This window comes from Microtus pennsylvanicus, chromosome 3 (assembly GCF_037038515.1).
Source record: "Microtus pennsylvanicus isolate mMicPen1 chromosome 3, mMicPen1.hap1, whole genome shotgun sequence".
NCBI classification, from domain to species: Eukaryota; Metazoa; Chordata; class Mammalia; order Rodentia; family Cricetidae; genus Microtus; species Microtus pennsylvanicus.
Window position 1 is genome coordinate 49,977,172 of NC_134581.1, and position 121,896 is coordinate 50,099,067.

The 121,896-nt window shown below is 41.7% G+C and overlaps 2 protein-coding genes and 1 non-coding gene across 13 annotated transcripts; 2 read left to right on the top strand and 1 right to left on the bottom strand.

Annotated features, from left to right (window-relative positions):
- Positions 1-4,696: 4,696 nt before the first annotated feature.
- Positions 4,697-4,802, bottom strand: LOC142847504 (U6 spliceosomal RNA). The gene has a single exon (XR_012910249.1). It is a non-coding gene; the product is annotated as a U6 spliceosomal RNA (small nuclear RNA).
- A 21,245-nt stretch (positions 4,803-26,047) lies between these two features.
- Rnf111 (ring finger protein 111) lies at positions 26,048-102,321 on the top strand. 11 transcript variants are annotated; one of them, XM_075965327.1, is made up of 14 exons: positions 26,048-26,408; positions 60,197-61,086; positions 66,505-66,631; positions 70,442-70,605; positions 71,611-71,805; positions 76,694-77,013; positions 80,187-80,442; positions 85,676-86,024; positions 88,049-88,201; positions 89,808-89,934; positions 94,778-94,870; positions 96,836-96,931; positions 97,731-97,858; positions 100,664-102,321. In XM_075965327.1, the coding sequence occupies exons 2-14, from the start codon at positions 60,216-60,218 to the stop codon at positions 100,779-100,781; spliced, it is 2,997 nt and encodes a 998-aa protein (XP_075821442.1). In that variant the 5' UTR covers positions 26,048-26,408; positions 60,197-60,215; the 3' UTR covers positions 100,782-102,321. The 11 variants fall into 11 exon arrangements, with proteins under 11 accessions (XP_075821442.1, XP_075821443.1, XP_075821444.1 ...); XM_075965328.1 differs by having other exon boundaries at positions 80,190-80,442; XM_075965329.1 differs by having other exon boundaries at positions 26,049-26,408; positions 97,755-97,858.
- A 4,229-nt stretch (positions 102,322-106,550) lies between these two features.
- Positions 106,551-121,288, top strand: Ccnb2 (cyclin B2). Its single transcript, XM_075967754.1, has 9 exons — positions 106,551-106,682; positions 108,675-108,803; positions 108,904-109,017; positions 115,235-115,405; positions 115,510-115,668; positions 118,306-118,542; positions 118,680-118,820; positions 119,714-119,824; positions 120,976-121,288. Exons 1-9 carry the CDS (start codon positions 106,659-106,661, stop codon positions 121,084-121,086), a joined length of 1,197 nt encoding a protein of 398 aa, XP_075823869.1. The 5' UTR covers positions 106,551-106,658; the 3' UTR covers positions 121,087-121,288.
- Positions 121,289-121,896: the final 608 nt, after the last annotated feature.

The following is a 121,896-nucleotide window of genomic DNA, read 5'->3' on the forward strand; positions in this document are numbered from 1 at the left end:
GCGAGAATAACCAGCTGTGCTTTGCCCTGACTGATCCTCTTCAGAGTCAGCTTGACCCCCAGCGCCTACTGTCTGCTTTTCATAAAAAGTCATCGCTATAGCTGATCAATGCCAAAAAGTTTTTTTTATCATCTTCGTGACCACCATTTTTCTGCTTTAAGTGCAAGATGACTCCCAGCCTAGGGCCATAGCCAACATGACCCGAGAGTGAGATATGTGTCCTCAGTTTTTGAAGCTGCCTATCTACTGGTAGAAATCCTAAGCACAGGCTAGGCATATGCTTAGCATCTTGCTGGCTTTCTCCATGAAATCTGAGATTATTTTTTCTAATTCTGTGAAGATCACTGGAATTTTACAAGTGTTTGGAATCTTGTCACAATTTTAATTCTATCAACCATGTTCATGAATGACTCATGAATGACCCACTCATGGGTCATTCTAGTGTCTTCTACAATTTCCTTCTTCTTCTTCTTCTTCTTCTTCTTCTTCTTCTTCTTCTTCTTCTTCTTCTTCTTCTTCTTCTTCTTCTTCTTCTTCTCCTTCTCCTTCTCCTCCTCCTCCTCCTCCTCCTCCTCCTCCTCCTCCTCCTCCTCCTCCTCCTTCTCCTCCTTCTCCTTCTTCTTCTTTTGGTGTTTTGAGACAGGGCAGGGTTTCTCTATAGCTTTGGAGCCTGCCCCGGAACTAGCTCTTATAGACCAAGCTGGCCTCGAACTCACAGAGATCCACCTGCCTCTGCCTCCCAAGTGCTGGGATTAAAGGCGTGCACCACCACCACCCTGCCCTCACTTTTATTTCTTTCTCTTGACTTATTGCTTTGCTAAGACTTCAAGCCATGCACTGAACAAAAAGAGTGTAACAATATTAGTGGCATATTTCTCAGGGTCTACTGAGCCATGTAAAGATGCCTTGGGCTGGGTCGGGTAAAGGGCCTGTATGCATGAGTCCCTAGGTCCTGTCCCAAACATTAGCATGGTAGTTCACACCAGTAATCCCAGCACTCAAGAACCAGAGGCAGGAAGATCAGAAGCTCAAAGTCTCAGGCTGAAGAGATGGCTCAGCAATTAAGAGTACTGACTGCTCTTCCAGAGGACCAGGGTTCAATATTCCCAGAACCCACATGGCAGCTACCAACTGTCTGTAACTCCAAAATCTTGATTCCTTCCCACAGACATAAATGCAGGCAAAACACCAATGCAAATAAAATAAAAATAAATGATTTTCAAAAAGAAGTTCAAGGTCTTCTTTGGGTACACAGCTGGTGTTAGACTAACCTGGGAAACATGAGACCCAGTCTCAAACAAATAAATAATCCCAGCACTTGGGAGGTAGAAAGAGGCAGGTGAATCTTTGTGAATTTGAGGCTGTTTTGTTCTACACAATGAATTACAAACCAGGTAATGGCTACATAGTGAGACCCTGTGCCAAAGTAAAAAATTTCAAAGGCCCGGGAGATGGCTCAGCAGGTTAAGGTGACTGTCAGCAACTGTGACAACCTGATTTCAACCCCAAAACCACCCATTGGTTAAAGGAGGCAACCTACTACTGCAAATTGTCCTCTGGCCTCTGCAAGCTCACTGTGACTCCACTAAAGAAGTAAATGTAACAACAAACATAGGCTAAAAATGTCTTGGACTGAGGATGTAGCTCAATGGTAGAGTGCTTGTCTAGCCTATAGGAGGTGCTGGGATTGGTCCTCAGAACCATGGGGAAACAAGAAGACATTTTGTGCCTTTACTGTAAGATAGCTGTGTTGTAAGATGTCCTCTGTGTCCTCATTATTCACTCAGGGGACTAAAAACAAAGAGACCTTGGAAAATTATACTAGTGGTTCATAGTTCTCTTGCCTCACTCCAGATCCACACAGCAGCCTGTCATGACTACACAGAGAAGACTTCAGAGTTCTGCAACAAGTAGTCTTCCTTCATTTCCTTGGAAATAATTTTTCACTTGACATTCCAACCTACGGGCTTACAGTATAGCTCAGAGGCAGAGAGCTGTCCAATATATACAAGGTCATGGTTGTCCAAGTCCCAGCACCTAAATATATTGAGAGCACAAGGAAAGACCTTTCTTTATACACAAAGTTTTTTTGTTTTGTTTTCTTACTGGGATTCCTTAAAACTGTAAATGACTGTCCTGTGGCTCAGTGGGTCAAAGTGATTGCCATGCGAGCTTGATGACCTGAATTGAGTTTGCAGAACCCACAGCAGAAGGAAAGGGCTGACACCCAAGGCTGTTCTCTGAACCCCACGTACAAACACACCATACGTATACAATATTAAATAATTTTTAAAAATCTACCAAGATAATCAGAAGGAAGAAAGGTTTGAGACATGATCACAGCCAGGACGAACCTAAAGACACATCACAGCTGAATAATGTTTCTGTGCTGGCTAGTTTTATGCCACCTTAGCACAAGCTACAGTTATCGAAGAGGAGAAAACCCCAGCTGAGAAGATGCCTTTATAACATGGGATGTAGGCAACCCTGTAAGGCATTTTCTTAATTAGTGACGGAAGCGGAGAGCCCAGCCCCTTGTAGGTGGTATCATCCCTTTGCTGGTGGTACTGAGTTCTATGAGAAATCAGACTGAGCAAAGCCAGGAGGAACAAGTCAGTAAGCAGCACCCGCCCCCAGCCTCTGCATCAGCTCCTGCCTCCGGGTTCCTGCCCTGTCCAAGTTCCTGTCCTTATCTCCTTTGATTATGAACAGAGCTTATTAAAGGAATAAGTGAAATCAACCTTTTCCTTTCCAGGTGTTTAGTCATGGTGTCTGTCACAGCAATAATAACCCTAACTAAGTGTCTTTGATGGGACTTTGGGTTTTCACGCAAATAATTTTCTTGAATAAATTCTTTTCTTTTGTTCTTTTCCTTTTTAGAAGTTTGTGTATGTGGGGCATGTGCTCAACTACAGGCCAAAGATCAATGCTCGGGTGTCTTCTTCAGTCTCTCCCCACATTACTATAGTAATAGGCGCGGGCTGCCTCCTGCCACCGGGCTAGCTTTACACCCGAAATAATTACACGGAAACTGTATTCTTTTAAACACTGCCTGGCCCATTAGTTCCAGCCTCTTATTGGCTAGCTCTTACATATGGATCTAACCGATTTCTAATATCCCTGTAACACCACGAGGTGTCTTACCAGGGAAGATCTTAACCTGCATTTGTGTCCGGTAGGAGAATCATGGCGACTCCTTGACTCAGCTTCTTTCTCCCAGCATTCTGTTCTGTTTACTCCACCCACCTAAGGGTTGGCCTATCAAATGGGCCTAGGCAGTTTCTTTATTAATTAACCAATGAAAGCAACAGATCAGAAAGAAATCACTCCCACATCACATTACTACTACTACTACTGCTATTGTTGTTCTTTGTTTTTTTTCCAAGACAGGGTTTCTCTGTGCAGATTTAGAGCCTGTCCTGGGACTTCCTCTGTAGACCAGGCTGGTCTCAAACTCACAGTGATTCCCCTGCCTCTGCCTTCTGAGTGCTGGCATTAAAGGCGTGCACCACTTCCTGGCTTCTACCATATTTTTCTGACAGGCTTTCTCATTGAACTTGGAGCTCACTGATTGGGCAGACTGGCTAGCCAGGGAGCCACAGGGATCTTACCCGTGCTGAAATTACAGATGTGCACTAGCCAGCTTCTCAGAGGGTGCTGGGGACCCAAATTCAGGTCCTCATGTTCATATGTCAACATTTTACTGTTTAAGGCATCTCCAGAATCCTCTGAACAAGCTCATGTTTCACCAGGGTATCCCCAGTTCAGCTCTACTGGAGTGCACAGCCTGTCAGGAGCCCACGGCCCAGGAGGAGCCCAGTGCCCAGGAGGAGACTGGTGCCCAGGAGGAGACTGGTGCCCAGGAGCCACTTAGGTTCTCTGGTTCCCCTGCTTGCTTTCTGCTTAATGGAAGCATACATCACTCACTTTAAAGCCTTTTCTCCCCAATATAAATATTTAATGCAAAAAATATTTAATGCTATACTTTTCTCTGAGAACACTGCTTTGATGGCATTCCACATATTTTAATACTTGTGTTTTTAACCTTAATTCAGTTAAAAATATTTTTTTCTGATCTTTCTTGATCTAGGTATTTAAAGGTGTTGTTTTTATTCACTTCCATTACTTGTAGGAGAGTTTTAAAATACTTTTTCTGTTATCTAATTTAATCCTTTGTGCATGAATTCATTCATGTAGATGTGTGAGCATTTGCTTTATGTGTCAGTGTATAATATAATCTAGTAATGTGCAGTGCTGTCTGGATGAGAAAGCGTCGTAAGTCAGGTTGATTGATATTCTCTGCTTTTCCTGATTTTGTTTGTTTGTTGTTGTGGTTTTCCAAGACGGGATTTCTCTTTGTAGCCCTGCCTATCCAGAAACTCAGTTTATAGATCAGGCTGGCCTAGAACTCACAGAGATCTGCATGCCTCCTGACCCCGCAAGTGCTGAGATTAAAGGCGTGCACAATCACTACCTGGCCTGTGTTGCTGCTTTTTGTTTTTAAATATAGAATGCTTCATGAATTTTTTATATTTATTTATTTATTATGTATACAATATTCTTTCTACGTGTATGCCTGCAGGCCAGAAGAGCGCACCAGATCTCATTACAGATGGTTGTGAGCCACCATGTGGTTGCTGGGAATTGAACTCAGGACCTTTGGAAGAGCAGGCAATGCTCTTAACCGCTGAGCCATCTCTTCAGCCCCTGCTTCATGAATTTTTGTGTCATCCTTGCACAGGGGCCATCTAATCTTCTCTGTATGGTCCCAATTTTAATATATGTGCTGTCAGAGCGAGCACAACTTTACTGTTAAAAAATTATTCTGTCAATTATCAATAGCAGAGCTAAAATCACTAAGTCTTTGTATATTTCTCATTTAAATTTTGTTGTTTTGATGGTTGTGGGAGCACATTCCTTTAATCTCAGCATTTGGAAGGCAGAGGCAGGCAGATCTTTGAGTTGAAGGCCAGCTGGGTCTATATAGAGAGTTTCAGGTCAGCCAGTGATCCTGGGTAAGCTCTTGCCTAAAGTAATGACAACAGCAATAATAAAGCCTGAAGAAACGGTTCAACAGTTAAAAGCACTGGTTGCTCTGGCAGTGGTCCTGGGAGTGTTTCTTAGCACCCACATGGTAGCTCATAGCCATCTGTAATTCTTATTCCAGGGGATCTAAAACCCTCTTTTGATCTCTGTGGATACCAGGTACAGACATGGTGCACAGACACAAATGCAGGCAAATAATCACACACATAAAAATAAATAAATACATCTAAAAGCTAAAGCATAAGCTGAAACTTTAGACTGAAGAATTGAATGACACATAGATATAAATCTGATTGGTATGCCTCTTTGGGCTTGGAGTTCCCATGAAATAACAGGGTGGAGATATAGACTAGGCAGTTGAACAGATGCATCTGGTGTTCAAAGAAAGATGAGGACAAAGATATAAAACTGAGATATCAGCACACATGTGAAGTTGCACACATAATTCCTTAGGAAAAGACCGTACAGGCAGAACATCTGGGCGAGATAATTGGCACTTGCCGTCCCACTGCAGATAAGTAAAGAGATTTAGAAATCATGAAACATCTTGTAATTTTCTAAGAATTAGAAGCAAGACTTGAGCTAGAACTGGGGCCCAGAGTGAGCCATTTGTAAGCAGGTTTTTCCTGTGTTTTGTGCAGACCCTGTAGAGATGAATGAGTCACTAAACTGCCTATAAAAGGCTTCCTAAGCTGCAGGAATGAAGGCTAGATTACGAGTACCCCTCCAAGGATGGTGATCCACACCAGATTTGAATAGGAACGTGGAGAGCTGTTTTCTGAGAGGGAGGGTGTGGACCACAGTCCTTCAGGCCAGGGGTGATAGAGGAAACCACACTGTGTCCCGCACTGATGACTGCTTTGAGCACTTGGCAGATACAACTTGAATCTTTTGAGAAGGAAGCTAGCTAGCATCAGGTGATGTCTGTAAAAATCATTTCACAGTATCCTGAACTCAGGAAAAGAGACATACAGAGATGAGAAGTCACGAGTCAGAATCATCAGAAAAAAAAAAGGTGTGGGCTGAGCATGGTGGCGCACACTTTTAATACCAGCTCTTGGGAGGCAGATCTCTGTGAGTTCGAGACCAGGCTCGCCAAAGTTCCAGTGTAGCCAAAGATGCACCGAGAAACCCTGTCTCAGAAAAAACAAAAGCAAAAACAAAGCAAAAACAGAAAACAAAAAAGTGATGGGAGTCTCCAGAAACTGGAATTACTAGTCCCAGACTTGGAAAAACAATGACGAGTACTGTAGTTAGTGGACAAAAAACCCTGAAACGTTTAGCAGGAGGCCATGAACTATATTTTTAAAACAATGACACAACACAGCATATTTGACACACAAAAAAATCTAGAAATCAAGAATTATAATCCCACCAGGTGGTGGTGGTGATGTACACCTTTAATCCCACCACTCAGGAGGCAGAGGCAGGTGGATCTCAGTGAGTTTGAGGCCAGGGCGGTCCTGAGTTCCAGGACAGCCCTGACTATACAGAGAAACATTGTCTCAAAAAAATAAAGTTAACACCAATTTTTAAATGGCTTTAGTAGATTAATCCCCTACCAAAGAGAATGGAATGAAATTCCAGAATGAAGCAATAAGTAATTTAAAATGAAAATAATTAATGTAGACATGGGAGTGATATATATATACATATATATGTGTGTGTGTATGTATACATATACATACATTTAAATATATAACATTCCCTGTGTCTGCATTATTTTCATTTTGAAATTACTCCTTGCTTCATATATATACATACACACACACAACAGAGCCATAAAGAAGAATGAAAGTTCTACTAGATATAAGTTTCATTGAAATTCTAAGGGAAAAAGAGAAGAAGGATTGGTCTTAGAGAGATGATGTGTAGTAACCCACTGACTCAAGAAGCTCTACAGAGGCACAGAAGGATCAATAAAAAGAAATACTCACATCCACATTAAAACAGAACTTCAGTGAACCAAAACAGGCTCAATGTAGTCATAAAAAAAGCAAAAACAGTGTAACACGTTACCATTGAACTCACCACTGCCCTCACGGACAGAAGACAACAGGCTTCAAGAACAATAAAAGATCTATATTGCCACTAGATAACTACGTAAAGGATGCCCTGTAGGGTGTTCACCATGAAGAAAAGAAAAGAATCTGCATGAAAAAAAAAATCAGGTGAGCCAGTGAGGTGACTCAGAGAGTAAAGGTCCTTGCTGTGCAAGCCTGGTAACCTGAGTTTAATCCCTGGAACCCACAGAAAGGTGGAAGGAGAGAACTGACGCACACAGATGTCTTTCAGTCCACATGTTTAATGTGGCACATGCACTAACTTCCCATTATGCACACACAGAATAAATGATTGTTATTAGCCAGGCGGTGGAGGCGCACGCCTTTAATCCCAGCACTGAGAGGCAGAGGCAGGTGAATCTGTTGAGTTCGAGACCAGCCTGGTCTACAAAGAGAGTTCCAGGTCAGTGAGGCTGTTGTTACACAAAGAAAACCTGTCTCAAGAAAGCAAAAGAAGGCTGGGTGGTGGTGGGGCATACCTTTAATCTCAGCACTGGGGAGGCAGAAACAGGTGGAACTTTTGTGAGTTCGAGACCAGCCTGGTCTACATAGTGAGTTCCAGGACAGGCTCCAAAGCTACAGAGAAACACTGTCTTGAAAAAACAAAACAAACAAACAAACAAAAGAAAACAAAACCCCAAAAAACAAAAAGGGATTTTGTTTGTTTGTTTACTTATTTAGACAGGGTCTTACTTTACAGTCCTAAATGACCCGGAACTCACTATGTAGACCAGGCTGGCCACAAACTCATGGTGATCTGCCTGCCTCTGCCACCCTAATGTTGATATTAAAGGCAGGTACTACCACATTTGGCTATAAATATATTTTAAAATAAAAATAGAGGGAGGAGGCAGAAATTAAAAAAATAAATAAATAAATAAAAATAAAAATAACAAAACAAAAGAAAAATCAGAGGTATAGAAAGCAATGGAAGCCAGGCGGTGGTGGCACATGCCTTTAATCCCAGCACTTGAGAGGCAGAGGCGGGCAGATCTCTGTGAGTTTGAGGCCAGCCTGGTCTACAAGAGCTAGTTCCAGGACAGGCTCCAGAAGTATAGAGAAACCCTGTCTCGAACCCCCCCCCCCAAACAAAAAAGAAAACAAAAGAAAAGAAAGCAATGGAACTTAAAGAAATAATAATTACAGCTGAGCCTGGTGGCCCAGTCCTATAATCTCAGCCACTCAGGAAGTTGAGGCAGGAGGATGGTAAATTCAAAACTTGCCTAGGCAATAGAGCAAGGTTGAAGCTAGCCTGGCTAATTTAAAGAGTTTGTTATCTCAAGAAACAGGGGAAGTTGGAGGGGATAGAGAGGGATAGTGAATAAGAATAGATCTAAATCATATTGTGCATGGAATCATATTTATTGTAAGCATTGTAGCTTGGACGGAAAGGATCCTGGCAGTCAGGAGCCAAGCATTACAGCTCCGCTCTAGAAAAAGGTTATAATTTCAATTCCTAAACATCCTACCTTGACTTCTTCATGACTTCTTGTTTTGTTTTGTTTTGTTTGTTTGTTTGTTTCAAGACAGAGTTTCTCTGTAGCTTTGGAGCCTGTCCTGGAACTCACTCTGTCACCCAGGCTGGCCTCGAACTCACAGACATCCACCTGCCTCTGCCACCTGAGAGCTGGGATTAAAGGCGTGCTCCACCACCACCCAGCACTCTTCATGACCTTTTGTCCCTCTTGTAAGACTACAGTGTAAACCAAGAATGACTCAGTTGCTAAGAGCCCTGGCTGCTCTTCTAGAGGACCCAGGTTCAATCCCTAGCACTGACAGGGTGGCTCACATGTCACTCCAGTTCCAGAGGATCCAATGCCCCTTTCTGGCCTCTGTGGATGCTTCACACATGTGATGCACAGGCAGAGACGCAGACAAAATACTAATACACATTTTTTTTTTGTTTTTCGAGACAGGGTTTCTCTGTAGGTTTGGAGCCTGTCCTGGTACTAGCTCTTGTAGACCAGGCTGGCTTCGAACTCACAGAGATCCGCCTACCTCCGCCTCCCGAGTGCTGGGATCGAAGGCGTGCGCCACCACCACCCGGCTACACATAATTTTTTAAAAGCTTCAAACAAATTTTAAAGACTACTGCCCGTGAATTTAAAATATTTTCCTTCTATTCGTTGACTTACCTCCACCCATTCAATAATATTTACCTGTGTCTCTTTCATGTTACAAGCTTCTCATAAAACTGGCATTTCTAGCTGTCAATAAACATTTACAAATGTTGTAGCTGAAAAACCAAGCCTGAAGTCTGCACAAATGGTTGCCACCTACTGCTAGGCAGGTGTGGGCAGGTGGGGCCCCTGAGCATTAGAATGTGAAGTATTTGTCACAGCTTGTCACACCAGCTGCTCTGGTTCTCCACAACTAGTTTAATCGGTTTCTCTGCTCAACTCCCTGCCCCAACTGTTAGCCAGTATTCAAAGGCCCAGGTACTATATTCTTTCCGTGTGGTGAAGAGACGCGTGGAGAGAGGTCTGTCCCTGCCACAGAGAGACCTACAACTGCCCCCTTCCACTGTTTTGCGTCTTGGTCTGAGTCCCAATCCTCTCCCATCCAGCCAGGCAGCTACCAGGCCTCTCTGGCAGGAATCTGCTGCCGCCTTTCCCACCGCATCGCAGTTTGTACATCTTGCACCTCTTCTCTGAGTTCTTTTCCAGACATTCAACAGAGGAACTGGCTTACTGATGACCTGAGCCCATTTCCTTGTGTTAGGTTGGTACCTTTTTAATTCCCTTGTCAGGGTGACACTGGGGATGATAAACACCTGTGAACAGTCGTCTGCCTTTAACTGAAGGGAAAGATTAAGTTAAATCAAAGAATATTTGCTGTGTGAAGATCCTTTTAGATGTACTTTTTTTTTTCTTTTTTTAATTAATTTATTAAAGATTTTTGCCTCCTCCCCTACACCGCCTCCCATATCCCTCCCCCTCCCCCAGTCAAGTCCCCCTCCCTCATCAGCCTGAAGGACCTCCCACCTCCTTCCAGGTCTAGTAATGTGAGCATTCAAACTGCCTAGGCTCCTACAAAGCCAGTACCTGCAGTAGGATCAAAACCCAGTGTCATTGATCTTGACTTCTCAGCAGTCCTCATTGTCCGCTATGTTCAGCAAGTCTGGTTTTATCCCATGCTTTTTCAGACCCAGTCCAGCTGGCCTTGTTGAGTTCCCGATAGATAATCCCCAATGTCTCAGTGTGTGGGTGCACCCCTCGCGGTCCTGAGTTCCTTGCTCATGCTCTCTCTTCTTCTGCTCCTGATTTGGACCTTGGGATTTCAGTCTGGTGTTCCAATTTGGGTCTCTGTCCTATCCCTGGACCCAGCAATACCACTCTTGGGAATATACCCAAGAGATGCCCTATCAAACAACAAAAGTATATGCTCAACTATGTTCATAGCAGCATTGTTTGTAATAGCCAGAACATGGAAACAACCTAGATGCCCTTCAACGGAAGAATGGATGAAGAAAGTATGGAATATATACATATTAGAGTACTACTCAGAAGTAAAAAACAATGACTTCTTGAATTTTGCGTGCAAATGGATGGAAATAGAAAACACTATCCCAAGTGAGGTAAGCCAGACCCAAAAAGAGGAACATGGGATATACTCACTCATATTTGGTTTCTAGCCATAAATAAAGGACATTGAGCCTATAATTCGTGATCCTAGAGAAGCTAAATAAGAAGGTGAACCCAAAGAAAGACATATAGTCATCCTCCTGGAGATTAGCTTTCATCGGGCGATGAAAGCAGACAGAGACAGAGACCCAAATTAGATGTACGTTTTTTAAATATTCACGGGGGAAACCATACCATGCACATGGAGAAAGTCAGAGGACAACTTTTAGGAACTGGCTCTTGCCTTCCACCATGCGGGACTTGGACTCAGCTCATCAGTTCTGGTGTTGAACACCTTTACCGGCGGAGTCATCTCACAGGCCCCTAGATGTACATTTCTGGGAAAATGAACACCTCGCATTCTTCGAAAGGAACTGGTTGTTGAGACCATTAGCTTTGCTTCAGTAGGTGGCACCATTTCCAGGTTCAGCACTCCCATTTTGGAGACTGAGCTGTACCAACCTGTACAATTGAAACAAATGGGTTTTGGTGTTCGCCTTTATCAACTTAAACGCACATCTCAAATCAACTGAAATCTCCAAACTGGTTCAAGTCTCTGAAGCATTAGCATAACGGTGACTTATGCTCTGTAGGCTGGCTGTTCACTGATAGAACACTTCCCAAGCCTGCATTAAGATCCTGGGGCTCCTGTGTTGAATCCCCAGCACCTCAAAACATATTACCAGCTGTGCTCAGTACTAGAGGCATGCAGATTCAAGCCGTTAAGTAGTTCTTAAATCCCTGTTGAGGGGATTTGAGGAGATGACTCCGTGGTTAAGAGTCTCAACTAGTCTTGCAGAGAATCTGAATTCAATTTCCAGCACTCATGTGGGCTGGTTTCTAACAACCTGTTACTCCAGCTCCAGGGGCATCTGATGCCTCCGGCCTCATGAACACTGCACACACAAAAATCCCCTTTTTAAAAAAAAATCCCCTTTTAGTAATTGTACACGGCCAATTACAATTCTCTGTTCTTTCTCTTTTATCCTATCACCCAAGTCAGTCAAGATGTACTTACATAAGTAAATCAATACTAGGGCAATACATTTTAATGTTTTTAGAATATTTTGCCTGGTCTATGAATAATAATAAGAAAATGCATAGGGGCATCTTTACTTACTATTCTAAATAAAAAAATTAACCAATATGTAGAACACATGTGAAATTATAATCTTCACAGGATTCATATAAACCTGGCTAGTAAACACGAAATGTTAGAACTCTGAGGGTCTTTGCCATGTATGGAGTCTTATTTTTCAATAATCAGAACCTCACTTTCTTCTAGTGAGCAGAGATGAAGACTTCAGAATCTGTGGGTTTCAAAACCAGCATGGCAGAGCATGGAAAAGCACATAAAGCAACCTAAAGTCAAAGCTCAGTGCGAAGCCTGTGTTGGTTTTGACTGACTTTAGGAAAAGCCACAGTGACTAACAGACTAAGCCACCTCTGAGAATGGTTTTCAGTCACCTGAGACTCTTCAGTCATGATTCTGGGCATTTGTCACCAATCGTGGGACTCTCGCGTTCTCTTTCATCTTTTGACAACCTTTGCTTAAAAACACTTTCCTGGAACCAGCGGTCCTCATCTGTGCACAGAACTCAGCTTAATAACCAGAATGTCTGGGGATGCATGAACTTTCAAATGCTTGTCTTCAAAGTTCCAGGCAGGCTTTTTGTCTAAAGGATGGGTGGACTAAGTGAGTAAGACAGTCTCACTATGCAGTGTAGGCTGGCCTTGGTCGGAATAGGATCTTCCTGCCCCTATCGCTTGACTACTGGGGTCACAAGTGTGTGCCACCACGTGCAACTAAAATTGCAGGTATTCTGTATCATTTTATTAGATGATCATTTGTGATATTAGTTTTTCACATGCCAAGCCACACAGTATTAGTTTCTAATGAGTCATAATATCTTGAAGGCCATATTCAATGCAATTAGAGAAACCTAAAATATAGTAAATAGTCTTTAAAATTCTATTTGGACCCACATTGGTGGTGCATGCCTTTAGCCCCAGTACTTGGGAAACAGAGGTAGGTGAATCTTTGAGTTCGATGCCAGCCTGGTATACAAAGTGAGTTCCAGTATAGCCTGAGATAACAGAGAGACCCTGTCTCAAAAAATCAAAACAAAACTTCTATTTTGAGGTTATCATTATATCAAGCAGCTTCTTAATAAAATTTTAGTAGAAGAAAATGAAAGCTGTGTCTGTTGACTACCTTTGTCTCTATCTCTTTGTATTTACAATAAAAGACCGTGTAGTGTACATGAACTACATGGTCTCCGCCATTAAGTAACCTAAATAAAATCTCATTTCTATATAAACAAACTTTTAGGGCCCAAGTAGAGAGCTCATTCAAATAAAACACTTGCCATGCAAATATGGGGTCCTGAGTTCAATTTCCCAGCACCCATGTAAAAAGCCAGGTGACATGGCACTGCCTGTAACCCCAGTGTAGAGAAGACAGAGGCCAGAGGATCCTGGGACTCGCTTGCCAGTCAGCCTAGCCTAATGGGTGAACCCAGGATCGATGAGAGACCTGATTTATAAAAACAAAAAGGATGGCTCCTTCAAGGTTGAGCTCTGGCCTCCATGAGCACATATGTATACATGGAACCACACACACATGCATAAGCGTCCACGTGCATACTTGTGTGTGCACACAGAGGAGCTGGAACCACATAAGCTAAACTTGCAGTTATGGGGCCTATAATGTTCTTCTCAGCTTCAATTTCCAGTGCATCCAAAAGGAGTTTGTTGTGAATCACTGAGTATGTTCAGAAGCCCTTTGAGATCCTTCCCATCCTGTCCAAAGATTTCATGAGGAAAAGTAGTTCTGTATATACTCTTTGCGGTCTCCCAGGGTCTTCCCATATCATTGCCTTGAATCACTAAGTTTTGCTTCACTGTCTTCATTAGAAATCTGACCACATCTTTGGTTAATCTCAGTTGTAAAGTTGTGAAGTATGCAGTGGACTTTGGGTACTCCCCCCACCCCCATTCACTTTCTGGTTTTTGTTCATTTGTAGAAACTATTCATTCCTTTATTTCTAGTGACTTAGTATGTCCACGTTTATTTTTATATTAAAATTTTGTAATTGTTTGGATGTGTTTGGGTGTTTTGTCTGCATGTATGTCTGCCCAGAGAGGCCAGAAGAGAGCATCAGATCCTATGAACTGGAGTTATAGAGGTTTGGAGATACCATGTTGGTACTGGGAATTGAACCCAGGACCCTTGGAAGAAGAGCAAGTTTTCTTAACCACTGGGCTATCACTCTAGCTCCATGTTTTTGCTCGTTTGCTTGGTTGGTTGGTTTTAGTTTTGTTTTTTTCAAGACAGGATTTCTCTGTGTAGCCCTGGCTGCCCTGGAACACGCTCTGTAGACCAGGCTGGCCTCAAACTCTCAGAGATCCGCCTGCCTCTGCCTCCCTGAGTGCTGGGATTAAAGGCGTGCGCCACTACCGCCCACTTTAGCTCCTCATTTTTTATTAATAATTTTTAATTTTGATTTTTACATTTATTCTGGGGAAGCATCACATGTGCAGGTCAGAGAACACTCCTCAGAAATCAGCATCCCCACCTCCATGTGGGCTCCAGGAATGAAACTCCCATTATGAGGCTCAGTGGCAAACCCCTGGGCCCACACAATCCTGAGTCATCTCACTCCCCCCGATATTTCCATGTTTAGACCAAGCTCCTCAAACTCCTGCCTGAAATTAAACACAGAATTAGATGCTTATGGCCCATGAACTCAGGCTAATGTGTTAAACTTCATTTTGCTGCAGTTCAAAGAATGCAGATTAGGGAGTTGGAGAGACAGCTCAGTGATTAAGAGCATTGGGTGCTCTTCCAGAAGACCCTGGTTCAATTTTCAGCAGCCACATGGCAGCTCACAACTGTCTATATCAACAGTTTCCAGGGATCTGGACTCTGCAGACACTGGACACACATGCTGCACAGACATAAAAGTAGGCCAAACACCCATGCACATAAAGATAGATAGATAGATGATAGATAATAGATAGATAGATAGATAGATAGATAGATAGATAGATAGATAGATAGGGAAAGCAATCGGATTTGGCCTGGAGTGTATACAAATGATCCTGACCCACAGGTGATAACTTCAATTAATTGCCAGTGATTTCAGGTGATTTGGTCAAAATTATAGACTTATATAATTATAAAATTATATCTTAGTAAAAACGATACTAGAATACAAAGCTTATTTCTCATTACAGTTCAATAGATACTTGTGGAATACCAGCTTTGTGCCAAAGAAAGATTTTTTTTCGAGTTTAGTGTTTTGGAAGATAGGTGAGTTCATATAAAAACTCTAATGAGTAACATATGAACATAGATGGGAGAGACTACAACAGAAGGAATGGTTACTGTCGGGTATGCAGAGAGGAAGCGTGTTGCACGAATGCTAATTGGTATTAATAAATAAAACCTGGAGTCAGATATTAGGGGGTGAACAATGAAGGATCATAGAAGCAGTGTGGCCAGCCACCAGAGAGATCTTTTACCCCTACCAATGTTCAGACCTAAAGGGCGAACCTGTCCTCAGACTGCAACTGTCGCCACCAAACCTCAGACTGCACTGATTTCCCGTCTTATACCTTCTTATATTCCTCTCTTCCCAGCCATATCACTCCTGTCTCCACCTTCCTAGTGCTGGGATTAAAGGCATGGGATCCCAAGTGCTGGGATAACCTTTGTGTGAGCTCTTTTTCTCTTTTAGATGGATTCAATCTCATGTAGCCCAAGGTGGCTTTGAACTAATAGAGATTCATCTGCCTCTGTCTCCCAAGTTCTGGAATTACAGCTGTGAGCCACCACTCTCTGTCCTCTAGAGACTTAGCTCTGCACTTTGGTCTTCAGGCAAACTTTATTTTGTTAAAGCACAAACAAAATATCACTACATAAGGATGTGCTTCAGAGAGGAGGGCTTGGGAGATGGCAGAGGCAGATGACGCTTGATGGCAGTGTGGAGGGAAGGGAAGGGTGTTTTCAGACCAAAGGGACAACGGGTGCAAAGATAGAGGGATAGGAAATACAGGTGTACATCCAGCAGGTCTGGGGTTAGGGAAGGGCAAACCTTGAGTCCTCTTGGTTTGTTGAAGGGAAAGAGTCAGCTAAAAAAGAGAGGAACAATCTCCTGGGGGAAAGTTTCGATGGAGGCAAATGGTTACTGATCAAATGAATTAGCCTTGGGTAGGAAAAGGGATACTCCTTGCATTCCGACTGGCAAACGTAACTGTACAAACAGAAGGTTGTTAACTTCAGGGAGCAAACCCAAGGCTGGGACTGGAATGCTGAGATATACATTTTGTTTACCTGTTTTGTTTTGAAAAAGTTATATGAAGTTTAAGAAGAGCGCTGAAATCTAAATGGGGTTGTGGGCAGGATGGTAGGACCTGACATGAAAAGACACCACAGAATCTGGACTTTGGGTGGTTTTGTTTGTCAAACTAAGGATTTAGGACCTGAAGATGATGAAGAGTTATTAAAGGATTTTAAGCAGTTTATTGTCTCAGTTTTTGCCCTGTCCTGACAGTTATTTTGTGTACAACTGATGGGGGTATGGGAGTATAGAGGAAAACCCAGAAAACCAGAAGGCAGCTATTGTATTTCAGGCACGAGCTCTCTCCTTCCTTACTGGCCGTGGTGGTGGCGGCGGTGGCGCACACCTTTAATCCCAGCACTCGGGAGGCAGAGGCAGGCGGATCTCTGTGAGTCTGAGGCCAGCCTGGTCTACAGAGTGAGTTCCAGGACAAAACTGAAGCTGCAGCACCTGACCTCTAGTCTCAAGTGTTTTCTAGTGGGGCACCCTGTTTCTTTTGTCACCATTATCTCTGCCACTATGTCAGGGGCTAAGACAGGGTTTCTCTGTGTAGCCCTGGTTGTCCTGGGACTCACAGAGATCCACTTGCTTCTGCATCCCGAGTGCTGGGATTAAAGGTGTACACCACTATTTTGATGTTTTCTTTTCCTGTTTTTTGTTTGTTTTCATTTTTTGAGACAGGGTTTCTCTGTAAAACAGCCCTAACTGTCCTGGAACTTGCTTTGTAGGCCAGGCTGGCCTCGAATTCACAGAGATCTGCCTGCCTCTGCCTTCTGAGTAATGGAATTAATGGCATGCACCAACACCACCCAGTTTATTCTGATGTTTTTCATCTGTGTTCCAATCACTCTATCCAGTCAGTCACTTCCAAACTTTCTACCTTGGTAAATGGTACCTTGTGATTCATAGAAAAATCAAGGACATTCAATGGGCAGGCTTGATTTACCCCCATAAGCAAACAAACCTAATTTCATTTATCTTATCACTTCTTCTCACCTGTTTCAGTAGAATGACTAATTTTATGTATCTGAGAACCCATTATTCTCCAAGAATTATTGGGTCCATTTTCATTTGCTTCTTTTTTCTTAACTTTCCCCATCAACATACCAAAAGGATTTTTTTTGACTCTCTATCCTGCTAGATTTTTCTCTTTTCCATTCACTATTAATTTAATGAAATAGTACCAATTCTAGTGTAACTAATGTTCGATACTTTGTATACTAGGAATTCTCAGCTGAGATGCTGACATCTTAGTCCAGATGACTCTTTGCTGTGTGTTGATGTGGGAGTGTCATATATCAATCTGTTGATTTCTTTGGCTAAGCAATAAAGAAACTGCTAGGCCCATTGGATAGGCCCACCCTTAGGTGGGTGGAGTAAACAGAACAGAACGCTGGGAGGAAGAGGAAGTGAGGTCAGACTCCACAGCTCTCCTCTCGGGAGCAGACGCAAGAGAGAGACGCCATGCTACCTGCTCCAGGGAAGACACACGCTATGAAGCTCCTACCCAGGATGGACTTAGGCTAGAATCTTCCCGGTAAGCGCACCTAGGGGCGCTACACAGATGATTAGAAATGGGCTAAATTAATATGTGACAATTAGCCAGTAAGGGCTAGAGCTAAGGGCCAAGCAGTGTTTAAAAGAATACAGTGTCTGTGTAATTATTTCAGGCCATAAGCTAGCCGGAGCCGGGCGGCTGGGGTATTGGGGACGCAGCCCAGCCGCCGCTCCCCCTATTACTACAAATGACGCCCAGACGTGTGGCTAACTAAACCCACTTACAAAACCTGAGAAGGCTTAAAAATAAGGGAGAGAGCATTTAACACAGATTTTTGCTGTTTGTTGGTGGCGTGCTGTAGAGAGATTTCCTGATTCGGCAAGAGCAGCAGAAAAACGCTGCGTCATTTCAAAGCGCGGCTTCCTGGGGCTGTGCCGCCAGTGCAAACTCTGGCTTTATGTTTGTGTTCCCGCTTGGGATCGGAAGGAGAGTGCTCTGAGACCGTGCGATGACTCAGAGCTCCCCGCCTGCTCCTGGGCAGAAGGCAGAATCAGGCTTAGGCAGGCGGAAGAGCATGGCGGATTCCTGCCGCCATACAGAGACGTGTTTTTAGACTGCACAGTGCTCTGCCTGTCAGATTTGGATGTTACTTGGATGAAAAGAATTTCTGTGCTGCACGCTCAGTCTCAGAATTAAAGTGCTGAGTGCCGCTCCTACCTGGTAGCCCCAAGAGGCTTCCTGACTCAGCTTCAGCTGCAAAACCCTGCAGCTCATTAAGAGGTCCTGCCACGAAACACTTAAACGGTGTTGACGAAAAGCTGAATGCATGCTTTTTGGTTTTCAGCCGTAGCAGGAAAAAAGCTGTGCCGTTTTAAAATGCCGGCTTTCTGGGCCATCCTGCCAGGGCAAACTCTGACTGTTTGAGGCAGGAGGGCCGGCTACCAAGAGAGGACTTGAGTGTTGTCTGTTGTAGCTCGCTGGCTGGCAGGGACCTTGAAATGCTATAAACATGGCTGCAGCCTGTATTTCCGCCATGAGGCTGGAAAGCTAAGGAATGGACTGGATCTAGCTGGCAAAGCCACGCCTTTAGTCCTACTGATATTGCTTGGTAAATTAAAGACTCATGTGGTCAGAAAAACAGAGAGAGATACAGTAAAGAGATTCAAAGACAAAGAAAAATTTTAAATGATTTACAGTGTTAAAAATATATGCAGACTAAAAGTTAAAATTCTTAAAGCAAACTTCTGTGACTTCAAGGTGTGGTAGCACACGCCTTTAATCCCAGTGCTTAGAAGGCAGAGATAAACAGATCTCTGTGAGTTCAAGGTGTAGTAGCACACGCCTTTAATCCCAATGCCTGGGAGGCAGAGACAGGTGGATCTCTGAGAGTTCAAAGACAGCCTGGTCTACAGGGTTATTCCAGGTCAAAGATATGCGCTCAAAAAACAAAACCTTAACTTAGGAATGTCGCAGCTTAGATTCTTAAGTGCCTAGTGATTTAAAGGCGCAAATCAAAAGTGCTCCTGGATAGTAAAAAATTGCAGATTCACAATAGGACAGATTCAGACCGCTAAATGAGTCACACTGTTGGATGAATGTACGTAGGCTTGGGAGAGAGAAGAAAAAGAATATAGAAAATAAAGTTAATGTTAAAAAAAAAAAGGTAAAGTCTTTAAAGAGACAGAATAAAGTAAAGTGATAGAGTAAAAATAAGCCGCGTAAAGATGAAAAATTCACAGAGAGTCTGGATTCTTTGTATTATTGTGTTTTCTTTAAAATTTTTGACTGTGAAGGAGCTAAGTACAGAGAGACATTTCATTACATGGGCTGCCAAGCTAAACCAGAATGGATATAAGGGTATTACGATTTCAGAATTTGGGTCTAAGGATATGATGCTTTGGAGAGAGTCTTCTTTTGTTTTCACAGAGGATGAGACTCTATGGATTTCTTCTATTCCGATTTGGTATGATGGACCACGTCCTCCTGAAGGGTTGCTGTGAACATCTTCAGAAAATTGCTTTGCTCAACTGCCAACTGAGATAAACCTGGCACACAGGTTACACCCTAAATAATCTGATTAACGACGCCCCCATTCAGCAGGAAGCAGTTTGGAGTGAAAAAACTGCGCCCATATTCCCAAATATAGTTTATAAATGTTCTTTTACATTTAAAGGGGGAAATGATATAGGTATGAATAATTTGCATTGGTATGGATTTTAAGGTCAATTTTGTTATATGTATAAATGTTTCTGATGTAACTTTTACTTGATAACTGTTTTGTTATATGTAATTTTGCTATGTTAAGGTTAAAGCCTTCCTTTTTTTGTTTAAACAGAAAAAGGGGAAGTGATGTGGGAGTGTCATATATCAATCTGTTGATTTCTTTGGCTAAGCAATAAAGAAACTGCTAGGCCCATTGGATAGGCCCACCCTTAGGTGGGTGGAGTAAACAGAACAGAACGCTGGGAGGAAGAGGAAGTGAGGTCAGACTCCACAGCTCTCCTCTCGGGAGCAGACGCAAGAGAGAGACGCCATGCTACCTGCTCCAGGGAAGACACACGCTATGAAGCTCCTACCCAGGATGGACTTAGGCTAGAATCTTCCCGGTAAGCGCACCTAGGGGCGCTACACAGATGATTAGAAATGGGCTAAATTAATATGTGACAATTAGCCAGTAAGGGCTAGAGCTAAGGGCCAAGCAGTGTTTAAAAGAATACAGTGTCTGTGTAATTATTTCAGGCCATAAGCTAGCCGGAGCCGGGCGGCTGGGGTATTGGGGACGCAGCCCAGCCGCCGCTCCCCCTATTACTACAGTGTGTGGTACCCTGCCCACTGTCCAGTGCTTAGCACCTCTTACTAGATATCAGTAGCATTTCCCCAGTTGTGACAACCCAAACCATCACTCAGTTTTGTCAAGTAATACCTGAGTGTCAAAACCACTTTTATCAAGATAATTTATGAAACTGGTCACGTTTACAGATCTCTTTATTGTTGTACCAACAGGCATCTCATGAATCCTTGATCACACACTTCATTGTTAAATTCCACTGCCTGTGTATCTTGAGCTTCCTCCCTTCATCCTAACACATTAATTTCCTCTTGGAGTTTCTTTTCATCTTCCATTCTGTTTCCTCTCCCTTCTACTCTGGTCAAACTCATCAAAGTCATTGCTTCAACTGTCAGATCCACATGCTAATGGATCCAAAGGTCCAACATTAGCCCAGTGGTCACCTGAATTTCAGACCTATGCACACAACAACCAAATGGAATCAACCCTTTAAGTAAACATTAGACACTTCAAAACTCTACTGGACAGAACAGACAAGTCTGCCTCTAATATAAAGTCCCCAACCCTAGAAACTGAGTTTGGTAAACCTATCTTTCTTGAATGGCATGAGCACTAACCACACACCCATTACCTTAAACTCAGAAGAGACTTCTTCATCCTTACATACCATTGGCCACCATCTTTCTTCTCATTCTTATTTATTTATTTGGTTGCAGATCTTGTTTATATTGCTCTTCATAAAAACACAAACTTTTGTCAGAGAATTCATATTTTGTAAAATAGTGTGAATTATGCAATTAAAACATTCCACTTTAAGGCTGCAGACTTGGTTTCTTTTATTGATTAATCAATTAATTTTTTCACAGCCTGATCAGTTTCCCCTTCCAGTTCCTCCTCCCACACCGCCTTCATATACTTCCTCTCCCATTTAGAAAAATGCACGCTTCTCAGGTATACGAATCAGCCATGGCATATCAAGCTGCAGCAAGACTAGGCATTTCCTCTCCTATTAAGGCTGAACTAGGCAACCAAGTAGGATGAACACAGTTAGAAACAACGCCTGCTCTCTCTACCAGAAGTCCCACAAGAGGACCAAGCCACACAACTGCAACACATATGCAGAGGGCCCAGGTCAGTCCCATGCAAGTTCTCTGTTTGGTGGTTCAGTCTCCTCGAGCCCCCATGAGTCCAGGTCAGTTGACTCTGTGTGTTTTCCCATGGTGTCCTTGGTCCATCTGCCTCCCATAATCCTTCCTCCTCCAGTTCCACAGGATTTCCCAAGGTCTACCTAATGTTTGGCTGTGAGTCTCTGCATCTGTCTCCTTCTGTTGCTGGTTGAAGCTTCTCTGATGACAATTGGGGTAGGCAATTATCTTAGGTCCATAGATCTGGCCTGAATTCCAGTAAAGGAGCTGGAGGTGTGGGCGGGGATAGAGCCAGGGGAGGGGATCCCCATTCTCATTTCTATCATCCTCATCCATACTCAGTTGCAATCCTGGCTTGTCTCCTACCACTGCTCTTCCCTCTTCCCAGCCTACCCTCTACTCTACACTGCAATGTTATCTCCAGGACTCAATTCTGATCACCAGTGCTCAGATTATGCTTTTTTTGTTGTTGTTGTTGAGACAGGATCTCACTATTCAGACCAACTTTCCTTAATGGCTTTCCATAATTTTAAGTAAAAACTACACATATTAGTATTTTTTACCTTTTTTTTTAAATTTCAGATGTCCTCAATCTACTTTTCTCTGTTCTTATCACTCATCTTTTAGTTACTCCCCAGTAAGTCAGCCAGTAGATCTTGGGAGGAAATTTGCTTGGTGCTGTTTCTGGCACAAAATTCGCTATCTTTTTTTTTAAATATATTCTTTAACTTTATTTTATGTACATTGGTGTGAAGGTATCAGCTCTCCTGGAACTAGAGTTACAGACAGACAGACAGTTGTGAGCTGCCATGTAGGTGCTGGGAATTGAACCTGGGTCCTCTGAAAGAGAAGCCAGTGCTCTTAACCACTGAGCCATCTCTCCAGCCCCAGAATTCTCTATCTTACTACAAGTGACTCTCTGTCCAGAGGTCTCTATTTGCTTCATGTAGCCATCCTTTCTCGTGTTGTAAAATTTGTTTTAAAACTTACTTCCTCCAGGTTCCTCTGTCTTGTTCCCTCCTCTTGTTGTCACAGCAATCTGACACTATCTAAGCATGTCCATGTCAAATATAAAGGATGGACTTCCTTCTCAGAGCCTAAGGAAACAGGGCAAGTAGGGCAGGGGTGATGTAGTTAGTACCTGCAGGGTCTGGCATATTCACAAGTGCTTGATCAATGGCCACTAAACAAACATCAGAGACACCGGAAGTTTAGACATGTGAAAAATATGCAGAGGGTAAGGGTGGGTTTGAAATAAGACAGAGGCAGAGCTGGAAGGATTTACCACTCAATTACAGGTAGGAAGTGAGGAAGACAGAGGACAGCAGAAGAGGAAGTTCAGGTTTCTATTTGGTGCTATTGACAGACAGGAGAGGATGAGACAGTGGAGAGCAGATTCTATAACAAGTATATTTTCTCATTTGGGGTATGATGTATATGAGATGCCTGTGTCCAAAACATATAATCATGAGATAAAATTACCTTTTGAGTTACTGGAAGTGATAGTGAAGAGTTTCTTTTTAAAAGCAGGTGGATAATATTTAATAGTGTATTTTCTTGTTCTGGCTGTTCTGAAACTTGATCTGTAGACCAGGCTGGCCTCAAAATCAGAGATCCACCTGCTTCTGCTTCCAAGTCCTGGAATTAAAGGTGTGCACCACCACGCCTGGCTAATAGTGCTTTTTCTTTAACCCAGTATCTTGATGTGGGAAACACATGCATATGTGTTGCTTTTATTTTTTATAATTTATTTTGCCTTCAAAAATTTCTTTATTCTTTAGCTGAGCATGGGGTAAGGAGTATGTTTTCACCAGCTACAGTTAAAAATAGCAACAGCAACAACCAAAAATCATTGTCAGTTTTAGTGCCCCACTATGATTGAATTTTCAACTGTGGCCCTGGGGGTTGAGACATGGGCTTTGCATACTAGAAAAGGTTCTACCACTGAGCCAAAACCAGGCCCAAAGCCATTGTTTTAAACCTGATGTCTAGGGCCAGAAGCCTAGAATCATCCTGTTTGGCCCTCAGGTGAATAAGTTTGTCCCTCTGTCGTTACGTCTCAGCTCAGGGCCATTCAGTCTTGATTGCTGAACTGGAAATTTTAGCAAGGAGTTTCTTATAATTCATAAATATTTTTCCTAATTACTTTATAGTGAATACAAACAAACATTTTTCAGTTGGGGAACAATTGTTAAGTTATTCTCTACTTGGAGAACAATAGTTTTTGACATGTTTTTAGATGAAGCAACTGAAGTTAGAGAGAGAAAAACCTCTTTTTGTATCTGTGTAGTTCAGATGGTGTCACTGTCCTTAACTGGAAACAGAATTCTGTGGTTGAGACTGTAGCTCAGAGGTAGAGAGCACTTGCCTCTCTGGGGTTCAATTTCCAGCACCATGTGTTGCTTTTATTGGTTAATGAATAAAGCTGCTTTGGACAATGACTTAGCAGAATATAGCCAGGCTGGAATATATATAGAGAGAGTAGGCAGAGTCAAAGAGGTGCCATGGAACCTTATCAGTAGGCCACAGCTTCGTGGTAATACATAGATTAATAGAAATGGGTTAATTCAAGAAATACTCCTGAGACATCTGCTAAACAGTGTTGTAACTAATATAGTTTCTGTGTGATTATTCGGGTCTGGGCGGCTGAGAAACAAACGAGCAGTCTCCACCTACAGGGTTTCTACTGCTGTGAAGAGACACCATGATCATAGCAAGTTTATAAAGGAAAAACATTTAACTGGCTTTCATACATTTTCAGAGGTTTATTCCATTTTCATCATGGTGCGACATGGTGGCATGCAGGAAGACATGGTGCTGGAGAAGGAGCTGAGAGTCCCGTATCTTGATGCAGTGGAAACAGGAAGTGGTCTGTTTCACTAGGTGTGGATTTAGCATATACGAGACCTCAAAGCTCTCCTCCACAATGACACACTTCCTCCAACAAGACCACACCTACTCCAACAAGTTCACACCTCCTATTAGTGCCACTCCCTTTGGGGCACCGTTTTCTTTCAGGCCACCATACCCAGAGTTTCTCAACCATGAGAACACGTTAGGCCCAGGCTGGGCATGTGTTTCAGTGGTAGCACACATGAGGCTCTCAGTTTGATTCCAAGCACCACAAAAAGAAAAAAAAAAAGCAAACAAACGAAGAAACAGTTTTGGTCTAGAGAATTTCATTGAAGGCAATCCTATGCAAATAGGTGGCATTGGCTGCATCCTTTTTTCCTGCTTAGATGGCCACTCCCTTCATGTTACAACACAAAACATTTCCAGGTGTCACTGGCCAGTGGGAAGGGATTAGGCCATTTGTATCTTGGCATGTGAGTGTTTTTATGATGCGTAGCCAGAATTCCTGGCCGTTTGATACCGTGTTGGACTTGATTTCAGAATCAATTCACCTTCTTCTGATTTGTATTCAGTATCATGTGTGATTTGGGAATCATTTGTTGTGAAAACACCACAGACAATCTTGGTATCCATCAGTTTAATACAACAAAGTAAAAATATTCCTGGAACATACAATCAAAAGTAAAACGTGTTGGGCTTTTCACATTTTTGGACCGTCGCTCTGAAAGTTGATGTAGCTAATACAAACGCAATGGTGCTTTATTTCAAGAGTTCAAGAGCCATACGCGGTATGAGTCTCTACCTCATTAAAGAATACATCAAAAGCTTTAGGAAGAAAAGGAGAGGGCTGGAAATAGAGGCTTGAGATATCGTGAGTCAACATGTCAAGGGCTCAATAGTCCAGGTGGTATTCTATGTTTAAAGAGAAGCAATTAGGGGCACTTAGGAAATCTAGAACCAAAGCTCTTTCATTTTCCCTCGTTTTTAATTTAAAAACATCTTCTTCACTGAATATAGAGAACATGAGTGAATAGAATTATTGAAAAGCTGGTGTATAAGAACTTTATATGAATTGTCATATTTGACCTTACAAGATCTTTTTTTTTTAATAGCATGTAAGGATATCCTGGTTTATAAAGGAGGAAACTGAGAGTTAAAATGGTGTACTAAATCAGCTCTCTGACCGAAAGTCTGTCTGACTGCAGAACGCACACTCTGTCCTTGCCTCTTGTCCTCGTAGGGCACACAATGAAACATTGGAATCTTCTTGCTTTGTGAGGTTATTACGAAGTCTTCTGAGTATAAGCTCCCAGGCTATCAAACAGCACTCTTGAAATGATTCTGGAAACAATTCACTTCAACAGCGAGATATGATCTCCGGTTTAAGTATCATTTGCTGGGAAAGACACCCATGTTTTTGCTTTAAGAGAGCTGCAAGTGCAGTCAAGAAGGTGTAGTTGTAATTTCAAGCAGAGAAAAAGTAACCACGATGTGGGCAGAATTATGTTTAAGTGTTGTTGAGCCCAAAATCACCGAAGAAAATGAACCCAACGAGCTTATTTTTAACAGTGCTCATCTGGGCCAACAGTCCGCGAAAGCCAATGCAAAGGGGAAAAGGCTGGGACACGGCCGGGGGCGGGTCCGGTAGCCGCCGGTCCACGCACGCGCAGACAGATCGACGTGAGAGGGCGTGTAGGTCCGGCGCACTTGCTTTCCGAACTGTCGTAAAAGCCCCCGGTGTCGCGCTCGCGCAGTCGGGGAGGGCCGGGCCAGGCTGCGGCGGCGGCGATGGTGGCGGGGAGCCGGGACTGCGCGGCGTAGACACGCCGGCCGTTCAGGGTCGCGAGGGCGCGTGGGCCACGATCAGGTGTTCTGAGCGGTGTCGGGCCGAGCCGGGCTCAGCCGCACGCTCGGCCGCGGCGTTGACAGACGCCCTCCTGAGGAGAACCACCCGGTCCGTCTCAGCCTCGCCTTACTTGGCCGAGCGGTGTTTGCCGGCCCGCGCCAGCGAGCCCCGGACCTGGCCGCACGGGGGCTGCGGACTCGGGTGAGGGCGCCGGCGGAAAGAGGGGTGCGGGGGAGGGGAGCGGCGCTGCGGCGCTTGCGCGCTGCGGGGGAGGGGCCGAGCCGTGGGGGGAGAAAGAGGAAGGGCCGCGGCCGGCGGCCAGGGTCGGCGGCAGGGGGATGACCGCGGGTCCCGGGTGGCGCGGAGCGGCTCATTGTGTCGGGGTGAGAGTCCGCCCGCGGACACACCCACAGCCTCCTGTGCGGGAGTGGGTGAGGGGATCGCGCCCTGTCGCTGCTGCTCGCCGGCAGGACGGGGGCTGAAGGCCGAGGCGTGGGGGTGACAATGGAGTGAAGAAGGTAACCCGGGCCGATGCTGGGAGCCGCCCGGGGCGGGCGAGCACGCGCAGTCCGTGGAGCAGGAGAGAGACGCGTCTGATATTGTGTGGAGTTGGCTGGTTAGTCATTAAAAAAAGATGTTTTCTTTATCCTGCCTAGATAATTGATCGCAGTCAGCAGTGGTGCGGTGGAAGCATCGGTTTTTGTACTGACAAATAGAGGTTTGTCACCACACTAACTAGATTATAGGGCTTTGTAGATAACGTCTTAAAGCAAGTGTGAGTTTTAGCGTTCGAAAAACAAAACAAAAAGAACCCCAACAACCAGGAAGTTATAGCGCTTTCATCTAATTTGCTCATGTCTAGTTTGGGGTGACTCCATTGTACTGTTGAGAGCTTTCCTGTTATTTGATTTACGTACAGAGTGAGTTTAGAACTCCCGAGTAGCCGCGAGACAGCTGACAGAGACTTCATTGTAAGAGTTCTGATAGCTCTTAAACCAGACTTCGTTCCATTTGGCGTTTTGTCTTTAATTTTCGGCACCTCTTTCACCAAAACGAACAGAATGGGAAAAAAGATGAACTGAGGTTACCTCTCCTTGCCCGTTTGTGTTTGCAAAAACTATCTTGTGATCTTGAGTTTATGTAGGCCTTCTTTCCATAATTCTTACTTTACTTAGCCTTATTAGAATCGGGATCTACATTTAAAAAAAGTCGTTCGAATGAGTGTATGTCAGTGTGTGGGTCCGTGCGTGTGTGTGCAGGTGCCTTTGGAGGTCAGAAGAGGATCTAAGAGCTGCAATTAAGGGAGATTTTGTACTGTGTAGGTGCTGGAACCCCCATGTTGTGTCCTCTACAAGAATAGTAAGCACTCTTGAACCCGAACCATTTCTCCAGCTCCGGATCTATATTTTGATAGTTTCTTACTATGTGATTTTTGTTTTTGCTTTTTCTTTTAGTTACCAGTTTCTGTACAAACTGGTAACTGTAGTATTTTGTTACATTGTGACATAGGTTATAAGGAAACTCTTATAACATCTGAAGAGAGAAAGAAACAAGTTAGCTTTAAATGTTACCTTTGTAGCAGGAGTGCTGGGATGGCTCAAGCCTTTAATCCCAACATTCGGGAGGCAGAGGCAGGGCTATCTCAGTGAGTTCAAAGGCTAGCCTGATCTACCTAGTGGGTTCTAGGATGGCCCCAGCTACATAAAGAGACCCTACCCTGTCTTTAATACCTACCCCGAAAATATGTATTACTTTTGCTACTCCGTTAGGGTTTAACCATGAACAAATGATTTCATTGTATTCTGATTGCTTGTCACCTAAGAAGAGTCTCAGTAGTATTTGAAAAAAAAAAATAGGATATTTGTGAATTGGCCTGAATGACATTGGGAAATATTAACAAGACTAGCCAGGGCTGGGCGTCATATGTGTGTGGTTTCTTTTGTCATCTTTCCCCTTGGTCTCTGTCTGTTGGTCACTTGTATCTCAGATGTTTCCTATGAACTAATTGTCCTTCAGCTCTTAGACTCAGGGATCTTCCCGCTTTGGCTTTCTGAGAAGCTTAGACTACAGGTTTCTAATTCTGTATTTGGGTCTATATTTTGTGTTTCACAAAAGCTTTTAATGAAGAGTGCACGGGTTATGTTCAGCAGGTTTCGCTCTGGAACTTAATGTTTGTGAGAAATTGACATGTTTCTACTCATGTTCCAGGAGAACAGCAGTTACTTGCATGAAGCAAAGGAACCATAAATTATTCAGCAGGTGCATCTGTGTATGTTTTTTCTTTCAAGTTGAAAATATGGAATAGAAAACTCATTCCATCAAAACAGTGCTTTAAGTGTTTATTTTATATATGTCATGGTAAGGAAGGTCTTTGGTATTATATTTTAGTTATGGCTTAGTTGTATGTGCCCCTGCTTTGACCCTAACCTGGTGGGCTGGAACTTTATAGGGAGAAATATGACTGACAGTACAAAAAATAATAATTAAGATTTGTTAGAATATGGCATTCATATTCTGGGGGTGACATTATCTTTAAAGAAGAAAAACCAAAACCGGTCTAGCCAGTGTTGGTGGCATGTGCCTTTAATTCCAGCACTCAGGAGGCAGAGGCAGGTGGATCTCTGAGTTCGAGACCGGCCTGGTCTACAGAGCGAGTTCCAGGACAGGTCCAAAGCTACACAGAGAGACACCTGTCTCGAAAAACAAAACAAAAACCAACCAAACAAACAAACAAAAAACAGGTCTAGAGACAGTAATGTGGGTTTTAGGTGTAGTGTGGTTGTTATACATTGGCTCTTTGAGTGTATTGTTAACTTTCCCTGAGTTTATAGCTTTCTCAATTAGTAAAACAAGTGTACGATTGATAAATGTTCATTTCTGGCCTCTGTTTTAGGGTGTGTGTGTGCTACATATAATAGCTTCTATTTTTAGTTCTTTTGGTATTCACTGTTGGATTCCCAGATCTCCAGAAATGCTCTATGGGGAGTATAAATGCAGTCATGATACATGTATGCAAATAAAAACCATACATATGCATTAACCTATGATGAAGCCATATTTGTTCTAAATAGTAATTTCTATTGGAGAAATTACTAAAAGTTTTTTGTTTGTTTTCTGTTTTCCTGAGATCGGGATTATAAGATTGCTTTAACATATCTCACATATCTCAGGCTGGCCTCTAAGTCATGACACACTCCTGCTTTAGTCCCAAAGTGACGGAGATTGAAGTATGAACTGCTATCCAGCTTTACCAATTTTTGCAGTTTTTAGTAAGTTCTAAATACATGAATGTTCCCTCCCTTCTTCCGTCTCTCCTCCCTCTCTCCCTCTCTTTTTTTGAAACCAGGTTTTCAGGTATCTCAGGCTGACCTTGAACTTGCTGAAAAGCCAAAGAGTATCTTGAATTTCTCTGTGTGTCTTTTATTTATTTTTTTTTTTTTTTGAGACAGGGTTTCTCAGTCTAGTCCTAGCTGTCCTGGACTCACTCTGTAGACCAGGCTGACCTCAAACTCACAGAGACCCAACTGCCTCTGCCTTCTGAGTGCTGGGATTAGAGGCATGTACCACCACTGCCTGGCTGGTGATGGTGCTTTTAATTAAAAACAACAACAACCCCCCCCCCAAAAAAAAAACCCTAACCAACAAAAGTCCCAAATAACATATTTTTCTTTCAGAAATGTATGATTATTGTTCAGCAAAGTCCAGAATTATATTTTTTTAATTTTTTTTTTTTTTTGGTTTTTTAAGACAGGGTTTCTCTGTGGCTTTGGAGCCTGTCCTGGAACTAGCTCTTGTAGACCAGGCTGGTCTCGAACCGCCTGCCTCTGCCTCCCGAGTGCTGGGATTAAAGGCGTGTGCCACCACCGTCCGGCTCAGAATTATATTTGACTGCCTTGTACTCTCTTCTCTCTCTTGTATCTCCCAGGTTGGTGCCCAAATTCCTACAGGTACTCAGAAATTGCCATCAGATGAAAAGCAAGTTAAAAATGATAAAAACACATAGCAGAACTAATATTTTACACAGAGTCTGTACATAATTTTCTCAAGAAGTATGCATTGAATGTGTTATGCTGTAGGTACTGCCACTGACTGGTCGGCAAGGATGAAGGTGCTGTCTTCATGAAACGACATTCTGTTGAGTGGCAACCTCATAAATAGGATAGGTTGTGGTGAGTGCCTCAAAGGAATAAGATCATGGAGTAGAGAATGAATAGAAGTGTGGGGTTCTTGTATGGATCGAAAGGTGGTGCAAGCACTTTTTAGAGGTGATCTCAGATGGGATAAAGATACTTTGTTTACTGATAATGTCCATAGATTTTATAGGTGGAGACTGGAGAGCCGGGCGGTGGTGGTGCACGCCTTTAATACACCAGCACTCAGGACGCAGAGGCAGGTGGATATCTGTGAGTTCGAGGCCAGCCTGGTCTATAAGAGCTAGTTCCAGGACAGGCTCCAAAATAAACAAACAAACAAAAAGGATGGAGATTTAGTTCTGGGGTTGAGTCCACTGAGTGCTTGCCTTAATTTTTCAAGGCCCTGAGTTCAATAATCTTCAGCACTGAGAAAAAAGAAATGATATGGGTGGTTCAGTAGTAGAATTCTTATCTGTATCTATACATGTGTGCACATCTTCATGTGTATATGGAGGCCAGAGGACAACCTTGAGTGTTGGCCCTCAGGTGCCGTATTACTCAGGGTTCTCAAGAGGTACAGAACTTACTGAATGGATCTATTTAGTATAGAAAGGGGATGTGTTAGAGTGACTTACAGGTGTGACCCTGCTAGTCCAGCTGTGACTGTCTCCCAGTGGAAAGTCCAAGAACCAGACGGTTATTCAGCCCATGAGGCTGAGGGTCTCAGCTCATACTGGTGTATGAAAGTATAGGTATACTGGATGTCTTCGTGTACTCCAGAATCCAGCAGAAGTAGGCTCCTATGCCAGTGAAGAAATAAATTTGCCAGCAAGAATGAGGTCAAGCAGGCAAAGAACAAAAGCTCCCTTTTTCCATGACCTTATAGGCTGCCACCAGAAGGTGTGGCCCAGATTAAAATGGATCTTCCCACCTCAAAAGATCTGGATTAAAGGTAGGTCTTCAATGAAAACATGTTAATTTAAGCAAAATCTCTCACAAATGTACCCAGACACTTAGGTTTTAGTTAATCACAGATGTAGTCAAATTGACAACCAAGAATAGCCATAACGTATGCTGTCCACCTTGGTTTTTCTGTGATTGGGGAGGAGATAGAGGTAAGGGACAGGGTCTGTTATTGGCCTGTCATTCAGTAGGCTAGAAGAGTTTCAGGGATCCACCTGTTTCCCTCCCCAGCACTGGTATTACTACAGAGTGTGCACATTATAGACAATTCCTGTAATCTTTTTTTTTTTCTTTTTTTGGTTTTTCGAGACAGGGTTTCTCTGTGGTTTTGGAGCCTGTCCTGGAACTAGCTCTGTAGACCAGGCTGGTCTCGAACTCACAGAGATCTGCCTGCCTCTGCCTCCCAAGTGCTGGGATTAAAGGTGTGTGCCACCACCGCCCTGCTCAATTCCTGTAATCTTTTAGTATAGTTCACAGCCATTCTACCACCTGTACATGGGTGTTTGTTTTATTATTTATCTTAAATTTATTTTGTTTTGAGACAAGGTCTTACTATGTAGACTTGGGTGGCCGGCTGCCCTGTAGACCAGGGTGGCCTTGAACTTACAGAAAACTACCTGTGCTTCCCTAATGCGGGTAGTAAAGTTGTGACACCATGCCCAGCCTTATTTTTAAAAATTTATCCATTTTTTCAAGCAATGTTTAGTCTATTTTTTTTAAAGACTTTATTTATTAAGTATACAGTGTTCTGCCAGAAGAGGGTACCAGATCCCACTATAGATGGTTGTGAACCACCATGTGGTTGCTGGGAATTGAACTCAGGACCTCTGGAAGAGCAGCCAGTGCTCTTAACCTCTGAGCCATTTCTCCAGCCCCTATTTAGTTTACTTTTGAACCAACTGGATTACAGGTGGATGTTGCTGTGCCTACCTGTTATATATAACACAATCTATTTGTTTTTGCAAGGTGTGCATTATTCAGTATTTTATTTATTTGTTTGTTTATTTCAAGGCAGGGTTTTTCTGTATCTTTGGAGCCTTGATTTTCTTAAAATTTAACCAATCCAACCTATCATAAGTTCAAAGCTAAAGCAGATAATAGGAACTTGCTTACTGCTGTGAAACCAGACATTAAGAGAGTCATCAAAATGTATAGCATTTATTTCTCATTATTTTGGAAACTTTTATGTGTTAGTTTTTTAGGGTGTAATGCTATTACTTTTTACAAATGTACTCAGTTTTACTTTTGAATGTATCATTAGTAGATAAAAGCTATATCTCAAAATTGGGATCCGTAGGGTGTGAAGACCTTCAAGAGCCAAAATAGCTAAGAACTGCTGCTCCAGAGTGAGCATCTTTAAAAATCTTTTTTTTACATTTATTTATTGTTTGTATACAGTGCATACACATGCAACATGGCAGACATGTAGAGGAAAAAACAACAGCGTCAATTCTTCTTCTATCATGTAGATCCTGAGGATTGAACTTTGGTCATCAGGGTGAGCAACAAGCACCTTTACCTGCTGAGCCATCCTGTGGGCTCTGTCTTTTGGTTTCTTATGGTAAATGAGACTATGCTTCTTCATTTTTTTCCCCTTAGTGTAGTTAGTGGGCAGGTGGGGACAGGGCGTGGAGCCCCTGGGCCTCTTTCCAACGTGCTAGGCAAGTGTAGCACCAATAAACTGTACTGGTTGCAATTTTTCAGTTATTTTTAATAGAACTCAGCAAACACTGATTGAATGCCAACTCTGTGTTCTACCTAACCTTTGGAATAGAAAATAAATAAAGTTTATAAAAATGAAATAGAGGAAATAGTGGTTGAAGTTAACTTTGTGTCTTTGTTTGCTTTTCATAAGCAGGTTAAAATTGTGATAACTCTTTAGAATTTGAAGTGCATAAGGCAGGTCTCTTGGACAAGGAAGCATCTGAACACAGACTTAAAGGGAGGGAGGGAGCATTCCGGGTGCCTAGATGCTGTTGCACTCAGTTCCTTCTGGAACCCCACTAGTCAGGAGGTGGTGGAGAGGGTGGGGGAAAAAAGTAGGTAACTCTGGGGACAGAGGTAGCAAGGTTCTTTGATTTCTATCTCTATTTTGAGAATTTCTATCATTTGGATGACATTTATTGCCATCTCTTGCTTTTTGTTGTTAAATTTTAAAGGATTGAAGAGTATTTGAGGTGAAGCTATGTGAATCATTTACTTTGTCTAAGCAGAGTAAACCTTCGTTTGTTTGTTTGTCTAAACAGAGTAAACCTTTGTTTGTTTGAGTACTGGGATTAAAGGTGTGTGCCACCACTGCCCAGCTCAAAATGAACTTTTGATAAATATGGTTAAATTAGATTACTGATGTGATCCCAGGCTTTCTTTGAAAATTTTAGTGCTAAAATAATGTTTATAATACGTAAAAAAAATGCACTCTTTGCATTTAAAGAGTAGATTGAGTTTACAAAAACTAAACCTAATACCTAATTCTTTAATATAGAATGTTTGTTAATGAAAAATTCATGTGTAAAATATTTAATTACAGAACGTAATACATTATGTATTTGGTGATGTTTTCTTTTTTTATTCATTTTTATTGAGCTCTACATTTTTTTCTGCTTCCCTCCCTGCCTCTCCCCTTTATGATGTTTTCTATGAAGTTATATTTCCTTTTAATTTTTTTTTCTGGTTTTTTGAGACAGGGTTTCTCTGTAGCTTTGGAGCCTGTCCTGGAACTAGCTGTTGTAGCCCAGGCTGGTCTCGAACTCACAGAGTGATTCTCCTGCCTCTGCCTCCCAAGTCCTGGGATTAAAGGCGTCCTCCACCACTGCCCGGCTAAAATTTTTTTATTTATTACTGTATATGTGTATATGATACCTGTGAGTGTGTACATGAGCATATCACAGTGCACACGTAAAGGAAAAAGGATGACTTTGAAGAATAGGGTCTTCCACCATGCAATCCAGGGACAGAACTCAGGTCATTGGCTTTCAGCGAGCACCCTTACCCTGAGATGTCCTACCAGCCCCAGTGCACCACCCATCAAAGCCCACCAGCTCTGCTTTTTTTTTTTAAATTTATTTATTTATTAAAGATTTCTGTCTCTTCCCTGCCACCGCCTCCCATTTCCCTCCCCCTCCCCCAATTAATTCCCCCCCCCCCTCAGCCCGAAAAAGCAATCAGGGTTCCCTGTCCTGTGGGAAGTCCAAAGAACCCCCACCTCCATCCAGGTCTAGCAAGTTGAGCATTCAAACTGCCTAGGCTCCCACAAAGCCAGTGCGTGCAGTAGGATCAGAAACCCATTGCCATTGTTCTTGAGTTCTCAGTAGTCTTCATTGTCCGCTATGTTCAGAGAGTCCGGTTTTATCCCAGGCTTTTCCAGACCCAGGCCAGCTGGCCTTGGTGAGTTCCCAATAGAACATCCCATTGCTGGAGAGATGGCTCAGCGGTTAAGAGCATTGCCTGCTCTTCCAATGGTCCTGAGTTCAATTCCCGGCAACTGCATGGTGGCTCACAACCATCTGGAATGAGGTCTGGTGCCCTCTTCTGGCCTGCAGACATACACACAGAATATTGTATACATAATAAATAAATATTAAAAAAAAAGAACATCCCATTGTCTCAGTGTGTGGGTGCACCCCTTGCGGCCCTGAGTTCCTTGCTCGTGCTCTCTCTCCTTCTGCTCCTGATTTGGACCTTGAGATTTCTGTCCTGTGCTCCAATGTGGGTCTCTGTCTCTGTCTCCTTTCATCGCCTGCTGAAGGTTAATTTTCAGGAGGATGCCTATATGTTTTTCTTTGGGTTCTCCTTATTTAGCTTCTCTAGGATCACTAATTATAGGCTCAATGTCCTTTATTTATGGCTAGAAACCAAATATGAGTGAGTACATCCCATGTTCCTCTTTTTGGGTCTGGCTTACCTCACTCAGGATAGTGTTTTCTATTTCCATCCATTTGCATGCAAAATTCAAGAAGCCCTCGTTTTTTACTGCTGAGTAGTACTCTAATATGTATATATTCCATACTTTCTTCATCCATTCTTCCATTGAAGGGCATCTAGGTTGTTTCCAGGTTTTGGCTCTTTGATTTAATTGTAGTGGGGCGATCTGCTCTCCGTGTTGCATGCGGTCCCTGCAGCCTGCTTCTGCTGCCACAACGGTTCCCGACGCCTGCGGCCTGTGTCCTCTGCTACTGCTCTGGTCCCAGCCGGTCCCAGTCGGTCCCCGCCGGCTGCTGAGGTAGTTGGAACAAATCACATTTTAATTATAAAACACCAGATAAGTATAGTCCATTGTATGTAGGAAGATAAATGGCTTGAAACATTAGGATCTGACAGCACAGCAAGATGCTCATCGCCTCAGAGGCAAATGAGAAAGACCAGCTCTAGAGCAGAACAGCCATTGTGGGCATCATGACTGAGCAGAATGGCAAGCTCAGTCTATGTGGTTTAATTTACCGTTTTATTCAGATAGTTAAATTCTCATTTTTGTGTGTAATGTCTGTCCAGTAGTATTCTATCAGAACTAGTTTTCAGTATTCTCCTGTCAGAGCCCCAGTTCTTAGTTTTATTTCTTTAGAACATATTTTCTAATTTTTAGATTACATACTTTGATGGATTTAAACCATATATGTAAAATACACACTTTATCTAAACAGCTTAAGGAACAGTTTTTCTCCCCAAACTAGATACTACATTCATTGAAGGGAAGGGAATTGTTTGTCTTTTGAGACAGGGTCTTGCTCTATGGTCCTAACTTGCCTGGAACTATATAGATCAGATTAGCCTTGAACTCATAGTTGACCTGCCTTCGTCAGTCCCCCAAGTGCTGGGCTTAAAGTAGAGTACACCACTATTCCCTGTGTTGATCCTACATCCCAAGACCATCACCATGCTCTTTAATTAATTTTCTGGCTTTATTTTTATTCCAACCTTTTTTACCAGTCCCCCCCCCCACACACACACACAAGGATTTTCTGTGTAGCCCTGGCTGTTCTGGAACTTACTATGTATGTAGACCAGGCTGGCCTGTAAACAGAGATCCACTTGTCCTTGCCTCACAAGTGCTGGGATTAAAGGAGTGTATTGCCTTGTCTGGCTTTAAAAAAAAAATAGTAAATTTTTTATTTATGTGTGTATGTTTGTTTCTTTGGGATAGGCTTTCTCTGTTGTAGTCCCAGCTTTTCTGGAACTCAGTCTGTAGACCAGGCTAGCCTCAAGCTCCGAACTCTGCTGGAACTAAAGGCATGAGCCACTGCATCCTGCTGGTTTTTGCCTTTTTTAAAGGTGGATTTTGAGATTCACCACTTCAGTGAGGTAGACTAGCTTGAAGTAGGTATACTTAGCAAACCGAACTGTTTCTTCTCTCACCCCTAAAAGAGGAAAAACTGGAGGAAAGAAGCTTGTGGACTTTTTTGCTTAGATGATTTCTAAAGCTATTTGAATTTTAACTTTAAAAATAGCAACATTTTAGCTTTAATGCACAAATATTGTTTTAAAACATTTACAGCTGTCTTTTGAGATAATAAATATTTTCATTTTCAGATAAAGAACTTTAGAGTTCAGAACTTGCTAAGATGAGACAAGGTGGTGGAACTGCAGGTCTTAAGGCAGTAAGGCTTGAGTCACCAAGTCAGAAACCTTCCTTTTGGGAATTCCTTGTTTTTTTATATTGCTTTCTAAGGACTCAAATGTGTTTTTGTTTCTCATGGACATGGTCTTTATCCAGCAAGAAAGGGAGGCTGATGACGCTTTGGGAGTGTCATCATACTTGATTGTGCCGCTTCTTGGTGGTTGGCTCTTTTAGCCTTTTATTGGTTGGGAGGAACTTGATTTTTTGTGTACTAGCTTTTTACAGTGGACTTTAAAAATCACATACCTTACAGGTCAGTGAGTTTTGACAAATGTGTGTACATCCATGTAATGAACTGCTAGGCAGGAGTAAAATGGTTCATCATTCTGGAACATTTCTTTGTAGGCCTTTATCCTCAGTCACCTCCGTCTCTAGACAACCACTGGTCTGATGCTTTCTGCCTAGTTGTCTTTGTTTGGTAATTCATGTGCTCAGTGTCTGGTGTTCATTCATCACATATTTTCCTTCTGGTGTTTTATTAACAATTGCAAATGCTGTAGAAAACAAGTGGGTGGTGCATTGAACACCCAGAGTCTCTAATTAATTTGCTGGGTTTGTTTTTTCTTCAAATTTCTAGTCATCTGTCTATTCCTCTGCCAGTTAAGCCTTTTAATCACCTCTTTTGCAATAAAAAAAATTATTAGATTTACTCATTTTATGTGTTTTCCCTGTATATATGTATATGCACCATGTGTGTGCTTCTGACCTTGAAGGAACTGGAATCATTGTGAGCAGCCAGCGTGGGTGGTGGGAATAGAACCCTGGTCTTCCTGTAAAAGCAACAAGTGCTCTTAACCACTGAGTCATCTCTCCAACCCCATTTATTTATTCATTTATTCATTCATTTATTTATTTATCGATAGGATCTTCCTGTGTAGTTCTTGAAATTTGGAATCCTGCCTCCACCTCCTTGAGTGTTGGGATTACAGGCATATATCACCACACACAGCTAATATTTCTTTTAAATTAAGTTGGCAGGACTTGGGCTTTAGGTCAGTCTAGAGTTTCTGCTTAGCACATACAAGGCCCTGAGTTTAATCCCCAGCACCACAGTAAACAGAAAGAAAACAAATTATAGGCACCCATGCTATATTTATTCCCCATACTCCAGTTTCTAGCTGCTGTGGTGTGGCTGTGATACCAGCACTGGAAAACTGAAGCCTGAAAAATGGCAAGTTTGTAGCTAGTTTTGGGCCGCAGAGCAGAACTTTGAAAACAAGCAAACAACTCCCCACACAAATAAAAAGAACACAAGTTCCTTTCATTAACCACGGATGAATACTTGTTGATATTTATTTGTCTTTAAACTTTACTTTCAGTGAAGTGCCTCATTTTTGTTTTTGTTTTTAAAGCTTTGTCGTCTGTTCACTACACTGAGCAGTAAGTGATAGTAGATCAGAGTGCCTGTTATTCCAGAAGGGAAACAAAGGCGTGTTTCTTCACAAATCTCCTTGGTATTTAGCTCAGTCTGCCTGGAATATGCAGTGTGAATAAAGGAGAGGTTTCACAAGGGATTTGCCCCAATCTGAATTACTCTAAGTGAACAGTAGTTTCAAGTGCTTAGGCTGATCTCATCCATTCTAGAAGTTCCTCTAGAGGGAGTCACACGTCTGCTTCCCTCAGCAAAGGTTCTGAGGTTCTACTGTGTTGCTACACATCTCACTTTTGTCTATGTTCTGTCTAAAATTGACCATGGAAACTGAACATCCATATGCAAGCTTTTTATTCCCCTTTGAGACAGGATTTCTCTGTAGCTTTGGAGCCTGCCCTCAAACTCAATTGGTAGACCAGCTTGGCCTTGAACTCAAGATCTACCTGTTTCTGCCTCCCTAGTACTGTGATTAAAGGTGTGTGCTGCCACCACTTGGTTTATGCAAATTTTTTGTACATGTGTTTTATGGAGTTGTTGGATGATAGGTTAGATGTCTGTATAACTATTAGGAACCTCAGAGTGTGTAGTATTTGATTGTGCCGCTTCTTGGTGGTTGGCTCTTTTTACTTTAGCCTTTTATTGGTTGTACAGTGGAACTTACTGCCGTTTTCATTCATGTTTTTCTGTAATTTAGAGATACTGAGCACTTTCCAGATAGTTTTATTGACTTTTTTTTGCAGAAACGTCTGTTTACATCTTTTGTCCCTTTTATCCATTTTTTTTTTTAGTTTTAGTTTCCATGAGTTGTTAGAGGTTCATATATATATATATTTTTAAGTTTCTCTGTGAAACAGTTCTGTCTGTCATAACGCTGTAGACCAGGCTGGCCTTGAACTCACAGATCCACTGCCTCTGCCTCCTGAGTGCTGGGATTAAACACCTGCGCCACCAACCACCCATTTGAGTTGTTAAAGTTTTCATGCATTCTGTGTGTGTGTGTGTGTGTATAAATTACATGTACATTTATAATGTTCGTTTCTTTCTCAGTTCTTTACCGGTATCTCTGAAGAACAAAAGGTTTTGATTTAAGTGTTGCCTAGTTCATCAGTTAAGAAAGAAACACCACCTTTTGGGGGGGGCTTAATTGCCTGCCTTTTTTTCTTGTGGAAGCTTTTTTTTTTTTTTTTTAAATATTTATTTTTATTTATTATGTATACAATATTCTGTCTGTGTGTATGTCTACAGGCCAGAAGTGGGCGCCAGATCTCATTACAGATGGTTGTGAGCCACCATGTGGTTGCCGGGAATTGAACTCAGGACCTTTGGAAGAGCAGGCAATGCTCTTAACCACTGAGCCATCTCTCCAGCCCCGCTTGTGGAAGCTTTTATGGCATAGCTGTTAGGATAGATTTTGCGTTTGGGATGCAGATATTGAGACTCTTTTCTCCCCTATTGCTTTCTAGTTGTTTTATCACTGTTTATTGGAAAGATTATTCCTTCCCTGTTGTCATTCTTGATAGAAATCATATGATGGTATTTATAAGTATTTCTAGGTTCTCTGCTTTTTTTGTTGTTGTTGTTGTTCTGGGGATGGAACTAGGGCTTGGACATGCTAGACAACCACTGAACCACAGGTCAAGTTACCCATCATCCTCTAGTGCCGCTGTAAGTCATTGAGAGTATTGGTCAGTTATTTGCTGTTTGTTTCTACTCTTTGGTGTTTTAGTTTTCTCCCCTTCTCTTGCCTCTTTCCCATTGATTACAATGTATTTTAACTCCACTGTTGGTTGATTTTAATTATTTTTAATTTTTATTGAGCTTTACATTTTTCTCTCCCTCCCTGCCTCTCCCCTCCCCTGGTTGATTTTAATTTTGTCTTTGTTTGTTTTCCATTTTCATTCACTTTGGGCTTATCCTATACCTTTTTTAACTTTATTACAGTCTGTCTGCCTTCAACGAATAATGGACTGTTATTTCATGTATAATATAAGTAATTCTGCTGCTCCAGAGGTTGAGGCATGAGGATCACAAGTTTGAGGATAGGCCCTGCAACTTAGGAGATACTGTGTGAAAATTAAAAAAAAAAAAAGAGCGGGATGTATCATGGTAGAGACCAGCCCATCACTTTTTTTTTAGATTTATTTATTATGTATACAACATTCTGCCTCGATGTATGCCTGCATGCCAGAGGAGGACGCCAGATCTCAGTACAGATGGTTTTGAGCCACCATGTGGTTGCTGGGAATTGAACTTAGGACCTCTGGAAGAGCAGCCAGTGCTCTTAACCTCTGAGCCATCTCTCCAGCCCCCAGCCCATCACTTTCAAGGCCCTCTTGTACCAGAGCTGCCAAAGTGAGAAAATATTAGAAGTATGTCTGAACCTTGTGCTAGCATCTGCTTCTCACTATGACGTGGGGAGGGTTTCTCTGTGACGTAACAAGAATAATCCTTGTGTATTCTGAGGGAAATGCTAACAGTTCTTGTTAGTTCATCCTACTTTTATGTGTTGACAAGATGGTGGTGATTTTATTCAGTAAGCTCTGGTTTTTGTGTGTTTTTTTTTTTTGTTTTTCGAGACAGGGCTCCTCAATCACACAAAGATCCTCTTGTCTCTGCCTACCAAGTGCTGGGATTAAAGGCATGTGCCACCACTGCTCTGCAGAGATGTGTTATTTTTATTTCTTTTTTCAGATTTCCTTGCCTGGGGCCAGAAGATGGCTGGGTTCTGTATCTATCTGGAGCTTGGTGGTAGTGTAGAAGAGAAGGATTGGAGAGCTTCACATCTAGTGGATGCCTTCCTCTTGTTAAATTTATGTGCAGTTTTAGCTCTTTTGCGATTATGTAAGTCTTTATCTAGTCTTTCAAATGGTGAAAAGTTCCTTGTGAGGGGTGTAGAGATGGCTCATTAGTTAAGAACCATGCTCTTCTGAGAACCTGGGTTCAATTTCCCAGCACCACATGACAGCTCACAACTCCAGTTCCAGGGGATCTGACCCTTAAACACATCCTAAAGGCATACAGAACACCAATACATGTGAAATAAAAATAAATACATTTATAAAGAAAAGAAAATTACTTTATGAAGTCATCCCAATTCCCCTTTCTCTGCAGTAATCATCATTCTGGATGAGTAGCTATTTGAAGTCGAATCCCACCTTTGAAGAATGTCACTTATCAGGTGTTTTCTTTTTCATTCTTTCAGGTAACTTGTGTGTTTGCATATACTTCACCATTAGACATATGGTTCTTTCAGGGAACCTTTGTCTACAGAAAGTAGGCAGTTGAGTTTTCTCTTTCCTTTCATTTTGATTTTTTTCTTGGTGGGGTCAGGTCCCCCGAGAAATTCTTTTTCCTAAGGTCTGGCATTTAGACAAAATCCAGCATACCCTCAAGGGCTTGTCGATAGTTTCTACTTCCTGAGAGGAATTCTCCTTATCTTTGGCAAAAGGGGCTCTTCGATTAACATGTGACTGTGGTGCCTATTAGCTAGTTCCTCTGTTCCTGCTCACAACCTGTCCCAGGCACAGGCTCCTTTCATCCCAGGTACCCTATTCCCTTATAAATCTGGAACAATTTCCCCTGCTGTTTCTCTCTGCTTTCCAGTGAGACAGCCTCAGCAGTTTGGAACAATTTTTTTCTCTTTCACACACTGAACAGCTATTTTTGGTTTCTTTCCTGTGTCCATTTCACTCATTTTTTGAGACATTGTCTTGCTACTTTGAATTCATTCTGTAGCCCAGGCTGACCTTGAATTTGTAGCAGTCCTCTGACTACAGCCTCCTAAATGCTGGGGTTACAAGGTTCCCTTTTTTCCCCCCTATGGAATGCTTTTTCTGGTCTACCCTCACTTTAAGGATTAGACATGCTTCTAGGACTGTTTCAATGCCTGTGTCTGCCTTCACACCTGCTTTACTAACTTTGAATTACCCAGTGATAAGCCTCCTGTCTGCTAGGCTAGAATAGAGTAAGCACAGTTCTGTCTTATATTTGTCTCTATAATAACACACAGAGCATATTTAAGGTATTCAGACAGTGTTTATTACAAAGTCACCTAAACAATGAAACTGTATTTATTGTCTTAGTGCTCTAGAGGTGAGGTTCAAGATCAAGTATTTGGCTGTTTCTGCTGAGACCTCTCTTTGGTTTCCAGTTAGCTACCTTCTTGCTTATATCTTCATATGGTCTTTTGTTTGTATGCTTGCACCCCTCCCCACCCTGTGCTTTTGAATTTCCTCTTAAAAAGTTAGATCTGGGAGGGAGTGGGTGGGGCTTGTCTCTTAAAGGGACAAGACAGATTATTACAACCACCATTCCATGGTAGCCACATTGGCTAACAGTGTTGTTGACTGAACGGGAAAGGAGCTAGCATTTGCTAGGTTTCTCCTCGCTCTTGCTCTCTTGTCCACTTGGGGGCGCTGGGTGAGGGATTGTTGTCTAACTCCTGAATGGGAGAGGATGGAAATAGTTGGCTTTCTTCTGGAAGAAAGCTTTGCTTATGGAAGTCTGATATTACTAGGGGTTAGAATCCAACACTGCATTACTTGCACGGTTTTCACATTATTTTAGCTTTGCTCTGCAGAACTTTCACATGGGTTAAAAAAAAGTTTTGTTTTGTTTTGTTTTTTTAAAGTCTTGTAGACTGTGCTAGCTTTGAACTCAGTATGTAGGCAAAGATGATTTTGAACTTCTGACCCTCCTACCTCCAAGCACAGGGATTCAAGGAGTTTGAAACTGGGGTTTTGTGCATGTAGGGGGGAAGCATACTGCAACTAAGTTAGAGCCTCTAGCCCCAAGGATCAGTCTTTTCTTTTTTTCTTTTTTAAGAGTACGAGTAATACCATGTGTGTGGGTACATGCATAGGTCAGAAGAGGATTCTCCCAGTAGGGTGTCTCTGGTTGTGAGACACCATACTATGTATGGGTGCAGGAATTGAATTTGAGTCACAGAACATCTCTCCAGCCCCTACTCAGTCATATGCTAAGGCATTTTTGTCCATTTTGTTGGAGACAAATCAGTGTGGATACTGTCCTCGACAGCTCTTTTTACTTAACCTCAGTTCTGGGCCTAGGAAGTTTGAATCTGGATATTTGTATGAGTGGTGGAGTTGGTTCAGCATCATGCATTTGTATCACACTGCTGGGTAGCATCAGTGTGGTAACTCTTCTGCTATGGTAAGTAGTAGCTTTTTGTTTGTTCTGTGACATGGCACGCTGGCTTTGGACTCATTCTTTTAGCTGCAGTCTCCAGAGTTCAAAAAGCCACATTTTCTTTGTTTTCCTTTCTTCCTTTTCTCTTTCCTTCCTTTCTCTCTCCCTTCCCTTTTTTTTCTTCCTTCCTTCTTTTCTTTTTTTCTGAGACATTTTTTCTGAACGATTTGACTGCCTCTGCCTCCTGAGTGTTGGGATTAAAGACTTGCACCACTGTACTACAGTACCACCACTTTAGGAAGTAGCTTTTAAAAAATCTCTGTGAAGTTTTTTTATTTTTAAAATCTAGAGGATCAACAAGACGTCTCAGTGGGTAAAGAGGCACTTGCTACCAAGCCTGAGGACCTTTGACTCCAGCATGATGGAAGGAAAGAGATGACTTCTGCTAATTGTCCTTTGACCTACACACACACATACACTAAATTTTAATAAGAATTTAAGTAAAAATTGCTAAGAAAAACTTATGAGATTTCCTAGGGAATCATCATCATTAAATAATGGACGCTCCCTCTCCTCTGTGTCCTTCCCTTCTCCTCTTTTCATTTCTCTGTTTGTCCATTACTGATTCCCATAGGCTCTAAAAGCTTTTTTTCTTTTAATAATGCTGAGAATGATGTTACGTCCATATGTGTATGTGTATGATTTGTATGTGTAGAGGTCAGAGAATAACTTCAGAGTCAGTTTTCTGAGGATCAGGCTTGAAGCCAGAGTTGAAATAAGTGCCCTCACAACTGAATCATTTTACCACCCCTTTCCTTTGTTTTTTGTTAATATTTTATTTTTATGTGCATTGATGTTATTGTCATGGGTGTCAGATACCCTGAAACTGGAGTTATAGACAGATGTGAACTGCCATGTGATGTGGGTACTGGGAATTGAACCCAGGTCCTCTGGAAGAGCAGTCTTAGCTCCTGAGCCATCTCTCCAGTGCCCCCCCCCCTTTAATTTGTTTAGACAAAGTTTTCTCTGTGTAGCCCTGGCTGTCCTGGAACTAACTCTCTTGACCAGGTTGGTATCTAGCTCATAGATTTTGCCTGCCTCTTACTGACTGTCTGTCTGCCTGTCTGTCTGTCTCTGTCTCTGTCTCTCTCTCTGTCTGTCTGTCTGTCCTTACCTACTTGCTAAGACAGGGTCTTACTGTATAGCTCAGGCTGTTCTGGAACTCACTAGATAGTAGTTTAGGCTGGCCTTGAACTCCCAGAGATCCATCTGCCTCTGCTTTTGCCTCCTGACTGCTGGGATTAAGGGCCTGCACCATTATACCCAGCTCACTCCTTCCCTATTTATTATTGAAGTTCCTTAGAAGTGACTTAGGGGTTAAGGCAGGTGAGGGGGTGTGGCATCTCTTTCATTGTTGTAGTTCCATTTAATAGGAATTGGAACATTCTGCCTGTTTCCTCTTAGAAACCCTGTTAGACATTTAGAAAGTAAGTGGATTGGTTTTTAGAAGAGTTTATTGTTGATTTTTTTTTAAAAAAAAACATGATTTGAAATATTAACTGCTTTTTTTTTTTCTTTTTATTAGCTGGAGGGACAGCTGTGGTGTTGGGAACTGAACTTATTTTTGGTTGTGAACCTAACCTTTAACGGCTAAGCCATCCCTCCAACCCAATAACTACTTTAAGAAAGGTTTTGGTTAGAACAATAGTTTTTCCTTGTCATGACAGTTAAAGGGAGAGCCAATAAATTTTACAAAAAAAATAAGATTTTTTTTCTCATTTTTTGCCGTTTTAAAATTCTATACCTAAGTCTTTGCTACTTTGTCTTAGATTTTAGGATTTGTACATACTTAGGGTCCAGAGTAGAAAGTTAATTTTTAAAATTTCCTTTTTTTATTTTTTTCAAAATGAACGATAAAGAATAAAAATGAACATGCTATTTTGATAATACAGAAGCCTACTTTTCTTTCTAGCATCCTGGTACTGGAAGTGGGCAAAGAGATTATTAGTCACTCTTGCATGCTAACCCGTTCATTAGAGAGCTTTTCCCTGGGTGTCCTGGCTTTCCTACTAGCTTCCACCTTTCATTCCCTCATTATTAGTTAGAGCTCCCTAAATGATGTTAGGAAATGTGATCCTTCATTCCTTGATAATGATTCCTCCTACAGAAGAAACAAAATCAGAAAAACTCCTTAGTGGTTAAGGTTCCTGCGTCTCTGCATTGTTAGACCTGAATGGCCTGCCTGTTCTCTCACCCTTGCTTCAGTCTCTCTTGGGCTTCATGGCTCCATGAGTTGGTACCAGAGTCTGTTTGCTGGATCCACTGTGTTCCTCCAGAGTGTAATTTTGTGCATTTTGGCTCATTAAAGTCAGATTCTGTTTGATAGTAAGTTTTGAGCTTCTTAGAGTATAGGATTATTTTTCTCTTCTTTGAGACAGAGTTTCTTTGTGTAGAACTGGGCTATCCTGGAACACACTGGGTAGGCCAGGCTGGCATCCAACTCATAGAGATCTACCTGACTCTGCCTCCTGAGGCACCACTGCCAGCTTTTTTTTTAACATTATCTTGCTTTTCCCTCAACCAGTATCTCTAGCACATGGTTGTTTTGTAATTATCTGAGTAACTGAGCACAGAAACACTTTCTTTTTTTTTTTGGTTTTTCGAGACAGGGTTTCTCTGTGGTTTTGGAGCCTGTCCTGGAACTAGCTCTGTAGACCAGGCTGGTCTCGAACTCACAGAGATCTGCCTGCCTCTACCTCCCGAGTGCTGGGATTAAAGGCGTGCGCCACCACCGCCCAGCTGAGAATTTTTTTTAAGTTCAAAATGTTAAATGTGCATCTATAAAGACTTTTAGCTTAGTGGTAGTTTGCTTAGCATACCTGAAGCCTGAGTTCAATCGCCAGTACTAATACACACACACACACACACACACACACACACACACACACACACACACACACACACACGAGCTGACTTAAGACCCTGTTTAGCAATGTGGTTTCTGTTACTTCTTGTAGACTGTTATATATTATAGGCATGTAAAGTGAGCCATCTTTCTGTATTTTATAAAAACATTAATATGGGCATGGTGGTTTACACCTATAATCCCAGCATTCAGAAGACAGTAACAATAATAATAATGAATATATAAAATAACAATTACTTTAAGTTTACTTCTGTTACTTTAAAATAGAGCAGCCTTCAGCTTGCTGCCTGCCAGTTAACCAAAGCTTGCATTTCAGTTTTAGGAACTGGAAGATAAAAAAAACAAAAACAAAAAACAAACAAACAAAAAACCTCCACTGTGGTTTGTAAATTTAAAGCTTTGAACATTAGCAGGCAGTTACTTGAAGGGTATGGAGATTGCTTTTCTTACATGTTATTTTCTCAACTTTCTTTTTCCTCAGTGTTAGGAACTGAAGCCAGGCAGGTCCTTGAGATAGGTAAGCTCTTCCACTGAGTGAAATCCCCAAGCCTTATTTTTGTTTGTTTGTTTTGTTTTGTTTTTGGTCTTATAGACAGTCTTTCTCTGTGTATCCTGGCTGTTCTGGAACTCTGTAGACAAGGTTGGTTTTGAATTCAGAGACCTGCCTCTGCCTCCCGATTAAAGGCGTGCATCATCACTGTTGGACCTAATTTTTGGTTCTTTTTTTTTTTTTAATTTATTATGTATACAACATTCTGCCTCCATGTATACCCGCACGCCAGAAGAGGGCGCCATATTTATTCAGTTTTTATTGACCCTTTTTTTGACTAACACAACAGTAATAGTTATTGTACTTTTAATGATACCAGGTTGTGTGAAATGGATAATGGTTACTCTTTAATATTAACATATCTAAAAATACTAATTTAGAAACTGTGGGCTCATACTAGTAATGAGATTACAGCCTGTATATTGTTGTACAACAGTTTCCTCTGAGATTGAAACATTCCATCCTGCTGGAAGCTCCTTAGGCAGGAAGGTAAACAATTCAATATGTATTCAGGCAGTCCCTGAAACTGACTAGATCCACTAGGCCCCTCCCTGCCAGAGTAAACAATAAGAACTCAGAGTTCTCAGACAGCTAGAATGGGAAGGAAGACTTTGAGGAGAAAAGCTGCAGAGAAGATGTGACCAGACCAGCTGTCTAGAAAAGGTTTAGACTAGTTACTTGGAAAGGACACTCCCCAATCTGTTGAGCTGCCTGTCGGCTGGACAATGAGCTCCAGGTTCCCAGCTTTTGTAAGCTGTTACTCATGCTGGAGTAGGCTTTGGTGATGCAGCTGTCTTTGAATCATTTCTGCTCCTGTAAGTAACTCCTCACTTATATTCCTGTTAGAAACTTCAGTAAAACTCATTGCTTCACCAAATTGGACTTTGGTGGTGTCCATAATTTGTTATTTTGTCGGATCCCTGTCTGGAGTGAGTAGATGTGTGTGTGTGTGTGTTGTGTTCTCCAGGAAAAGTTTTGTCACACAACAGTTGTGCATCCTGGGATCACATTGAATTCCCTATTAAGTTTTTGTGTAGTAGCATAGTTTATATAGTTGACTTAGGTCATTTAGGCTCCATGTGTCCCTTTTTGTTTTTTGGTTTTTTTTGGTATGGTGTTTCTCTGTGTAATCCTGACTGACCTGGAACTCACTCTTTGACCAGGCTGTCCTTGAACTATAGATTCACCTGCCTCTGGGATTAAAGGTTTTTGGCACCACCACCCCGCTTTATGTGTCTCTTATTAGTTTTGGTAGTTTGATAGTAGTTATTTTACCCATGTTTGTGGGTAGTTTGTTACTGTATGTTTTCTGACTAGCTGTTGTTTGTATATAAAGGACAGTTGGTGATTCGGTTTTGACCATGGTAAACATATGTACAGTGGCCTGTTTGTTTCCAGTTGTTTTCATCCGTCAGTTTCCTGCAAATAAAACAGTTTCCTGATTTTTCATTTTCTGTTCATCTTCATTTGAAAGATATGGCTTATAGTTCCAGAATAATATTGTATAGCAGTGAATACTCATTCTCTTCCTGATTTTGATTAGAACACATAGGCATTTCAACATTTAGCACTGTTTGTTCCCTCCTTCTCGCCATTCTTCCTTATTTTCTTTCAGATTATGATGGACATTCAAAATGAACCTGTGAGCAGGATCTAGCCAGTCCTCAGATTTACTATGTAAACTTGAAGCTTGAAATCTTAAAGGAATCTAGACTTTCTAAAGACATGGTTATTTTCCTTAGAATATTTACTATTAATTATAAAGTAGCATGTGCTGGCTGTGTGTGGTGGCATGCAACTTTAATCCGAGCACTCAGGAGGTAGAAGCAGGCTGATCTCTGTGTGTTTGAGGCCAGCCTGGTCTATAGAAAGTTTCAGGACAGTCAGAGCTACATAGGAAGACCATTTCTCAAGAAACAAACAAAAACCTATAGTAAAAAAGTGTTGTATGGTTTGGCTTAAGGGCTTAATACTTTGATAAAAAAGAAACTCACTTGGTTCCTTGCACTTCTCTTTTATGCTTACTTTTTATGTTTTATGATATGATGGACCCCAACTATAAGATAAATATCTTCCTTAGACCCAGAGCCCCAAGACTGAATGTAGCACAATGGTGAATATTTAAGAAACATGTACATTGTTGCCTAATCTTGACTAATATAACTTTTCTCATCCTGGAGATACTGTCTCTTGCTGTCTTAGTGATGGGTGTCAGTTGTTTTTTGTTTTGTTTTGTTTTTTCTTTTTTTGTTTTGGTTAATCGAAAGAGTTTCTCTGTAGCTTTGGAGCCTGTCCTGGAACTAGCTCTTGTAGACCATGCTGGCCTTGAACTCACAGAGATCTGCCTCTGCCTCCCTAGTGCTGCTTCAGCTACTATTTTTATACCTTTCCTTTTCTCATTAATGCAGAAAGAGGTCAATTGATTACCTACTATGTGTCAGTCAACTCTCCTTTTTGTTTGTTTGTGTTTTTTTAAGTAGTAGTTTATTGAGAAAGGGGTAAAGGGGAGGAAAGAGGGAAAGATAAATACAGAGAAAGAGGAAGAAGAGTCAAGGAACAGCCTGTCTCTTTAGAATAGCAGTGGGAAAGAAACCTTTTTTTGGTTTTTCTGAGACAGGGTTTCTCTGTGTAACAGCTCTGGCCATCCTGAAGCTCACTTTTTAGACCAGCTGGCACAAACTCAAAAGATCTGCCCACCTCTGCCTCCTGAGTTCTGGGATTAAAGGCATGCACTACTATGCCTGGCTCTCAACTCTCTTTTCTTTTTATCTTTCTCTTCCTTTCTTTCTTTCCAGGTTTATTGAGTACACTACAAGAAGCTGCTAGCTTGAGAGTAGTGAAAATGTTGTCTGTTATTTAAAAACAATTTTTAACATTTTTTTATGTATATGGGTGTTTTACCTGTATTTATGTCGGTACCATGTGTGTACAGTGCATTTGAAGACCAGAAGATGGTTTTGGCTACTCCTGGAACTGGACATAAAATTAGCTACCATATGAGAACTAGGAATTGAGATGAGGTCCTCTGACAGAGCAGCCAGTGCTCTTAACCACTGAGCCATCTCTCCAGCCATCTCTCCCTGTTTTTTTTTTTTTTGTAGTCCAGACTGGTCTCAAACTTAGAATTTCCCTCTCTCTGGGTGCTAGAATTATAAAGTATGCATCCATACCCAGCCTAGCTTGTTTTGTTCTGTTGTATCCTCCTGTTCCTTCATCTTCCCCAAAAGATGCATGTCTCATGTTGTCCAGGCTGTCCCTGAACTTGTGATAGCCTGCTTCAACCTCTCCACTGTAAGTGGCTCATCTTAATTATACATAACCATTTGTCAGTAAGTACATTTTCATTGTTGTACAGTCCTCTTCCCTCTCTGGAAAATTTTCATCTCAAGCTGAAGCTCAGCTCATTAAATACAAATGCCCATTCTTCCCTTCCCCTGCCTGTCACATTATCATTCTCCTTTCTCTGTGTGATTTGACTGGTCTAAATCCTTCCTGTAAATGGAATCTGTGTTTGTCATTGGGCCTTTAAGGTTTGACAGTATTGTAGCATGTGTCATGATTTCCTATTTAAGGCTTGCTGCTATTCCATTGTGTGTATGTATCAACATGTGTAGCTGGTCATCTGCTAGATGCTTGGGCTATTTCTACCAGAACTTAAATTACTACATTATGTGGTTCCATGTTGATACTTGAGGAAACATCGTACCATTTTCCACAGCTGCCATTCTACAGTCTCACCAGCAGTGAACAAATGTTCCAGTTTCTCCACATCCTTGCCTGCATTTGTTATTCTGGGTTTATGGAATTGCTACCCCAAAGGCATTCCCTTTGCAGTGTCATTGAGCATGTTCTCCTGTGCTTACTGGTTTTGAAGAGATGACTGTCAAGATGATTGTCCATTTTACAATCAGATTTTGTTGTATTGTAGTTCTTATGTGTCCTAGAAATCAGTCCCTTGTCAGATAAGATTTGGAGCATTTCCTAGCACATTGCATGAGTTGTTGTTGTTTTACATTATTGATAGCTTGTGTTGTGCCTTGTATAGGTTTTGTTAGGGAAATACCTGTATGGAAATTTGGGGGTGGGAGAGGCAGAGAAGACAGAGCTCTCAGACTGAGGTGGAAATCTGATTCTCAGTGAAGGACATTGGGCAGGGATTCCAAAGTCTAAGGCAGTTAGTTGCAACATGGTCGCCAGGGTGCCATGGAGGAAACCCTGTGTTTCCTACTCACTACCTTTGCCATTCTCAGTTATTCAGCAGGGCACTCAGTGAGTGATAGTCAGTGGGTTGTGGCTGGAGGCTGCTCGTTTGTTCCTGGCAGCTCAGACCCCAAATAATCACACAGAAACTATATTATTTGCAATACTGTTCGGCCAATAGGTTAAATGTGCTTCTGGTTAACTCATGTCTTAAATATTCCCATTTCTATTAATCTGTGTATTGTCAATGTGGCTATGGCTTACTGGCAAGGTTCTAGAGTGTCTCCATCTCCAGCAGCAGCTACATGGCTTCTTTTTGACTGTCTCCTTTCTCACTATATCTTCCTGCCTGGCTATATTCTGTTAAGCCATTGGCCAAAAGCAGCTTGCTTGCTTATTTATTTATTTATATCTACTTTATCTTTTATCATAACTAAGGAAAACTATAATTATAACCATCTATTCTTCAACTCCATCAAAGACTCCAGAAGTATAAAATATTACCTAAGTAAGCAAGAAGTGCAATGTAAGCAACTTTCAAAACTCTAGAATTGATAGAGACATGTCACTGCCTGGACAGTAAAACGGAATTCTTCTGTAATGTTTCGTCATCCATCTTCAGCCTATAAGTCCATAGTTTCTGGCAGACTTTTCCATGAAACAGTAAATTTGAAGATTTGTTCTGCCTTGTAATGGCAAAGCCCATTAGTTGCTTTCTTCTGTGTCCTGCAGAATGTCTGGCAGACTTTTTCATGAAGCAGGAACTCCAAAGGACAGTCTCACCTTTAGGCAAGTTCAGCAGTCCTTTCTCTGTGGGTCCTACATATCCAGTTCACACATCAAACAGTCCAGGCAAGAGCAGTTTCTTGACCAAATGGCTAACAAACTCCATGAGAAGAACTCTTGAATGTCCATCATCCTCTTGAAGTAGGTTGATGCTGCCAAGAGTAGATGTGTCTCATTGTCATAAAGAGTCCTAAGTTATTGAAACAATTTAAATGCTATATTCCATAGGTCTTTGAAAGGTTTGAAGGTTATCTAACTGAACATATCTATATATCTAGAAAACCTAACTACCATGACTACAAACTTGACTATTATAGATGACTATTAACCTGTATTTCTTAATTATACATTACTTTTTTAAATAAGTGGCACAATACCTTAAAAGCAGAAATATACATATAACAAGATTGACCTAAAATTTGTATCAGTAGACCAAGATCTATACCAATGCAAAGTATTCATCTCTATGGGTTATCCCCCTTTAAATGTAAATAAATGTTTATAAACAATATTTGGGAATTTGGGCGTAGCTCTTTCCAAACTACTGCCTGCTTTTTGTTGGGCGAAGTAATTTTGGAGGTTCACGGAGACCTTTCAGGGGGTCTTGGTCCATCAAACAACATTAGTCTGGAAGGAGTCCACAGGTTCTCATCCATTGGAAACAAAAGCAGAACCTCTTTTCCAAAGCAACAAATTCTTGGACCCAAATTGTGAAATCAAAATACCTTAAAAATATATGTTGGTTAAACAGCCAATATAATGAAATGTCTCTCTGTACACAGAAAAAAAAATTTAAAGAAAACACAATAATGTACATAATCCAGACTCTCTGTATATATTCCATCTTTATGTGACTTATTGTTTTTACTCCTTTTAATCTATGACTTTCTGTTGTGTTTTTTTTTTTTTTTTTTGGTTTTTCGAGACAGGGTTTCTCTGTGGCTTTGGAGCCTGTTCTGGAACTAGCTCTGTAGACCAGGCTGGTCTGGAACTCACAGAGATCCGCCTGCCTCTGCCTCCTGAGTGCTGGGATTAAAGGCGTGTGCCACCATTGCCCGGCAAAAGATTTCTTTTTATAGCTGTCTATATTCTTTTTCTTTTCTCTCCCAAGCCTTTGTACATTTATCCAACACTGTGACCTATCTAGAGATTTTTTTTAATCTGATTTGTCTTTACTATGTATCTAATTATTTTCTGACCATAAGAGGCCCCCCCCCCTTTTTTTTAATGCTAAGTGGGCATGGCTAGGACCAACTCTGCAGCATTATCTGTTGGCTTCACCCAGTCCAACATGGCGGGGGCATGTTCACTGTCTCTGAGAGTTATTCCCTCTGACCCAGATCCAGGGTCAGGTCACAGAGGGCCTGTGTTGCCATTAAGCAAGTTGTAGCACTCTGCTTAGAAACTCCACTTAAATGCTCCATAGCCAGACCTCCCAAAAGAGTCAGAGCCTTTTGTGCTGGCAAACCAGGAAGCCACCTTTTTTTTTTTAAAGCTTTGTAGCCGGGCGATGGTGACGCACGCCTTTAATCCCAGCACTAGGGAGGCAGAGGCAGATGGATCTCTGTGAGTTCAAGACCAGCCTGGTCTACAGAGCTAGTTCCAGGACAGGCTCCAAAGCCACAGAGAAACCCTGTCTCAAAAAACCAAAAAAAAAAAAAGCCTTGTAGTAGTTTTTACTGCTAAAGCTGAGTCAGAAAACCCCTTAAAGGAGCTACATCTCTGCTTTCTGCTAGCAAACAGAGCAAGAAGCTGTGTTAAACTCTGTTTTTTTTTTTTAATTTGTGTGTGTGTGTGTGTCTAGAATTCCTTTTCAAGCTCTCTCAAGTTTTTAAGTGGATTTAGTTGATCACATTGGGCACCTATTTGGAGCTAGAGGCTGCTCGTTTGTTCTTGGCAGCTCAGACCTGAAATGATCACACAGAAACTATATTATTTGCACTACTGTTTGTCTAATAGCTTAAGCATATTTCTGGCTAACTCTTATATCTTAAATTAACCCATTTCTATTAATCTGTGTTTTGTCATGTGGCTGTGGCTGTGGCTTACCGGCAAGGTTCCAGAGTGTCTGTCTCCATCTCTAGTGGCAGCTACATGGTTTTTCTTTGACTCCGCCTACTATTTTGCTATATCTCTTTCAGTCTGGCTATATTCTGTTAAGCTATTGGCCAAAAGCAGCTTCTTTATTAACCAATGGCAATAAAACATATTTATAGCGTACAGAGGGGAATCCCACCTCAGTGGGTGACCTGTGTGGCCTGTGCAGACACAGGGATAGATTTTAGATTTGCAGCTTTTAATCAGGTACTTTTTTCTTATTTGGAACCCTGCCAGGCACACACTCCTTGTTGCCATAGAACACCCAGGAAAAACACTAGAAAGATAGGACATTTAACACAAGATTGAAAGCTTTGTCCCAGGTAGAAAAGGAAGAAGAACAGTTTGACTGTGGTGGTGACTGAAAGGGGAAGCTAGGAGGAGCTGAAGACGGAGCGTGAGGTCACTCAAGAAAGAGTTGCGGCTTTATTTTTTTGGTATATTTATAAACCACTGAAAGATTTCAGTGAGGGAATGGAATGTGATCTGATTTATATTCTTGGAGTTCATGCAAGTGTATAGAAAAGGACTGTTAGAATGAAAAAACTAGGCCTCTGTAGCAGGGATCCAGGCAGTTCATACTAATTCAGCTAGGATGACAGCAGGAGGTGCTTCCTGTACAAAGGTCAACAGAACTGTGGTGATCCTGGATTTTATGATTATTGTGTTTTAGTGTCTAGTGTCTCCTTGTCTATCTTTGTATGTCCTTGCTTTGTAGAAGTAGTGACCTTTTAATTGTTATTCTGTCTCCAGTTTTGGCCTCTTTTGATCCCTATTTCATATTGTGCTACTATATCAGCCATTGAAAATGTAACTGTAGGGGCTGGAGAGATAGCACAGAGGTTAAGAGCATTGCCTGCTCTTCCAAAGGTCCTGAGTTCAATTCCCAGCAACCACATGGTGGCTCACAACCATCTGTAATGGGGTCTGGTACCCTCTTCTGGCCTGCAGGCATACACACAGACAGAATATTGTATACATAATAAATAAATAAATAAATAAAATATTAAAAAAAGAAAATGTAGCTGTAATGATGTAAATTTCAGTTTAAAGTTTTAAAGGTTTAGAATGTTTTGCCTCTTCTTGTTGGCTACCTGCATTTATCCTCTTTTTAGTTACCATTAAAGTAATAGGGCTCCTTCTTTAAGCCTTGCCAGTCTCCATCTCTGCTCTGACTCACAGTTCTTTCAGTATTATCTCCTTTGTGTTTTGTGGCCTATATTTGTCTCTTCTCCATCTGTTATTTCTTTGTGGGTCAGTGCTGTTTAGTTCTTGTGGATTTTGGCTCTTGGAATGTGGTTATGCTCATCAATGTCTCCTGAGTCCTTCAACCTCACCAGAGTAGACTTTCTAGAATCGGTGATTTCAACAAATGCGGTTTTTGTGTTCTGTAATTTTATCCTAGAGGGTTTTTGATGCTATCCTGTTTCTGTGCTATGTCTGGAGAGACTGCTTTAGTGGTTAAGAGCACTTGTTCTTGCAAAGACCCCAGGTTTAGTCCCCTACTCACATGGTGTATCACAACCATCCATAACTCTAATTCCAAGAGATCTGGTACCTTTGTTTGACCTCTATAGGCATCTGGCAGATGTGCAGTACTCAAGTACGTTCAAGCTGTAGTGGTTTGAATAAGAATGACTTCCAGCTCCTTGGTGTTTGCACACGCCTTTAATCCCAGCACTGGGAGGCAGAGGCAGGCGGATCTCTGGGTTCGAGGCCACTTTGGTCTACAAGAGCTTGTTCCAGGCAGGCTTCAAACCTACACAGAAACCCTGTCTCAAAAAAAAAAAAAAAAAAACAAAAAGAATGACTTCCATAGACTCGCAGATTTGAATGCTTGGTCATGAGGGAGTGGTGATATTTGACAGGGATTAGTAATTGTAGCCTTGTTGGAGTAGGTGTGGCCTTGTTGGGAAGTGTGTGACTGGGGGTGAGCTTTGTAGTTTCAAGTGCTTCTGCCAGCCCAGAGTCTCACTTCCTACTACCTGCCGATAGAGGGTTAGAACTTCCCACTACCTCTTCAGCACCATGTTTGTCTGACTGCCCTTATGGCGATAATAGACTAAACCTCTCAACTGTAAGCCAGCCCCAACTAAACTCTTTTCTTTATAAGAGTTGCTGTGTGTGGTCATGGCATTCCTTCATAGCAGTAGAACACTGACTAAGATGCAGTCCAAACACTCATGAATGAATGAAAATTGCCCACTTAGAGCAATTCTGAGTTGTCTGTAATAGTTTATATATTTCATCTTGATTCCCATGGTAAAGGATCCAAATGAATCTTTTATTATGATTTAACTATATTGTCTTTTTAGGAGAGGTTGCCAAGATCCTTGATCTGTTTTTATGTTCTCATTTTTGTCCTAACCAAAAGAAAAATAATTTAACACAGCTGGGTATGCTCACTCGTGCTTGTAACCCCAGGCAGGAAGATAGCAAGTCCAGGGCCAGCCTTGGCTACATTGTGAGACCTTGTCATAAAACAAAACAAGCTTCATTTAATAACAGTTTTCCGGGTGTCATTTCTTTTTTGCTGTTAGGAGGTTGCAAGTTAGTTATTCGCTAATATATTTATGAAGGTTCTTACCACTCTTTTCATAATTGTATTATTTAATTCTTAGATTTCTATCAGAAATCTCTTGAGAACTTAATTATAAGCGCTTCGAAAATACAGTTAAGAGTTTAGAGTGACTGGGTGGTGGTGGTGCATGCCGTTAATCCCAGAATTTGTGAGGTAGAGTCTGGTGAATCTCTTGTCAGTTCAAAGTCAGCCTGGTCTACAGAGTTCCAGGATACCTAGAACTACCCTGTCTTGAGAGAAAAGTTTAGAGTGATGTCTTTGGGGAAATATGTTACTTGCTAATTACAGTTTTGATGTCTGGGGACAGCTAAGTGAGCAGCTGTCTTCAAGTGTCGTCAGTGGTAGTGACAGCATTGGATAGTAAGAGTGGGTCTGTCAGGCAATTGATTTAATATACTCAAACTGGCAAAGTCTAAAGTAACTGCCTGAGTTCAGAAGAGAGTTAAAAATTTCAGATATCACTCCACGTAAGCAGTATCTTTGGGACACAACTTTTTTCACTTGTATAAAACCATTAGCCATTTAGTGGTGGCGCACACCTTTAATTTCAGCACTTGGGAGGCAGAGGCAGGGGGATCTCTGTGAGATCAAGGCCAGATTGGTCTACAAGAGCTAGTTCCAGGACAGGCTCCAAAGCTACAGAGAAACCCTGTCTTGGGGAAAAGATAAAAAAAAAAGCATTAGTGTATCTAGTTCATTTTCTGATTATTTCTAGAATTTTTATAGAGAAATATCAGATCTCTTATGGCTTTAAAAATCTTCTTTAATAGCTATGTAAAACTGTATCTTTTTTTTTTAAGGATTTATTTATTAATTATGTATGTACACAGCATCTGCCTGCATGTATCCCTGCAGGCCAGAAGAGGGCACCAGATCTCATTATAGATGGTTGTGAGCCACCATGTGGTTGCTGGGTATTGAACTCAGGACCTCTGGAAGAACAGTCAGTGCTCTTAACCTCTGAGCCATCTCTCAGCCCCTGTAAAACTGTATCTTTAGGGCTGGGATGTGCTCAATTGATAGAGTACTTGTCTTTTGTCCCCAGAACCTGGGTTTGACTCCAGGCACTGATGTTTAAACCAGGTGTGGTGACCTGGGGGTTTGGGAGGTGGAAGTTTAGGGTTCTCCTCATGAGATTGTGGCCAGTCTATGGTAAGTACCTGAGACCCTAAAACAAAATAAATTTGCCAGTAGTGGTGGCTCACTTTTTTAATCCCAGCACTCTGGAGGCAGATATAGGCATATCTCTTTGAGTTCAAGGCCAGCCTGGTCTATAGAGCAGTTTCAGGACACCCAGGACTACACAGAGAAACCCTGCCAACCAAGGGCTTGAAGAGGTGGCTCAGAGGTTAAGAGCACTGGCTTTTTTTTTTTTTATTTGTTCTGTATACAGTGTTCTGTCTGCATATATACCTGCAAGCCAGAAGAGGGCATCAGATTTCATTAAAGATGACTGTGAGTCACCATGAGGTTGCTGGGAATTGAACTATGGTCCTCTGGAAGAGCAGAGGCCCTGAGTTCAATTCCCAGAAACCACGTGGTTGGCTCACAGCCATCTGTAATGAGATCTGGTGCCCTCTTCTAGTCCTTGCTCTAGGTTTGCTGTACCGACACTAAAAGTACCAGTTGTGTCAAGCTTCTGTTGGAATTAGGTTCTCATTAGAAAAAGGATAGAGTCATAGGAGAGAGAAGCTGTATTTTTATTAGTTAACTATTTAATGTCAAAAGCATCTAAATATACAGAAAGTATTTATTAAGACAATATTAATGTGTTAATATCAAAGGGAAGACATGAACTTTCTGAAGATAAATGAGCGAATGTCTGCTCATCCTAAGTGGCACCAGCGATAGAAAAACCAATTGAGCTGTGGCTTGGTGAACCAATGTTTAACTGGGTTTCTTAGGTGCGGAGGCGGCTGCACTGCAGAAGCAGTTTGTCTCCCAGCGGCAGCTATTTCCTGTCAGCTCTTGGGGAAGTCACCCCACCCTGCACAGTGGTTTTCTGTAAACTCTTGGGAAGAGGTGGGCCTCATGAGTCCCTTTCCTTTGATGAGGGAAAGTTAATGACCCAATCTTGTATAGGCTTCTGGCACTCAGATCTGCGGGCAGTTGAAGAGGGTAATAACCATGTTATGCCTTGAAGGCAGTATTTCACAATGCGGGGTGACTAGTCTTTGGAATTCTTTTTTAGTTGAGGCTGGGTGTTGAGCTGGGAGGTCTCTTGAAATAGAGTCTTGTTGTGACTGGCTTTGTATTCATTGTTGCAATACTCCTGCTTCAGCCTCCAAAGTGTTGTGATTTGATGACTTTATTATTTTTTCTTAGAATTTAAATTACATTGAAAATTTAAGTTTTTACTGGCATTATCGATTATCTACAAGATGGCTTTTATGATATTTTTATCCATGTATATATGGTATTATCTAGTTCCCCTCTCTCGTGTCTTTCCTACTCCCCTCCCATTGATCCCTTTCCTCTTCCTAAGTTGTTCCTCCTTTACTTTTACATCTTTGTTGTTGGTGATAGTGAACTAGAGTTCCATTAAGAGTTGCTAACAGCAACATGAGTAAGGGGGATTATTTACAGGAGCATGGGTAGTTTATCAGTGTCTAGACCAGAGAAGAAAATACCTCCCCCTCCCCCAGCAACCATTGACTACCCATAAATCCTCAAGAGTGTAGCCTCCCTAAATTTAGTTTTAAATGATGCTAAAACATTGTAGATATTTTCAGTATCGTGTGATGTTTTGATAAGTTTGTTCACAGTGTGATATTTCAGTCAGGTTAGCATATGTGCCTCCACAGACATCTTTCTCTAAGGTATAGTTTTTAAAGTCTTCTCTAGCTGTTTGAAACACACAGTATAGGATCATCTGGAATCTCTTATTGCACACTATCACCAAAACTTGTTATTTGTATATAACTGTGACTAGTACTTGTTGATCAGCCATCCCTTACCTCACCTCTCCACCCCATTCTCTAGTCTTTGGTAACCTTTATTCTGCTCTCAGCTTCTGGGAGATTAAATTTTTTCGATCTCACATGTGAATAAGTTCATATAGAAATTGCTTTTCAGCCTTCCTTATTTCACTCAATGTAATGATTTATAATTTTGTCCAGGTTATTACAGATGAAAGGATTTCATTTTTTTATTGGGTGAATGGCATTCCATTGTGTATCTACTATATTTTCTTCGTCTGTCATTTGGCTACTGAGGTTGATGTTGTAGTGAATGCTGGTGACTTCAGCAGAATGGTTTCCTTTGACTGTACCCAGTGGCGGCACTGCTGGCAATGCAGATGGCAGTCTTTTGAATTCTAATTCTCTTCTCTAGTTTAATGAAGTAAACTGAAAGGAAGTGTTTGATTTTGACCAAATATACTATATTGTGAAAGCTAGCAGGAATATTACAAGGTCCATTTGGTTACTATTAAGTTGTTGAGTAGTGTATGCTAGTTAACTGTTTCTGAAAGTAGGGGTAGAAGCAGAGGTACTAAAAGAGTGTTCAGTGAGAAAGTTAAATGGCTGGCTTAGCTTGGTCATGTTGTGGCTGCTGTAAGCTTTAGTCACTTCTGTAGCACATACATACTGAGTCCTTTCAATGTCTGGCTTGTGTCTCCTAGGCCTTCCTTAAAGTTTCCCATGTCTCAATGGACTCCTGAATATAACGAGTTCTACACCCTAAAAGTGGCTATGAAGAGTGGGACTCCTGATGTGCCCACAACACAGGAGAGTCTGAAGGGGGTCCTTCTGCACCCACAGCCCTTAGGGGCCAACAAGAGCTTCCCTGCAGAAGTGGAGATGATTAACAGCAAAGTGGGGAATGAATTCTCTCACCTGTGTGATGATTCAAAACAAGAGAAGGACATGAATGGCAACCAGCAGGAACAAGAAAAAAGTGGTGTTGTGAGGAAAAAGCGCAAAAGCCAACAGGCCGGGCCCTCATATGTACAGAATTGTGTCAAGGAAAATCAGGGAATCCTAGGGCTGAGGCAACATCTAGAGACACCAAGTGATGAAGATAATGACTCTTCCTTCAGTGAATGTCTGTCTTCTCCCTCATCTAGTCTCCATTTTGGGGACTCTGATACTGTGACTTCAGATGAAGACAAAGAAGTCTCAGTGAGACATTCCCAGCCTGTTCTGAGTGCTAAAAGCAGAAGTCACAGTGCACGGTCCCAAAAGTGGCCTCGGACTGAGGCAGAGTCTGTGTCAGGCTTGTTGATGAAAAGACCTTGTTTTCATGGTAGTGCACTGAGGAGATTCCCATGCAGAAAGAGACTAGTGAAGAGTAGCTCCTCTCAAAGGACACAGAAGCAGAAGGAGAGGCTGCTGGTGCAGAGGAAGAAGCGGGAGGTGCTGGCCCAGAGGAAGTATGCGCTCCTCCCCAGCTCCAGTAGCTCCAGTGAGAACGACCTCAGCAGTGACTCTTCTTCTAGTTCCTCAACGGATGGAGAAGAGGACCTGTGTGCATCTGCCACTGAGAACCCCAGCAACTCCGCTGCCCCCTCAGGTGAGGAGGCTGGCGCAGTAGGTGCTGTGCCATTGTGCTTGCACCGTGTTCTCAAACAAGTTCTCTTAGCCTTCATCCTTACGCAGTATAACCAACTGTTAAACTGGGACTAATTCCAGGATGCTTACAGAATTTCTCGTGACAAAAATTAAGTCAAAATTAATTTTTGTATGTTAGTAAATTTTTTTAAGTAACCATTTTATTCATAACTTGATGACAGTAACAATGACGCTGGTGATGATTATGAGACAGGATTTTACTATGTGGTCCTGGCTGGCCTGGAACTCACTATGTAGACCATTCTCTAGAGAACTGGGATTATAGATGGGAGTCCCATTGCCTGTCTCATAATTAGATTAACCTTATTCTTTTTTTTTTCTTCAAGACAGGGCTGTCCTGGAACTTGTGTTATAGACCAGGCTGGCCTTGAAGTCACTTGTCTCCACTTTCCTAGCCACCACACCCAGCAAGATTAACTTTCAAATGAGTTGACTTATGGCCCATGTTTTTCTTTATTACTCTTTTAATATGATTTACTTTTGTGATCTCTTTTTTTATAGGTAACTATTATTTCCCCCATGTTCTATCCTATTAAGAACATTTGTAATTGCTATACAAGTCTGCTTAATCTTTTCATTTACTATGTTCTTGTTTACTGTTTTTCTTTTTGAGACTGCCTACTTGTTGTGGGTGTCCTTGATGTTCTTGGATCTTTGTGCTTTAGCTTCTCAGTGCTAGGATTTCAAAGCCAATAATGTGCCACCACACTAACTTTTCAAGTTAGTGGTTCTTGGAGGCAGAGGCAGGTGAATCTTTGTGAGTTCCAGAACACTCTGGGCTTACCCAGTAAGAGCCTGACCCCTAGGAACAAAATAATAAAAATAAGTTGAAATGTTTGAGTGGTTTTGTTATTTAGTTTTTACATTTTGGGGCTTGAACCCTGGTCCTTAACATGTTCTAAACAAGTGTGTACCTAGAGTGGTAGGGCTCACTTTAATCCTGACAGTGCTAGTAGAGTACATGATCATTTCCATGTGTGCCATGTGTTCTCCCATTCGACCCCACCTCCTTTCTCTCAAGCACATGCATACAAAAACTATAGTTAAGTAGAATAAACTTGTGTACTTACCACCCTGGAGGTGAGTATGTGGTGTTTGCTCTTGTGTGCAAACAATCCTGATAATGCATTGTTTCTGAAGTTATAATTTAAAAAGCTGTTGTACTGACATTTGAACTGGTAAGTCTGAACTAAGATTGGAACTAAGGTTAACTTCTTGAAATTAGGAAATTGGGGGATCAGGAAAGTTTTTTTTGGTGGGGTGTGTGTGTGGAGGGGTCAGGTCAAGCCTGAGTATTGTTTCTTGGGAATCTTGTTGAGTCTTTATCTTTTGAGATAGGCTCTTGCCGGGATCTGGGTGCTCATGGGTTCATTTAGGCTGGCTTTGAGGGATCCTCCTGCCTCTGCCTCCTGTCACTGGGATTTATTTTTTTTTAAAGACCATGTCTCTTGGGGGATGGAGAAATGGCTCAGTGGTTAAGAGCACTGACTGCTCTTCCAGGGGACCCAGGCTCAATTCCCAGCACCCATATAACAGCTCACAACTGTCTATTATTCCAGTTTCGGGAGACCCAACACCCACACCCATGACAAAACACCATTGCACAGAAAATTTAAAGAAAAAACTGTCTCTTATTTATTTAGATTAATATGACACAACATTTCTACCTTTCCTTTCTTCCCTCTAAACCTTCCCATATACATCTTCCTGCTGTCCTTCAAATTCATGGTCTTTTTTTTTATTATTGCATGCATATATGTACATTTTTATATGTGTGTGTGTGTGTATATATATATATATATATATACACACACACACTTATATATTCCTAAATATGACCTATTCAGTCTGTATGTTACTTGTGTGGCCATTTTCAGGTCTACACTGGACAACCTTTACTGCTCCCAGCTTAACTCAGTTGCCTGTAGGCAACTCAGTTCTTGGTGTAGGTTTGATACCCTGTGGGCTTTTTCCCGTCTATGTCAGCATGTCAGCATGTCCATTGTTTCACCCTTGAGTTATTATTTTGTTTGTTTTGTTTTTGTTATCATCATCATTATTATTATTATTGACATGGTGGTAGGGCTCTCACTTGCCTCTGCTTGCATAGCACTTTAGTTTCTGAGCTTTTCCCAGCCCTGGGAGAGCTTTGCAGAGGTCTAGGGAAGATTTTCAAGTGTTGTGAAGGATGTACCCACCCACCCCCCACCCCCGCCACAATTTTTTTTTCCCTCCCCGAGACAGGGTTTCTCTGTGCAACAGTCCTGGCTGTCCTGGAACTTGCTTTGTAGATCAGGCTGGCATCGAACTTGCTGAGATCCGCCTATCTCTTGTCTACTGAGTGCTGGGATTAAAGGTGTGCACCACTTGACCAGAACTTTCCCTTTTTGTATGATGTTCAGCCTGCCAAGGTTCAAGCCTCCAGTTCACTGTTGAAACCTGCCATTTCCCTCCATTTTCCTCCTTCCTCCATATTATTTAGTCAGCATTTATTCTTTCTTCGTCATGTTTCATTTTTTTTCCGGTATTGAATGTTATTTTGAAAAGTGTCCACTGAGCTCATATGTTGCCGGAGAGTTTCATTGTGGTCCTTCCTCCATGTGTCAGAGAAGAGGAAAGCACTTGGGGTAGTTTACTCAGTTGGTCACATTTCTCTCATGTGGTCAGAATGTTAAGACGGATACTGGGAGCAGGAGCAGCAGAGCCCAGTGTCTATTTTCAATCACGATGTTCAAGAGCTTGTTTTAGGAAATGAAAGTGAACACCAGTGTGTTTATGGGGAGCATATGCTCAGCTGTTCTTCCTGGCTGATACTATGTAATTATTGATGCACTTATGTCCTGTCTGTCTTGCTGGTAGTAAATTACTTCAACTACATTGCTTTTGGAAATTAGCATCAGGGGCTACAGCTCAGAGGGTAAGAGCATAAGCTACTGTTGTGATGACCTGGATTCAATTCCAAGCACCCAGGTAGACTCACAACTGTATGTAATTATAGTTCCAGGGGATCCAACGCCCTCTTTTGGCTTCCTTGGGCACCAGTCACATACTTGCATACATATAAAGAGAGCACTCATACACATAATATAAAAATAAAAACAAGCAAGCATGTGAAACATCAATCATTTATCAGGGGAAGCATAAATCCGAAAAGTTGAAATGAACCCTGACATTTTTCATTTCAAGGGAAATTATTTTAAAACAGTTTTGGGTTTTTTTTTTCTGTTTTATTTTTTTGTTTGTTTTGCTTTCCAAACAGAAACAAATAAGGCCTGGAGAGATGGTTCAGTGATTAAGAGCATTGATTGCTTTATAGAGGACCTAGGTTCAATTCCCAGTAGCATGTGTATATAACTCTAATCCCATGGGATCTGACCCCCTCTTCTGTCCTATGCAGGCAAAACACCTATTCCTGTAAAATAAAGTAAGTTTAATGCACACAATACAGAATTATAAACGCACTTATAAGCATAAAATGAATTTTCAGAGTTCTCATAATTAGTGCTCAGAAGTAATAACTGTTAAGTTTCTCTCTAGCAGAAAATATGAAAATATGCAGAGATAAATAATGAAGGTCTTTTCATATCAGCATGCACAATTACTTATTCAACAATTGTACAGTTCCTGTGCTTGAATGTTTCATATTCAACCAGCTCTTTTTGATTAATATTTGCAAAATAAACTTGCGTACCTGTGTAATTATATCTGAGTTAACATTTGAAAGTGTGTCATAGTTTATATATACTAAAATGTTAGTAGCTGCCGTTGTGTCCAGTTCCTCTGCTCTCAGCAATGGATGACGCTGTAAAGGGTGGTAGTAACTCCAGCCACAGTGCAGTTCTAAGAGCTTTATGTCTCTCATTTAATCCTGTGCTTTTCTAATTATAGCTGGTGCATTTGGAGAATCATTTTAGAATGGCTTATAATTCAGAAGAAACTGAAATATTGATGGGACTTAGTTCTGTATTTAAAAAATTTCCACCCTTTCAAAGAATTGAGTTTCTTGCATTCTTTGTAGGTGTTCGTGTTTGATAATGTCAGCTTTATTGGGTGTAATTTATATGTCAGTTCATTCAGATGTGCTTTTTAAATCTTTAACTGTAAAACTGTGACCACAGTACAACTTTAGAGCATTTCTGTTAATTCTGTTACCTGCCTCCTGTTTTTTTAACTTTCTGTTTCTGCTTCTCCCCTCAGTCTCATGCAGCCTTTCTTCTTTTTTTGCCAGATAAGATTTGCCTTGTTTGGGTGTTTTGTTTAAATGAAATGAATGTGGCACTTTCTATGTGCTGTCTGACTCAGCATAAAGTTTCAAGATTCGTTCCTGGACCAGCAGTTAGTTTCTGCTTGTCTTGTTTCTTCATACACATATGCCTTATCCAGCTGATGACATTTGAATTGTTTCTCATGGTTGACTTTAGTGAATATGTTGTCATGAACAACTGGGTAAAAATCCCTCTGTGTGTGTATTTTTTGATTTCTGTTGGGTATTTTATGAAGTGAAAGAAGCCATTCGTAAATGGTCAGTGTGTCATTCTAACTATGTAATAAGTCATCTGACACAATAATTTTTTTTTCTCCTTTTTGGATTTTTTTTTTTTGAGACCATGTTTCTCTGTGAAACAGTCCTGGCTGTCCTGCACAGTCAAGTTCTTAAACACAGTAGAATGATGATAGCTGGGGTGTTGGGAGGGAAAGGTTGCAGGGTGAGCAGGAAATTGTTCACAGCAGTGGGATAACTTCCCAGTGCAGATGAGCTTGCCCACAGAGACCATGGCTCTTAAATGCCACACTCCATTTCTCAGCCTTCACAGTAAAAAATCCTGCTGCCTTAATTTTAATCACCTACCAGTACAGATGCTACCTAAAAACTTTAAGTTATGTGGGTAGTAAGGTTTCTGTCACAGTTTTGAGAGTAAGAAGTGAACATTTTCTTCTTGTGATTTCTTCCTTGCTGCTGTATACAGTGTCCTGATTGGCACAGCTTCCTGTGATTCCTTCAAAACTGTAGAAGGAATGGCAAACCGTGAGTGAGAGAGCTCTTGGAATGTGGTTCCAGTTCCAAGCTTATGCTCTTTACACAGCCTCAACACTTGGTTATCATTCCCACCCCAAGTACCTTCCACTACCAGCTGCTCTTATTCCCTTTCCTGTCTTTTGCCCTATACTTAACATTTCTGAAGTTGTGGCAGTTTTGACTCATTTGGCTCATCTGTTGATTCTTCAACAACAAAAAAGAAATGCTGTATAACTCTCCATTATTTTCATATTAAGTTAATAGTTTTCAAGGTCAAGATAAAACTTTTGTTCAGTGATTAGCCTACACATGCCTCTTAAATGTTTTGCCTTTTGTTTTCAGGAAGTATTGATGAAGATGTTGTGGTGATAGAAGCTTCCTTCACTCCCCAGGTCACTGCCAATGAAGAAATTAATGTTACCTCAACTGACAGTGAAGTGGAGATTGTTACAGTTGGAGAAAGCTATCGGTGAGATTTTTTTCCTTAGTTGTATACTTGAACTTTTTAAATAAATCTTTTTTAAAATTTTATTATGTATATAGACAGTGTGCTGTCTGTGTGTATGCTGCAGGCCAGAAGAGGGCACTAGATCTCATTGCAGATGGTTGTGAGCCACCTTGTAAGGACCTGGAAGAGCAGCCAGTGCTCTTAACCTCTGAGCCATATCTTCAGCCCTTTATACTACCTTTTAAATGTAGATATTTTAACATATTTGTTACCCATTCCTTACAGATCCTCAGCTTGATTATAATTGTTACTAGAGTACTAGTTTTAAAGCCAGGCTACTTTAAATTCTCCTGGAGAAAGTAAGGCTCACTGTTGCAAACATTCTATCCCTTACCAGCAGAGCTAGAGTCTTAGGGGATATACTATTTTTATCATTACCCCATTTACTTTAAATAAAAAGCAATTTTACTTAATAGCTTAAAAAATGGGGTTTAATTTGTTAACGCTGGAATTCATGAACTATGGAGTTTAGCTGTGAGTAATACATAAATATTGGGTATAATTCTGAATTTACTTATTGATATAAAAATAGCCCTTGTGCTTATTGTTCTCATTGATATGCATGAAAATTGTGCTATTATGTTATGGTGTAGTAGGGAGGCTGCTTGTTAGTTTCCCGGCTGCCCAGACTTCCGAAATAACCGCACCAATTTCTTAAGCATATGTGAGTAGAAAGAGTTCATTTGTTTAGATAGATATCTGGACATGCCATGCCTCTTTTGTAGAATTACTTCTGATACCATGGCCCCTTGTCTGAAAAAAATATGTACCCTGTGCTTAAGGTGATGCCAAATATTAGTGGTAAAGAATCACTTATCTAATACACCAAACTAGTCTGTGGATGAATATTAATTTTCATATTAGATGTCTTTAGACGTTCATTTGCGAATTGTGTATGCTTTTCTACTTGCTACTCCCATTAGAGTATGGCTTCTCATGGCAGGAAAGTTGATTTTGGTTTTTTTCTTTTTTCTTTTTCTTTTTTTGGTTTTTTGAGACAGGGTTTCTCTGGCTTTGGAGCCTGTCCTGGAACTAGCTCTGTAGACCAGGCTGGTCTCGAACTCACAGAGATCTGCCTGCCTCTGCCTCCCGAGTGCTGGGATTAAAGGCGTGCGCCACCATCGCCCGGCTTTTTTCTTTTTTAAAGAATAATATTTTTAAAAATGTGAGGATTATTTTTTGTATAGTTTTTGCCTGTGTGCATGTATGTGCTGTGCCAATCAAGGCTGAAAAATGTCATCTGATTCCCTGGAACTGTAGTTACAGAGAGCCAGTAAGACAAACCCTTGTCCTCTGTAAGAACAGCCAGTCCCCTTAACAGTTATTTCTCCAGTCTCATCCCCTTGATTGCATTCTAAACGATTTCTTCAAACTGAGGAAATTTGCACTTTACAGTGTGTGCCATAGGCTGTCACAAGTATCCTGCCACTGCTCCAGTTCAGTTTTTGTGTGTTATCTCTCAATTATTAGAAAGTAAGACTTGTTTTCCTCGTGGAATTGGAGGTGTTTTTACCAAACAGAAACATTCCTTCAAGAGACAGTGATCTTGAAATGAACCCAGTCTCATGATACTTAGGTAGTTTCCTTTTATTCTCTGAGGTACAGTTTGACGTGGTTGGACTGGTTCTCGGCCCTGTGTAAGAGAATACTTCTTTCAGTCTTTCCTGTTAGGATTTGACAGTTGCCACTATTATAGTGGCCTTGAAGACCTCTGCGACATTGTTACCTTATGTTTGGACTTACGCTCTGTCCCATAGTCTGTCTGCCAGGGTAGGCATGGAGCTGCCTGCTATTGACGACTTCCATACTCACCATAGATTCTGGGCTTCTCAGTAATTGTTTTCTTAATTTTTTTAACTTAGATTATTTTTATTTTTTATATTCATTTTATATATGTATTTTGTCTACATGTTTTTATGGGCATCATGTGTGTGCCTAATGCCTACATAAATCAGGAGAGGATGTTTGATTCCCTAGAACTCAAGTTTCTGTGAGCAACCGTGTAGATGCTGGTATTAGAATCAGGGTCCTCTACAAGAACAAGGAGTGCTTTTAATTTCTAAGCCTTCTCTCCAGCTCTAAGATTATTTTATTTGTGTGTGTATGTGTGTATGAGTATGTGCACTTTAGTCGGATACTCAGAGAGGCCAGAACAGAATGTCAATTCCTTGGGAGCTGGAGTTAGAAATAGTTGTGAGGCACCTGATGTGAATGCTAGGAACCAAATCCGGGTCCTCTGCAAGAACTGCAAGTTCTCTTATTAACCACTGAGGCATTTCTCTAGCCCTTTCTCAAAAAAAAAAATTAATGGAGATTTTGTCCTCATAGATTATTTTGTTTTAGATTTATTTATAATGATGGCTCACGATGTGCAATGCTTTCTCATATGCATTATCATTGGTTAGCTTGTCTTAGGAATTGCCTTTGTATTCCTGTCTTTTCAGAATTTTAGGTCTTGAATTTATTTTTCAACTTGTGTGCTTTAGCATTGTTAAGGACAATTTAGCCCACTTTAAATTTGATATTTTTTTCTTAATGGTGACACCCCTGCTTAACCTTGCATACATGCTGATGATAAACTTACAATACTTGTAGTTTTACACTTTGTCTGAGCAGATGGAAAATACAAACTCCATAGCAACCTTTGGTTTATTTGCCCTCCCTTCTCTGTCTCTGTCTCTCTCTGTCTGTCTGTCTCTCTCTGTGTCTCTGTCTGTCTGTCTCTCTCTCTCTCATTTGTTTATTGAGACAGTTTTTCTACGTAGCCCTGGCTATCCTGGAGCTCACTCTGAAGACCAGGCTGGCCTTGAACTCACATAGGTCTACCTGACTCTGTCTCACAACTGCTGGGGTTAAAGGCTCATGCTATCGATACCCAACAATTTGCCTCATTTTGCAAAAACAGATTAAGGCCTGGAGGGATGGCTTTAACCGTTAAAGGCTAGACTTACAACAAAAAATAAAAGAGCAAAACAGATTTAGTTGTTTCACCGGAAGCCTTAGGTAGGGTAAGAATATTTTCACCATCCCTAAATATTCTTTCGTCATATTTTTTGAATATTCATCATATTTTGAATCCTTAAAAAACATCTAAGTGCTTGCAAGGGATTGAGAAAAGTACAATGCCATTTACTTAAGGTATTTAAGGTTGTGAGTCAATGCTTAAAGTAGTTTATACAAGCAATGCTTTTTGTGACTCACAAACTCATAGACTAGCTAGCTAGTGACTTCATCTCTGCCAACTCCAGGAACTCTCTCTGCTGTCTTCTGTGTATTACGTTAGGATAGGACCAGAAGCTTGGCTTGGCACAGGGTTCCCAAGGTTAAATTCTGCAAACCTAACCTGGGGCATGATTATACAGACATGACTGTGTGTATCATATTTTGGATTTGTGTGTATGTTCTTTTATTATAATGAATACCTTGGGACATTCCTTGCCGTTTATGGTAATATTTATAATCCAAGTGAATATTCAAAGCAATGGTTACCAAGAACAGCATTTTGATCTTTTCATATGCTTGAATGGTTGATCTGATAGCAGCATCTCTGGTCTGCTTTGGTCATCTTGTTGGTGGCACCTTCATTCAGCGGTTTATTGAGTGCCTGACATTGCATTAGTCATTGTTTTTAATTCAGTGACTTATTTCTTGGGAGAAGTCTTGTATGAAGAACTTAAGTGCTTTATAAGAAAAGCTTGTGAAGTTTTAGAGCAACTGAAAAAAATCCATCCTTCATTTATATTTGCTAACTTGATGTTGACATCATTTAAGGTCTCGTTCAACCCTTGGGCACTCCAGATCTCATTGGAGCCAAGGTTCAAGTTCGCATACAGGTCGGCCACAGGAGCCTCGAAACCGCAGTAGGATCTCTACTGTTATCCAGCCCCTGAGGCAGAGCGCAGCAGAAGTTGTGGACCTTACTGTTGATGAAGATGGTAAGTTGGAGTTGTAGCTGCTGGGTTATGAAGAGAATTTGATAAAATATCTGAAATGATCATTTTGTTATCATATGTTTGAAGTTTACCTCATTCATAATTTAATTTTTATGAGAAAGAAAGTATTAATCAGTGTTACCACTCATAAAATCTATATTCATTTACATTTGTAAAAACTTTCAGAAGACATCAACATAAATATTAAAAGTTATAGCTAAAGTTATAAAAATGGTCTGTGTATAAAGGATGATAATGAGGTGCATTATAAACGATCACATTTTGTCCTAATAGTTCTTTGCAGAAACACCTGTTGCCTTCTTAGTTTTCCTGGTGAGGACATGGAGAGTGGTTAATAACAGTGTTGTCATGCTGTGTTCCAATCAGAAGCACTGGCTGGGCAGCCTGATCTTGGGATTATGCTGTGCCAGAGAGTGCACTTGATGGTTTGATAGTCTGACCACGTGGCCCAGCAGTGGAACTTGGACTTCGCTCTCACTCTTTTCTTTGTGATACAAATAGACCAGAAAACTTAGGTACTGGAACTTTTTTTCTCTTAGTTCTAGGGATCAAACGTAGGGCCTCACACATGCTAAGCAAGCACTTTACCACTAACATACACTCCTAGTCCTACTAGAAAGCTTTGAATATCCGTTTAACTAGATTATATAAGCACGTGTTTTTAAATATAGTTCTTATCTTTCAATGACATTTTGGTTTGATGTTGCAGTGAAGTTTCATGAAAGCTTTCTTTACTGTGTGTTATACTTATTAGGAAGTTTGTTCTTAATGCTCGTATCTTTATTTTAGTCATTATCATAGTGGCATTAACTTGTTCATGTGTGGGGAATATTCCTATAAACAACACTTGACAGGCCATAATAGAGGAATTCTAAGGCCAGCCTAGCAAGAGACTGTCTCAAACAGGAAAAATAAGTTGATAATTCAAATTAAAATCCATTCTTTAATCTGCTGTGAAAAGCTAAGTTGGTGTTTTGTGTTTTGTAGAACCTACTGTAGTACCAACCACTTCTGCCAGAATGGAATCACAAACTACTAGCGCTTCCATTAGCAATTCCAATCCGTCTACCTCTGAGCAAGCCTCTGATGCTACTTCAGCTGTGGCCACTAGCCAGCCTTCCACAGTGTCAGAGACTGCAGCTACTCTCACAAGCAATAGTGCGGCTGGTTCTTCTGTGGGTGGTATGTAAGAATGTTGGTACTCTTTCACAGTGTCGCTGAGTGTATTCTTAGACTGTGAGGTACTCCTGTGAGCAAATCATTGTGTATTATAATTACACTGTGATATAGTACTTGAATTTAATGTGTTGTATATCACCAAAATAGTTTAGCTCAACTAAGAGAACTTGAGGAAAACCAGGTGGCTGATAGGGAACTCATGGACAGCAAAGCAGAAGGTAGATAAATTAAATTTCATCAAGACTTAAAGCTTGTGTATCAAAGTAATATCAAGAAAGTGAAAATCCATAGAATATAAGAAAAATTGTCAGTCATGTCTAATAAGGGTTCTAGTTCCCAGAACACATAAAGAACTATGAAATAATAAAAATAAAACAACATAATTTTAAAATAGACTAAGGATTTGAACAGATAGTTTACAAAGGCCAGTGAACAGTGAATCCCATGCGCAGTTGATTAATGATATGAGATTAAATCAGTGTTGACATACGTGGTTGCATCACACCTACACAGGTGTCCATAATTTAAAAAGAACAAACAGAGAGTCGCCAGAATGGGTCATAGGTAGAGAAATTGGAACTCTGGTGACAGATGCTGGTAGAATGCAGGAAGATAAGCTGCTGTGAAAACCCTGACTGTTCGTCGTGAAGTTCCAGAAGTTACACTCCTAGGCATATTCTGAAATTAAGATGGGGACAGTTTTCAAGGTTTCAGTGATGTCATTTATTCTACTTTTGTTGCCCCTCGTTCTTCTGGCATTATAGCTAAGAAACATTGCTTAACCCAAAGGTCAGAAAGAACTCTTTTCTGTTTGTTTGGCTTGAGCCCAGGACCTCGAATATACTGAGTGTGTTTTCTGTCGCTGAGCTATATATCCAGTCTAAAGAGTTTTGTATTTTTATCTCTGATTATAGTATTTCTTGTGTTTCAGTTAGCAGTTATATTGCTGGCTGTCTTGCTTGCTTAAGGCAGCTTGATGTCTGTCATGGACAGTGGTACAAACAGAAGCTTTCTAATAAGGACAAACCAATAGATGCTATAGCTCATAAATTGACTATATCAGTATTTTTAATGAGAACACTTCATGGTGTAAAATACATTTTGCTTTTAATTCTGATAATATCTCTGTGAGTTTCATTGAGCAGTCTGGAAAATTACTTAATGGCTACTAAATGGCTAGATTCAGTAAGACTTTCTTTTCTGGAAAATTGAAGACAGAATTGAGAACTATCCATGGAGAGATTTCCCAAGGATGTCTTTCATATACCATGAAATTCCTTGGTATTGACATTGCATTTCTCAATTTTATATGAAATCTCAAAGTTAAATATTTTGATTGGAATCAGTAGCATCTTTCTTCATTCACTTCTCTCTAGTAGTGTTAGTAGTCATATTCCTACCTCCATTTCATTATCACCTTAAGCTTAAATTAATTAACTAATTTCTTTTCTATTTAGTTTTTTTTTTTTTTGTGGCAGGGTTTCTCTGCATAACAGCTTTAGCTGTCCTAAGAACTCACTCATGTAACAGGAGGAGCGGGCTGCTTGTCATCCTGGCCACCCAGCTAGCTTAACCCCCAAAATAATCACACAGAAATTGTATTAATTAAATCACTGCCTGGCCCATTAGCTCTAGCCTCTTATTGGCTAGCTCTCACATCTTGTTTAACCCATTTCTATTAAATCTGTGTATCACCATGTGATTGTGGCTTGCCAGCAAGATTCTAACCTACGTCAGTCTCAGGAAGGAGATTCATGGCCTCTGCCACTCTGCTCTTCTTCCCAGCATTCAGTTCTATCTACTCTGCCTATCTAAGTGCTGCCCTATCAAAAGGCCAAGGCAGTTTCTTTATTCTGCCAATGAAAGCAACACATAGAAAGAAAAACCTCCTACACCATTTCCCCTTTCTCTGTTTAAACAAAAAGGAAGGTTTAACTTTAATGTAGTAAAATTACATATAACAAAACAGTTATCAAGCAAGAATTAGTTACAGTAGTTATATCTATTTTATCTTTTATCTTAACAAAGGAAAACTATAATAATAACTATCCATTCTTCAACTCCATCAAAGACTCCAGAAGGATATACTATTACCTAAGTAAACAAGAAGTAAGCAACTTCCAAAACTCTAGAAATGACAGAGACATCTCGCTGCCTGGACAGTCACCCAAAGTTTTTCTGTACCGTTGGGGCATCCATCTTCAGCCTACAGGCCCATAGTATCCAGCAGACATTTCCATGAAACAGGAAATTTTAAAGACAGTTCAGTCACTTTCTTCTGTGTCCTGTAGAATGTCTCGCAGACTTTTTCATGAAACAGGAATCCCGAAGGATCATCTCACCTTTAGGCAAGTTTAGCAATCATCTCTCTGTGGGTTCTTGATGTCCAGTTTATGCATCAGTCCAGGTGAGAGCAGTTTCTTGCCCAAATAGCTAACCAACTCCATAAGAAGCCTCTTCGATGCCCATCTTCCTCTAGAAGTAGCTGGTGCTGCCAGGAGCAGATGTGTCTCATTGTCATGAAAAACCCTACGTTATTAAAACATTTTAAATGCCATATTCTGTAATCTATGAAAGATATGAAGAATGCCTGTCTAACTGAAATATATCTATATATCTAGAAAATCTAACATGACTACAAGCTTGACTGTTATCGATGATTATCCATTAACAACCTATATTTTCTAATTATACATTACATTTTTAAATGATCTACACAATCACAATACCTTAATCGAGCAGAAATATACATATAACAAGATTGACCTTAAATTTATATTAATAAAGCAAAATCCATACCAATGCAAATTATTCATATCTATATCACTCTCACTTTGTACAACAGTCTGGCCTTGAACACAGAGAGATCTGCCTGCCTCTGCTACTTTCCAAGTGCTTGGCTTAAAGGCCACCACCACTGCCCAGCGATAGCTTTTGTTCATGTATTATGTATGACTATTTGTTTTAGTACTTTCTAAATGTTTCATTTTTTAGGCATTAACTTCACCGTATTCTCTGAAAGTTCATTTTGATATTAGACTATACTTGCCATCTTTGAGACAGATATTTGTCCCAAGACAAATTGTTCTGTAGAAACCTGATGGGAATGTCATTTCAATTTCTACTTCCCATGTGTTTTCCTGTTTTATACAGATTTTCAGCCTTGAATCACTTAAGTCAGTTAATTAGACTCATATCCAAATTCCTAAATGGTGATGACCAGGTGCCATGAAGGCTGCTACCTCCACAAGTTCTGTGTCCCTCAAAGTAGACTGTTGATAGTAACTCACCTCGGTGTCATGTTGGTTCTCTTTCTTTCCCCTCCACAGTTTTCTAAAACTCTTTCCTTTTTCTCAGGGCTTTCATCCCCCTTGGGAAGGAAATTAAAGAATAAGATTCTTGGGCATGTGCTCCTACAGCACCCGATGTTAGCCTTTGTAAAAGCCTTTGTGTCTTCATGCCTGCAGTTCTTTCCAAGTGCCTTTTCCACTACCAATCCACTGTCTGTTAGAATCTCCAGTCTGTGTTCTGTCTCTAGACAGAACATTATATTCCCCTTGTCTTCGCAATCTTCACCAGTTCCATTTCCTAGTACCTGTATAGGTACTCCTCAGTTGTCTGTGTGTACTTAATATGAGTTGTTTCCATTTTATGTTTTTCTTTTATTACTAAAATATTTACTTTTCTCTATTGTGTGTGTATGGTGAATGTGGAAGTCACAGGGCAACTGGGGAAGTCAGTTCTCTCCACAGTATGGGGTCCAGGAATTAAACACAGGTCCTCAGACTCAGTGGCAAGTGCATTCACCTAGAGTGACTAAGCAGGCACTATACGTCTGGTGACAATCTTCTTGTCTTTTTCCCAGGCCTTTCCTTGGCCCTCCTGTTCCAGAATTGCATTGTTTACACCCATCACCAGGAAGCTGGTGACTTTCATCCCGTGATTTAAAAAAAACAAACACCATTCTCCTTGTTTTAAACTTTATAGCTAACCATTCTTGGACCTCTCCCCTGGACCATTCGGGGGTCACCTTCAAACTTACCATACTCAGCACAGCTCACTTCTATAGCATGTGCTTGAATTATGCTTCCCATCTGCTGTATTTATATGTTCAGCAAATAGTCATTGTGTTGATACTGTGTTATCACGTGTTTTTCTCCCACTAGGATAAGACAATCTTCATTCTAGCATTCTATATGTGACATGTGTCCCTTCCACTATAGAACACATAATAAAAAATAGTAATAATAATAATAAGATTATAAAAATAAGCAAATGAAAAGATTGGCAGATAGTGGTCCAGTCAGATATTCATTCACTGAGGTGGATGGCCTCAAGTACAGGTAAATGTACCCAACAGTCTGCAATGTGGGAAAGTGATTGGTGATACAGGCTGGAGGGATTCAGATCTTTTCCTTTGTAACATAAAGTATAAGAATTCACATGATATCTCTGAAAATTTATTGATAACAAGTATTAAAAAAAAGATAATCTCTTGTCAGATTTATACATCATGATACATATGCACCCTCTGAAGAATTTGTATTTTCAGAAAAGTCTTAGTGGAGACTACACAGAGTTGCATACTCTGTATGTTAAGCATATGGCACCATCACATTCATATTTATTTTAAAAATTACATCAATTGATTGATTTTGTGTATGTGTATGTGCATACAATTCAGATGACAACTTGAGGTAGTCGTCTCTCCTTCCACTGTGTAGGTCCCAGGGATATAACTCAGCTGGTCATACTTAAGCAGCAAGTCTGTTAACTCACTAATGAATCTCACCATCCCACTGTCACATTAAATCTTACTTACAGATTAATACACAGTACTTATTTTTGTGGCATGGTATTTGATCATGATTTGCATTTGTTTCCGTTTAAGATGACTCGAGGAGAACTACATCCAGTGCTGTTCCGGAAACGGGCCCTCCTGCAATGCCAAGGCTCCCTTCCTGCTGTCCCCAGCACTCGCCATGCGGAGGGACTTCACAGAGTCACCACGCATTAGCACATCCTCACGCAAGTTGTTTTCAGCAACATGGCCACCATTTTCAGCATCACCACCACCACCACCATACTCCCCACCCAGCGGTCCCAGTTTCTCCTTCCTTCAGTGATCCCGCTTGTCCTGTGGAAAGACCTCCTCAAGTACAGGCTCCTTGTGGTGCAAATAGCAGCTCTGGTTCCAGCTACCATGACCAGGTGTGTGGCTTTCATGCATAATTTTCTCTCTTCTCTCTTTCTCCCTCCCTCCCTCCCTCCCTCCCTCCCTCCCTCCCTCCCTCCCTCCCTCCCTCCCTCACACACACACACACACACAGGGAGCGGCAGGCTATGTTCCTGGCACCCAGCCGCCCGCACGGCTAGCTTTACCCGAAATAATTACACGGAACCTGTATTCTTTTAAACACTGGTTGGCCCATTAATTTTAACCTCTTATTGGCTAGCTCTTACATATTGATCTAACCCATTTCTAATATCCCTGTAACACCATGAGGTGGCTTACCAGAAAAGATCTTAACCTGCATCTGTCTTGAGTGGGAGAATCATGGCGACTGCCTGACTCGGCTTCTTTCTCCCAGCATTCTGTTCTGTCTACTCCGCCTAATTTTCTGTCCTATCAGGCCAAGCAGTTTTCTTTATTAGTTAACCAATGAAAGCAACAGATAAGATACAAGACCCACCTCCATCATTTCCCCTTTTTCTGTTTAAACAAAAAGGAAGGCTTTCTTTAACTTTAACATAGCAAAATTACATATAACAAAACAGTTATCAAGCAAGAATTACAGTTACAATATTTCTATCTATTTTATCTTTTATCATAACTAAGGAAAACAATAACTATAACTAACCATTCTTCAACTCTATCAAAGACTCCAGAAGGATATAATACTACCTAAGCAAACAAGAAATCCAAAATTCTAGAAATGACAGAGACATCTCGCTGCCTATACAGTCACCCAAAGTTCCTCTGTACCGTTGGGGCATCCATCTTTGGTTGGGCGCCACTCTGTTGTAATAGGAGCGGTGGGGCTGCGTTCCTGGCACCCGGCCGCCTGCACGGCTAGCTTATGCCCCGAAATAATTACACGGAAACTGTATTCTTTTGAACACTGCCTGGCCCATTAGTTCCAGCCTCTTATTGGCTAGCTCTTACATATTGATCTAACCCATTTCTAATAATCTGTGTAGCCCACGAGGTGGCTTACCAGGGAAGATCTTAACCTGTGGCTGTGTCGGGTGGGAGAATCATGACAACTGCCTGATTCAGCTTCTTTCTCCCAGCATTCTGTTCTGTCTACTCCGCCCACCTAAGGGTTGGCCTATCAAATGGGCCAAGGCAGTTTCTTTATTAATTAACCAATGAAAGCAACAGATTAGAAAGAAATCACTCCCACATCACACACACACACATACACTTGTGTTGCCTTCAGAAAGAGTTTCCAGTGATGTGTGTGTAGGTGCTGTCAAAGTGAGTATAAGTCATATTCTTGAATGCTAAATTATTTGAATTTTTAAATTAAATCTTGGTGTAGAAAGTTTAAATTATTACAATTCTGTTCACTTTAGAGCAGTGTTTCTCAATCTCAACTTGTGTGTCGTGACCCCTGTGTGAGGTGGGGGCGGGGTGGGACGACACTTTCACAGGGGTTGCCTGAGACCATCAGAAAACATAGATTCCTAACAGTAGCAAAATTATAGTTTTGTAGTAGCAACAAAAATAATTTTATAGTTGGGGATCACCACAACATGAGGAACTGTATTAAAGGGTAGCAGCATTAGGAAGGTGAGAATCACTGATTTAAAGGAAAGGTTGGCTTAGTTCACAGTTGTCTTATGTTTAACAGTCTGGTACTAATAGTATGAACCCCAGAATCACCCTTTCTGCCTCTCCAGGGCTGAGGTTATAGGTGTGCACTTAACTTGTCATGTGGTTTCTGGAGAAATCAAACTCATAGCTTCCTAGCCACATGTGACTCTTTGGAGATAAAATCGTTAGTGCGTCGGCTCAAAGACAGGTATATTAACCACACCTGGCTTTATACTTTCTTTGGAAAGCTACAAGTATACTGAGCCTAACTGGTAGACAACATCTTTAAATTACTTAAGAGTCGGGGGAGGGGGGGAGGCAATTCTTGCTTTAGAATTTGCTTTAGAGTAAGATCCTAGTATTTGCTTGGGATTTTACTTCGGGAGAAGTTGTTTTTTAGAGACAGTGTTTCTTTGTGTACGTTTGGCTATCCTGGAACTCAATTTGTAGACCAGGCTGGCCTCAATCTCCCAGATATGCCTGTCTCTGCCTCCAGAGTGCTGGGATTAAAAGTGTATACCACTATTGTCCAGCAATTATTATAGGGTTTTAACTAGCACATAGTTGTGTATATTCCTCTGTGTGGTAATTTGATACGTGTATATATAATGCATGGTGATCAACAGAATAGCCTGCATGTCCATCACAAACAGTCATCATTTCTATGTAGGGAACTAAAGACTTTTGTAGTTATTCTGAACTACTCATTGTTATTAACGAAAGTTACCCTAGTGTGTACTTTGGACTTTTTAAGTCACATGCTTTGAGAAAGAAAATGTTAACTTTTCCTAACTCACTATGTAGATCAGACTAGCTTCTAACTTACAGACATCCTCCTGCCTCTGTCTCCTAAGTATCACCATGCCTTGAGCCCCCCCCCCTAAGAGTTTTAGTTGAATGTTATAAAATAATGCGAAAGTTTGGACACACAGGTTCTAATAGCAAGCATGCTGTTCAAGGAGCACTACAGTTCTGATTAGAGTTTAGAGGAAAGCAGGTCTGCTTTCAAACCCTCTTTTCATTTGGTCTCAGTTGTGCATAATGTAATAAATAAATCTTTAAAATGTTTTCAGATTATTTTATGTTTATGTATATATTCCTACTTGTCTCTGTGTACCACATTCATGCAGATGTTCAGGGAGGTTATAAAAGGAGCATCAGATCCTCTGGAACTAGAGTTTCAGGTAGTTGGGAACTACTTACTGTGGGTGCTGGGAATCAAGCCTAGGTCTTCTACAAAAGTATTGTGTTTTTAACCAATGAGCTATCTTTTTAACCCCCCCAAAAATCATACAATAACATATTAGTTAAATGTTTATCTTGTATCTTATACTTCATTTAAATAAAGCCAATTTCACATTTTATGTGTAAAAATGCTAATTTTAAAGTTTAGGCTTTGTATAGTATTATCTTTGTGTTTGATTTTTCTCATACAAAGAATTACCATTTCCAAATTATTTGAATATCTGGTTTTCCTAGAGAGCACCAGGGATATTTTGTCATGTGACATGAAATATTTTTATAAAACTTTAGAAAGGTAAACTCTTAATTGTTCTTTACCCAGCAGGCATTGCCAGTTGATCTGAGCAGCAGCGCTCTCAGGACTCATGGAAGTGGGGGTTTCCATGGTGCATCTGCCTTCGACCCCTGCTGTCCTGTCTCTTCTTCCCGAGCTGCAGTCTTTGGCCACCAGGCTGCTGCTGCCCCGACTCAGCCTTTAGCAATAGATGGCTATGGTTCAAGCATGGTTGCGCAGCCCCAGCCCCAGCCACCTCCACAGCCTTCTCTCTCATCATGTCGGCATTATATGCCACCTCCTTGTAAGTATAAATTTTATGGGCAAAGAAATAGAGTATGTAAATGAACCTTGTAATGCCTCCATTGAATTAGAGTAATCATAGTTTGTCATTTATTTGGCTTAAGAATGGGAATTACTTTTTCCATACAGTTGTGTGTGAAGTTGAGATGTATTGAGTAGCACCTTATATTTGTAAGCAAGGAAGTTTTAAGGTAAATACTTTAATTTTTAAGAGTAACAGGAGAAATGTGAAAGTTTTGTAATATTTCTAGGCACAATAAAGGAAATTTTATTCAAAATTCTCAAATTTTATTCATAGAATTCTGAGTTAACTAAGGCATAAGAGAGGGCTGTGACGGAATAACTTGCTATTTGGAAAAAGAATTGTCTGTTCATTTGTTATGAGCATCTACAACTACTCAGCATGGCAACTCTAAGGAAATTGGAATCCATTAGATAGCCTGAAATTGATAACTCTCCTTGGGCTATGTAACATAGTACCTTGATTGAGTCTTAGCTAATTATGAAGTTGAAGCTTAACAAATACTTGGTGTAGAAAATACAAAGTTTAAGCAGTTTTCATACTATAAGTGACAAGTAGATCTGGTTTTTTTTTTTTAACCAAAATTTCTTTTATACAGAGTATAATTGCATTTCTACAAGGTATTATAGGTAAAGTGTTGTATTCATAAATAAGCTAAGTGAAACGCTATACAATAAAAGAAACATCAATGGGGCAAATATAAACATGAATGAAGATTCTCCTGATTTCCCACGTTTCATTGAGCATCAGAACCCACCAATCTGGCTGGGCATCTGTGGCACACGTTTTTAATTCCAGCATTAGGGAAGCAGAGGCAGGCGGATTTCTGTGAATGCGAGGTCAGCCTATGTAAACTATATAAACTGTTTATACAGTGAGTTTCAGGACAGATAGAGCTGTTTACACAGAGAAACTCTGTCTTGAAAAACCTAAATAAAACCAAACAGCCAATCTTTTAGTCCTTTTCTTGAACTTTATTCTGTATCCACATTCTCTACATCTCATTGGATCCTTGGATTTTACTTCATTTCCAGTGTGACACTCTCCACGAGTATATTATTGGCTGCTGCTTTGGGGATTGAATGTGTTTCTGGATGTCCATTGTTAGTGCCACCGCAGCTTGAAGAAGCTTCCCTTCTCTGTGGCAAGTGGAGCTTTTAGGAAGCAATTTCATTTTTTTTTCTTTTTTTTTTTTTTTTTTTTTTGGATTTTTCAAGACAGGGTTTCTCCGTAGCTTTTTGGTCCCTGTCCTGGAACTAGCTCTTGTAGACCAGGCTGGCCTCGAACTCACAGAGATCCGCCTGCCTCTGCCTCCCGAGTGCTGGGATTAAAGGCGTGCGCCACCACCGCCCGGCAGGAAGCAATTTCGAAAGGAAATTAAATTTTAATGTGTAATTGATAGGCATCTATATACTTAAACAGATTTTTCTGGTTGGTGAGAACACCCATAACTTCCAACAGAAGATGGACTATGGTGGTGCATGCGCGTAATGCCAGCACTTAGAGTTGGAGGCAGGGTATTGGGAGGTTAAGGCCAAGATAGGCCACAGAGCAAAACTTTCCTTCTGCTTCAAAAAGAGCAAAAACTGCTGGACATTGTGGCACATGCCTGGAATCATAGCACTTGAGAGGTTGAGACAGAATAATATCTTAAGGTTGAGGCTCCTCTGGGCTACCTAGTGAGACCCTGTGATGAGAAGCCAAACCAAAACATAATTAAAAGTGACTGAAAAGGAATGGGAATGAATAGCAGGTGGCCTGTATAGGCAGCAGTCTGTGCTTGTTACATAAGTCATCTCTTAGAATGCTCACTGAAGAGTTAAGGGGACCCATTCAAAAACAGAACTGACTTTGTAAAACTTGTAAGTGTGGTGTTGGAAAGCTCTGAAAGATGCTTGGTGTGAGTTGGAGAAAGGTGATTAGGAATTAGAAATAGCGTAACAAGTAACTTCTTTGTCACCTGAGTTCTGGAGCTGTGTGCCCTCTTGAAGAGCAAAGCATTGATTTAATAAAAAAGACTTTTAGAAAAATTGAAACATGAAGGTGGGCAAACAAAATAGTTTTAAAAATTATAAACCATTTTGGGAGTACCACCACTCCAGAGGCAGAGGCAGGTAGATCTCTGTGAATACAAGGTCGGGCTACATAGCAAGACCCTACCCTATCTCAAACTAATAAATAAGTAAATGGTGGAAAAAAATAACCAAAAAAATAAATGATGTATTAATATAACCAAGTGTTCCCCTGCCCTCCACACATATGCCCTCAGGTGTGCCCACTGACTCACAAATAAATACAGTTTTACGAATTAAAAAATATAATAACTTGGAGAGATGGCACAGCACTGGCTGGTCTTCTAGAGGGCCCAGGTTCAATTCTCAGCACCCACAAAGCAGTTCAAAACTAACTGTCTATAACTCCAAGGGATCTGACACCCTCACACAGACATACATGCAGGCAAAACACCAGTGTATATAAAATACAAATAAATTTTTAAAAATTGAATTAAAAAATGACTTGAAGATAGTCCTCTGTTGATAAACTATAAGGTAACCATACTCCAAACTAGAGCACTAGATCATCCTCAAATGACAGGTTAGGAGAGGACGGTCAGTAAAGTGCTTACCATGCAAGCATGAGGACCTGAGTTCTATTTCCAGAACCCATGGAAAGCTTAGTATAGTGGCATGTGCCTGTAATCCAAGTGCTGGAAGATAAGGTTTATTGGCCAACAGACTTAAGTGCACTGAATCAATGAACCCCACTTCCCAATGTGAAAACCTCTCAACAAATAGAGTTATCCTATTTAGGGTTTCTATTGCTGCAATGAAACGCCATGACCAAAAGCAACTTGAGGGGGAAAGGGTTTATTTGGCTTACACTTGCACATCATAGTCCATCACTGAAGGAAGTCAGGACTAGAACTCAAACAGTACAGAAACCTGGAGACAGGAGCTAATGCAGAGGCCATGGAAGCGTGCTGCTTATTGGCTTGCTTCTCCTGGCTTGCTCAGCCCACCTTCTTATAGAACTCAGGACCACCAGCCCAGGGATGGCATCACCTACTATTGGCTGCGTCTTCCCCCTGCAGTCACTAATTTAAAAAATGCCCTACAGCCCGATCTTAGGTAGGCATTTTCTCAATTGAGGTTTCCTCCTTTTAGATAACTCTAGCTTGTGTCAAGTTGACATAAAACTAGCTAGCACAAAAGTTAGTAAGAATGACACTTGATGTCAAACTTTGGCTTACATACACACACTAGTATGTCCATGTGTGCACACACAAAAATGTGCAGACTCACTAAAGAATACTGTTCTGCTGGGCATGGTGGTGCATACCTTTAATCCCAGCAATTGGGAAGCAGAGGCAGATGGAGCTCTGTAAGTTCGAGGCCAGCCTGATCTACAGAGCAAGTTCCAGGACAGGCTCCAAAGCTACAGAGAAACCCTGTCTTGAAACACACAAACAAACACACTTTCCAATGAAATGAAGTTTGTACTAAAATCCAAGGTTTCTTATTTCTGTTTTTTTTTTTTTTCCTATTTTCACTGTGTTGATCAGCTTGGCTTGAATTTAAGATTCTCCTTCTTCAGTCTCACCTTTCTAGGAGCTGAGATTGTAGATGGCACATTCTGCATAGATTGACTTTTTTTTTTAAAAGTCAAGTAGATGCAGGTTTTTTGGTAAGAGAGATGAGTATTCCAACAATGACTAAGAAATGTAAAGATTTTTGTTGAAGATATGAGAGACAGCATCTTGTTAAGGGCTTACTTTGTGGCATTTTCCTGACCTACGTGCCTTACCTGTCTGTAGCACAGGCTGGGACATGAGGTGTGGAAGGCAAGGTCAGCAATAGAAGTGTTGCACACTCGTGTTTAGGAGACTGAGATTCCCTTTCCTCTGTACAGCACTCTGATGGTAAATCATTAAGGGAAGTGATACATGTTTAGGAAGTAGCTACATGCTTGAATTCCAGCACCCAGGAGGCAGAGGTGGGAAGGTTGCAAGTTTGAAGTCAGTTTGGATTATGTAGCAAGGCACTGTATCAAAAAACAACAACAAAAAGTTATAATTAATGGAAAAACATTTTCATTTGTATTGTTGTGTCCTGTAGTCTTCTCCCTCTCCAGTTTATGGACAGGACAACTGGCTGCAGAAAAACAAAAACTCATTTGATAGGAGAATAAAGAGAATTTGGAAAAATGTCTATACTTTTTATTACAAAATTTCCACAAAGACAAATAGTACTTTAAATAAATAGGAAAATGCCAAATAAACAGTCTAAGAATACAAATCAATAATTGTGGGGAAAAAAAGCAAGTGATTAGAAAATAAATTATTTTTCTTATCATATTTACCTTTTTTTAAAAAATGTACATTGGTGTTTTGCCTGTATGTCTGTGTGATGATGCCGGATCCCCTGGAACTGGAGTTACAGACAGTTGTGATCTGCCATATAGATGCTAGGAATTGAACCCCGGTCCTCTGAGCCATGTCTCCAACCCCTCATATTTACTTAAAAATTTTAGGCCCAGCACTCAGGCGGCAGAGGCAGGCAGATCTCCATGTTAGAGCCCAGCCTAGTCTGCAGAGTGAGTCCTAGGACAATCAGGGCTACACAGAGAAATCCTATCTCGAAAAACAAAAAATTTAGGGCCCTGGAGTGATGGTTAAGAATGTATACTGTTCTTCCAGAGGACCCAAGTTTGGTTTCTAGCGCCCACGACATGTAGCTCCAGCTCCAGGAGTTCCAGTGCCCCCACAGGCCTCCATGGGCACCTAAACATACAGCAGTCACAAAGACACACACACACACCACATGTCTAAGTAAAAATAATGAAAATTAAATCTTTTATTAAATGTTAGGTTGATTGTGTGAGGTCAGTTTATACGTATACTGTGTCTTATAGATGAGTATATTATGGTATCCTTTACAAGGGTGTTTTATTAGCAGCTATCTGTATTTAAGGTAATTTTTTCTGATACAAAACTCATAAATTTTACTGTAGATGTGGTCTGAGAGTGCATGCATGTGGGGAGGGGGGAGTGAAGAGGGAACAACACATAGGGATGTCATCTCAGCATTTATCAGTTTTTATCAGGGTATTTTTTCCAAAAATTTTAGTTCAGTCTCATAATAGATTGTTGTACATTGTAATGCTGTTAATGAAGTAGATGTGTATGTATTGACAGGAAACACTTTTCTTGCAGATGCTTCCTTAACAAGACCACTGCACCATCAAGCCTCGGGTTGCCCTCACTCTCATGGAAATGCCCCTCCTCAGACTCAGCCTCCCCCTCAAGTGGATTATGTTATTCCTCATCCCGTACATGCTTTCCATCCTCAGATATCTTCTCATGCAGCATCTCACCCTGTGGCGCCCCCGCCCCCAACTCATTTAGGCAGTACAGCTGCACCCATCCCTCAGCATCTTCCTCCAGCTCACCAGCCAATTTCACACCATATTCCAGCCCCAGCACCTCCAGCCCAGAGACTGCACCCTCATGAAGTGATGCAGAGGATGGAAGTTCAGAGGAGGAGGATGATGCAGCATCCAACGTAGGTCTCATGGTTTTAAGGAAATTGTGCTTGCTTTCCTTCTTGTTCCTTTGATCTTTCACATATGAAATCTTTTGTGTTTTGAAACTAGGTTTCACTGTACAGACCAGACTGTTCTTGAATTTATGAACCTCCTTCCTTAGCCATACACCATCATACCTAGTGGGTTTATGGTCACGTAAAACAAGACAGAATTACTATAGAAAATCTTTAGTGTCTACCACTGGCTGAGCTTTATCCCCAGCTGGAGAGTTGCCAACCATAAAATAACTTTATTGTGTCCTATCCTGCATTGTATATGTTGACCATGTGAGTGTCTTCAAGCAAATAAGTCTGTGTTTCTAATATTTGATATCAACTTTGATTCTGAAGAACAAGATTGAAAAATGTCTAAGATTTGATTTGATTTATCATGTTATTAACAAGAGGAAAGAATAGTAATAGAACTTTCTAAAACTGGGTGAGTGATGGTGGCACACGCCTTTAATCCCAACACTCAGGAGCAGAGAAAGGCAGATCTTTATGTGTTCAAGGCCAGCTTGGTCTACAAAGCTACTTCCAGGACAGCCAAGGCTACTCAGAGAAACCCTGTCTTTAACAAACAACAAGAAGTTTCAAAAACTGACATAGAACTTGGCAGTGGTGGCACACGCCTTTAATCCCAGCACTTGGGAGGCAGATGTACGCAGATCTCTGTGAGTTCAACGTCTACAACATGGTCTACAAGAGCTGGTTCCAGGACAGGCTCCCAAGCTACAGAGAATCCCTGTCTCAAAATAAAAAACCAAACAAACAAACAAACAAAAAAAAACAGAAACTGACATGAAAGCTTGGAGTATAGCTCAGTTGTGGGGGGGAGGGGCGGGTGGTTGCCTGGCATGCTTGAAGCCCTGAATTTAGTACTCTGCATTGCTTAAGGACTAGGCATGATGCCCTACTTGGAGTTGAAAAGTAGAAGAGGATCAGAATTCTATTCAAGACCAGCCTGGGCCACATAAACTCCAGTCTTAACAAAGTCTTAATAACCTTCTAATAGTATAGTCCCCCATATTTATAATAAGAAAATGTTTTCTTTTGACAATTCAGGATTTGGTATTCACAATCATCTGATTTATGAATTATTAGGACATTGGGTTGTGGCCCAGTGCACTGTCAATTTTTGTAAATAAAGTTTTATTAAGAAACAGCTTAACTTTTTTATTCACATATTGTCTTACATTTTTGGAATGGCAAAGACCTACCTGGTTAGTTTTTTCATAGATTGTATGACTATAAAACATACTGATGTTTTAATGGTCAGCCTTTATAGAAAATGTCAATGAAGCCAGCAAGATGGCTCAGTGGGTAAAGGTGCTTACTGTCAAGCCTGAGAACCTGAGCTTGATCTCCAGGGCTAAGTGATGGAGTGAGAAAACAGATTCCTGCAAACTGTCTTTTGACCTGTCTCCAGGGGGCGGTGGGGGGGGGGGGGACTCCTCATATTCTTATTAAAATGATTGAATTTTTTTTAATGATTGTAGTAAAATAAAATTTTCTCTTGTCCTGCTTTATATGTTTATGTGAAGTAGCTAACTGGTTTAAACACACTTTTTAAAGTTTTATTTCCATTCTGCTGTTCTCCTAATTAAAATACCTATTGTAGAAGTTTTAAGGGAATGCCTAAATTACCATTTTTGTGGAATGTTTTCGTTTTGTTTTAAGGATCTTACTGTGTAGCCTTGGCAGACCATGAACTACTTATGTAGACCAGGCTAGCTTCAAACTTAAAGAGACCCGGCTGCCTCTGGCTCCCAAATCCTGGGATTAAGTGCTTTCACCACCATTCCTGGAGTCTGGGATGTTAATAGATTGGAGATAGTAGAGTAAATGAGCAGTAAGTTTGTGTGGAGAATTTCATGTGTTTTTTAATTTAATAATTTATGGTACATGTTTATAAGTATAAATTTTATCATGATTATATATTTTCATAATTTTAACAAGTGTTTTTCACATTAAGAAATAACCAATTATTCACTTATTTCCAGTGGTCTTTTTGTGTTCTGTGTTTCCAGGCGGGCACATGAACGTCCCCCGCCCCATCCACATAGGATGCACCCAAACTATGGCCATGGGCATCATATTCATGTGCCTCAAACCATGTCCTCACATCCTCGCCAGGCTCCAGAGAGAACTGCCTGGTCAGTATTTTACTTATTTCAAACTGTGCTAAGCAGCTTCTGGTAAAACTGGGGAGAAATCCCTTATAGTGGAATGCATATCACAGAGAGCAGCTGTGTAGAGGGACAGTTCTGCTGGGAGGAACTGTCTGGGGAGTGAAGTCTGGAAAGACAGAGGAGGATCTTGAGTTCTGGGGCAGGAGTCTCCGGAAGCAGGAAAACAGCTGTTGATTTTGTTTCTTTTGTGCCAGGTAATAACTGTATGGACTGGGAACATTGCAGAATGATAACTCATGTTAATTAGTGTATCCATACCTCAATATTTATCATTTAAATGTGATGGCATTTAAAAATCCCCCTTTAAACAGTTTTGAGTGTATATCTATTGCTTTCTACTCATCTATGAGGAGATGCTGTAGAAACCCAGAACTTAGTCCTGTTGAAGTGAATGCTTGCATCTATTGATTATAGCCTGTGTTCCCATGTGCCTCTCCTTCCTAGCCACACTCTTCAGTTCTCTACAACCGTGTTTGACTTTGACAAATTCTATATATAGTTGAGAGGACTTGTATGTGGAGTTTTCCATCTAGACCTCCAATCAGCTCTGTCCTGCCAGCCACTCCCAAATAACCACAGAGACTTAATTATAAATGCTAAGCCTATAGCTTACGCTTGTATTTAGCTAACTCTTACACCTTAAATTAACCCATTTCTGTTCATCTTTCTGCTGCCCCAAGGCTCATTTACCTCATTTATTTACTTCCAATCCTATGTGTTCTTTGCCTCCTCAAACTACCTTGACTCCGTCCTTCTCCCTAACATTTTCTCTGCCTCAAAAATCCTGGCTAGCTATTGACCAATCAGCTTTTTATTAATAATGAAAACAACACATCTTCACAATGTACAGAAGAATTATTCCACAGCAAGGAGTAGAGTATTTCTTCTGTTTTCATTAGTGTCTGCTATGGTCAGACTCCTGATGCAGCCATGCTTGCCTGACTTCCTTTTCTACCTCCCTTGTCATGGTTATGTTTGCTTCACTTGCAGTGTCCACCATTGAAAAGAGAAACCTAGTTTGTTCTGGAGAAGTGAAATGGGTTTTCATTACATTTTCATTTTAATTCACTTGCAGTCATTGCAGCAGCACAGAGTAGGAGTAAGCAAGTGGAGCTTCATTATGTACCATGTCTGCCCTTCTTGTGGGGTCACTGCTCAAGGTTTTAGGTGTAGAAGCTCTTGTAATTGTCACCGACACCAAGAACCCAGCAAACAAAAGCCTGGGGAGCATGTGTCACATTCTGATGGCCCAACAAAGTCAGCTCTGTTGGTGTGCTCCTTGAGGAGAGAAGGGACTCTAGGAACCACTCTGTCTGTCCTGCTTTTATGACTGAGTAAAACTGAATTAAAAAGCTTTTCTGATTATACTCACAAAATGGAGCTTTTTGAACATTTATTTCTGAAATATACTTGAAGTTATTAGTAAAATTTGGGGGGAAGGGTCTAAGTTACATTTGCCTTAACTTTATAAGTAAAGAAACATAAGGATTATTGAAATTGCTTCTGTTTCTCTTGGCAGTAAAGAGACTGTAAGGAAGGCACAAAGATAACTGCTCTTGCTCTTTCTTAGGGAACTGGGGATTGAAGCTGGAGTGACTGCAGCTACCTACACGCCTGGCGCACTGCACCCTCACTTGGCCCATTATCATGCCCCTCCTCGACTTCATCACCTACAATTAGGAGCACTTCCTTTAATGGTAAAATGGGAATTTTAAACATTCTGGTGCATTTGCCTTCTAAAAGTAACTTTTTATTCTAAATTAAATATTGTATTAAAATATTTCAGTACAGTAAACATTTTGCTAGAATTTAGAAATCATTCCACTAATTAGATATGGTACTATGAAAAGATATTAGATATTTTGAAATCTGAGTCTGTTGTAAAATATACTCTTGATGTACAAAGTGAACTTTTCTGCACACCGATAGAGATGAACATGACCTGCTGTCACTGAGATGCGTGCATCAGTGATTTGCCAGCAGTGGATTGGGTCTGCTTTGATGCCCTCATGCTGTTGCTGCTTCTCGCTGACAGGTGCAGATTGTGTTGCTACATTGTTGAAAAAAAATCTATATAAAACTAGATACAGATGTGAGGAGAAAAGGGAGTTCTCTGTTGTACAGAAGGCACTGTAGAGAGTTCTCATTGTCCCTTGTCCTAGGCTTCTGTGGACTTCAGGGTGCTGCCTTTGCAGAGGTTGATACTGGTCAGGAGCTGTCTAACAGCACCAAGGACTAAGAGTCCACGTAAGCTTGTGTCTCCAGATGTGCCAGCTAGGGTAGCTCAGTGCCAGCATTTGCCCAGCTCTTGTGAGCCTGTATTCACCACCAGAGAGATGGAGTAGGGAGGAGGGGGTTAAAGGAGGAGGGGAGGAAGGAAGGAAGTAAAGAAGGAGAGAATGAGAACACAAAGCTGCTTCGACAGGAAACTGGGGTCTCAGCAGCCACAGAAGGGGAGTTTGTTGTTGCTCTTGTTTTATTTTGAGATAGGGTCTCTTTCTGTAGCCTTGGCTGTCCTTGCGTTCAGTATGTAGACCAGACTGGCCTCAGACTCAGAGATATGCCTGCCTCTGCCTCTCAACTGAGATGTTTTGATTATATTTATGCTTTTTGAGTGATTTAATGTGATTATACTTGAAAAGAACACATCTCAATTATGGGAAAAGCAGATTTTTTTTAAAGATTTGTTTATTTATTATGTGTTCAGTGTTCTGCCTGCATGTGTCCCTGCAGGCCAGAAGAAGGTACGAAATCTCACTACAGATGGTTGTGAGCACATGTGGTTGCTGGGAATTGAACTCGGGACCTTTGAAAGAGCAGGCAAAGCTCTTAACCACTGAGCCATCTCTCCAGCCCCTGGGAAAAGCAGATTTAGAGGTGGGAGAAGGAAACTCCTTTAAGTGTTTTGGTAGAAGAGTAAAGTTTAGTAAGTTTCTGAAATAAAAGTACTGGTACACTTTGTTGACAGACTCCCCATTGGAGACCCTACCCTTTCTGAAGTGGGTGGGAGGAAGGTGGGGGTGAGCAGGAGAAGTGGAGGGAAGGGAAACTGGGTTTGTATGTAAAATGGGAAAAAAAAACTTTTAAATAAAAAATTAAAAAAAAAAAGCACTGGCAGATGGCAGGGAAAGCACTAGGGCACAGTGTAGTGAGTGAGTAATTCTTAGGATGGCTCCAGGTTTCTAGTGTGGGTAAAAAAGTGTAGTGCTTTTCATTGTATTGGAGAATGTCAGATGGCTTGAAAAATATTAGATGAGATTTTAGACCTACTAATCTGAGATAGCTGTGTCCACTAAGAAAGATATCTAGGTTAAAGATATGTTTTTGAAACCTGACAAGATGTCATTCAGTGCTAAGGAATCCAAGGAAGAGGAGTAGATTTTCAGAGAGTGTATAAGCGGCAGGAGGGTGAGTGGATAGGAGAAACAGCATTTAGATGGCCGTGTCCTTCAGTCAGATGACAACTGCTCACGTGAGAAACAAAGCTAGAGTATTCTCATAAACACATGTGGTCGGTTAGTGCCTTAGGAAAGAATAAAGCTTGGGGAGTATTGATATCGTAATGGGTTTGTCAGTGGTTAACAGTGAGAATGGAGATGGTTCTGTTTCCTCTCCTTCCCTCTCTTCTCCCATCCCCTTTTTTGACATGGCAAAACTGAACTCAGAGTCCTGTGCTCTCTAGGCAAACACTCTACCACTGAGACATACTGCTAGGTCTTGTGGGACTTTTTCAAAAAGATGAGAACTTGCAGACAGTAACTATACAGTACTTGTAGCTTGCCTATGAAGGGCAGATTTAGTATAAATTCCAGGATTAAGAGCATTGAGGTTTGGAGGAACAAGAAACATTTTGACTTGACAGAAAGCCAGTAGAAAGAACAGCTTGTTCAAAAAGAGAAATGAGTAGTCTATTAAGTATGGACCAGGGTGGGAAACAGAAGACTAAATTTGAATAGGAGAAGAGAAGGTAGAGGAAAAAGACAGGAAAAGTTTTTTGGAAAGAAGGTTTAGAATATGTGGAGGCAAATTTCTTTCTAAGTTGCTTGGAGGATGTTGTCAGTTACTTCCTGTGCTCTTGGTTATAAGTGAAGCTGCGGGTAAGGTAACAATGTGCCATGAGAGGCTGGGAGTGTACAGATGGTTGTGGGCCACCTTGTGGGTGCTGGGAATTGAACTCAGGACCTCTGGGAGAGTGGCCAGTGCTCTTAATCTCTGAGCCGTCTCCTCAGCCCCTATAAGTAAGTTTTGATTCAGCACAGGCTGATTAAAAACAATGCTGGAGAGCCAAGCAGTAATGGCGCACATCTTTAATCTCAGTATGTGGGAGGCAGAGGCCGTGAGTTCCAGTTAGGGTTACACAGAGAAACCTTGTCTTGAAAAACAAAATAAAACAAAAAAAACAAAAACAAATAATAATAGTAATGTTGGAAATAGTAAAGAAAACAATTTAAAATGTTGAATTTTTTGTTTTTTTTCGAGACAGGGTTTTTCTAGCTTTGGAGCCGTCCTGGAACTAGCTCTCGTAGAACAGACTGGCCTTGAACTCAGACACCCGCCTGCCTCTGCCTCCCAAGTGCTGGGATTAATGGCGCGTGCCGCCACTGCTCAGCTAAAATGTTGAAGATTATTTATAAAGATGGATGGTACTGTCTCCTTCATATAGTCAGTTCACTTGGATGATTGCTGCTGTAACTGAACAACCATTACAGAGAAGATGGAGTGTGCTGCAGTCTTTTAGTCTTGACCCTTGGTTTGTTCCTGTATTTGTTTGATCACTGATCTGATATATATTGATGATTTGTTCACAGTAATTGTGCAGCAGTAGCACTACAGTGCACATCCGAGCAAAGCTTACCTGACACAAGGCGAAACGCAGCCTTCCTTGGGCAGAATCCCTAGATGGTGCTTGAGAACTGTATTTGGAACCACATTAAACTTGAAAGAAAGCTGGTGGTGAAAGCTGGTGGCAGAAGTATGCCACTAAATAGATGTAGGAAAGCTAAGAAGAGAAGGCAGAGCCTGTTCAACATCAGTGGGAGCACCAAGCAGCCAGTGCCAGTTTCCTAGTGCACACTAAATAGCCATAAAAAACAAGTATCTCTGGGGTAACAGATAAATTTAAATTTGTGGCCAGTTCACAAAAAATGAAATCTGAAATATTCGGGATTCACTATACCGAACAAAACAATTTTTCATTTGTTTTGTTTTTTTGAGACAGGGTTTCGCTGAAGTTTTGGAGCTTGTCCTGGAACTAGCTCTTGTAGACCAGGCTGGCCTTGAACTCACAGAGATCCGCCTGCCTCTGCCTCCCTAGTGCTGGGATTAAAGGCGTGTGCCACTGCTGCCCAGCTGAACAAAACAGTTTTTTAAAAAGCCTGTTACACGCAGGCAAGAATATTTCATGCTTTATTTACTATTGAGAGGTTGTCATGGTCATATGAAAGCTTTAATTTCTTAAGTTTGTTTGCTACTACTAAGAGATCATAGGGCTTAAAAATTTAAGCTTGAATATACATAGACATTTTTTGTTTTGTTTTTGAGACAAGGTTTTTCTACATAGCCCAGGCAATTCTGGAACTCTCTACTTAGACACAAGTTGACCTGAAATTCACCTGTCTCTCTTTCCTGAGTGCTGGAAATTAAAGGCGTGTACAACCACACCTGACTTTTTTTTTTTTTAAAGTGGGGTGCAGTATATTTCACGGTTGCCCAGGCTGACCTTGAAACTAGACCTAGCCTCAAGCTGCCTTAGCCTACTTCAGCCTTCTGAGTAGCCGGGGCCAAGTATGTCTCACCATACCCAACTATATGCAAAGTTCATGTAAGAAATTTGTTACCTCATGAAACAGCTGTTTCCCTTATTTCTTTCAACCATCTTTTCAGAAATGAGAGCTTGTGTTTTAAGGGTCACTTAATTGTTCCTCTTAATAGAATGTGTAGTTAGAGTCATGTTTGTGATGATATTTTTGTTTGTGCTAACAAATAAAGGTTGCCTGAAGGTCGGAGTGCAGAGTTAAGTCACTAGTTAGCATAGAGGCCAGGCAGTGGTGACACACACCATTAATCCCAGCACTGAGGAGACTGAAGCAGATGAGATGGTTCTCCATGAGTTTAAGGCCACCCTGGGCTACATGAGATTGAATCTATCTAAAAGAGAAACAGAGCTCACACAAAGGTGATCCCAGCAGTTGGGATCACATGCCTTTAATCCCATCACTAGGGAGCTGGAGACAAGAGTAAACAGAAGCTCAGATAGAGTCTGAGGATTCAGTCTTAGAAACAGTCTGAGGTTTCATAGAGAGAACATTCAGTCTTAGGTCTGAGGTAGAGGTAAGAACTAGTGACTGGCTGTTTTGCTTCTCTGCTCTTCTTCATTAACATCTGTATCTGACTAGATTTTTATTATTAAGAGCAATTAGAATTCGTGCTACACATGTTTGTCTTTTGAGTTGAGTTCATTACTTGAATGGAGGTTGAGTATCTTCAATGTTAGCAGTAAAATACGAATCTTAATGACTTCATCTCTTGTATTAAAAACAGGTTCCTGACATGGCAGGCTACCCTCACATCCGTTATATTTCTTCAGGATTGGATGGAACATCGTTCAGAGGTCCTTTCAGGGGCAATTTTGAGGTATGAAGTAAAATAAGCGAAGATATTTGCCATTGGATTTTTAGTGCAGAGTTGATTACGTAGAATGACCACTGATCTGGGAATCAGAAAGCAGTCAGATGTCTGATTTTTCTCGATTTTGCCTCAGGGACTTATACAAAGATTTATGAAGAGTATCTTAAAAGTCAAAACTTAACTGTTTAAAGACTTTGGATGTGAATATCTTAAAGACATTGAATGTGAGTTATCTACCATAAAAGAATATATAAAGTTTATTGAACTGGTTATGGTGGTACACACCTTTAATCCAAGCACTTGAGAGGCAAAAGCATAACCTTATAAGTTGTGTGTGTGTGTGGGGGGGGGGTTGTTGTTGTTGTTGGTTAGTTGGTTTTGGTTTTTTGAGAGAGGGTTTTTCTATATAGCTTTGGAGCCTATCCTGGAACTAGCTCTTGTAGACCAGACTGGCTTCGAACTCACAGAGATCTGACTCCTCCATGCTGGGATTAAAGGTGTGCGCCACCACTGCCTGGCAACCTTGTGAGTTTTATGCCAGCCTGGTCTACCTAATGAATTGCAGGCTAAGTAACACTACATAGTAAGGCCTTTTCTTATAAGAACACAAAAAAGGGGGGCTGAAGAGATGGCTTGGTGGTTAAGATCACTGGCTGCTGCTCTTCTAGAGGACCCAGGTTCAACTCCTAGTAACCACATGGTAGCTCACAATTGTCTGTAATTCTGGTTTCAGGGGATTGGTTCAGTACCCTCTTCTGGCCTCCTCAGACACCAGTCATGCATATGGTACACAAAAATATTACACACAAAACATCCATACGCATAAAATAAAAAAATTAAAAACCTACCAAATCAGTAAAATAATCCAATGAAGAGCCATTTGCATATGGGAAGAAAACTGAGCTTTCTTGGTAGAGAAACAGTCTAGAGAAAGGAAAGCCAATTTGTGTGCAGCTGAAGATCTCATCTGTGGTTGGATAACTTAAAACTGCTCATTTCCTTGATGTAGTACAAGGGATTCAGATTCTGCAGCCATGTGCACATCCAGACTTCTGCACTGCCACATGGTTACAACCTGATTTACAGGATAGTGTTGCATTCCCAGCATTTATAGTATTTATATTGCAGGGTTATGAATATTTAAATTTGTTGCCTTTGTAGCATTGATCATACTCTATTTTTTTTTTTTAAATTTATTTATTTATTATATATAGTGTTCTGTCTGCATGTACGCCCGCGGGCCAGAAGAGGGCACCAGATCTTGTTATAGATGGTTATGTGCCACCATGTGGTTGCTGGGAGTTGAACTCAGGACCTCTAGAAGAGTAGTCAGTGCTCTTAACCTCTGAGCCATCTCTCCAGTCCCCATACTCTATTTTTATTTTATTTTATTTGCATTGGTGTTTAGCTTTCATGTTTGTCTGATCTTGGAGTTACAGACAGTTGATTGTAAATAGACATTTCTCTTGTGCTCACCTGTTCCCAAATACCCAACATCCACTTCCCAAATAATTGAATTGGAGGCTTAATATAAATTATGAATGTTTGACTGATAGCTCCGGCTTATTATTAACTAGCTCTTATGTTTTAAGTTAACCCATATTCCTTACTTATGCTCAGTCACATGGCAGTACCTTTAATAGCTTCTTGGCACATTCATCTTCTGTTCCCTCTACATCTGGCTGGTGACTCCTTGATTCTTCTCCTTCCCATCATCCTTAGTTTGGCTGACCTGTTTGTACTTCGTGCTTGGCTACTGGCCAATCAGCCTTTTATTAAACAAATTTGAGTGACAGATCTTTATAGTGTACAACAGGATTATTCCACACCAGTTGTTAACTGCCATTTAGGTGCTGGGAATTGAACTCTCGAAGAATAGTCAGTGCTCCTAACCACTGAGCCACCTTTCAAGCCCTGACAATATGGACAATAGTCATTGTGGTTTTAAAACTATTTATGTTTCACTTTCAGGAACTGATTCATCTGGAAGAAAGATTAGGAAATGTCAATCGTGGAGCATCCCAGGGAACAATTGAAAGATGCACATATCCACATAAATATAAAAAGGTGAGGATTGTTATGATAAAAATGGAATCTTACAGACCCTTGATTCTGTAATAGCAACTGTATTACTATTGAAGTGACTTCCATAATGAAATTATATATATAGTTTTTATATATATGGGTGGTGGTGGTGCACACTTGGGAGGTAGAGGCTGGTGAGTTTTGAGACCAGCCTGTTCTACAGATAGCGATCCAGGACAACTGGGGCTATTACACAGAAAAATCCTGTCATGGAAAACCAAAATAGCTAAAATACCGAGCCAGTTTTTTTTTCACTGATGCCTAGTTTATATTTCTGTATTGTTCATATTATGTATGTGGAAATTCCAAACTATATGTGAAATAAGCTGTTCATAGTGAACAGATAATGCTCAATGCTGTACAGAAAACAGTGGAGCTCACTGTTGGTATTTTTAATGTTGTCAAAGAGTGTCAGTCAGGCGTTAACCACACTGTATCTTGTTTAAACTAAATGCTATAAATTAGAGTTAACTTAGAGATGCTTGAAATAGTCATTAGAAGAATAATTTGCTTAACTGTGTTAAAATAATAATTGTGCAAATTATCATTGTCACGAAATAACATTAATAGGGTTCAACCTAGAGAATCTCTTACATTTTGACTTTGCTTTTCATGCTCACTTTGAGGAGTCAGTAATTAATTGGTAGACACTCAATCCATCTGTTAATTCATGACTGTTGTGTAAGAAATAAGTTACATATGAATATGTGGTCTTTTTGTTTTGTTTTAAATAAACACAGACTTTACTCAGTTGTTCAATAATGTCATCTCTGCTAATAAGGTAACAACTGATTGGTTCTCACAGAGGAAACTGCACTGCAAACAAGATGGGGAAGAAGGGACTGAGGAAGACACAGAGGAAAAGTGTACTATCTGTTTGTCTATTTTAGAGGAAGGTGAAGATGTGAGGTAACTAGACATTTCTTATTTAAAGTCCACTCTTAAATAGAAAGGACTAGATTGTAGCTCAGTGTCAGAGTCCTTGTCTAATTGCACAGCCATGGCTTTGTTCCTCAGCACAGATAATTGATTCACAAATAGATCAGTAGGTCTTAAAGGGCATTCATTTAAAAGTAAACTGGAATCCAAATAAAGATTATGTTCTGTAAGCAAAAGAATAAAAAGGATCAAAGTCATGAGGGGTGTGCACTTCCACTCTGGACTCCACCAGAGGCTGCATGGGGAGCTTCTGTAGTAAAAATTTGTCTTCTATAACACTTTCAGGAATTAGAATTTGAGAGGATTTTGCTATCTAGATTGTAAAAGGTCAGGAGCATCTCTGTATACTCTATTGCCAGCATTCTTCACCACCCTCCCCCCTTTGTTTTCGGATTTTTTGGTTTGGTTTGGTTTGGTTTGGCTTTGGTTTTCTGAGGGGTTCTTGCTAGATACCACTGGCTGGCCTTACTCTTGTGGAGGTTTGCCCCTGCCTCCCAAGTGCTGGGAATTACAGGCACATGCCTCTATGCTCAATATAACCATACTTCTTTTGTGATTTAGTGTATGTTCTCATCCTGACCTAATATTATTTGAAGGCATTTTTTTTGTATAGTTTGTAAGGTAATTGTTTATAATCTAGATTTTTAAAACAGTAACTTATCCAGGCCGTGGTTACACATGCCTTTAATCCCAGCACTCAGGAGGCAGAGGCAGGCGGATCCATGTGAGTTCGAGGCCAGCCTGGTCTATAGAGCAAGTTCCAGGACAGGCTCCAAAGTTACACAGAGAAACCCTGTCTTGAAAAACCAAAAAAAACTACAAACAAAACCCAATAATTTAGTATTATATCAGGCATAATAGCTGTGGGTAATAATTTTTTCTGTTTCTAAGGATAATGTCGTCAAACTTTGTTTTTTTTCTAGATAGGATTTCTCTGTGTAGCCCTGGCCGTCCTGGAACTTGACCTGTAGACCCCTCCTGGCTCATCATACATCTTCAGCTAGTGGTTGAGAGAGGAGAAAGATACATTATTGTCTATTACACCATGTGATAAGGGTTTTTTTTTAAATATTAAAAGTGAATTACTAGGGCTGGAGAGATGGCTCAGAGGTTAAGAGCACTGACTGCTCTTCCAGAGGTCCTGAGTTAATTCCCAGCAACCACATGGTGGCTCACAGCCATCTATAATGAGATCTGGTGCCCTCTTCTGGTATGCAAGCATACACGGAAGGAATGTTGTATACATAATAAATAAATAAATAAATAAATAAGTCTTTTTTTAAAAAGTGAATTACTAATTTTCTTACGTGTGTCAGTGTTTTACCTGCATATAAGTTTGTGCATCATGTGCATGCAGGTATTCAAGGAGGCCAGAAGAGGGCATTGGATCCCTTGGAACTGGGTGCTGGGAATCTCATGGCCCTCTGGAAAGACAGCCAGCACTCTTTGACTGTTGAACCATCTCTGTAGCCCCTGTGGTTTTGTTTTGTTTTAAACATTCTGTTTCTAGTGAAGGCATGTAGCTATTTTTTTTCAAATATTTATTTATTATGTATACAGTATTTTATCTGTGTGTATGCCTGCAGGCCAGAAGAGGTCACCAGACCTCATTACAGATGGTTGTGAGCCACCATGTGGTTGCTGGGAATTGAACTCGGGAACTCGGGACCTTTGGAAGAGCAGGCAATGCTCTTAACCACTGAGCCATCTCTCCAGCCCCGGCATGTAGCTATTGAATCAGTCTCTTAACAGTGTTAATGATAGTGTCCAAGAAGGAAGAGAGCACTTCTAGGTATTATCTGTGGAAATATTAGGCTATGAGGGCATGATTAACAGCTCTTAATAGTAAGTAGTAGAAAGTTATTAAGCAGCAACTTTCATTTTACTCTTTAGTTTGAATTTAGTGTTACCCTATATTTACTTTGCAGTTTCTATTGAAAATAATATTCCTTACCTCAAGCATGTGCTTCAGCCTGACGTATAAAGATCCTTGGGGTTGAAGTCATGGTACATGTTATGGCTTTCTTTAATTCCTACAGCACAGCAGTCTCCAAAGCTTTTGGAAGACAGTTAAATGAATATGTATTTCAAAGAATCTTCACAAGCATCATAATGATTTGATATTTAAAGTGTTTGCAGTATCATAAAACAGGGTATTTTCATCTACCGTGCTTTGGCTGCTCATGTAAATGACAATACTAGACTAATTGCCAGTCTTATTCTTTATTTGACAGTTCTGAGTTTTATATATTTTGCCTCCATAGAAGTGTAAGTTATTTATCCTGGTGATTCATATATTGTCTGAAATGCCATTTTTATAATGAGCAATTCCCCTTAGAGATGTAGGTGTAGGTTTGTGTGTGTGTATGTATGTATGTGTGTATGTGCATGTGTATCACAGTGCACATTTATAGGCCAGAGGACAACCTAGAGTGTTGGCCCTCACCTTTGAAACGGGGCTCTGTTTTTGTTCTCTGTTGTATACACCAGGCTAGCTGACTATCCAGCTTCTGGGAAATTTGTTTCCATCCCGTATCCTGGATTACAGATGTGGCATATGCCACTGCATGCTGCTTTTTATGGGTTCTGAGGATGTGAACTCAGGTTGGCAGACTTGCATAGCAATTACTTTGCCCGCTGAGCTATCCTGCCAGCTCTAGTCTTTGTGCTTTTAACATAAAGATGCTTAGTGACTTCAAAACACTTTATTTGCAAATCTGTGCCCTATAGAATTATCATAAAATTAATTTTTGCTGTTTTCTTCATCAATGATAGGCGCCTTCCATGTATGCACCTTTTCCACCAAGTGTGTGTTGATCAATGGCTAATCACCAATAAGAAGTGCCCCATATGCAGAGTGGACATCGAGGCCCAGCTGCCAAGTGAAAGTTGACACCGTATTTCAGAACTCTTGCTGTCCCTCTCATTCCCATTCTTCCTGGTACTGCAGTCAACCAAAGATGGCATGACTTACCTGCGCAGATCTGGAAGCCTTGAACTCGGAGTGCTGACTCTGCTACATGGTACAGCTACCGCTAGACCTACAACTTATGTACACAGTTGATTTTGATGTATTTATAAAAGCTTTTGTGGGTTTTTTTTTTCTAGATTTGACATTTCTTCCTGTATCATTTTACTGTATTTTTGCATGATTCCTTGTATTGCATTTCTTTGCACATATTATGGGCTTGTGACCCTAAACTTGCAGGCAAGATTAGCTGCTTTAGTAAGTAGTATTTTGTGGTCTTTTTGTTGTTGTTTTTTTTTTTACATAGTACCTTGAGAATTATGAATTTTTTATCCATTACTAACCTTTAATTTAATCAATCATGTACTTTAGTTTAATGTATAAAGATTCTCTAGAAAATGATAATATTGTGTATTAAGACATTCCTTAATTAAATTAGGACAAAATGGCTGCTGTATATTTACAATATGGAGTTCTGAGTTAAGTACCACTCTTAATACTGGGAACAGAATGCAACCCATGTCAATCAGATGCAGGTGGTACTCACATGACCAGAGTGATCAATAGGAATTTTCTTGGTGTAACCTTTCTTCCAGCACAGTGCAAGATAGAGTTGCTATTGATGCCGTACGTTTAGACTGCTGTTCTGACCCTATTTATCTTTCTCTATGCCATTTGGAACTTTATTCCCTAATCCAGTTTTTGCTGCTGTGAAACAGCTTTGATGAACACTAAATATTAATTTGAGTTAGCTGGATTGTATATACTTGCAGATTTAAAAAAAAATAGGGAAATTGAAAAAGACATGTAGAATTTTGTTAGGTCTTCTGCTAAGCACGAATAATTAAGATATCTGCTTACATTAATTTTATAAAGTCATTCAGTCAGGATTTAGGATTCAGTCATTGGCAGGTATCTATGCATTCGTAGAACTTCTAAGGGTCCCAGGTTCACTTTTAAGGGATTTTTTTTTATAGTTTAAATAAAGTCAGCTGAATCTACATGTCTCTTGTTTTCTTTCTCTCTAAACTTGAAAACAATAAATCTGCAGATACTGTGAGGCACAGATTGTATTGTCAGGCTACTGTTGGCTATGGTCATAGACACCCACTTCAGACATTACCAAGAGTCGATCACTGATTTAAAAATTTTAATTTCTATAGTTAAGATTTACAACATAATATAGAGTAAAAGTTAACATACTAACATTTCTCCTTTGGAGGAAGTTTTAATCCACTTCAGGATGCATATTATCAAGATACTTTCATATACAGGATAGCCTAATTTTATTTGTTTAAATATGCTTAATATGCCCAAGATTGCAAATGCATCCAGTCAGTAATAGCACTGTCTGTATGTGGAAGACATGTTCCCATGGATCATATGTGAAGATGTCAATAAGCTTGCATTAAGCCACCTGCTTTGTAAGTGGATTGATTAATAAATAACTTATATTTCTATTGTCTTTGTGTTTCATAATTAGTGTTTATAAAATGGTTAACTTTGGCCATCTTGGAATTCAAATCAGATCCATCTAACTGATATTTGCATAATCTGGTGCTTGTTTTCATTCACTCTTGCCTTTTATATTTCTAACTATCACAGTAGAGTAATTTCATTATCAACATGTGTCTACAAAGTGTGCTTTCTGATGGAGGGTTGATTGAGCTAAAAGTATACTTGTGAGCTAGAGTGTAGCCTGATGTTGAAAATTTCCAAACCCCAGGCATTCCGAGTTCAATGCCTAACACTGCAAAAAGAAGATAAAAGAAGTACATTTGATTACCAGTCTACTTTATGGAAGGTCAGGAAAGAATGGAACAGTGACCCAGGTCAGCTTCCTCACCGGGTAAAAGCCAAAAAGTGGACTGATGTATATAAGACTGCCATTAGAGAGCCCGAGTCTGTACAGGGGCTGAGAACATAGAAATGAAAAGGAGTGTGTGGAAAGATGACTCCGTGATTAAGAGTGCAGACTGCTCTTCTAGAGTTCAGTTCCCAGCATCCATGTCAGGTAGTTTGCGGGCTCCAGGGGGATCTGGCACTTTTGGCCTCTGCAGGAACTCATGTGTGCACACCTACACATACGTACATATATATGTACATACATACATATTTATTTGGTTTCTCAAGACAGGATTTCTCTGTGTAGCCCTGGCTATCCTAGAACTCTCTCTGTAGTCCAAGCTAGCCTCCAACTCAGAGATCCATGTGCCTCTGCCTCCTGAGTGCTAAGATTAAAGGCATGTGCCACCATTACCTTGCCATACACATTTCTTTTAAAAAAAAAAAAAAAGTTAAAATGGAAAGAATTCCATGCTATGGGTTCCTCTACTGTTTTTCAGAACATAAAAGCATAGATTTCTCTCTTGCACACATTATATATGTGGTTTAAATACATACCTGTTGACCTTTTTTATAATTGCTGCTAATTCATTTATATGTTTGTTTGTTTTTTAAGGCAGGGTCTTACTATGTAAACCCTGGTTTAGAACTCATGTAGACCAAGCAGGCCTCAAATTCACAGAGATTAACCTTCCCTCTGCCTCTCAAATGCTGGAGTTTTTCACTATACCACACTCCAAGATGCAAGTATACAGTGATAAAATAAAAAATAAATCTTAAAAAGATAAATTATTGCTTTAATCCCCATATGTTTGACCTTTCAAAGCAAATGCAGTATCATGAGATGCTGCTAACATTTCTCTTGCACCAGGTCCAAGCAACTAGTCACTAAATGGGCAGGAACAGTTCTCTTCTGCATTCACGAGGATGTTACTTCCTGTTGTCCTACAGTCACAGAAGACTCTGGGCTGTGTGCCTTTTGCTTCTCCCGTCATAATCACAGCACAGTGTGCAAGTCGCTGCTGAATACTGTGCTGTAGTCAGCTACTGCCAAAGGGGAGAAATGATGCCCTCTGCCGTAAAATTACATTTTGTACGTGGTGGTGGGGTATGAAGGGGCAAGGTCAATAATTATTAACCAAACCAACTTAAAATAATATTCAGCTTTAATAAACAGAAGAAAGGAAACTTACAAAACCAGGGTTCCAGCAACCCAGGAGAGCAGGGGGCAAAAAAAGAGGAAGAAACAAGTGCACCTTGGGTATTTTATCTGTTTTTCTGTGGCCCCAGGGGGACACACCCTAAACAGAAGGTGATTGGCTAAATTCCCCCATCAGGGGTATGTGAGTGTATAGAGGCTATAGTTCATCATTGGGCACCCTCTTCAATTGCTTCCTGTTAGCCAGAGCCATACTATTTTGTCTGTCTAATATTTTGAGTGTAGGTTTCTTGCCAAGGCCTTGCTCTGGACATAGTGTCTTTTGTAGGTAAGCATTCTCTCTGACTGGTGTCAGGACTTCTCAAGTTTCCAGTTGCATGTAATTCTTGCTTCCATGTTGGATAAACATTTTTAAGACATACCAGTCAAATGGTAAAACATCTGGAAATGGCAAATTCAAAACACGTACCAAGACAGCATTGAGAATTGAGATTTTAAAGAGATCCCATGTCTCAACCACTATAATATGTATGTTTGTGAGATTGTGGCCCTGTGAGAAGACCAGAAGACATAGATGGCCATCCACAAAAGGCTTATTGTAGGTCATAGAAATACCCTAGGTAAGTCTATCTTTTATGTATTTTGTGACAAGCCTACCACAAGTGTGGTTTCAGGCACTTTTCTTTGCTCACAGATGCTCAGTTTGGGTAGGGCTAATGGAATCTAGCTCTCGTCTTTCATTGTGGTCTTCCTGTGACTGCATCCAGCTTGAGAGCACTACTGGAATGGACTGTCTAGTGGAGCCCAGCTTAGACATCTGATGCTTTTGTTGGGATGTTGAGAAGAGTCCCTCACTGTCATCTCTCTAGCAAGGGGTAATTAGACTTCTTTACACCGCGGGCCAGGAATCCTGAAACTGTCAGGCCTTCTTAGAGCCTGGAGCTGAAGTGTCCTCCAATTTTGTCATTCGTTGGTCAAGAGAATGTCAAGGCTAGCTAAGATGGGGGTGGGATAGAATAGGCCCCAAACCAACAGTTTGGCCTTTTTAAATCTAACACAGTAGGACCTGGCCATGCAGCCCAGATGGTAGAGTCCCTAGCACTTAGGAAGCCCTGGGTTCTCACACACAATGTCATTTAAACTAGGGTTGGTCGTGCATGCCTATAATCCCTTCTACTCAGTAGGTAAAAGCAGGAGTATTAGAAACTCAAGGTCCCCCTCAAATTATGGAAGTTGTAAACCAGCCTAAGATACATGAGACCCTGTTGTAAAGTTTATTACAGTAATTTAAATCACAGCCCATTGTTTTGTTAAAATGACTCCTTTCATTTAGAGGTAGGGGTCTCATTGTTGTCCTGGTGGTGCAGAAATTATGATCTTAAGGGGGCCTCCTGCCTTAGCCTTCTCAGTAGCTGGAGTTACAGGCATGTGCCATAGTGCAAGCTGCTGAGCACACTGTCTTCCTCAGCTCCATCCAAAACTTTGCAGGAAGAGAAGCTACTTGTGACATCTGTGATGTCAAGGATGGTGGCCAGAGGAGTCAGCAGCCACAAAACTTTGATCTCCTGAAGCAGGTATTTGAGATGGACTATAGCTATTTCTATTCCTTTGATTTCTCCATATCCTTGTGTAAGTTAGGGTGAGGGAAAATTCCACCAGCCTGTTTTCCAGGTGGGAGGGACACTGGTTCTTCCTGTCTTTAGACTCAGATTGGAAATTGTCAGATAACAGATTTGGGTAGAGGGAGAAAACCAATCCTGATCAGTTACCCTTATTTAAGGCTCTCCAATCACAGTATTTGTAGTTCCCAAGCAGAAGAGACTTGAACTAAAACAGTGATGGGGAGCCTGATGTGAGTCACATTTGAGATGGAGCCCAACCTCACGTCGTTCTGCTGCCTTTGAGCACGGAACCATTTTCTGTGTTTTGATTTTCTCTGCTCTGCTGGGAATACATCTTCAGGGCTTTCTTTGCACATGCATCATACAACTAAGCAACGGCTCCCCACCTCAGCCTTCTTTTTCTGTCTTGACCGCCTTCTTTTCTCCAGGATAACATTCTGTTCTTTGGCCTCTTCTCTCACTGTTCACAACTGTGACACACGGTTTTCTTCTTGAAACCTTGTGCACATTAATTACACTGTCATTTGACAAATACTTCCGAGTCTGGCTGGTATTAGCGAGTTGACACTCACACAAATCACTTTCAGTTTGATTTGTGCCTCTGCTGGGTATCTGTTGTCTTAGGAAGTCTATAATGTTGCACACGTTGGATTCTCAATCATGGTGTAGCTCTGAACGACCTGAAGACAGTGGCTCTATACCCCAAGCCAAATTCCCAAGTATATGTTTCCGGAAGAGGAAGCAAGGTCAGAAGTAGCATTTCCAGGATATTCATTCACTAGAGCCCACTTCTGGCCCACCCAGAACTTTTAAAGACATCTGTCCGTAGGTGAGCTTTTTTGGTCAAAATTAGATTAGCTTTTCCAATGGGAGAAAAAATGATCTCAGGGACTAGATTTAAAAATAAAACCGTAGGCAAGGAAACAACAAAGCCTTGCCGCCTCGCTGGTTGCTATAACAAGCAAATAGGAGTCAGCCAATCAGTGTGCAGAAAGACCTCCAGGCCCAGCCAATGGGGAGCGCGCGCCGTGCGTGCGGCTGCCCAATGGGGCGCGAGCGGTGCGGTATTTGAATCGGCGACCCGGCGGTGAGAAGGGAGCAGCGAGACCCTGAGACTCCCAACGGTGCCGCGGACTCCGGTGGCTGCCCCAGTCCGCACTTCCCAGCGCGGCCCTCATGGCGCTGCTCCGACGCCCGACGGTGAGTGCGCCCGGGCTGCGGTGTCCTGCCCTGCCCGGTGGCCCGGGAGGCTGCCGGCGAGGCCTTGGCAGAGCTGTCTAGAGGCAAGGGCCTGGGGTCCCCATCGCTGTCACTCACTGCTCAGGGCTGCGCTGCGCTGGGGATGAGGACCAAGAGGAACCGGGAAGCCCTCCAGTACCATGTTTCTGCTTTTCACATATTTTTCACAGTTTGCTTTGTGTGAACTTCCCATTGGCATCTGCACACTGTCTTCCAGGCCACGTTCATTAAAGTGTGGGTTTGTCCTCAAAAACAAAACAAAACAAAAACCCACCCAAGTGGAAAAGTGCAAAACTTGGACCCCAGTATTGCAGATGAGGGGGAGGAGGGACGACACGTACAAATTCGTATTTTGAGAATGAAAATATTACTAGCTTTTAGGCTGGAATTGTACCTGGGTCTACTTTACCTTATTGAAAACTAGAGGCGCCTACACAGCTGGCTGCCATTATCCTGGCTAGTTAAAAACTGCCAATTCCTCTTCCATGTGAGTTTAAACCTAGTCTTCATTACCAGGCTTTAACCTGGAAGACGTTGAACTTTTAAACACATTCTGAAATTAGCAGTGGGGTGCTGGCAAGAAAGATTCGACATCTTGGCTTAGGGAATCTAAATCCTAAAAATTGGTGAATATACAGTCAGGGTTCGAGTCTTGTAGATATAACTCCCACTAACAAGTAATTTTTGTCTAATTGGTTCTTTCAAGTTATTTAATACTTAAACTTTTTCAGTTGGGATGAGCTAGGGTTTTGCCTGGCTTATCCTGAGAGGTCAGTTTACTCTGCCCCCAGTTGGGAGGTATTTTAGAATTAGGGACCCCCTCTCAGGGACGTATTTCCTCATGAAATATTTATTTTTTTTAAGATTTATTTATTAAGTATACAGTGGAACAACTTTTTTTTTTTTTCCTGGTTTTCGAGACAGGGTTTCTCTGTGGCGTTGGAGTCTGTCCTGGAATTCGCTCTGTAGACCAGGCTGGCCTCGAACTCACAGAGATCCGCCTGCACTCTGCTTCCCGAGTGCTGGGATTAAAGGCGTGCGCCACCACCGCCCAGCCATGAAATATTTATTACTTCTACAACAGAGTAAACTTTGGGATATGAATAACAAACCTTGTTTTGTTAACTGTCAGTAGTTTTTCCTTTTTCATACAATTGTATCTCTCCTGTTTCACTGCAAATAACTTTAACTTGAGAGAGTCTGTGCTATAAAAAGCTGTGTTTCTGTAAAAATCCCATCTCTGTAGGTGTCATTTCTTACTCCTTATTTCATTATAATATTATAATGAAAGCTACGGGCATTTTAAACAACCGGACCTATTATTAACTAGTGGTATCAAAGCTTTTTATCATTACGGATATACTCTGAAGGGAGGTTTCTAACTAAGTGAGTACAAGGATCGCTTGACACAGGCTTATGAGAAGCAATCATTGAGGCATGGAACTTTGACATCTCTTAAAGACTACTTGAATATGCAGAACAGTTCGCAAGAGCCATAGGGAGATCTTTGTTTTACAGGTAAGGTAGTTGGGGGATTTGCCTAATTTTAGAGTGATACTTCAGATAGCAGTTTCAGATTTCCTAAAATGCACCTTTTCCCTTTAAAAATGATAAACGTTTATTTATGTGCACGAATACGCTTCCATGTGTATGCAGTACGCTGAAATCCAGGGCAGGGCGTCAGACCCCTGGAACTAGAGTTACAGGCTGGGTGCTGGGGTTGTCCGCTCCGGGAGCAGCCAATGCTCTTAACTTCCGAGAGCCATCTCCAGCCCCTCTTTCCCCCTTTATAGATAGAGTGCGGTCTGATCACCTTGTCCAGAGCAGTTCTGGAGTATCTGACATTAGTAGGTGGAGATTTTTTTTTCATTTTCTCTGTTTAACTTTTTGTTTGTTTATTTGCTTGTTTATTTATTGTCCGTTGTGGGTCTTTTGTTTCTGTTTTGTTTTAAGGTGTCCAGTGATTTGAAGAATATTGACACAGGAGTTAATCCGAAAGCTAAGAGCCATGTGACTATCCACCGGGCAGTTTTAGAAGAAATTGGAAATAAAGTTACAACCCGAGCAACCCAAGTGGCTAAGGTAACAGGGGCGAGGTGACCTGTGTGGAGAGCCACGCTCTCTAGGGCCTGAACTGGTTGTCTTACCCTGCTCACTGTTTTTTTTTTTTTTTCCCTTATAGAAACCTCAGAACATCAAAATACCCGTTCAGCCCCACAAAGTGACAAATGCCAACAAACAGCCAAAACCTACCGCTTCTGTGAAGCCGGTGCAGATGGAGACGCGGGCTCCAAAGGTAGGAAGACCAGAACTTACCTGTATGCATTTCCCTTCTTTAATTTTAATGTCTCAAGTATGGGTATTTTCCCTGCATGTATGTCTGTGCGCCACTTTCGACTCTGGTGACCTGAGAGGCAAAAAGAAGGCATAGGATGCCCTGTAACTGGAGTTACAGGAGGTGTGAGCTGGCGTGTGGGTGCTGGGAATAAACCTGAGCCCTCTGGAAGAGCAGCCAGTGCTCTTAACTACTGAATCATCTCTCCAACCCCCAACTTGGTGGGTTTTATTAAAATAATGCACAGTAGGAATGACCTTCCTTACCACTGGAAGCCCACCACTCTGAAGCCTGAAACTTACATAAAAATAAGTTAATCCCTTAATTGTACATTGATTAATGGGGGTCTCTGTAACCGAGTAGCTCAGCTGGACTCAGAATGCTAGGGAATGGTGGCTTACCCATCCATCTCCCTAAGATCAAATGTATGCACGCTCTCATATATAATTGCTATGAGAGACTTTGTTCGAGTGACAAACTATGGCAGTAAGCATTTCAGTGTATCTGTCTTTGAGTGTGTGTTGTATGATTTCACTTCCAAGCGAAACTTCAGACATTCTCGAGAAATCCCTATACTGAGCACTTACTGTACACATACAGTTGTGTTAAGGTTCCAGCAATGTCTTGTATCAGGAGGCATATCTAGGAGGGACCTATGTTCCCTGAAACAAGGTTGGCAATCTTAGGGGGTGTCATTAATGACTTGAGGCATCACAGTGTCGGGTGGCTGGGAAGGCCACAGTCTCTGGAAGACAACTCAAGAAGGGCACAGATTCTAAGGGACTGTGTGGCCCAGGACTACTTGGTTCTTAGAGGGGTGTGTATGTCAGAGGATAATCTTAGATGTTGTTCCTTAAGCAGTATGGCCTTTTTTTTTTTTTTTTTTTGAGAAAGGATCTCACTATATAGCCCCAGCTGGATTAGAGCTCATAGATCTGCCTGCTTCTGCCTCTCAGGTGCTGGAATTAAAGGCATGTAACATCATGTTAGGTCTGACAATTTTTTTTTCCTCTCTCCTTTCCCTCCTTACAGGGTCTCTCAGGTAGCTAGGAGCTCACCCAGTAGGCTATGCTGATTGGTCAGTGAGCCTGCTAAGATTGTGTGTCTCAGACTCCCTAGCACATGTCACCACCACTGTTAGCTTTTATACTGATTTGGATTCTGGGGATCAAAGGTGGATAAGTATTTTACCATGTGAGTCGCAGGGTCAGGATGGCAGAAAGTGCCTTTACCCACCAAACCACCTCACAGGAGCCATCTCTCCTCCTCCATCCCTTCTCTTTCAGGGTCTTTCGCTGTAGCTCAGGTTGATCTCAAACCCAGAGTAGTCTCCCTGCCTCTGCCTCCAAGTGCTGGAATTATAGGCATATGTCAGCATATGTCAATCCCATGCCTGGTCAATGAATATTTATTTGATAAGAATAATCTCTTTTTTTTTTTTTTTTTGTTTTTTTGAGACAGGGTTTCTCTGTAGCTTTGGAAGCCTGTCTTGGAATCATTTCGTAGACTAGGCTGGCCTCGAACTCATGGAGATCCGCCTGTGTCTGCCTCCCAAGTGCTGGGATTAAAGGCGTGTGCTGCCACCTCCCAGTGAACAGAAATAATCCTAACTGGGAGATCCATTCAACATATTTAATGAGATCCTATACAATCATAACTATGAATTAGTACAGCATTTAAAGATGTAAAGATGTTAGGAACGTTAACTGACAAAATCAGATTATAACACTATGTAATGTGCAAAATCAGATTTGCTCTTTTTCTTGGTGGTGTTTCAAAACAGGGTTTCTCTGTGTAGTGCTGGCTCTCCTGGAACTCAGATCCGCCTGCCTCTGCTTCCCAAGTGCTAGGATTAAAGGCGTGCGCCTCCCCCAGCTCAGATTTGCTCTTTAAAGCATGCATTTGTGTAAAATTTTAATCAACGTTGTATTTTTGAATATTGGCTTTAAGAAATTCAGGCTTCAGGGTCAAGGGATACAGCTCAGTGGGTAGAGTGTTTGCCCAGCACACATGAAGCCCTAGGTTCAGTGCCCAACACTGCATGAGCTAGTCCATGGTGGTGGCCATCTGTAATCCTCGCAGGAGAATCAAAGTTCAAAGCCATCCTTGGCTACTTACGGAGTTCAAGGCCAGCCCAGGATAAATAATTCAGGCTTTCACAGAAAACTGAAGCAAAGAAGAAAGGCATCTATTTGTCAATCAAGATGGCGGTAGCTCAGCTGTAGAAGCTGTGCTTAGCCTGTAAGAGCCCTGGGGTTTAGTCCTCAACATTAAAAAAAAAAACAAAAACAAAAATAAAAAAACAGTGTTTATAAAAGAAGAAAGAAAAAGTTGTTTCTTCCTGTGACCTTCAATGCTCCCCTCGCTCTGGTTTTCTTTTTGCCATGGCTTGAGGCCTCCTGTTTCAGACAAAAAGGGGGCTAAGAGCTCAGTCCATGTAAAATCCCTTCCGACTTCTCGGGACTAGAGAGATGACTCCACGCGCTGCTCTTACACAGGACTGGAGGATTTCATTCCCAGCACTTGTGCTGGGTGGCTCACATAACTTAGCTTCTGGGGATTCAACCAGTTCAACCTCTTCTGGCTGCTGTGGGCACTGCTGTGCAGACCCGCTTCCCCCCCCCCTCACACACACACACACACACACACACACACACACACACACACACTGGTTAGAGGATGTGCTGGGTGTTGTGATTTAGGATTATCATCAAGGAGCAGTTAGTTACTGCCACTCAGACACACTGACTTCAGATTCATAGTAGCGAAGGAAGCATGGAGCCCACAGTGTCTGCAGGAGAGCCCTCTTTGAGCCTGGCCCTGGCTGTTACCTGCCCTTTTGCTGCCACTTTACAGACCGTCTCTGGAGTTGTGCACACACCAGTGGAGCGTAGGGGTTCTAGTAACTTCCCTAGAAAGCTGTTGATCTCTGTGTCCATGAAAGCAGATGTTCCCAGAATCCCAGGTTATAAACCTGGAGGTGGGGGCGTCTTGCTGTGTGCATGAGGCAGCTGCTTCTCAGATGGCTGAGACTTAACTCAGGCGTTCACAGCACTTCTCACACAGCATTTGGTGTGCGTGGGGGGAACGAGGAGGGAGGCGACCAGTGTTTTTTTCTGAGCTGGAAGGCCTCGGTAAACACTGACTAGTTTGAAGGAAGAAGGGTATTTGCTGCAAATTTGGGCAAGCATGGGCAAGCATGGGCAAGGGCAATCAAGATTCCTAGGGCCCAGACAGACCAGGCAGCTAAGGATCTTGGGAAGTGTTTTCCGTTCTTCACAGCAGTACAGAACAGTGTGGTGGCAGGCGTCCCAGCTCTGAGGGCGGGGCTGGGGGGGGGCAGTTCAAGATCACCGAGTTCAAAGTCAGCCTGGGCCACAGGAGACCTTCTCTCAAAAGAAAGAATGTGAAAGAAAATAAACAAACAAAACCTGTAAGTGAATGGAAAATAAGCACTGTGCTCTCGGCTGTTTAATAAAAGGAGTAAAATGAAACAACTCTAAATCTGGGCAATAGATGGACAGGACACAGCTAAGCCTCTGTGCGGCCTCCTGAGGCCCGGGCTGTGTTCCTGACAGTCACGGTAACAGGTTCTGCTCCACCACTGCCCTGATCTGAGGAATACTTGTTGGAGCAGTTCCTCATGAAGCCCCTCCCTGCCGCACTTCTCTATTGCCCAGCGTGGAGGTGTGGCCTAGAGCCCCAGCACTGAGACAGGGCAGTAGGACTGTAAGGGCCAGGACAGCCCATTGCTTTTCACGGCAAGACCCCGTGTCAGCAAAACAGGGAACAAGGCAGCAGCATAGGAGCGCTCCCTGTGCTCACCCCTGTGACAGCCCCCACCCAGCCCTCCATCCTTCCAAATAAGGATGACTGAAGTCAGATGGCAGGCACATCCTCAGCTTCTGACTGGCCTTTCAGTTATCCATGGCAACCAATAGGCTTCTTTGTTAATCTAGTTTGAAGGTTTTAACTTGCATATTACTTCTGCCATTTTAAAATTGCTCTTAATAATTCATTTTTAAGGACAAATTTTGAGTTGCTGACCCTAACTAATGATGTTTAAATTTCATGTTTATATTTATTTTTTTAACTGATGCATAAAATGGCACTTATTCCTACATAATCATGTGACCCTTTGAAATACACACACCAGGCAAATGAAGGTTAAACATTTATCTCCTGCACCATTCTTACTGGCAAGACCTTCAGAGCTCTTCCCAGTAGCTTTGGAGGGATGGGCAGCATGCCATGAGATCACTCTGAAGGAAAGACAGAGGGAGAGCCACTCAGTAACACCATATTCAGGATGGACCCACAGTGGGGTCTCTGCTTTAAGAGTTGGAGCCCTGGAGCTGGAGAGATGGCTCAGTGGTTAAGAGCATTGCCTGCTCTTCCAAAGGTCGAGTTCAATTCCCAGCAACCACATGGTGGCTCACAACCATCTGTAATGAAGTCTGGTGCCCTCTTCTGGCCTTCAGGCATACAGACAGAATATTGTATACATAATAAATAAATATTTTTAAAAAAGAGTTGGAGCCCTTTAAGAAAGAGTTGGGTTGCTGTAGGGCAGAAAGGGGACTAGAAGTCTTGCCTGTTCCGCCTGCAGCTGGCCTTGGTTAAGGGTAACTGAGTGCTGAATCAGTGGGGAGGGCAAGAAACTAGAAAAACAAGTTGCTTTAGCTCTGGAGCCAGAGTACTTTAGTTTCAGGACTTGACAGTGTTCAACTAAAATGGAGAAGCTTTAGCAGGGGGTGGTGGTCCATGCCTTTAATCTCAGCCTCTAGGAGGCAGAGGCAGGTGAATCTATAAGTGTGAGACTAGCCTGATCTACAAACTGAGTTCTAGGACAGCCAGAGCTGTTACACTACTATCCCTACAGATTTGAGACAGGCTCCCGCTATGTAGCCCAGGCTAGTTTAAGAGCTGATCCTCTTAGTGCCTCATGCAGTGTACAGAGGGTGGCACGGTGGGCCTGCAGCACTTAGTGACGTGTCTGAACAGTGATGGAGTCCTGGAAAGGGTCACGCTTACCCAGGAATCTATATCTCATTCGTTCCTAATCTCTGAGGTTTTAGCCTTTGTTGGTCTGGACCTTCATATATCGCTGAGGAGGCCGATCATGTTTTGAACTGCCTCTTCCCTAACCCTCCACCTCCTGTTTCCTACTCTAAGACTAGAAATTATTAATCTTCAACATAGTTAAAATTACCTATGTGGTTTTGTTTGAACTTTTTGTTATTTTTTAATCATTTTCTCACTCTAGCGCTGTTAACCTGGAACTTTATAGCTCAGGCTGGATTCGAGTTCACGGCTATCCTCCTGACCTACCCTTCCTAGTGCTCAGACTGCAGGCCCGAGTCAGCACACATCCTGCTGGCCTACATGAGCTGTGCTCTGGGTTTGCATTTTGTTCCCGTAATATGTATTCTTCATGGTCTAGAAGTCAGTCCTGTTCGGCACTTTGAGAGGGGCCGCTTATTCTTTTCAAACAATAGTTTATACTTCATTATGAAATATTTATTTGAGCCGGGTGGTGATAGGACACACCTTTAATCCCAGAACTCAGGAAGAAGAGGAAAGTGGATATCTGTGAGTTTGAGGCCAGCCTGGTCTACAGAGCAAGTTCCAGGACTGCCAGGGCTACACAGAGAAACTGTCTTAAAAAAAACAAAAGAAGAAAGAAAACAAAAAGAAAATATTTGTTTGAACTGCATAACTTTTTAATTTGTGTGAATTTACAAATAACCAACCTGTCAGCATAATAAGTACATAGATCCAGGCTGCATCCCTACTAAACCTTGTCGTCTCCTTATTCAGACTGGAATAAGGCCTTCTGCTGGCCAGGGTCTACACTTAGAAGGAGTAATGGAAGAGCATGACTGCAGGGGAGGTTGCTGCAGGGGAGGTTGCTGCCGGGGAGCCGTCAGCTCCGGTGTTCTCTGACCTCTGTGGTCTCACATTCGTTACTCAACACCCACTGTGTGAGGGCTCCTGTGTGAACAAAGTAGTTAACTAGATACACAGAAGCTCGCGGGAGACAGAAAACAAGCCACCTCTGTATCAATAGTGTGCGGGATAGACAGAAAACAAGCCACCTCTGTATCAATAGTGTGCGGGGATAAAGGGGTAGGCGCTCCAGCAGCGCAGTAACTCCAGTCTTCCCTACCGGATGTAGGATCCTTTGCCTGTGCCTGAGGATGTCTCCATGAAGGAAGAGAACCTCTGCCAAGCTTTCTCTGATGCTTTGCTCTGCAAGATTGAGGATATAGATAACGAGGACTGGGAGAACCCTCAGCTCTGCAGTGACTACGTGAAGGACATCTACCAGTATCTCAGGCAGCTTGAGGTGGGCAGGCCTTTATGTCTGGGTTGCACTAGTGGTGTGGACCTTAGCAGGGATGTGGGGAGGAAATGACATCAGCTTGTTGAACTTTTGAATTGCCCCAATAGGTTTTGCAGTCCATCAACCCGCACTTCTTAGATGGAAGAGATATAAACGGACGTATGCGTGCCATCTTGGTGGACTGGTTGGTTCAAGTTCATTCCAAGTTTAGGCTTCTACAGGAAACTCTGTACATGTGCATTGCCATCATGGACCGGTTCCTCCAGGTGAGTGCAGCTGGGGGTGTGGTGCTGGCTGCCCTGTGAAGTGGAAAGCTGAGCTGGGGCTCCCAGGAAGGAAAAGACTGGCAGCCTAGCGGAAATGCCAGAGAGTTTCACAGAGAGTTTCAGTTGCTAAAATGGGGAAGCAGGCCAAAGGTGTGAGGCCTTTAATGCTGCTGACCAGCTCTGGGCAATCCTGTTTGCTCCAGGACACACATTCACAGTATCCTTTCCTGAATCTTTTTTTGATTTGATTTGCATATAATGGAAGTATCTTGGGGGATGGGCCTCAGATCTAATCCTGAGGTCACTGTGTGAGGTCTTGCATGTATACCTTGTATTGCAAGGCTAAAGGTAGTTTTATCTACTAATTTCAGTATGTTTATGTTTTGGCTACAGCTTGTCACTTAAGGACAGGTATTTTGGTTTTGGTTTATGGGTCCTGCATAGCTGTGATCGTTTATTAGGGAAATAAACCATCACGTGGCACAGAAGTGAGCCGAAGCCTCTGCTGGTGCCCACACCATTTTCACTGTCTGATGCACTCAGTGTCCATGCTCCCTCATCTCAGAGCTGAGGGAGAGAATCTTGGTTTCTCTGTGTAATTGCCCTAGCTGTCCTTGAACTCACAAAGATCCACCTGTCTCTGCCTCCCAAGTGCTGTGATTAAAGGTGTGTGCCACTACCACCCTACTAAGAATCTTGATTTCTAACTAGCTGTGGTAATGAATCACCACAGAAATGCAATAGAGGACTGGAGAGATGGCTCAGAGGTTAAGAGTGCTGTCTGTTCTTCCAGAGGTCCTGAGTTCAATTCCCGGCATCCACATGGTATCTCACAAACATACAGAATGAGATCTGGTCCCCTCTCTGGCATACAGGCATACATGCAGGCAGAACACTAGATAGATAATAACAAATAAATCTTTCAAGAAAACAAATGCAAAAAGAGGTCAAATCCTTCCCAAAACAAAGAGCAGGGATGCCAGTGTAGAACAGACTGAGAACCCAGAGCATAGAGGGCGGGATGTAGGGAGATACTGAGTGTCTAGCAGAGGTATCAGATATCTGCTTTACTTGTGGGCTGCTGCTGCTGGAGCCCCACAGCTTTGAGCCTGCTAGGCAAAGCAGCCACTCTATCTGGCATCCCAGGGCTGGGGGTGGAGCTCAGTGGTAAACAGCCAGGGTGTTATTCATCACAGCACTCTCGCGACGAAGACTGACTTAAAAGTCAATACTCATAGTAAATGGTTAGGCCAAGTATACAGATTCTGCTCTAACAATATGGTGATAATTATCACTTAAAAAATACTTTCAAATACTTTAAGATACTTTCAAATCCTAACTAATAGATTGAGTGGTTCTCAGTATACTCACTGGGCAGGAAAATACAGTATTATCTTGTGTGTAGACTTCCAGTAATGAAAGCAGAAGCAAGAAAAGCAAAGTCCCGGTTAAAAAACTAAAGGGGCTGGAAAGATGGCCCAGTGGTTAAGAGCACTGGCTGCCCTCCCAGAAGACCTGAGTTCAATTCCCAGCATCCATCTGGCAGCTCATAACTGTCTGGAGCTCTAGTCGGTTCCAGGGGCTCTGAGACTGTCACACAGACATACATGTAGGAAAAACACCAACACACATAAAGTAAATAATTTTTAAAAACAAACTAAACCCACACGTTTACTTGTGTATGTTTGGGGTGTGGGTGTGCCATAGGATGAAGGTAGGAAAGACAACCCAGGCTGGTTCTCACCTCTGTGCCATATGGGTTCCAGGGATTGAACTCAGGTCATCAGGCTTGGCAGCAACAGGTGCCTTTACCCACTGAGGTGTCTCCATTCCCCTCCTTACCTCTTGTTTTAAGAAATTTACATTTACTGGGGCTCAGAGGTTAAGAGCACTGGCTGCTCTTCCAGAGGTCCTGAGTTCAATTCCCAGCAACCACATGGTGGCTCACAACCATCTGTGATGAGATCTGGTGCCCTCTTCTGATGTGCAGGAAGAACACTATACACGTAATAATAAATCTTTTTTTAAAAAAAGAAGAATTCCATGTACTTAGTGTGGCAGCCCCTGTGGAGGTGAGAGACGGCTCTAAGAGCTGCTTCTCTCCTTCCACCTTGTGGATGCCGGGGCTCAGGCTCGGATCCAGGTGTGGTAGTCGTCAAGCCTTTACCGCCGAGCCATCTCGCCAGTCTGTTTTAGGAAGCTTAAAGCACACACTTTAGCTCACTGAGGTTTTTCCCCCAACTCTGAAGCATTGGGGAGAGATTTTTGTATGTGTGTGGCAATTTGTTTGAACAAGAGGCTTTTCAAGGTGGTTAGTAGGTGTACTTTTGAGGAGGGAATATTTCAGCCTGCCATTCAGTTCTCACTGTTTGCTGTGACTTGCAGAGCACACCAAGTACCAAGTCAAGGTCGTGCAGACATTTGGGACCACCCAAATCTCTGGCGTCAGGTCCTCTGGGAGGACCCAGTGAGATGGTGTGTTGGAATCTTACTGCTAGTGATTGCTCAGTGATTGCTCTTACCGCCACGGTTCAGGTCTCCTGTGTCCTGTAAGAACTTGGTTCCGTCACCCCATCCGCCCAGAGCTCTGGTGGAATCTGATCAGTGGTGACTCCAGATGTGTTTGTTTTCAATCAGGCTCAGCCCGTCTGCCGGAAGAAGCTGCAGCTGGTTGGGATCACAGCTCTGCTCTTGGCTTCCAAATATGAGGAGATGTTTTCCCCCAATATCGAAGACTTTGTTTATATCACAGACAATGCTTACACCAGTTCCCAAATCCGAGAAATGGAGACTCTGATTTTGAAAGAGCTGAAATTCGAGTTAGGCCGGCCTTTGCCACTCCACTTCTTAAGGCGAGCCTCCAAAGCCGGGGAGGTGAGTGCCACTGTCTCCGGGAAGGTTGGCTCGTGCTCAGTCCCACCCCAGCACAGCCGAGAGAAGGCTCCCGTAGACAGCTTCTGGTGGGAGGTGAGAGGCCCAATGCAGGCGCTCAGTGTGCTGCTGTCTCCTAGGTGGACGTGGAACAGCACACGTTAGCCAAGTACCTGATGGAGCTGGCGCTCATCGACTATGACATGGTGCATTACCACCCTTCTCAGGTCGCGGCTGCCGCCTCCTGCCTGGCTCAGAAGGTGCTGGGCCAGGGAAGATGGGTGAGTTTAAGAGAGAAGAAGAAGGCTGCATTTGGAGCCCGTGTGCTGTGAACTCGGGGCCCTGGGGCTGCGAGGCATGTACTTTACTGACACAGTCACTTCTCAAGTCCGAATTTCACTGTGCCGCGGCCAGGCCCGCAAGCCTCGGCTAGTACTGCTTACCCGGCTGGGAGGCGGGTGCCACTCTGGGGAGAGGGCCGGTACTCTCTTGTGTATGTGTTTCTCTCTGCCTTTGCCTAGCAAGGGGTGGAAGGATGCTTGTTGCTTGGAGCGCCCTCCAGACCTGTGCAACTGCTCTCAAACATGTCATGAGCACTTGGTCTGTTAGAGCTGAGTGCCTTTTACTGTCCTAAGCGAGCCTTGTCTCAGGGACGGAGCCACGCTCTGTGGCTTGGTGCTGGTGAAGTAGCTGGGCTGGACTGGGTTTTACAAGGTAAAAATTTCCCCACTTTTTTTTTTATATTTATTATGTATACAATATTCTGTTTGTGTGTATGACTGCAGGTCAGAAGAGGGCACCAGACCTCATTACAGATGGTTGTGAGCCACCATGTGGTTGCTGGGAATTGAACTCAGGGCCTTTGGAAGAGCAGGCAATGCTCTTAACCTCTGAGCCATCTCTCCAGCCCCACCCCACCCCCACTTTTTTTTTTTTAATTTTAAATTTATTTTAGTCATATTTTGGGATGGACCCCAAGCCCTCACTCATCACAGCTGTATCTCCAGCTGTTATCACTTTGATACAGGGTTGCACTATGGTGTCCTGTCAGCCCTAAACAGTCGCAGGGATACAGGCCTGCACCACCAGCCCAGCTCCCTCGAGACGTGGCGTGTGTTCTCCTACAGGGAAGGAAGCATTTGGGGGCCCTTCATGGCTTCCGCTTGTGTTTCAGAATTTGAAGCAGCAGTATTACACAGGATACATGGAGAGTGAGGTGCTGGAAGTCATGCAGCACATGGCCAAGAACGTGGTGAAAGTCAATGAAAACCTCACCAAATTCATCGTAAGTGCTGGCAATCCTGAACTCGGGAGGTGTTCGATTCTGGGCTGTGTGTGGAAGTGTGTTACTAGCGAGTGTGATGCTCTTATAGCATAGGCTCCAAGAATGGAATGTACCGATTGGTTAACCTTGGCTAAGTAAGCTTGGTGCCTGCTCAGCCAGCCCCTGCGTTCCCACACCTGCTTCCGCATCCTGAGCAGGCACACAGCAAGCAGGGAAGACTGTTTGCCCTGGGGCCGGGAAGAGAGGGCCCCCTCTAGTGGCCTCCCATTCAGCTCATTGTTACTCAGGCCTTTTGAAAAGGCTCCTAGTGACTGAATGTGGAGAAGGGAGAGGGACCTATGCCGGGAAAACGTGGGGGCGGGGCTGCTGTGCCTGTGGGACACAGTATCAGCATCCCCCAAGAGGCCAGTGACAGAACAAAGCTTTTTGTGCCCTTGCTGCATGATCTCGCTGGCTGGCGCGCAGTTCTGGTGTGACTGTGAGCTGGAGGCATAGTGACTGGGATTTGTGAAGTTCTAGTAGCCATACACTCTTAACTTTTTAAGACAGGGTGTCTCTGTATCCCTGGCTGTTCTGGAACTCACTTTGTAGACCAGGCTGTCCTCAAACTCAGAGATCCGCCTGCCTCTGCCTCCCGAGTGCTGGGATTAAAGGCGTGCGCCACCACCGCATGGCTTAGTTCCATTTTTAAAAAGCATGCGTATGAGTGTTTTGTCTGCATATCACATACATACCAGGTGCCTGTAGAGGCCAGAAGAGGGGGTCTAATCTCCTATGGGTGGAGTTATAGATGGTTGTGGGCACTGGGAATTGAACTGGGGTCCTCCTGAAGACCATAGAACCACCTCTCCAGCTCCCTTTTCCCAGTTTGTGCTGTCAGTCCCAATATCACTTACAATGACAGTGCCCTCACCAGTCAGATAGCTCCCAAGAGGGCCTCTTCTTTGGATCTTGAAACTATTTCACTGCTGTGTGACTAGCAGGGCTGGAGGGGCCTGCTTGGTGCAGGTGTTATGAGGGGAAGGCCCGGGGATCGGGCATCATCAGCGCCTGAGATGCTGGAAATGGCGGCCATCGTCCTCACAGCTGTAGGTTAGACTAGGTATGCTGGGCGGTCCTGAAACCTACTTAACCACAACTGCCTTCTGCAGGCTGTCAAGAACAAGTATGCCAGCAGCAGGCTCCTGAAGATCAGCACGATTCCCCAGCTGAACTCCAAAACTATCAAAGACCTTGCCTCCCCTCTGTTGGGCAGGCTCTAGGCATCTCTGATTTTGTACATACTCTAGTTTACTTCACAAAACATCCTCTCAGACTCATTTTTTATGTATTGAGGAAAAATAAAGCTATTGATTTTCTTAAGGTATCCTGTGTATATTTGTATACTCTATACTGAAGAAATGTAAAGGGTTTACCCTAACTGTGCTTTGTATTGAGGAAGAATAAAGCTATTGATTTCCTTAAGGTATCCCGTGTATATCTGTATACTCTACACTGAATGGGTCTAAGCAGCAGATAGAACTTTATTCCCAGACAAGTCTTAGCTGTTGGTCTGTGCATTGGGAATGGGGATTGACAAGCGTTCCTTTTAGAGTCTGTCAGGAGCCATTTCAGGCTTCTCCTTTCTCACATCTCACAGGGCCTTGAAGTAAAAATCTTGAGACAGAAAACTTAAAGTTAGCCAAAACATTAGCCAAAACATTATGTGCTGACTGTGGAGACTCAAGTTCTGGAAAGCACCACAGAGTGTCTTCCTGGCTTGCTGCTTATCACTAACAGCAGGTGTTCTAGCCACTGACCTTACAACTGCCCTGCTTAGCTGCCAAACTGCCCTGCTTAGTTGCCTAACTACCGGAGCCCCTCCTTCCCTTCCCCCTTCATCCTTCCCCCTTTCCTCTGTTCCCCCTGCCCGAGCTCCTTACTGAGGAGTATTTAAGACATGAAACTTGCTTCAATAAACGGATGCCTTGACAAAAGAATACTTCTTGGCGTCCGTTTCTCTTTCCTCCCATGTCTTTCAGATAGTGCCTCTTCAAGACCCTGGAGTAACTTAGGACCTGCTGGGCGGGTCG

Coding starts and splice junctions, on each gene's coding strand:
- Rnf111 (XM_075965327.1), top strand. CDS start 60,216: ATGTCTCAATGGACTCCTGAATATAACGAGTTCTACACCCTAAAAGTG. Junction 71,806..76,693: donor GGCTGGTTCTTCTGTGGGTG/GTATGTAAGAAT, acceptor TTTCCGTTTAAG/ATGACTCGAGGAGAACTACA. Junction 88,202..89,807: donor GCTCCAGAGAGAACTGCCTG/GTCAGTATTTTA, acceptor GCTCTTTCTTAG/GGAACTGGGGATTGAAGCTG.
- Ccnb2 (XM_075967754.1), top strand. CDS start 106,659: ATGGCGCTGCTCCGACGCCCGACG. Junction 109,018..115,234: donor TGGAGACGCGGGCTCCAAAG/GTAGGAAGACCA, acceptor TACCGGATGTAG/GATCCTTTGCCTGTGCCTGA. Junction 118,543..118,679: donor GAGCCTCCAAAGCCGGGGAG/GTGAGTGCCACT, acceptor GCTGTCTCCTAG/GTGGACGTGGAACAGCACAC.